General features: G+C 47.1%; 2 protein-coding genes across 3 annotated transcripts; both read right to left on the bottom strand.

The window, feature by feature from the left end:
* Nucleotides 1–3269: 3269 nt before the first annotated feature.
* Tm9sf4 (transmembrane 9 superfamily member 4) lies at nt 3270–50959 on the bottom strand. 2 transcript variants are annotated; one of them, XM_032904464.1, is made up of 18 exons: nt 50714–50959; nt 33580–33696; nt 30162–30261; nt 25054–25222; nt 24822–24954; nt 23297–23420; nt 21521–21639; nt 21304–21415; nt 20424–20494; nt 18211–18343; nt 17297–17378; nt 17131–17206; nt 15129–15212; nt 12574–12749; nt 11588–11651; nt 9396–9515; nt 8650–8739; nt 3270–5125 (listed from the first exon to the last, which is right to left on the bottom strand). In XM_032904464.1, exons 1-18 carry the CDS (start codon nt 50726–50728, stop codon nt 4976–4978), a joined length of 1935 nt encoding a protein of 644 aa, XP_032760355.1. In that variant the 5' UTR covers nt 50729–50959; the 3' UTR covers nt 3270–4975. The 2 variants fall into 2 exon arrangements, with proteins under 2 accessions (XP_032760355.1, XP_032760356.1); XM_032904465.1 differs by having other exon boundaries at nt 33580–33693; nt 50714–50958.
* An 11119-nt stretch (nt 50960–62078) lies between these two features.
* On the bottom strand, nt 62079–105550 carry Hck (HCK proto-oncogene, Src family tyrosine kinase). The gene is made up of 13 exons (XM_032904463.1): nt 105314–105550; nt 88937–89054; nt 85269–85311; nt 84496–84595; nt 83695–83793; nt 82232–82335; nt 79169–79318; nt 78649–78801; nt 76424–76603; nt 74975–75051; nt 69312–69465; nt 64725–64856; nt 62079–62563 (listed from the first exon to the last, which is right to left on the bottom strand). Exons 2-13 carry the CDS (start codon nt 89051–89053, stop codon nt 62361–62363), a joined length of 1512 nt encoding a protein of 503 aa, XP_032760354.1. The 5' UTR covers nt 89054; nt 105314–105550; the 3' UTR covers nt 62079–62360.
* Between the last annotated feature and the right edge of the window lie 18878 nt (nt 105551–124428).

The raw sequence follows: 124428 nt of genomic DNA, 5'->3' as shown, positions 1-124428 counted from the left end.
GAACCCCAAAACTTTGGGGCCAGTTTCCTCTGGGGACTCCATTTCAGAGACCTAGGGCTGAGCATTTGCCCTATTCTTTTTTTTCTTTTGGATTTATTAAATATTTTCTGTGGTGTGAAGTGACTTATTAAATCCACAGACATTGAATGACTTCTTACAAAATACACATAAGAATTTGTTATAATGACTGTGTCCAACTGTGTTGGCAGTCATGCCGTGTAGCAGACAGGGGCTTGCTGTCATTTGAGCATGTAGAACAGGTTACTGTGGCTTCCTCGCATAAGCTGCCATCTCCCGTATGAGTCACGTGCAGTTGTAAGCTGTGGGCTCGTTGGACTGATACGCATGGGCTGTGGGGGCTCCTTCTTTTGATCAGTATAGCAAAATTAGGGATGAAAAATTTGAACTTTTCCACCCTTTTCTTTTTATAGGCTTTTCCCTCGCAGTTTTTAGTAATTGCCTCTTGAACCAGTGCATGTATTATAGCAGTCTTTGTGCTTTCTGATCATAGTAACAGACTACCTGTAAATACATTTTTCTACTTAAAAAAAAAGGTGTCAAGGCTTAATTTCTAAAAAATATATATTATTATGTGACCATATATATTTATCACACATGCACACACACATGCACACAGTCCCCATGGAACAGACAATAAGCAAGGCTGTTACACCAATGTTTATACTAAAGGAGGTATCATTCTATTGATTCTAATACAGCATGTGGTATCAAGGGTCCTACTGCAGGTGGGAATTGGATCCACTCTTTATCCCATGAAGACTTCCTTAAAATGGATCACAGACCTCAGTGTAACTAATAAAGCTTCCTTAACAAAACAAGAGCTAAAGAGCTGACTCAGCTGTTGAGAGCACTGGCTACTTTTCCAGAGGACACAGGTTCAATTCCTAGCATCCTCCTCTGGCCTCAGCAGGCATTAGGCACACATGCGGTGCACAGCCATACAAGCAAAACATCCACAGGCAAAAAATAAAATAATTGAGAGAGGAGAGAGGAGAGAGGAGAGAGGAGAGAGGAGAGAGAGAGAGGAGAGAGGAGAGAGAGAGGGAGAGGAGAGAGGAGAGAGAGAGGAGGGAGAGGAGGGAGAGGGGAGAGGAGAGACAGAGAGAGGAGAGGAGAGAGGAGAGAGGAGAGAGAGGAGAGAGAGCGCACCCCAGGCAGTGCCTGTAGCCTTATGCCGGGGGAGATACACTAGCAATGGTATCAAAATCAGCCCTTGCAAGGACCGCCTGCTGAACAAACTGCAGTCCAAGCTTCTTAGTAGTTGTTTTGAACTTGTGGACAAAGAAGTATGGGCAGCTGCAGAAATAAATCCCCCTTGGAAACCAGGAGCCCCTTCAGTTGAGTTTTGGTACTCGGAAGGAATATAGCTGAGGGTGGTAGCACTTCAGAGGCAGGGGAAGTGGCATCTCTGAGTCTGAGGCCAGCCTGGTCTCCACAGCAAGTTCCCTGTACTCACTCCCCAAAGGGAGCAATTAAAAAAGAGAGATATAAGGTATTTGTATATGGTATATGAGAGTTAAAAAGTAAAAAGAACAATAGCAAAGTCAATGCAAGAATAAAGAGAGTCAATAATTTGAAAGTATAACAACATGATAAAGGGGGCTGGAGAGATGGCTCAGTGGTTAAGAGCACTGACTGCTCTTCCAGAGGTCCTGAGTTCAATTCCCAGCAACCATATGGTGGCTCACAACCATCTGTAATGGGATCCGATGCCCTCTTCTGGTGTGTCTGAAGACAGTGACAGTGTAAATAAATTAAATCTTAAAAACAAAAACCACGATAAAGGGGTTGGAAATAAGGGTCAATGGTCAAGTGTATACTGCTTGTGCAGGGCACCTTGGTTCAGTTCCTAGCACCCGTGCTTGGTGCCTCACACCTGCCAGTAACTCCAGCTCCAAGGAAACATTATCTTCTGGTTTCTGTGGGCACCCCCGACACAGATACACATTAATAAAAATAAATCTTACAACACACAACACACACACACACACACACACACACACACACACCATTGAAAACACTACCCACTTGTAGCCTAAATGGCCACAAATTTATAAGCGCAGAAGACATCTTCAAGACAGCTGACTCTATGCTTGCCCACTTTGCAATCTTATTGGGCATGGACCGTCATTCTCTTTGTTCTAAGAAAAAGAATTGAAACCTTTTTAAGACATGGGGAAAAAATACAAGGCACAGACGTAAGAGAAAAATTTGCAAAGCATCTATCTGATAGAAGACTTCTATTGTGAAAACCTAAAAATCAGACCCCCCAACCCCCAAAAAGGTAGACGATTTGAACAAACCAAAGAAGGTGCGTGGCCTGGTGCTGCACACCTTTAATCCTGGGCTTAACGCAAGCAGACACAGGTGAATCTCTGTGAGTTTGGGACAGCCTGGTCTACAGAAGCCAGAGTCATTTCAAGAAAACCAAAAAAAAAAAAAAAAAAAAAGACAAAAAGGGATGTGGATGATGGATGACTAACCCCAGTCACTCTGTCATAATATACAAGACACACGAGTCTAAGGTAGCTAATCAAAAACCGTTCTTTGGATTTCTATACTGAAATCCTATCCCAAATACATACAGTGACATAGGAAGGAAGGGATTTCTACACTGAAATCCTATCCCAAATACATACAGTGACATAGGAAGGAAGCTGTGTCTCTCCTTTTCTGGGCAGGTCAAGTTGGATAAAGCAAGTCTACAGCATTTGTGCTGCACCTTCCTGCTTCCCTTATTAGGAAGAAGGTTGAAAATGGGACAGAATGAAGCCAGAGGATCACAGCTGAGGGTGAAGGTGTCATTTGCATCTCTGAGGCCAGCCAGGCCTAAGTTAAGCCTACATTATGAACCAATCCTATCCATTTAGGACCTTACCCTAGGGGTTTTACTATGTAGCTCTAGGTGGCCATAAACTCTACAGAGATCTACCCAACACTGCCTCCCAAGTTCTGGGATGCTTGACTCTAAATTTCTATTGCTTTGAAAGCATCCTACTTGACAGAGTGTAGCAAATGCAGACCCTCAAACCAGGTTTCATGTTTATGTGCATCCTACCTATTTGCTATTTCCCCGTTTATTCAGAGGGGCAAATGCTTGACTCCACACAGAGGGCTAAGCAGTAGCTTACAGTAGGCGCAAAGTAGCAAAGGCCTGAATTCTACAGCACCCAGGTGGGACACTGAGCTGCCTATCTGGTAAAATGGTCATACTTCAGTCTCCATACCCTTGCATGTGAGTCAAGACATAACAGGACAATGGCATTTTATTTACAATTGGACCAGAAAAAGGCATACAGGCATTTTTTTAATTAAAAATAATGATGATGATTTAAAAAGTCAGAAAAATTGACAATGTTTGAACCTTTCCCCCACCCCTCCCCGACAATGAGAACCTTGGGGGTTGAGGTGCAGGATTTGAATGAACAAGTAACTCCCAATCACTCTCCACTCTCGGGCTCCCATTTCTCTAGCCTGATTCTTGGTGGATGCCACTCAGTGCTTCGAAGTCACTGTGAGGCAAGATTGAAAGGTGCACTGATTTGACTGCTGATGGCAGCGGGGCCCCTGGAGTGGGGGCAGTGAGGGTAGGGTGTGTTCCCAGCATAAGCAGCATCCTGAGCTTTGTCTCCTGGCAGGTTCCCAAAGTACTGGAACAAGGGCCAGTGGCTGTTATTGACCCCTACACCCAAGGTGGGTTTGGTCTCTTGCTACTTAAGAGCAAAGTCTATGATCTGCACAGGCTTTGCAGGGGCTCGGGTAGGGCTGAGAAGCCTCTTTCCACCTTGGGGAGACTGGCTTCTTGTCTCTTCCTAGGAACTGGGAAAGGAGCAACCCAACTTACCTTCCATTTTCCTTCTCAGAGAAGTTTTCTGGGTGTCCCCAAGAGAACTTGCATGGGAGGAAGAGGGGATGGGTCTGGCTAAAAGAACCGAGAAAAATGCTGGGGCCAAGGCCATGAGGAAGAGAGAGATCTGAAGACTCTAGACCTGAAAGTGAGGGAAGAAGGGGTCCACCATCACCCTTTAGAAAGAGCGGCGCCCCTGAGGGAAAGACTGGGGAACAACCTTGAGGGTGAGCACCCTAGTCTAGCGGCTTTGGCCACCTCTTCCCATACACACATGGGCATTGGCTCTGGAAACACTCGGCCCTGGCCCAGGGCTTCTTGGCACGAGAACAGTCACTGCAGGCCTCATTTCTTCCTTGGTGGTCGCAAACTCTGGATGCTTTGATGAGGGGATCCTGCTGTCCCAGGGAACCAGGACATGTTCTTGGAGTGACCAAGTGTTCCCAGTCAAAACGATGACCAAAGGCCTGGCTGGCAGCCTTGTTTTGGGCAGCAGAGGGCAGGCTGGGGAAGAGAATGGGGGAGGGGCTGGCAGGGCTTGGTTGGCACTGAGGTTACTGTCTGGGCTGCAGCTGTGTTGTTGTGGCATCAGTGGCGAGGATGGGCAATGAGAGTTGGAGCCCTCACTGCAGCCCTGGTGTTTCCTCTCTTCCAGTTAGTAGTAGGGTAGCCAACAACTCTGAGGAGCTGATGGGGACAGTGATCAAAACCCCACACTTATCCATCCTGAATCTCCACGTTTAAAAACAAAACAAAAGAAAGAAAAAAAAAAAACAAAAAACAAGCCAAAACCAAAAAACAACAAAACCCCAACCCAAACCAAAAGAGCCTGAATTAACAGGTCAGAAAGCTCCTGCTGAAGGCGACTCTTAGCTCAAGAAAAACAACCACAGAAAAATGTTTCCCTACAGACTGAATGAGATGAAGGAATGGAAGGGTTATCTACAGGCCCTCCTGCCCCCCATGCAGCCTGGGGAGTCTAGGAACACTGTGCCAGGAGTTACATTCCAAATGAGCAGGAGTTATTTTATTTTGTGTGCCTGCAGTTCCCCACGCAGGGTGGCTTCCTGTCCGAGGATCCAGTGGGCCTAGTGTTGGTTCACCCACTCAGTCTATCTTCACAGCAGCATAGATCTTGCGGACAAACATGTAGGCTGCATAGAAGCCGATGGTCCCTGTGAGCAGCCAGAAGGACAGGACCATGAGGGTGGTGTAGCCAAAGTAGAGGAGAGAAGGGATGAACTCCACGATGTCCAGCTGGGCCAAGGCAGAGAGAAGGGAGACGGATGGTTAATGGCAGGCAGCTGTGTGCTGTGGCAAACTGCACGCCCTGCTGGACAGTCTTATGTCAACTTGACACAAGCTGGAGTCGTCACTTGAGAAAATGCCCCCACGAGACCCAGCTGTGGCACTCTTCCATGGCCTCTTGATCAGCTCCTACCTCCTGGCTCCTGCCCTGTCTGAGTTCCTGTGCTGACTTCCTTCAATGATGGCACTATGATGTTGCTTTTGGCCATGTTGTTTATAACCACAGCGATAGATAAGTAACTAAGATAGGCGCCCCATCCCAAACCTCGTGAAACTGACAACTGACAAGGTGAAAGGGCTCACAGCAGAAGGCTAACTAGGACCAGAGTACTGCCTTGGGCGTCAGGTAGAATGAACACAGCTGCCCCACTCCCTGGTCCCTTGTCCCAAAACAGCACCACAGTCCTCCTGGACAGCTGGAGCAGCAGCAGAGTCTGGAGGGAAGAGCAGGTGTGAGGAGACTCTCAAGGCCTCAAGCTTAAAAACTATGGTAGCTTCATCAGTTTGCCTCAGTCTACAGTCCTTGGTCCCTGAGGATGCTGGATGTGTCTCCACTAGCTCACAATGCTTGTTATGTTGGAGCACACTGACCTCCTTAGTGAGGAGGTAGACATGAAAGAGATCAGTGGTGTGACGTCAGGTAGTTGAAGAGAATACAGCTTGCTGGCAACTTGATATAGGCTGAGTGCACTGGCCCTGAGAGGGGCCTGTCCTAGGGGCTCATGGGCAGATACTGAGTCACAAAATACAAGCCCAGAAAAAAAAAAATTAAAAAAAAAAAAAAAAAAAAAGCAAATATAGGTCCCTGTCCAAGGTCTTCTAAAGTGTGAAGGCCATGGTTGTAGGCAGCCCTCAAATGGTCCTGCCATCTTTCATGTACACATTTTTTATGACTGTAGATGGGGTGAAGGAGGTAAGAGGGGAAAGGAACAAGACAGTCATCAAACCAGGAAGGGAATTAGCAAAAAGGAAGGGCTGATGGGGTCCTTCCTGAGTTCAGGCCAGCTAAAGACATCATTTATCAAAGACCCTTGGAGTAGGCTGGTTGGATTTTCCACAGAGGGTATATGAGGCTGGTGGAGAAGGGCAAGAAGCTATGAGATCTCGAACTTGTGTTTGCCCAGCACTGGTCCCAGCTTCCCTCTGCCTGTCAGGTGTTTTGGCAAATATTCGAATCACCTTGTGCCTTATTGGCACCACCATTCCTAATACAGAACTCAAGCTAGTCCATCAGAGCACAGTACCCTATGGGACCCAGTAAGCAAAGAGAGAGGCGTGTGTCCACAGTAGAGCCTCAGAGGTCTTCTCTGGAAGCAAAATACAATGGCAGAAGAAACTATTGAGGTTTCAGTGCTATGGACACAGAAAGTGGACACACCAAGGCTGCCAGTGGCCCCCTTCTACTCTGTGGAAAGATCCTACCTACAGACAGAAGCCAGAACAATATCCACAGAGCTAGGGTGTGGGCAGAGCTCTGACAACTTCAGATGCCGGACCTAACAGAGTCTGAAGTTAAGACTCCCACTTCCTAAACCATGCAGCTGCATCAGCCAAAGGATTCTTTTTGCTTCAGTAAGTTACCCCATGGACACAAAAGTTCTGATTTAAATAGGCTACTGAGGTGGAAGAGTCTCGGAATGAGGCCGAGATGCAGGGTCCACAGGGGCAGGCTGAGCTGTGAAACCGAGAGCTTCACGATGTCAGGAGCTGTCCAGTTAGAGAACAGGAGTGTTGGAAGGAAGATCTGCTACTGGGTCAGCAAACCTTGTCTGAAGGGCCACAAAGATTTTTATTCTCCCCTCCGTTTTATAGTTTTATAGTTTATGTGGTTTACAACGACTCAACTGTCACTGCAGTGTGAAAGCAGCCAGAAGACATGTGAATGAGTGTGCATAGCTGTGTTGCAATAAACTGTTCTTTCAAGAGCAGTCTACCAGCCTGTGACCCAGGTTGCTGGGCTCTGAAGCAGAAGTGCTCATCTGCTGGGACTGCAGAAGCTCCTGGGCGGAGCCCTGCAGCAGACCATCTGGGGATCTTTCTACAACCCGGTATTTTGGGGAAACTTGGGCATTCCAAGTTTCACCCACTAGACCTACAGCTCTTATTTACAAACACACCCTGGCTGCAGGCAGAGGACTGCTTTCCTTTGGGCTTCAGAGATAGCAAAGCATGGGAAATCTCCACTGTTGGAGGTTAGGACTCACCAAAGCCTCCCTGAACTCCTCTAACTGGCCCATCCTGTTTGCCCTAGTTGCTAAGCCAGAACAAGACTCCTGTTGATTACTAACCCACGCTTAACCTGTGTGAGCTCATGCCACAAGCAGGCCCCCAAGCACAAATCTAGCCCTGGCTCATTCTCTCTTCACCAGGCACAATTGAGGAAGAGAAGGGGCCCTAGAGACACAGTGAATAGTCTACCTTTGTCTCTGGATATGTGCACTTGTGTGTGCATCCAAATGTGTGTGCGCATGGGTGTGAAGTCAGAGGTATAAATATTGGGTGTCTTCATCAATCACTTTCTACTTTATTTTTGAGACAGGGCGTCTCAAACCCTGGAACTCACCAGACTAGACAGGCTGCCCGAAAACACTAGAGCCTGCCTCCACCTCAGCCCTGGGTCTACAGCAGCTGCTGTTTTTTATGTGGGTCTTGGGGCATCAAGCTCAGGATGTCAAGCTAACTCACAAGTACCTTAGATGGAGCCAGTTCCCCAGCCTGATTTTATCTGCTTATTCCTTTCAACTGTTTTCACTTTCATGTTACTGTCCTCCTCCTGTGTATGGAGGGAGTACTGTATTACCAGCTTTATTTCTGAGTAGAAGCATTTAGATAACTCTCTGCCTTTAAGATGTATAGGGAACAGAGGAAGCCCCAACAGAGTGACATGGAGCCATGCTGAGGACTCCATCGCCAGGCTCAAGAGGAATGGCAAAGCTCTCCTCAGGAGCCTAAGTGTTTACGAATGATTGATCAGAGTGTGCAAAGACTGGTAACTGCAGCGTCCTCTTCCAACCTTCGACTGCTTGCCTACATAGACCTTTCACTAAGACTAGCCAATCCCTCCCCTGCTACAGCTATAATAAACCCACAGAGATTCTGGGTTGCCAGTGACAGTAGATTGTGCCTGATCCCAGCTTTCCTGTATGTGTGTCTGTCCTCCTCATTTTATCTCTACCCCAAGCCGGGGTTCCAGTGCATACATCACCAGCAGAGATGGCCATCGTCAACTCCTCCAGACTCAGCCTTCCAGTGCTGAGACTACAAGGCCATATTGCCTTTCTGTTTCTGCACAGAGCATTCTCACTGTTATTCAGACTGAAGGCTTGTTCCCAAACATACAACTAAAGGGGTCTGGTCATCTCCAGTTTGGATGTAAAAGCACAAGCCAGACACTTGCTTTCCTATCAAAAACCTCCTCCTCCCCTGCCAACCTGCCCCAGAGAGGGTTAAGAGGATCTCAAGGCAGGTAGTACCTTGTTAACAAAATAAAAGATGGCATAAACCAGGACGTAGAATGCAGATCCCCCTGAGACAAGGAAATTCCTCCACCACCAGCGGTAATCCTAAGGAGCAAAGAAAGGAAGGGTCATGGTAGGATCTGCGATATTTTTCCACAAGTCTCATGGTCAACAGAGGGGTTCAAGACTTTAGGTAAGAAGTGTCCCATGTGGATAAGGAATGGTTTATAGCTTCACTGTGATGACAGTCCCACATCTGGATTTATTTCTAAAAAAACCACAGAATCCCAGATTAAAATGGGTAAATTTTACTGCTTATAAATCATATCTCAATTTTTTTAAAAGATTAATAAAAAATAGTAACAAGTAAGTTTGCTTGAGCACATACTTCTCATAGGTAAGGGTGACTGAGTAGCCTCCACACTATTCTCCCAGTGGAAGAGCTGGATTTCAGCCCTGGCTGGTGGCCTATCCATTGCCTACCTGGGCCTCTATCCACTCTGTAAGAGCTAATTCCCACAGGGGAGCCAAGACAACCATCTGTACCTGCCAACTGGAGTTTCCTGATGTGGGTCTGACACTGACAGATCACAGCCATGCTGTGATGTGGGCATCATCGGTTCCAGGGTAGAGTGGAAAATGGCTTGGGCAGGGGATCAAGACGGCCTGAGGCGGCATCCCTCATGGGGTAGCCACCCTCTCCCCAGAGCCCCATGAAGATGGTCGTGTTGGCTGTGTCCTATGCCACCCGCTCCGCTCACCTCTGCACACAGTTGGAAGTACACCATGACGATGCTGATCTGTGAACAGGATACCACCAGGATGATGAAAACAAGGAATAGGAAACCGAAGAGGTAATAGAACTGGTTCTCCCAGATTGCCTGTGGGCACAGAGATGGCTTCAGGGGCCTGCTCACCTCATCGCCTACTTACAACACCTCCGCCTGGGCTCCACTCCCACCTGGATCAATACAGCAGCTGCCACCTGTGAGGGCAGCTGGCCCCACACCACATGCATGCTGCAGTGTTCTTCAGGCTTCATAACCTCGACCCTTTTATTTTAAAGAAGAGATTTATTTATTTATCTATTTATTTATTTGTTTATTTATTTATTTATATGGGTGTTTTGCCTACATGTACGCATGCACACCAGAAGAAGGTATTGGGGCTATAGTTATAGATGGTAGTGACCTGCCACGTGGATGCTGGGAATTGAACTCAGGTTCTCTAGAAGAACAGCCAGTGAGTGTTCTTAACCACTGAGCCATCTCATCAGCCCCTCGTGACCCTTATTTATTGAAAAAAATTTTCATATAATGTATTTTGATGTTTCCCCCTCCCCATTCCTCCCACCCATTTGCCTACCCACTTAATTTTATGTTCTTCTTGTCTCTTTGAAGAAAGATAAAACAAAAACGTAAATAATAACCAAAAAACCCCCAAGAAATCACTCCCCACAAAGAAACCAATTAAAAAAAATAAAATAAATTCCAAACAAAGCAAAATGAGACAGAAGTCTACAAAACTACAATTCAGCTTGTTCTGTGTTGGCCAAATACTCCTAACCTTAACCTTCCTTTTCTTTTTTTTTTCAAGACAGAGTTTCTCTGTGTAACCCTAGCTTTTTGGAGCTGTCAATCAAACCGGCCTGAAAGTGCTACCTGCCTCTCTCTGCCTCCCAAGTGCTGGGGCTGAGAGTAAAAGCAGGCACAACCACACCTGGTCCTTGCCTTTCCTTTTTATTAAAAAAAGATTTACTTATTATTTTTTTTTAAAGATTTATTTATTTATTTTATGTACAGCATTCTGTCTGCATATGTGACTGCAGGCCAGAAGAGGGCACCAGATCTCATTACAGATGGTTGTGAGCCACCATGTGGTTGCTGGGAATTGAACTCAGGACCTCTGGAAGAGCAGTCGGCACTCTTAACCGCTGAGCCATCTCTCCAGCCCAGATTTACTTATTTTATATATGTGAGTACACTGCTGCTGCTCTCTTCAGACACACCAGAAGAGGGCATCAGATCCCATTACAGATGCCTTTGAGCCACCATGTGGTTGCTGGGAATTGAACTCAGGACCTCTGGCAGAGCAGTCAGTGCCCTTAACCACTGAGCCAGCTCTTCAGCCCCCTTGCCTTTCTTTTTTTTTTTTTTTTTTTCGGAGCTGAGGACTGAACCCAGGGCCTTGCGCTTGCTAGGCAAGCACTCTACCACTGAGCTAAATCCCCAACCCCCCCCTTGCCTTTCTTTAAAAAAAAAAAAAGTTTATAAAATTATTTTGTATGTATGAATGTTTTGCTAGGTGTGTCTGTACAACATGTGTACCTGGTGCTCAGAGGCCAGAGAGGGTTTCCATGTACTGAGCCCTTCCCATGCATCAGCCCCACATGCACCGCACATCTTGATTACCTCTTAGGACTGCCCTGACAGACAGGACCATTAATGGACTTAAGAGCGAAGAAAGGGAGGGAGGGGATGGGATAGGGTGTTTCTAGAGGGGAAACTGGGAAAGGGGTAACAGTTGAAATGTAAATAAAGAAAATATCCAGTAAAAAGAAGCTTAGAAAGTTTCAACGTATAAAATAGACAAAGTCCATGGGAAACACATGGAGGAATGTCTTTCTAAGCCTCTCTGTAAGAGATGCAGTCTTTCTACTCCATCGAATGCAGACAGAACTCAAAGGAATGAAGCAACACACAGCAGTAGATGAGTGTTGGGAAGGCAGCAGGGTCACGTGATAAACCTGCTGCTGCTGACTGAGCTGACGTTCCCTTTCCACTTTAACATGTACAGAGATGCTTCATTAAATAACCACATTTATTTTTGGTAAAAAAAAAAAAAAAAGAGTGAAGAAAGGGGCTCCTGCAATTTCACAGACAGCAAGAAGCAGAGCCTAAATGAGGGCAAGCGAGCAGGCTGGTGTGGGAAGGGGAGGGGTCTCGGTACTCACACTGAAGATGAAGAACAGCTCAATGAACATGGCACCAAAGGGCAGGATCCCAGCCATGAGGATGCTGCGGCAGAGAAGGAGTGTTAATAGTGTGGAGCGCCTGGCCACGGGAAGGCCCCTGCTCTCTCCTAGGCATCACTACAGAGAAGGCCTGCCCACATGGTGGTAGGTCTATAGTTTGTCAAAACTCTCTTCAGTTCACAGATGGGAACTCTGGTACAATAGCCAGGGAGCATCTTTCCCCCTCCCCGGCTGGCTTCCAACTCAGAGAGTCCCCTGTCACTGTCTCTGGAATTAAAGGTATGCACTACCACTGCCCAGCTCCATTTTTTACTTTTTTAAAGATTTATTTATGTATATGAGTACACTGTAGCTACATTCAGACACATCCAACCGCATTACAGATGGCTGTGACCACCATGTGGTTGGTGGGAACTGAACTCAGGACCTCTGGAAGAGCAGTCAGTGCTCTTAACCGCTGAGCCATCTCTCCAGCCCCCAACCCCCTTTTTTTCTTTTCTTTTTTTTCGGAGCTGGGGACTGAACCCAGGGCTTTGCGCTTGCTAGGCAAGCGCTCTACCACTGAGCTAAATCCCCAACCCCTCCCTTTTTTTCTTAAGACAATTATTCCATGTGGGTTTGGTTGGAGACTGACCCTAGGGTAGTGTGCACCTTAGGTAAGTAAGTGTTCTGCACTGGGCTATATCCCCAGCTTGAGCTAAGGTCTTAACCTCTGCCGCCTCCCAGCCCTCGCTCGGCTCCCTGACCTAGTCTTTAGGCAGACGTCAGGTCTGCAGCATCTATCTTCAGTGGGACACAAGGCTGAGCTTGTAGCCCTCTGGTAGTGTAACTGCTGCAGCCACAGAGCAGAATGATCGCAGCACCATTCTGAGAAGGGAACCTCTTCACATTCTCCTAAGGAGATGGCCTAGGGGAGGACTGACGCTGCCCACCCCGGAAGTCTGTTTACCTCTTTCAAGACTCACCCCACAAATCGGTTCATGTACCACCGTTGCTCAGGGATCTGCCGGGGAATCTGGTTTGTGCGCACAGGGTTGTCATATGGCTGCTTGCGGAAGCCGAAATAGTAGCCTAAGTAGACAAGGGGCAGGGAGATCCCGAACCACATACACAGCAACGCCACCAGGGTGGGAAAGGGTACCTGTGGACACAATGTTGTTGAGCTCCTTTAGGTCTTGATACCTAGAACAGAAGCCATGCAAGGAGTAGTAGTGGGGATAGGAAGCTCTGGGATCCCCAGGAGAAGCCATGTGCACAGCAGGGCCACTGTGGCGGGGAATGTCCTGCCAACTTTTCTGCAGCTGGGATCCTAGCCTGAATCTCTGGAGGCCAATAATTTCCGTGGGGAGAGCTGAGGGCGCATGAGGCATGTGAGCTTCCAGTGAAGACGAACCCTTAGCATCCCAGGAACCTATGCTCCGGGGAGGAAGTGGAACCGAGACTCCCAAGGAATCATGAAGGTGCCATCAGGTAAGGCCACTACATGAGGTCTGCTGAGTGAAGAGAATGAGGGAGAGGGCAAAACTGCTAGAGTTTGGTTAAAATGAAACATCACAACATTCTTCCGAGTAGAGAAAAGCAGGGCATGGGTCTGGAGTTATAAAAGACCCCCATTTTAGTAAAATCCATTTTTTAGACAAGGCCTTATGTAACCTAGGTGGTTGGCCTTGAACCTACTATATAGCCAAGGATGACCTTGGACTCCTGACCCTCTTGCCTCCACCTCCTGGGTGCTGGGATCAGGGAGGCATCCACTACCACAGTAAGTTCGGAAAGGGCTGCAGCTGGAACTCAGGGTTTCTAGCATGCTAGGCTAGCACTCTGCTGAGGTACACCCTAGGCTCCCAAATTCAGTGTGTGTTTGTGTATGTGTCTGGAAAGGCCTACAAGTTAAAAGTACTTCCTTAGATGGGGAATGGGGGTTAGAACTGATATTTTTCATCTTCCTCATCATCATCTGTAAGTCATTTTCTATAAGGCTTGTACAAAAATCAGTATGTTAACAACTTATTAATGTGGGAGGGTAAACTTGTCCCAGCCACTGTAGAAACCAGTACTTGAGTATGTATGCAAAGAACTTCAAGTCAGCACACTACAAAGATACTGGCACATCCACTTTTATTGCTGCACTGGTCACAACAGCCAGGAAATGAAGATAAAGAAAATGAAACACCAACGATCTGCAGGAAATGGATGGAACTAGAAACTATTATGCTAAAATAAGCCAGACTGAAAGACAAATACTGCATGTTTTCTCGTATACATAGAACCTATATTAAACATTTCTGTGTGTATCTATATTTATATATGTGTATATGTAAACTCATGAAACTAGAATGAGATCATTAGAAGAAAGGAAGAGATCTTCATGTAGGGGAAAGAGGGTAATGGAATACGTGTGGTAAGAAAGCAGAAGTTAGGAGTTTGCTGGGGGAAGGAGGGGAGCAGCCAGAGCAGGGAGGGGACAAGGAAGAGAACAATGAGTAAGGGACACGAGTGTGAACAAAGTGTAGCGATACGTAATGTAAAGTGCCATAATACAATGTACTACTCTGTATGCCCACCTAAAAATTAATAAGAAAGAGAGGATGTTAAATGTTTAGGACAGTATTACAATAAACATCATTTGTAGTAAATTTTAAGTCATATACTCTCATTTTAAACCTCTCTGTTGAAGGAAAAAGATTGAAAGAGTACATATTAAAAACCTCCTCAGTATTTTCCTCTGGATGGCTCCCTCCACTGTTTCATTTCCCATTGTCTCTGTGCGTTTTAGAAAGCCCACCTTAAACACCGGGGGTGGTGTGGGGTGGGGTGGTGTGGGTTGGTGTGGGGTGGGGTGGGGTGGTGTGGTGTGGTGTGGTGTGGGGTCGGGTGGTGAGGTGTGGTGTGGTGTGGTGTGGTGTGGTGTGGTGTGGTGTGGTGTGGTGTGGTGGAGTGTCCCTACGCTGCTGGGAAGAAGCAGCCTACATTCATATCCAGAGTCCTTAGTAGACACCTAACAAGCACCTGTCCCACTTCTGCAGTCCTGAGAACCGACCAAGGGCCCATATCCCACACTCCCTCCGTCACAAGAGTCTGGCACTTCATTCAGAGTCCTGAGGAGCTGCTGGCAACCTCAAGGCATGGGGCTAATGGGAACTCCACTCTGGGGTGTTCTGACAGGGTGCTGAGAAGGTGAGCCCTCTGACCTTATTCTTGACCAGAATATCAGGCAGCTCTTGCTTGGTTGAAACATGGGGGATCCCCCAATTGGCCCCTGGAGTGTAGAAACCTCCCTTTAGAGAAGTGATCTGGCCAGCTGTTTCCAAGTCTGCAGAAAGGCCAGGGCTGGGGCACAGGCAGATGATGGATGGGCAATGCTGGGGAAACCCCAGCCAACCTCCAACCCCTAGAGCTGGGAACAGAACTTTGGGGACTCAGAAAACGGAAGGGAACAAGGGAAACAGGAAGTGTCCTTAGGGAATACTGAGCAGCTCTCCTTGCTGGAGAGGGGTTGGACAGCAGAGAAGGCACCTACCGCTCCTGATGAGTGCTTTCCCCAGATGAAGCAATTCAACACAAAGCAGATGCCAAAAACCACGCCAGGATACAGTGTCGCTGTCTGGGAGCAAGAGGAACAGGTTGGGGAGCTGCATCCAGGGTTCCTACGTGGTCCTTGCAGAGTTCACAGAGAAGAGGACCAGAGGCTTCTTTTGTGGTTTCATCATAAGCACAGTTTCTTTTCTGACCCCACATAAGACAGGCTCCTTTTCTATTAGACTTTGTAGAGCCCTGAAATTGCCTTTCCTCGCCCTTATCCCATTTCCTAATTACAGATGGTGCTCAACTTAGAAAGGGTCTCCTTGGGACCTTCTGAATTGGCGATGTACTGACAGAGGCTTTCTGCAGCAACCACACTAAATTTGGTATGTTAGATGCACATTCATCTCGACTCTATCAACTGAGATGTAATCTCACGGAGACAAGAAGCACAACATACAGCTTTGCTGCCTGATCAATGTCCCCAATACACTCTACATCCTGCACTCTGTGGTATTCTCGTCATACAACACAGTAGCTATTCAATAAGTATTTGCTTCATAAATAAATAAAACTATTAGGGAAAAGATGTGTGTCTGGGCTCCAACGCCAAACTGCCTAAAATAGTGGTCCAGTGTCAGTAGTATCTTAAGGATGGCAACTATGGGCTCTATTCTCGTTTCACCTCACCCTCACTACATGCAGGGTTAGAAGAGACCCTACTAAAAGATGAGGGCCTCTCTGGACAAGTTTATCAGGGGTAGAGCAGAGTTCAGAATCCAGACAGCCTGCCTCCAAAGCCCACTCTTAATCTCATGCAATATAAGCTAGTCAGTCTAGACACAGAAAACCTAGGCCCCAGGCTTACACTTGCGTTTCATCCTACGTTTCATGCCTGGAGATCTAGGCATCCAGGTGGGTCACTAAGCACAAAGACCAAGGCCCAACCTAACACTCAAACTCTGCATTAATTTCTTCTTTGGCTCACTGTTGCTCCATCCAATAGCTAGTCACTACTCCTGTGTGTTCTTGTCTTTGGGCCCCCATGTGGGTCATCCACATCCTTGGTATGAGTGTATCGGGGCTATACACTGCAGAGTGGTGCACCCATCTCCACTGGAGAGATGGGAATCACAAGTTGAGAGGGCTGTTTCTGATTTTCCATCAAGAAAAGCCAAGTCAAGACTAGGATATAGCCAGGCATGGTGGTGCATGCCTTTAATCCCAGAACTCAGGAGGCAGAGGCAGGCGAATCAATGTGAGCTCCAGGCCAGATTGGTCTACAAAGTGAGTTCCAGGATATAGAAACCCTGTCACAAAACAAACAAAACAAAACAAACAAAACCCCTAAAACCTAGGATCTCAGAAATTTCAGAACTTGTGCTACCTAAAATCTTCTTTAGGCCCAGTTCAAATGCCAAGATGCCTTTTCTTTTTGTATCTTTCCATCCTGATGTGTAGCAGAAAATTTCTCATCTTCCTTTCTGGCTGAAACTTACAGTCTGGGCACCACATCTAATACTGGGACCAGAAAGAAGAAAAAGCTCCTAGGAGAACCCCAGCCCTGCACTGCCCCATTTCTATGGACTTTTCCACCTCCAAAACGTGTCTTCACTCTGACTGGCATGTCAGCTAGCTGTGACACAAGCCCAGCCTCTCTCACTGGTAGGCAATTCTCTCTAGTCTGTTGGGTATGGTGTTCTCTTGGGAGGCTGCTGTCACCCTGAATCTGCTATTCTCTTGCTTCTCACTAGACAATGCAAGCTACAAGTTGTCCAAGTTCAGCCTCCATATCACTCTGCGGATGGGGCATCTGCAGTACTGAGGTCCTTTTCGAAGCTTAAGGGAGCCCAGCCCCCTCTGCTCCATCATCACGTTGCTTAGTTACTAGCTTAAAAATCCATGTCGGGGCCTGCTATGCTCCTGAGTGGTGTAGGAAGGATGTCTCAGGTCCCAACGACAGCTAGGAGGAAGAGGAGGAAGAAGAGGAGGAGACTTACACAGAAGGCTCCTTTCTTCCACCGATGGCCCTTTAGAGTTCTGTAAAGGCGGCCAGCAGAAAATCCACCAAATACCCTGTTGTAGGAAAAGGCAGAACCCACAGTGAGGAGTGCTGTAAGTGTGTGAGGCGGGTGTGCCATCCCGGGAGCACTCTCATGCACCTACCCCATGAACATGAAGAGGAAGCAGGCTGTGGTCATGAGCGCTCCCCGGCTGGAGGGCGACAGCATCCCAAGCATGGCCACAACTACAGAGGGACAGAGGGCAGGGTCAGGGATTTGTCAGGCCTGAAGCTTCTGATGGGCAGACACACAGGCTGCTAGACAAATGGGGCTACAAGAGATTCCCTTCCTTTCTGGCCTTTGTAGCAGCACAGCTCTCTACAAGACTGGGCTATAGCTCAGGTTTGGGGGTTGGTAGCTCGGTCTTGGCAGCCTGAACTTTCACCGTACCTTCTTGTCCCCAGATTCTTATCCCTAGAGCCCATGGAAAGAACTACACAACAGTGAGAGCACTCTGAACACTGCACACTGAATCTAACTTGACCCTGTAGGATGGAAGTTAGCTTCTCCATTCACAGACAAGGAAACTGAACCCAACAGGGCTAGGTGGCTATCAGGTCGCAAGGTTGAAAGGCTGAGGGTGAGAGGTAAATTTAGGCAGACTGACTCCAGGCCTGTGTATATATATATTAGTGAGCTTATGTCCCTGATTAATGAAAAGTCCTGCTGTCTGCACAGGCAGACAAAGTGACTGTTCATCTTAGCTTGGGCTACAGATATGACCCAGCCTTGAAGGGGATGAGTCCTGAGCTAGCCCTGATGCTGACAGTGATTCTGGAATGGCTGCTTACTCAGAGGGCAGAGAGGATAGCCTCATAGTGCTGATGTGTCCTTCCCTGACGAAGTACTCATGATGGTTCTTATGTGAAGAAAGCTGAAAAATACCCGAGGGAGTCACTACTGCCGGGGCTTGGGGTACCTGCCCAGAATGCTTGGGGATAAGCCTGTCCTTTTGCTTAAGTCACAGAGAGGTGGTTATGCCTTTGACTGCCATACCCAGCCCACACACCCACTCACAGATGACAATCAGGATCATGCAGAAGAGCTGAATGCCTGAGCCTAGCAGAGAGCTGAGGATCATGGGATACTGGGGCGGCCTGAAGACGTCACCATGCACAAGCTTCCACCCAGACTCCTCCATAGTGTCTTCCTGTAGCAAAAGGCAGAGAGAAGGAGGTTTGTGAGGACAGAGAGGCTCCTGCAGGAAACACCCCTGTAGACCCTGGCTACCCCATCAAGTCAGCACCACCTTGAGATAAGCTACCTGGACAAGGGAGGCCAAGCACAGCATGCTTGTAGCTGCAGGAAAAGTAATCTCCCTAATCCCATAAAACTGGAGAATGGGAAACAGTAGACACTAGCACAGTAAATGTTAACTTAGTAGTCCTTGGGTTCTGAAGCAATTTATTTTTTCCTGATTATAAATATGCATTTACTTGTCTAAAAAAAGGTATGTCATAAAACTCAAAGGAATTTAAAGAAACAACGTGTTTAGTATATATAAAAAAATTAAAAGCAGAGAAAAGGCCACATGTATGCCTTCAGTCTTAACACTCAAGAGGGTAAGGCAGAAGAACTGAGAGTTCAAGGTTAACCTGGGCAGCATGACAAAGACTTTTTTTTTTTTTTTTTTTTTTTGGTTCTTTTTTTTCGGAGCTGGGGACCGAACCCAGGGCCCTTGCGCTTCCCTGAGCAAGGCAAGCGCTCTACCACTGAGCTAAATCCCCAACCCGACAAAGACTTTTTTACATGACAGAAAACTGGAAAAAATAAAATGACCTATATACTTAAATGTTTCTACATCGACATAAAAAGATACCACTGTTCTCTTTAGTCTTTTACCTGTTTATTCATGTAATGTTTTAAAAAACAGTGTCTCACAGAGTACCTTGTTATTTTCAAGTGACGTATGATTTTTGAACATTAAGAACACAGGTGTATAATAACCATCTTTTTTGTTGTTTTTTTTTTTTGACACAGGGTCTTACTTTGTATAAAACTCACTAAAGAGATCAGGCTGGCCTGGAACTCACAGAGATTTGTCTGCCTCTGCCTGTGCCTCCTGAGTGCTGGAATTAAAGGTAGGAGCCACCATGATGGGCTCACAGATTAATCCTGCTAATAATTAGTACTATATATGTTTCTGTGTATGTACGTGTGGAGTTCAGAGGTCGACATCAGGTGTCTTCCTCAACTGCTTTCCACCTTATGTTTTTGACACAAGGCCCTTCTTTGAGTCCCAGGAACTCCTCCACATCTGTCACTTCAGCACTGGGGTTATAAACGCATGCAGCCACCCCTAGCTTTACATGGGCACTAGGAATCCAAATTTGAAAGACCCTGTTTCAGAAGAGAAAAGAAAAATCTGTGCTACTTACCTGTTCCAACACCACTTTCTTATGACAATTTGAATATGAATTTGTGTGGCAGGGGGTAGGGGTGGGGTATTTCCTGAAGTGTAAGTGTGTGTGTGAGAGAGAGAGAAACCAGGCATGTTGGTATATCAAAATATCATATAATTATTGGCTATGTATAGTTAGTTTCTCATCTGTAAATATAAGAAATGTTCAATTTCAATACATAAGAAATTAGGATTTTTTTTAAGTTCTTTTTGTTTTTTGGTGGTGGTGGTGATGGTGATTTTGGTTTTTTTTGGATCCTGGTAGGCCTAAAATTCACTCATGTATCAGGTTGACTTTGAACTCATACAGCTCTGCCCGCCTCTGCCTCCCAGGAAACAAGAGGGATAAGTACTCATGCTGAGCCTTGCTATGGAGGTGAGTTATCTCAAACCTCCCCTGCCTCACCCTGCTGAGTGCTAAGATCACAGGTGTGTGATATCATGCCTAGCGCTAGTTTTAAATTTAATTTTTTAAACAGATTGCATTTATTTATTTATTTATTTGCATGCATAATACTATGAGGTAGAGGTCAGAGGAGTCTGTGGGAGTCAATTCTTTACTCCCACCATGTGGGGCTCAGGGATCAAACTCGGTTTTAATGCTTGGTGGCAAGCAGCCTTACCCTGATGCACCATTTAAGAAACTCTTCTTTAGAAATGTTACATAATAAATTAACCAAGTTTTTTTTCTTTTTTTCTGTGATTTCTTTCAAACTCCTATCACTTTGAGGAATAAAGAATATTTCTTTTTCTTTTCAATGCCTTTGAGATTTACTGTGATTTCTCTCATACATGTGTGCATGTGCCCGCCCCAGCCAAGACCTCGTACAATGTCATCCTCCTTGTTGTAGTTGGCGATGTCCTTCCGCAGCGTCCGGATGATGATCATGCTGAGGATGCCTGCAAAGGACAGGGTTGGCAGGCTGAGCAGGGCTAACAGAGTGGGCTAGCCCACGCTCTGTTCCACAGCGCCTGGGCACGAGGCCACTCAAATCCCTCCCACATAAGCAGAGCTCTACTCCAGCTGAGCAGGGTTATGTAGAGAAGGCAGCTGCTGGGATGGGAGAGATGGCCGCAGGCTGATGCTTTTTGTGTCAGGGAGGAGAGTCCCATGCCATTCCTATTACGGGCAATGCCCTGAAAAACTGCCTTCCACCCATGTACCAAGACTCACAGGGGCACCTTTACCTCCCACTGTCCCTCAGCAGTTCCGAGATACCACCATCACTCTGCCTCACTTATCCTCTCTCCCTCTAGAAAATGGGCTCATGACCCTGAGCTCACTCTGTGCTTGTAGACTTATTCCTGAGCTGAGGACTGGCATTAGTGAAGTCTGGATGGCAGTGAATAAGCAGGAGCCAGTGCTATTTTTGCCCCTCACAACATGGAAGCAATCATCCTCACTCTACCTCTGTCTGGAGCCTCTCCACCCGGCTTCCTGCCCAGCTGGTGTCAGAGCAGGACCATGATCCTGGAGGCTGCTGAATGAATGAATCAGTGACTGTGCACAGACAAACCTATCTGCTCTTCCCTAGCAAACTCACCAGAACAAAGACAAATTCTTGCTCGTTTCTGTACATAGGAAGATGGTGCAGGGCCATGGGGACTGCTTCTGACCACACACGGCCCCGACAACACTCTAGAAATACCCTGTAAGTAACATGATGCCTCAGACTCCCAGCCCCACCTTCAATTCTCAGAGGTCTCACCTGACAGGAAGAAGACCACCACGACAGAGTTAATGATGGAAAACCAGTGGATCTGCACATCACTCATGGTTAGGTAAGTGTCCCATCGAGAGGCCCATTTGATGTCACTTTCCTGGCAGGCATGAATGAGGAGGCAGAGTCAGGTCTCCTGTTGCACATAGGATCCCAGCCCAGAGCAAGCCCTCCTCCCCTGGCCAGAGCAGGCGTTCTGTCTCACCTCCCAGTGCACAGAGTAGGTGAAGTACAGCTGATTCTCCTTAGTGGGGTCAATTTCTTGGGGTAAGGAGTTGGCACCCTCGGGTAGGGTACATGAGCTCTTCTCGTCTGTTTTGAGGTCTGTGAGAGACAGAGACCCAGCCTGCTCTCACAGTGACCAGTGCAACTCCCCCAGGCAGGGCTACTCTCAAGGGTCTCGGGGTTGACCTGCCTTCAGGGTTGAGTAGGAGCTGGGAGCAGAGAAGGTGACGGTGGCTCTTACAGCTCTATCAACACTCACCTGGCTTTCCCAAGGGCCTTAGGGAATAGAAAGTTATGAACATGGGGGAGGGGAAGAGAGAAGGATCTGAGTCTAATTCCCTCCATCCAAAAAGCAGCTGGCTCTCTACATTCAACCCACACATCCATGGACTCCTCACCATTCAATCAGGCAACATGCCCAACAGTAGCTGGCTCCTTCCCCCTGCTTGTCACTCAGGCTTCTTTATTATGGTAGTAACCAACCACTCCGATGCCTTCCCCCTTCACTCACTTGTCACGTCGTCTAACATACGATAAACATATGCTAGGGAAACCAGCATATAGTAAACACCAACCAGGCTGAGCACCACGCTGGCCAGAGAAGAACAGAGTGCAATCGTGAAGAGCCACAGAGAGTGTAAGAACCTCTAACCCTCGTCTGTAAATGCTGAGCTGTGCTTGGGACATACCCAGGAGGGGCGGGATGGTACCTACACTCAGTTTTCATAATTTAGGACAGCTGCAAGGGGAAAGTCATGGGCAACAATTTTTTCAGTAAACCAAAAAAAATCACCAGTGTGGACAAAAGGCGGTGATGATCCACGTCTGTGATCCCAGAGACCGGCTGGAGACAGCTCAGTTAGAGCACTCGCCTAGGGTGTCGGGCTGAGAACTGACTCACTCCTAGCACATGAAAAGGCAGAAACAAGGGCATCCACGCATTCCACGCAGTGTGGGCCACGTGTGAGACTCTGTTTTCAGATGGAAACAAACGGCAGGATGTGGTGGAGCATGACTCTAATCCCAGCACTCCAGAGGTATAGGGACACAGAACTTTGTGAGTTCCAGGACAGCCAGGCCTATTTACAGGTACCAAGTCTCAAAAACAAACAGAAAGAAAAAAGGAAGGAAGGAAAAGAAGAGGAGGAAGAGGAGGAGGAGGAAGAGGAAGAAGAGGAGGAAGATGAGGAAGAGGAGGAGGAATAAGAAGAGGATGATGAGGAGAAAGTAAAATTTCATCAAATCCTATGTGCCCCATCAAGACTGGGCTGGGTCCTAATATTCCTGGCCTACTGTTGACTCTAGGCAATTTCAGTCTGGCCAATCATCACCCACATAGAGGGAGACAAAGTAACCCTCAATCTGCTTCTCAATGGCTTTGCCTGTATTCTCATCCCTTGTTCTTCACCAGACTGGCTGGCTCTTGGGAAAAGGCTCAACAAAGCCTCAACTTACTATCTGGTCTTGGCCAAGTCACTAACGTCTTGAGCCTCTTGACTTCTCATCTATGTCACCTCTCATCTCCTGGAGCTGCTCGGAGGTGGTGGGTCCCCATGGAATCCAGCCCACAGGACAGTAGGTGCAACTGTCCCTCACTCCCGGCCTGCTCTGCTGGGGTACAGCAGCCTTCTTGGAATGAACCTATGTGCCATACTTGGGCCTTCCGGCCAGTAAAAAGGTAAGAATGTGAGAAGATCTACGTGTGGAAGCCCAGGCCCATCCAGCCCTGACCCTCTGCTGATACCTCCCCACTCACCCTCCAGCCTGATGCTCTGGGGAATCACCTCGAAGCGGACGACTCGGTATGTGTGCTCCTGATCCTCTTCTGTGTCCTCCCGGTGGTAATAAAGGATGAACGAGAGGTGATTGTGCAGGTAGATCTAAAACAGAGCAACTGAGAATCAGAAAGCAATAGGAGCCCCAAACCAGAATGTACCCAGGGAGCCCACCCAAGCACTAGATCTTTCTCTATCCAGTGTTGCCTGGCTGTATCAGCCTTCTGCAAGCATGGCTCTGCTCATATTACTCTCCTGCTCAGATACTCCCTATGGCTTAGGGGGGCTTATCAAATAAAACCCGAGTTCCCTTGGCCTGGCTGTCACTGTCTTTTTTTTTTTTTTTTTTTTTTTTTTTTTTAATTTTAAAGACAGCATACAAATAATGGTTTCATTACAGCAATTTCATTCATATTCTGTTCGTCTTGCTTATGTGGGCTCTCCAAGGCCCTCCGTTTCACAAGCAGTCCTAACCTGCATCTTTGACATAATATCACGACAACTGGGATGCTATCCTTCCTCTGAGTCTCTCAGCCCAGCTCTTTCTCTAAGTGCCCTCCTTCCTCCATGAGATCTCAATGCACAACAGCTCCCTGGCTAGGGGAAGGCAACCACCAGTTCTCTCCAAATTAGGACAAGGCCTCAGAGGACAGGGACTATGCCACAAAGGCATTTCAGCTTTGTATTCCCTGGGAAAAATCAGATAAAGAGGACACAGTTGCAGCCTATGTCATTAACAGTTTACTTCAGGAGTTGTGTCATGAATTGTTCACAGACTGATTTTCAAAACCACACAGGCAAGCATCAGTACTTTGCTGGCAGACACTGAAACACGGGACCAAACACACTCACATCACCAGTGGAAGCAGGATTGAGCTCAGGAAGCCTATGGCTGATCATCATGTGGTCTTCTCTCCTACACACTTTAAGCTCTAGGTTCCTTTGCTAGTTTTTTTTTTTTTTTTTTTTTCCGGGAGCTGGGGATCGAACCCAGGGCCTTGCGCCTTCCTAGGCAAGCACTCTACCTCTGAGCTAAATCCCCAACATGCTAGTTTAATCTTATAGAAACAGAACCTAACGTTCTAGAGGCTCTAACCTTCACATCCTTGTAGTTTATCCTGGCGCCAGTTGAAAGCCACAGAATTTTTACAGGCTATCTATATGAGATTCTGGTAGAAATGTGCCATGGCTGACCCCATCTTTTTAAAAACAGTCTTTCATTTATGTGTGTGCGTACACATGTCACAGCAGATGTGGTGGTCAGAGGACACCTTGTGAACCAGTTCTCTCTTCCTGCCTCCTAGGTACTTGGGGATTGAACTCAAGTCATCAGGCTTGGGAGCAAGCACTGTATTTGCTGTCTGCTATCTCACTAGCCTGCTAACCCCATTTTTTCCCCTGTGTTGCTAGCCAAGAGCTGAATGTTTTCCCATTCTCTGTGACTCCAAGTATTTATAGCTTGAGAGGTACGCCTACCCAGACCTCCAAGCACACCAGATACTCTACCTTGTTGACATCCGTGAAGCCAAGTCTGTAGCCATGTTCAAACTGCACGTCTTTTTCTTTCTTCTTGTCATCACTGTCACGGTTGCTGGAGTAGAGCTCCAGCCGGGTGGCCACAGGCAGGTTGTCAGCAATGCTAGAAACCCAAGGCCTCATTTAGACTCTCAGAACTACACTCCCACCAGACCCGCCCTGAGCTGAGCTGAAGGCCAGCCAGGGAGAAGCAGTAACTTACAGGTGAACATAGTACTCTTCTGTGATTCGCTCGGCCACCAGCCGGCTCTGTTCCACTGTCAAGGTTACTGGCTTGTTGGACTGGCCGCACAGAACTTCACACTTCTTCTCACTGTTCATGAGAACCTGGAAAGGGGTGTTGACAATCCGGTCCCCTCTCAGCACCTCTCCTGCCATAAGAGAGACAGATGGAGCTCAGAGCTTCAGCCCTGTGGTGGCTGAGGACAGCAGTCAAAGGCTGCACATAGCAGGACAAAATGGAGCTCCAAGGACGTCAGCAGTGCCACAGCCAAGCAGTCAGGTTCTATATCCCACCTCCCTCCCTATTCTGGGTTCTGTTGCTGGTAGATGCCCCACATCTTCCCAGGCCTATGCTCCTGGCTTCAAGCCTTTCTGCCCTCTCCCTTTCTTTGGATAACCCTTCCTGACCCTGTAACTGCAGACAGGTAAAGTCTTCCCTGTGCCTGCTGGAACCCCTCATGAACTTCTTTGCTCTCAGAACCAAGATCAAGTTGTACGCCATCCAACCTAAGGCCAGCCCCAACCCATCTCTTACCCACCTCCCAAGGTCACCCAGGTCACTCCCGAGCACTCTGCTTTGCCACACCCAGGTAATCTCAAAGCCGCCATCCCCAAGCAACTTTTTGTCTCTGTCTAAACTGATCTCCATCTCTCTGCCTAGTTAACACTGCCCCTCATGGGCTGGAGAGATGGCTCAGTGGTTAAGAGTACCCGACTGCTCTTCCAGAGGTCCTGAGTTCAATTCCCAGCAACCACATGGTGGCTCACAACCATCTGTAATGGGATCTGATGCCCTCTTCTGGTGTGTCTGAAGACAGCTGCAGTGTACTCATATATAATAAATGAATAAATCTTTAAAAAAAAAACAAACACTGCCCCTCATTTTGCTGCCACTTCAAGCACTCCTAGCTTAGTGAGAATTCCCTAGATCTACTCCCCATCACAGCCAGTTTCACTTGGCTGATTATTTAATCAGTCTGTTTTCACACTAGAACTTAAGGTCTATTCAACACTGTATCTTCAGGCCTGGCATCAAGCCAGTTCCCAGTGTGTCCTGGTGAATGAATGAGCAAGTGAGCAGATAAGGCAGTGAACGTATCAAGCAGAGCCACTGGCATATGTTGGGTCAAGCACATGTGGAGGTGGCAGTCCCGCCTGTTCTGCTGTCCTGGTGTGTCTCCTTCAGCTTGCCCCAGTTTCATATCACTGCTGTTACTAATGAGCAGCTCAGAGTGAGAACACAGTGGGGTTAGCTGATGCTTCCCTGCTGCTCAGTGCCTGTGAGTGTAACTTTTGGCATCAGGTTTCTGGAGGAAATTGGCATGGGGAATTAAGTAGTAAGTTTTGGCTCAGAGAGCTCTCTGACAGTAGGGGAGTCAGACCTACACATACTAACACACCACAAAGTAACGTCATTGACATAAAAGAGCTGTACAGAAACAGGAAGGAGGTCAGCCTGGCTGCAGAGGTGAAGCCAATGATGTAAATGGTGTTCTCTGTTGCCGGCCTACTCTCACTTGTGAGTGGATTAACTCCTCAGTTCTCGGTGTATCTGTAAGGAGAACACAACTGCTACCTCATTTTCTGGAGGAGGAAATTGAGTCTCAGTGAAGTAATGTCCCAGGACTAAGCTTATAAATGTCAGGCAGGGTACAGAAGCAGGCAGCCAGGAGTCAGAATATTCTGTTCACTATACAGTGCTGTCTCTGTACAGAGGCAGGGGCAAGCTCTAGGCTGACAGGGTCAACCAAGGTTACTTGGGTGGCAACTTTGAGATTACCTGTAAGGTGGGATGGCAAAGCAGAGTGCTTGGGAGTGACTTGGGTAAGCTGGGAAGATGGGTAAGAGATGGGTTGGGGCTGGCCTTAGGGTGGTTCACACCCATGATCTTTGTGAGGAGTTCCAACAGGGATGGAGAAGACATTACCCATCTGTAGTTATAGAAAGATCACTCTGACTGTTCTTCTGCGAAGAATAAAAGAAGCTGGCTGGAATGATGGCACCAGTCCTGAAGTAAGTGAGAACAAACACAGAAAGAGAGTCTGTGAGGAAGCTGCCATCACAGCACAGATTCAAGAGCACAAGGAAGGAGTAGTGCATGCTGGGATGATGCTCAGGTTCTCATGACCAAGTTCTGTGAGTTATTGAAAGAAAAGGTCAGGCAGTTGGATGCTATGACTTGTTGGTAGATTAAGTGCAAAGTGGCAGAGCCACAAACTACCATATTAGAGGCAGCATGTAGCCATGCAAGGTAGCAGCTGTAGTAGGTGATGTCTTGAGTCTAGGATAGGCCATCCAGGAGAGGAAAAAAAAGAGAGAGTGAGGAGGGTGAAGGCCTCTACCCCTCAGCTGATATCAAATGCCTGACAGTGCACTTGAGCCTGCAAGTCTAGGATCAATTGTGAATGGAGAGTGAGAACATCAACAAGACATCTGCACAGCTGATGGCTGAAATAGCATTTTATAGACAAACAGAACTAGAGACAGTAGCTTGCCATGATGCCCTGGGTAAGCTCTTTCCTTACACCATGTCTTACTGTTCATTTCTTTGCAGGTCAATAAGGAGCTGATTCCAAGAGAGGAGAAATTGCAAGTGAGGTTGTGACTCTTAAACTCTGGACGTTGAGTTAAGAAAGAAGATGTCAGCAGATGGTACAGGCACACGCCTTTAACCCAACAGTGGGGAGGCACAGACAGTTGAATCTCTGAATTCAAGGTCAGCCTGGTCTATAGTGAGTTCCAGCAGGACAGCCAGGACTACACAAAGAAATCGTGTCTTCAAAAATCACCAAAAATAAAAAGGAAAACAGGAAGATATTCTGGTCTAGCGTGGCTCATCCCCCCCTCACCCCCGCCAAGATGAGACAGAGTCTCACTATGTTTCCTTGTCTGACCTAGAACTTACTTTGTAGACCAGGCTGGCCTTGAACTTCTAGAGATCCACTTGTCTCTGCCTTTGGAGTGCTGCAGCTAAAGGCCTGGGCCATCATGCCTGGCTAAGTCTCCTTGTTTTTTTTTTTTGGAGATACTATGTACCCAGGTTGGCTTCACTCCCAAGCTCAAGCTGTTTTGCTGAGCTCTCAAGCAGCAGGCCTGTGTCACCTCCTCTTAAGAATGAGCCAGAAGTCATGATGTGACTCATTTTTGCTAATAAAACAACTTTTAAAGAGAACCAATTTCCCGAGACTGGGATGTAGCTCAGTGTAGAACACTTGCCCAGCAACCAAGACCCCGGGTTTGCTCCCCAGTGCCCTCCTGGTGGCACCCCACATCTTAGCAGTTAACAACTGTAGCACAATCATGATTGGAATTCAGATCCCAGTATTCAGAAGGCTGAAGCAGGAGGTTCACAGGTTCAAGGATAGCCTGGCCAATGAACAACAAGTCAGATTTCAGGCCAGCTTGAAATCTTGTCTCAAAAAACCAAAGAGGGACTGCAGAGATGGCTCTGCTAAAAACAGCACTTGCTGCTTTCTACACAGTCAGAACCTTGGACGTCATCTCAGAACCCTAACAAGCCAGGTGCGCCCATAACGCCAGCTCTGGCCTCCAACTATACCCCCTTTCCAGCGTGCACACAGACACGGACACACAAATAAAACAGACCTTTAAACAATGATTAAATTCAACCACCAAAACCCAGAAAGAACCAGTGTGTTCTTTCTCTTTCCTAAGACGTATGAGGTAAATCTGCTGAAGCCCTGCCTCTCCAGGATGTAATGCAGAGGCAGGGAGAGTAAGTGAGCACGAGGAACTAACTGCCCTGAAGAGATACCTCCAGATGAAGACTATCTACCCTAGAATCATGGCTGCTACTTACAGACGCCTTGCGACAGACATTGTGCAGCGTTTCACACTCTTTTTTTTTTTTTCTTTTTTTCGGGGCTGAGGACCGAACCCAGGGCCTTGCGCTTCCTAGGCAAGCGCTCTACCACTGAGCCAAATCCCCAACCCCTTCATACTCTTTCTGAGTAAGTCTTGTTCAGTTTTTCAAAAATGTCAATGTCTGTTTGCTTTTTAAGGCAGAGGTATCGCCTCCTCCTCCTCCTCCTCCTCCTCCTCCTCCTCCTCCTCCTCCTCCTCCTCCTCCCTCCTCCTCCTCCTCCTCTCTTCCTCCTCCTCCCTCCTCCTCCTCCTCCTCCTCTTTCTCCTCCTTTTCTCCTCTTCCTCTTCCTCTTCTTCTGTTTTTTGGCGTTTTTTTTTGAGACAGGTTTTCTCTGTATAGCCTTGGCTGTTCTGAAATTCACTCTGTAGACCAGGCTGGCCTTGAACTCAGAGATCTGCCTACCTCTGCGTCATGGTGGGATTAAAGGTGTGTGCCACCACTGTCTGCCCTTATCTTTTCATTTTTACATTTCTTCTCTTTGTTGAAAATTTCATAGACAAGTACTATATTTACATCAATCTTTATTACAGGCAGAACAATGATCTGAGGAGATGGTTCAGTGGGAAAGGTGCCTGCCACATAAGCATAAGTTCAATTTCTCAGCAGCCATGTAAACACTGGGTGGATGTGGCAGCCTGCCTGTGAACCCAGCACTGGGACACAGAGACAGGGCAATCTGGATAGCTATACTAGCCAAACCAGTGAGCTTTCAGGTCAAGCAAGAGACCAGGTCTCAACAAATACTGTGGACAACAACCCAGGAAGATACCTGATGCCAATGTCTGGCCTATATCAAAAGCAGGATGGGGACTGAGCAAGTAACAGAAGGCACTAGAAAAGACAGGGCTATCTAGAAACCGAGAGACGCTATAGTTAGATGCTAAGTGCTCCAGCTCTGGAAGCTCTTAACGCCCAGGTTAGCTATTACCTAACAGTATAACCAAAGGCAAGTCAATCTACAAAATACACCACACACACACCACACACACACACACACACACACACACACACACACACACACACACACACACACACACACACTCCTGCAGGCCATTATGAGTGAATAAGCCAACATGCACATAAACTCTACACAAAGGTGTCTGGCACACAGCAAGCACGAGGTAAGGGCAGCTGCCACCACTAGTATGAAAACCGTGCCAGGTTCCCTTGTGAGACAAGCTGAAGCAGTACAGGAGGCTTACCTAGATTCTCTGCCTTGTAGGTTATCTTGTTGGGCTGGCAGAAGGGCAATGAATAGTACTCATAAGGAAGCTGGGTTCGAGAGCTGGTAAGCTTCACAGCCTGCAGGAAGGAGAGAAACTGTTAGTCCTCGATCCACCAGAAACAAGAAGGCTGTTCCAAGAATTCTCCTTGACACTCACATGTCTTCAGCTCACTTAGCACTACCACCCAATAAGCAAATTCTGTTCATGGCAGGAGACAGGACTACAGCACCCAATTCCTGTGCTGCCCACAATTTTGAATTGTGCTATACACAGCACCATATAATCAGTTTAAACAGTGAGACCCAATATTCACTGAGTCTTAACCTCACGGCTGCCCTTCCGCAGGAGGCTTAGGAACACAGGGGTCTGTGTTATGGTAGCACTCTTGCTTCTGTCCTTCGAGCCTACACCTCTCTTGCCTTGTGATCCTCTCTGCTCTCCTCTGAAGCATTCGTCTCTCTAGGTCTGAGCTGAAATCCTCCTGCCGATGAGCCCTTCCCAACCATTTTATCTAAATTAACTTCCCACCATTCCATTTCACCCTCTTAGCTTCCTTTATAGCATATCACATAAAATGCAACTGCTATATATATACTAAGTTTCCATTCCTTTCTTCTTTTTTTTTCTTTGAGATGGTGTCTTATTCTGTAGCTCAGGCTGCCCTTGAATTCACAATACTCAGTGGTCACAATACCAGTGTGAACCACCACCCCTGGTCTTTCCTAGGTCTTTAAATACCATTTCTCCACTATAGAGCACAGCATGGTAGGTGTTTATTTAATGTCTGCTAAATGAGAATAGAGAAAAACATTAAAAAAAATTAAACCCTCTATAATGGGAAACTCAAGACCGAGACAGGAGGATAGTGAGCTCAAGTTACAGAATAAAACCAAGAAAGAACAGAAAAGGGGTGAGAGAACAAGAAATGAAAGAAGGGGAGGGAGGGAGGGAAGGAGGGAAAGAGGCGGGAAATAAAGACAGGAACAGAGACAGAAACAGTCTAGGGTGTCGAGTTATCGAGGTGTCTGCCAGCATATGCAAAGCCAGAGGTTTTATCCCAAGTATCACATGTGGCACCCAGGAGGCAGAGGTAGAGGACCATGGTTGTTCTTAGCTACAGCCAGGCATAGTGGTGCAAGGGATCATACCCAGGGCTTCGTGGATAAAGTCGCTTGTCTCACAAGTCTGGTGACCCAAGTCTGAGCTACAGAACACATGTAAAAGTTGGAAGGGGAGGGTTGGGGATTTAGCTCAGCGGTAGAGCGCTTGCCTAGCAAGCTCAAGGCCCTGGGTTCGGGCCTAGGCTCCGGAAAAAAAAAAAAAAAAAGTTGGAAGGGGAAAAACAAGTGCACAAAGTTATACTGTGACTTCTCACATCCCTTCTGTGGCCCAGCCTCTCCCCATATACATTACTGTATGTGCACATACATAACAACAAGTAGAACTGTAAAGAAAGTTCAGGGCCATCTCTGGCTACATAATAAGCTTGAGCCCAGCCTGTACTACAGGACAGCTTGCCTTTAACAAACAAAACAGTTAACTGTTAAATCATAGATCAAACAGAACCAGTGAAAAAGCAAAAGGCAAACTTTAGGGTCCCTGAGGTGGCTAGGTAGATAAAGGGACTTCCTGCCAAGCATGACACCCGGAGTTCCTGTCCTACAGGCCCACAAGGTAGAACAGGAGGAACAACTCCCCCAGCTGTCCTCTGACCTCCACACGTGTGCTGTGGCATGCACCCACACCCACTCACATACTTGCAGATACAAATAAATAAAATGTAATAAGAAAAAAACTTTAAAGCTGGTGGTGGTGGCACATGCCTTTAATTCCAGCACTCAGGAGGTAGAGGGAGGTGAATCTCTGAGTTCGAGGCCAGCCTAGTCTACAGAGTGAGTTCCAGGACAGCCAGGGATACACAGAGAAACCCTATCTCAAAAAAACAAAACAAAACAAAACAAAAACCTTTGAATGAGGAAATTATTTTTACTACTTAGGAACTACCTACTTGTTATTCCTCATATACCATTTAAAAGTGTAAATATTCAAATATATAAATAATTTTTGAATTCTAGACTACGTCTACAACCCTTACTCTCACTCTAGAATTAGAAATTTGAGGGAATTAAACCTCACAATATCCTGAGCAGCATGGAGTACACGACACAGGGTTGCATCACACCTCCAGCTGGGTCTGTAGGACAGCATCTCCCATAACCACTTGCAGAGAAATGCCAACATACTGACCCTAATGAGAACATGAAGCAAGTAAATGGCATGTCAACTCGAAGTCAGCACTTCACTCCAGGGTCCCTGGGGAGCCTCAGGTTTTGTAGCTTTTGAGATGCCAGCCTCAATACAGTAAGGACTTGGATGATGCAAGGTATAGAAACTGGTGTAGTGGCAGACCAAAGTCCCAGAACTTAAGGGTGAATGATGAAGGACAAGAAGCTCAACCTTGCCCTCAGCTATCCAATGTTGAAGGCCAACCTAAGCTATAGAGACCCTGTCATAAAACCAAACCAAATCAACCAAAACAAGTTATGAACTGCAGAAGGAATATTTGCCTAATTCACTGTTGTTAATTCTTGTTTTTTGGCATTCTTTCTCTGGACGAAAAAGGGAGTGGGGTAGTGGCATGACCACACTCCCACGTTACAAAGAGGTACCTTCCACCTTAATGTTCTCCTTCCTGCCAGGGGTGTCCTCTCTCACTGCACTCTGGCAGGGCTAATACCATAAGCTTTGATCTGGGCTGTGGACAAAGGTCAAATGAGAGAAAGGCACAGCAGTGAGAAGCTGGCATTCCAAAAGCTCTAATATCCCAAGTTCCCCAAGGGCCCTGGAGTGAACCATTGACCTCAGACTGACATGGCGCCATGGATTCACTTTCCGTGCCTCACTTGGTGTCAGTGTTCGCATTTCTCTGCATACAACCAGTTGGATCACTTCCTTGCTGCATTAGTTTCGGTATCTGTGAAATACACAGAAAATCTGTGAAACAATTTCCCTCAGAGGGTTCTTGGTGAAATGTTGAGCTAAGCCCAATGCATGGCATGTAATAAACCTCAGTAAATGTTAATGTTTTTCCTGCAAGGTGTAAGGAAGAGAGCTACTGAGAACACTGACATTTGAACAGCTGTTGTGCTACTCAGAAAGCTAGTACAGAAAGAAGGAGGGGGCATGATGCAGATGGGTAGGACAGCATGTGACATACTTCATACAGTGAGAGTGAGGAGATAGAGACCCACAGGAAGCAAAGAAGAGGTAGAACTACAGACAGACATGCAGTATGGAGTCAAAGTTCTTTTCCCAGGGGAGCTGGCCTCGTCTGCACACTCCTCCAGCCAGGCTGCTAGGCACAGGTGCTCCTGAGGCCCAAACACTCACTCACCTTGATCTCTACTGGGTCGTTTTGGTGGAAGTTGATTGGCGCGACTCCAGGGACATAGAAGGTGCTTCCTTTACACGTTAGACAGAGAAGTAGTAGGAACCTCGGCCACCAAATCTGCTGGGGAAAGAGACTGCAGTTGGAATGGGGAGAGAAGTAAAATTTCCTGCAGGGCAGATAAAGTGGGAACTTTCAAACAGTATCGCCTCTGTTCTGAGAAGCCTGAAGCCCTGGTTTGGTTGTTCCCAAATAACTTCCCAGAATGCTACAAAGCACAAGACTCTGCACTTTCAGAAATGAGCAACAGGATGGTTTAAGCAATTAGCATCTGGAAGTATGGGAAGTCATGGCACTGCTGCCAGTCTGAGATACTAGAATGTCACTCTGTGCTCTCATATGGTGGGTGGATTACAAATGGGGGCACTTCTGGATGGCAACTCTGGGCACCTCTTTCCCAGAGTTCCCAGCAATTCTATTCCTAAAGGTTGTTTGTTTGTTTGTTTGTTTTAAAGTCCTCTGGAAGAGTGGCAAGCCTTCTTAACTAGTGAACTATCTTTCCAGCCCTGGAAGACATGTTAAGAAAGAAGCTTCAGATCCTCTGGAAATGGAGTTACAAGCAGTTGTGAGTGCTAGACATATTAAGGTATGGCTACTCTACAATGACAAGGAAGGGCATTTTCCAGAATGTTAAGTGAACTGAGTGATAGTTGTTTCTTCTGTGTATCTGTTCTTTCTAAGAAGTTTCAATAGGGGGTTGGGGATTTAGCTCAGTGGTAGAGCGCTTGCCTAGCAAGCGCAAGGCCCTGGGTTCGGTCCTCAGCTCTGGAAAAAAAAAAAAAAAAAAAAAAAAAAGAAGTTTCAATAGAATTATATATTGATATCAATTTAGGGAAACAATTAGCAAGTATAGTAATGTACACCTACAATTATAGTGGTATTTAGCAATTAGAGGCAGGAAGATCCCAAGTTCCAGGACAGCCTGCACTGCATGAGATTTGGGGTGGGGGTAGGGGGTGATTTGTGGCACATGACTTTAATCCTAGCATTCAAGAGGAAGAGCCAGGAATTCTTTGTGAGTTCAAAATCAGTCTGGTCTATATAGGATCCAAGACAGCCAGGGATACACAGAAAAACCCTGTCTCACCGCTGTCCATTTCCCAAACAAAACAAACCATTATATCAATGCTAAGCTCTCACCTAGAGTATTACTATTTTTTTTTTTTTCGGAGCTGGGGATTGAACCCAGGGCCTTACGTTTGCTAGGCAAGCGCTCTACTGCTGAGCTAAATCCCCAACCCTTCTCACCCAGATTATTATGGCCATTGTTTTTACTTTGGGACATGGTCTCAGTGAATAGCCCTGGCTTGCCTGGAACTTATTATGTAGACTGTGCTGGACTCAAGCTCACAGATACCAGCCTGTGTGCTGCATCCTGATTATGGATCATCCTGAATCTCTGGAAGTCAGTGCCCTAGTTTCCATATGTTTAGAGGGTCTCTATGTGTAGCAGCATCATTTTCTGTAAGCTTGTTGTTAGCAACACAGACACTGACTGTGGCCATGCCCTGGGCCTGCTCAATCAGTGCACACTTTCACAAGCTGCTAAAGGCTAAGCATGCAGGACTACCTGACATTCAGGGAAGTACAGGCCCGACTCTCTTTGGACAGGATAAAAGTGTACCCTGACAGTCAATAGGGAGGTGGCTGCCATACGCAAAGAAGGGATTAAATCTGGGGCCCTAAAATATGGGTAGGGTATTGAATCCTACCCTTCAGCTATGCAGTTCTGGCCAATCAACATTGCTATGTCCTTGTTTATGACAAGGAATTCATGTAGTAAGTGGGGCTGAAACCAGGATATACTCAACACTGCCTATTGACCCTAAGTCACTACTCTTTACTCTTTTTCTTATAATATGGGTGTTTGCCTGTATATATTTCTGTGTGCCATGTGTCCCTGATGCCAGTGGAGGCCAGAAAAAAATGTCAGACCCCCTGGAAGTGGAGTTAGAGACAGTGGTGGGCCACTGTGAGTACTAAGAAATGAGCCACAGTCTTCTGGAAGAGCTAACTGCTGAGCCATCTCTCTAGTCCCAGCTATTTTTTTTTTTCTTTGAGAGAGAGAGAGGGAGGGAGGGAGGGAGAGTGTTTACATATATTTACAATATCCAATGTCTTCCAAATTGTCCCCACCTTTTCTTTGAGACACGATCTTTCTGAATCTGGAGCTCATGGGCTGAGCTAGAGTAGCTCAGATATGCACTGCTGTCCCTGCTCCCTTTTCGTGTGGGTGCTGGGGATAGGACTCAGGGTCCTCCTGCTTGCATGGCAAGTATTTTACTGACTGCACCTTTCTAGCTCCAAGCCACTACTCTTACCCACAACCACTATTCCTGTTAACATAAAGATGTGTTCTGAATTTTCCCTAACAAGCCTGTCCCAGACCTTTTAGCGTTATCTGGTAAGAGATTTGAAGCAGGGGCAGAGGATTACAATCTTTGAAGTTTATCAAGCCAATTAAATCTAAGAAGTTGCTTTAGTTCTACTCTTAGAAACGGAACCTTCAGATTAACAGAGAAACACTGCCCTAGGCAGCTCAAGGCTCCCTTAGGAGCTCAGGTTGCAGAGGAGTGAAAAGGAAATCAGGAAGATTTCAATACACGGTGGTTCCAAACTCTCAAACCAAGGAGGCCCTTCCTCCTCCCAAAACAAACAAAACCAAAAAGTAAACAGTGAGATTGTGCTCTTCCCAGCAGGAAGGCAGCAACGGAAATCAACAGGAGCCAGAGGCACACTGACACCAGCCTGCACAGGCGGACAGCGTCCACCTCTTCACCAAGCTGCTGCCTTGTGCTAAGCACCTCCCACACTGCTTCTGTCCAATGACAACTACCTGTTCACTTCGGCCTTTTTTTACAGTGAACTGCCAGTTAGTGTGAGATAGATGAAATAACCTGGGGTCTGCAGTTGTGGTTTAGTAGGCAAAATGCTTGCCTAGTATGCTTGAAACCCTGGGTTTGACCCCCAGCATCACATAAAACACAGTGTAGTGGCACATGCTTCTAATCCTAGCACTTGGGAGATAAGAGGCTGGAGAAATAAATGTTCAAGGTTATCCTTAGATACAAGATATCCTTAGATCCTTAGTGAGTTCTAGGTCAGTTCTAGATTCTTTTCATGTAGAAACTTACACTCCCATTTCATAACTGGAGGTAAGGAGTAGGAGCGGTGGCATTACTTGGAGTTCACAATGGCTTCTATCTCCAGTTCCCGAGAATCCAATGTCCTCTGGCCTCTTAGGCATCTGCACACATATGGTGTGCATAAACTCACACAGACACACATGAATAAATATACATATGCATATACGCATAATATATACACACACATATGAATAAATAGTTTTATAAAAAGGAAAAAGACAATTTGTGGGACAGTATCACAAGCATGACAAAAGACAAAGGACTCTTTGATACACCAAGAATTTCTACAAAATAATAAAGGGCAAATAATTTTAAACTAAAGGAGTTGACAGTTTAAAAATAAAACAAGGGCAGCTGGGCTGTAGCTTAAGGTTAGAGCTTGCCTAACATGTACAAGGCCCTAGCACTGCAAAAGACAGTTCAAATAGTAAAACACAAAATGATACTTCAAGACAGCCCTGGCTGTCCTGGACTCGCTTTGTAGACCAGGCCGGCCTCAAACTTACAGAGATGCACCTGTCTTTGCCTCCCGAGTGCTAGGACTAAGTGTGCTACCATATCCAGCATCTTATTCTCTATATATCAGCATCTCTAACTTAAAACAAAATCAGAGTGAACCACTGTGGTAGGGCATGCCTTTAATCCTAGGACTGGGGAGGCAGAGGCAGGAGGATCTCTGAGTTGGAGGACAGCCTGGTCTACAAAGCAAGTTCCAGGACAGCCAGGGCTATTACACAGAGAAGTCCTGTCTAGAAACAGAAGTCAGTACCCTAGATGGAGATAAACTGTATCGTCTTTGGGAGAACAATTAGCAACATGAGAGGTAGATCTATCATCCAAGTACTGCCAACAGATTCTTAGGAATATGAAAAAAATGATCCTTGTTTATGTGTGTATAATAGTCTTGTTTGTTTAAATGTTTGATAACACATACCAGTGGGCCTGGTGGGCCATCTTTAATCCCAGCACTCTAGCAGCAGAGGCAGGCAGATCTCTGTGAGTTTGAGGCCAGCCTGGTCCACACATGCAGCAAGTTCCAGGATAACCAGGGCTACATGATGAAACCCTGTCCTTTTGTTTTGTTTTGTGTTAAGCATATACCATGACCAAACAAAGTAATCATATTTTTAACATGAACACAGATGAAAATATACTTAAGAAAGTGCCCTGCAATTAACAACACATGAAACATCTACAGCTAGGTAAGACGCAGCCACAGCATTCTGGCAGCTAGGGAAGGAGAATGAGTTTGAGGTCATTCCAGCCTATATAAGGTGTTGGCGTTTGATTTGTCCCAAGAACCCAAGGAAGGGGGTTGGGGATTTAGCTCAGTGGTAGAGCGCTTGCCTAGGAAGCGCAAGGCCCTGGGTTCGATCCCCAGCTCCAAAAAAAAAGAAAAAAAAAAAAAAAAAAAAAAAAAAGAACCCAAGGAAGGCTTACTAGCTAACAGTATACCACAGAAGCAGCAGGACAAACGTACCAGCACAACTAATACAAAAGGCAATTGGCAAAATCCAACAGTCATCAAAACAACTTACAGGACAGCTAAAAGGAACTTCTCCAGTCAGGCAATGACTACACTTAATGGCAGAACGCTAAATGCCAAGTTCCCCTAAGACCAGGAACAAAAGAGAGTGCGCATTCTTGTCATGTCTATTCAATTCTTTGCCATAAATCAGTGCATGAAAGAGATTAATTAAAAATTAAACACATTCAGCTTGAAAAATGACAGGTGCTTTTATTTGTACATCATATGATCTTGTGTCTAGAATACTCTAAGGAATCTATGCAGTAACTAACTAGAACTAAACAACTTGAGGACAGTCACAGACTACCAGATTAATACATAAAAAATAATTTCTACATATTAGCTATTAGCAATTCAAAATGAAATTTAAAACTGGTTCTGCTTAGTACTGAAAAATAAAATACTTAAGAATATATATTAAAAATACTTATTTTTATTGAGTGTGTACATCTGAGTGTATGTGTGTATACCATGTGTGTGCAGCTCATGCCTGAGAATGTCAAAGAAGCGTTGGATCGCTTGGAACTGGAGACCTTCTACAGAAGGTTGTCAGTCACCATGTGGGTGCTGGAAGCCTAACTTAAAAGAGCAGTCAGGTGCTCTAAGCTCTTGAGCCACCTTCCCAGCCCCTAATACTGTATCAGAATGACCTGGGATTGGATGTGGCAGAGAAGTGAACCACTTGCCTAGCATGCTCAACACAAGCTACATTCAATACTACAAATAAAATTAAAACATCAACAACAAAAACATTTTGTTTTGGTTCAAAACACAGTTTTGCTGTGTAGCCCTAGCAGGCCTGGTGCTCTCTATTTAGTCTGGGCTGGCCTCAAACTAATAGAAATCTTCCTGCCTCAACTTCTCAAATGCTGGGATTATAGGCTTGCATCAGAAAAAAAGACCTTTAAAGGCTTCAGTATTGAAAATTACAAAACACTGCCAAGAGAAATGGAAGATTTAAATAACTAGAGACATTCCATGTTCACATGGTGTTAAGATAGAAAACACTATTTCTGGGGTTGGGGTCAGTTGTTAAGAGTACCAGCTGCTCTTCCAGAGAACCTAGCACCCTTATGGCAGCTCACAACTGGCTGTAATTCCAGTTTCAGGCGATCCAACATCCTCTTCAGGCCTCTGTGGGAGTGGGTGTTTACCCGTGTGTGTATGTTTGTTGAGACAGGGTCTCTGTATGTAGTCCTGGCTATCCTGTAGCTTGCTATGTATGTAAACCAGGCTGTCCTAGAACTCACACTGTCAAGTGCGGAGATTAAGGGTATGTACTACCATATCAGGCACAAATTTACCTTAATATTGATAAAGATATAGAAAGGATCCAGAATATCCAAAGCAGATTCAAAACCAGAATTGGATAATTTATATAATTTTCTAATAAGGAATAATAAAAAAAATGTTAAGGATAGACACAGCTATCAATCCAGCCAAATTAAAAGCAGAGAAATAAATCTTTCCATTTATAGTAAACTGATTTTCAACAAAGGTGTCCAGACAATTCAACAAGAACAGTGATTTCAACAAAGTGTTTTAACTATGTGGTGACCATATTCACAAATAACATTAAACCACACATACACACAAACACACACACAATAAATTCAAATGAACCACAGATTAAAACAAAACAAAAGCTGAAACTAAAATCCTTATAAGAAAAACTTTCAGTTATATGAATTTGTTTTAGATATGCCACCAAAAACATAGCCCATTAAAATTAATAAATTTCATAAAAATAAAAAAATGTACACTTCTAGGCCATGGACAGTGGAAAATCTTTTTAAGTGATGCATGTAATAAGGGACTGGTTCAGGATGCATAAAGAACTCTTACAACTTAAAGAGACAGCAAACATCCCAGTTAATAAGTGGGAAAAGCGGGGTTGGGGATTTAGCTCAGTGGCAGAGCGCTTGCCTAGGAAGCTCAAGGCCTTAGGTTCGGTCCCCAGGGGGGGGGGGGGGGCGCCTGGGGGTATGGCTCGTTGTAGAGCCCTTAGGGTCAATCCCAGCATGGGAGATTGCCAGGAGGCATAAATGATTTGTATGCTCATTTCTCCAGAGATGATGTATACAGATCCATGAACGGCACATTAGAAGATGCTTACTCTGTCACTAGGAAATGCAAACCAAAGCTATAGTGAGGTAGCAACAAACACTAACCAAAATGACTAAACAGCCAAACAAAACAAAAACCAGGCAAGTGTGAACCAGGATATGGAGAAACTGAAATCTTCAATGATGGTAATGTGAAATGACATGGCCACTTTCAGGAAGTTTGGTAGTAGCTTAAAAAGTTAAACATAAACTTACTAGCCAGTACTCCAATTCTAGGCAACAGAAAGATGTTGTCTAGTCACTTGTATGTGACTGTTTAATCACAATAACTGTCTCCTTATCCCTGGTTTCATTTTCCACAGATTTGAGCTGCCTACAATCAACCAAGGTCTGCAAATACTAAACAGAAAACTCCAGAGAGAAATGATATATAACTCTTTAACATTTAGTACTAGTAACATAAATGTTCTACTTTATTATAAAACATCCTTGCTTACCCCATCCAGGAACTCATGTACCTGAGGGTGACCTTGAACTGCTGATCTTTCAGTCTCTACCTCTTGTCCTGCCTCTACTTGTTGAGTGCACCCCACATTTGGTTTATGTGGTACTGAGGACTGAACCCAAGGCTCTCTGTGTGCTGGGCAAACAGTATTCCACCACTGTAGATCACCAGCTCTACCAACCTTACTGTGTCTAATTTATAAATTAACTCTACTGTAAGACAGACAAATAAAGAAAAAGTATGGGGTTTGGGGATTTAGCTCAGTGGTAGAGCGCTTGCCTAGCAAGCTCAAGGCCCTGGGTTCGGTCCCCAGACCAAAAAAAAAAAAAAAAAAAAAAAAAGTATGGACTTGGGCTTGATGGTAGAGGCCTATAATTTAGTTACCTAAAATGCTGAGGCAGGAGATCACCAAGCTCAAGGGCTGCCTAGCTACAGAGTGAATTCAAAGCCAGCCTGTACAACTTAGTGAGAGTGTCTCAAAATAGTAAAAAAGAGGTCTGGGCATTGTGCTAAAACACAGGGTTCCATGCTCAGGATTCCAAGCATCTCCTCGGGGGGCTTGGAAACACACCCTCAGATTGGGGAGGACGACCATAGTTCAAAACTGGAAACTCAAAAACCCAATCATTAGTAAAGGCAGAAAAAAGATGTGGTTTTTTTTCCCCATACCATGGGAACTGTCAGCCAATGTCCATCACAGGAAGGCGTAGTCCAGGACACTACACGCAAAGGCCCAAGTCTAATTAACAAATGACTCCCTTTCTACACAACACCCAGCAAAGGACATCGACAGAGACGGAAATTAGTGATGGTTTGACTGTGGGAACAAAGGCCCGATTTCATCATTCCCTTAACCAATATAAGGGAACTTGAGGTAATAGAACTGTTCTATAACACTGTGTCACTGTGGTGACAAGGGGACTAGTTTATATATAGCTAAAGGTCACCGCACTGTACATTCACAACAATTTGTACTATGAAAGTATAGATTAATATGCCTGAAGAAAAAGGAACTAGCCTGTGAGGGTAGCAGTGGAAGGATGTGGCAATGTGGTGGTAGTCAGTGAAGCTGGGTGAGAAGTGACCGTGGCTGCACTCTACCTACATGCTGGCCCATGCGGAAACTACTGTAACAAGTTGGGCTTATATTTCTGCTTGTTTTGAGACTGGGTCTTACTATGTAGTATTGCCTTGCCACACAGCCAATCCCAGTGCTAAGATTAAGGGCATATACCAACACATCCAACCTATAACAAGGTTTCAAAAGGACTTTTATATGCATAAAATAATATAGAGCAGTAGGTTTTTAAATCAAAACCAATTTATCCTGATACATGGATTATGGGCAGCCAAGTGAGTTATTTTAGCTTTCTGGGTTTTTGTTTTTTCAATTGCTATTGTGTGTCTGTGGAGGACAGAGAATAACTCTATAGATTCCATTATCTTCTTTGCTTGGGTTCCAAGGATTGAATTCAGGCTGTCAGGCTTGGAAGGCAAGTAATTTCTCCAGCTCTCTGACCCGGCTTTTAAAAAGTTAACAAAATTGTACACATGATTTCTTCATATTTTTATATTTTCTCGTGTATTTCCCCATATATTAAAAAGTTTCAAGAAGTGTCTCACATGGTCCTGACTGGCTCTGAACTCGGTATACAGTCAGGAAACCTTGAGCTTCTGATCCTCCTGCCTTCCTCACCCAGATGCCAGGATCACCGGTGTGCATCACTGTGAAGGGATCACTAGAGCTGAAGGTAGAACCCAGGGTATCCTGTTTACTAGGTCAGAACTTTACCAACTGAGCTACATTCCCAGTGATTTATTTACATTTCAAAGGAAGAAACTGTATTGCCTGTAAAAATACCTAGATAGCAGATACATGGAATGTCCGGCACAGAAATGTTAGGCTGTTAGGTTTGCCTAACTAAATCAGCAATTCTAACTTTGGGAGAGTGTCAGAAACGCCCATGAAAAGCTAATAAAAGCTACATATCCTGCTGTCAAAACTCCTGATATGTCGGATGTCACATGACTCCAGGAAACTTGAAGATAGGTCCTTGACAACCTTACGGGATGGTGGCTTCTAGCTCATTGCTGTAAAAGGTGTCAGAATCCATTTGTTGGGAAATTCCTGTTTTGGTCCTTGACCTTTGTTCAAAATTATTATTATTAGATTTATTTTACGTTATGAGTGTTTTGTCTGCAACATGTATCTGTGTACCACATTCTAATGTCTTAGGAGGTCTGAGAGAAGCATCAGTTCTCCTTAAGCCAGAAATATGGATGCTCGTGAGCTACCACCTAGATGCTGAGAATAGAACACAGGTTCTTTGCAAGAACATGTGCTCTTAACCACTGAGCTATCTCCCCAGCCCCTTGTCCCTTGACTTTTAACTGATCACCTCAGTAACTCCTATGTAAATCGCAGTACGAAAGTCAGCTATGTCCAGAAGCCCTAAAAAAGAGATGAGTTCTAGGACATAAGCAGTAGCCTGCTCCACAGTATTCTGCTTTACTTGGTGTCCAAGTCACAAGACTGCAGGGGCAGCCTGTCAAGGAACCAGATGACAGCCATCGAGAACTCTGTGCAGGTAACCCAACACTTCACTCCTGACAAAAGTATTGGTGACCTGGAAAGTTGAAAAGCTCAAGCAACCAAAGAATTAGCCTCCTCTTGACTGGCTTTTTTAATTCCTGGGATCTGGGCATTCAGAAACACACCACCACTACCACCACCACCACTAGCAACCTAAGAGAAGGAAGGCTACTAGGAAAAAAAGTTCTTTATCCTGCCGATTTTGCCCTACCCAGTTTGAAGCTGTCAACAGTTAACCATAGGGAGTTTCTCTTAAAAACTGAATTATTTATTAACTGGCATTTCTGTGACAGAAGTTAACCTCTTCTTTTATGGAGCCCTCTGCCTCTTAACTCTTTCCTATAAATAGCTTCACCTAGCTGGGGCCAATCTTGAAAAGGCCATTCCAGTTCCTTGCTACAGCAAAGACAGCACCTTCCTCACAGAAGACTACAGTCTGCTATTGTGTTCTTCCTCTCTAAAGGCTTTAAGGTCAGTTAGTAACCACTCCCCAGATTAAGGAACCAAGGCACCCAGTGGGGGTAGGGTGGCTCCCACGGCACTGTTTGCTAACAGTTAACTGAAAGCAATTATCCGATGAGTTAAAGCTCCCTAAGAATTCAGCCGCACGTGAATGAAGCTAATGACAATTAAAGACCACTTACCAGGAAGCCCCACGGAGCTAAAGAACTCACCCAGCTACAACAAAACAAAAACCCAGAACTAAATTAGCCCCTGGCGAATCTGAAAATACAGCCTTTATTTCAGAATGCAGACCTGCAACAGTTGTTGAACAGAGAAAAGACTCAAAAACTGCTAGGGGAGGTGAGTATGAGGAGAAGCCCTGCAACAGAGGAAGTCCAGGTGAAACCAACAATCTTTACAAAGCTATAAACAGCCAGACTTACCCCCCACCCCCCAGGAGGGGAAGTGCTGAAACTGGTGTTCTTCCTTTCCCTCAGGGGGTATTTGTCAAAGACCTCGAAGCTACAGAAGCAGTAGGCTCAGAGAGCACATGTCTGCAGCACTTCAAATCTGGGAAAAAAAGCTACAAAGTACTAGGCACTCAGATTCATTATTACAACAGTTCTTTTGAGGAGAGTCTCATAGCCCAGTTCGGAACTATAGAAAGGGACTCGGTATGGGATATTGGGTAAGCTCTGGAAATGGGTGGAGGTGGTTGCGGTTACTTAACACTGTGAATGTATGGAATGTCCAGAACTTGTACAAACTATTAAAATGTCAAATTTTATGTCTATTTCACCATAATGAAAATATCAAAAAAAAATAAAAAATAAAAAATAACAGGCTTAAAGAGGCAACAAGATTGCCCACAGCTCCAAAAGTAATTCTACTCCAGGCCTGTATACCCAGCTTTAGACCTGGACCTCAAAGTCTGGGAGGTCTGTCCGCTTAAGGTATCAGATGTAGGTAAGAAATCATATTGGACATATCGATGGCACAGAGGAAGCAATGAAGAGGAACAAGGTGGGACTGAGAAGACTTGGGTGCCCCGCTCCCCAAACTGGGAAACAATAGCAACAACAAATGGTTCAGGGATCAAAGCAGGTTAGGAGGTAGTAGCCCCTACCATTCATCTGTGGCCAGATGGCCCTGCTCATCCTGGGTCCTTCCCACCTTCCTGCCAGTGTCCAGAGATCAAAACTCAACTTTCTCCAACATTCTGCAACTGGCTTCTTTAATTCCAAGATCAAAGGAAACCTTTTGTCCAAGTCATAAAACAAAGACCAAGAAGCAACTAAATGCTGTCTCCTCTGCATTTCCTGGGGGCTGAGGGCCTCCTTTAAAAGGGGCTTCTCAGAGAAACACATTAACCAAGGCTTGGTACAGGCGCTCAGTTCCCAGGATACAGTGCACTGGTCCTGCAGAATGTGTGCTAGTGAGGCAACTCAAGGAGCCAGCCAGGAAATATGCCCAACACAACGCCTTAGAGGGAGCAAAGGATGGTGACAGGTAAAAACAAACCCAACTGCACAGTACCTTAGCACAAGCAGCTTTGACGTAAGTATTAGCTACAGAACTTTCCACTTGTTATTTAGAAATCATGAAAACCGCGAGGCCCTGGGTTCGGTCCCCCGCCCCAAAAAAAAAAAAAAAAAAAGAAAGGGCAGAAATCATGAAATCCAAATCTCTTTTGTTTGTTTGAGGCAAGGTTCTCTGTGTAGCCCTGGCTGTCTTGAACTCCTTCTGTAGACCAGGCTGGCCTCTAACTCAAGAGATCTGCCTGTTTCTGTCTTCCAATCCCCAGTGATGGGATTAAGAGCATGTGCCACTGCTGCCTAGTTTTTGTTTTGGTAGCTCTCCCCCCACCCTCACCTCTCTCTCTGCCAAGCTGGCCTGGAATTCCCTATGGTAGAACAAGATGCAGAGCTCCCAGAGATGCACCTGCCTCTGTCTCCTTGAGTACTGGGATTGAAGGCTTGTGCTACTACTGCCAGCTCAAGTCCAAATCCTTAGTGTCACATATGACATGTAACAGAAAACAGATCAAGAAAGCCAACTCCATTTGCCAGGCCTCACATGAAATCAATGACTGTTGGGATGAGTGGAGTTGCTGCCTCCTACTCCCATGCTTCTCCACAAGCTGATGATGCTCTGAAAGCTCAAAGGAGTCAGAAGCTGCTACTGCATCAAACTAGAGGCTGAGGGCCTTCCTGCCTCCTGCTCCAAGACACTTAAAACCAACTGTCCTATTAGCACTGCCTCTATTGGCTCCAAGGAACCTTGGTGTCAGTCAGTCCATTATTCTGCCCTCCGTGGAATAAAACCCTTCAAAATAGGGTAAACTGACCCAGAAACTCTACTCCTAGGCATATGTCCTAACATACTGAAAACAAGTTTACGCAAAAATGCACAGTTCACAGCAATATTATTCCCAACTGCTAATACACAAGACAGTCCCAAACAGCTGAAAGGAATAAAGAAAGTGTGGTCTATCCACACAAGAATAGTTTAGCCATTTAAAAAAAAGAATGAGGGGTTGGGGATTTAGCTCAGTGGTAGAGTTGCTTGCCTAGCAAACGCAAGGCCCTGGGTTCGGTCCCCAGCTCCGAAAAAAAAAAAAAAAAAAAAAAAGAATGAGGTACTAGGAATGCTACAACAGGGATGAATTTTGAAAGTATCCTGGGTTAACCTGGGACACACATGCTACTTTATCACATGTGGCATGTCTACCTATAGAAACAATCAGAGGAAGACAGAAATGGAGCACATGATTGTAAGAGGTATTATTTGTGAAAAAGTGATCCATGTCAGCCAATCAAAAATTTTACCCTTCAAGCTATTGTTTCTTGGACAGAATGATTTGCTGTTAAAATATAGAACTGATACTTGTTTCTATAGTTAAGATGGTTTGCCTCTCAAGACTGAAGGATATGTGGTTTAAACTGGTTCTTGTTTCCACTGATTTTAAAAATATATGTGAGGGGTTGGGGATTTAGCTCAGCGGTAGAGCACTTGCCTAGCAAGCGCAAGGCCCTGGGTTCGGTCCCCAGCTCCGAAAAAAAAAAAAAAATATATGTGATTTTATTGATGAAGGCTTATTAAATAAGTCTAAGAACAATGAAGCATGCAGGGTATGACTTTCACCTGCAATTTAAATGATTTGAGAGCTTTAGAGAATGTTTTGACTTATATTCAAGGGCTGCAGAGATGGCTCAGTCCTTAAGAGCACTGACTGCTCTTCCAGAGGGCCTGAGTTCAATTCCCAACAACCACATGGTGGCTCACAACCATCTGTAATGGGATCTGATGTCCTCTTCTGGTGTGTCTAAAAACAGCTACAGTGTACTTACATATAATAAATAAATCTTTAGACTATATTCAAAATATTCCTAATAACTGCATTTGTCCACATCTCTTGTGTCTGCCAAATTAAAGATGAATATTTTATAATAAACTTTTTTTTTTTCTGGAGCTGAGGACCGAACCCAGGGCCTTGTACTTGTATAATAAACTTTTTACACTGTTAAAAAAAAGTATCATGAAAAAGTAAAAGCAGCTAGACATAAAAAACTACACATTGTAAGTTCCATTGTAAGTTCTCTTCCTATGAACTGAGAAAAGGTAAGTCTTCTGAGACACAGAAAATCAGTGGTTGCCAGAGCCTGGAGGGAGCGAAGCCTGGGAATGAATGGGAATGCTTCATTGTAGGTTGATGGGAATGTTCTGGAATTAAACAGTGATCTTCTAAATACACCAAAAGTCACTGAACTGTGAATTTAAGAAAGCTCAGTGTTTGAAGTACTCATTGTTCCTGCAGAGGATCTGGTTTTCTTCCCTGTACCCAGAAGATGGCTCACAACCATCGGTAACTCCTGTTCCGACGACCTCTCTGGTTTCCTCAGGCACCAGCATGTGCACAGTATACATATATACATGCAGGCAAACACACACAAAAAAATGTAAAAAAAAAATCTTTTAATAAGAAGGTACAATTTTGTGGTATATGAATTATATCCATAGAGATAAAACTGTAATAAAAGCTGATAGTGTGAGATTATATAAGGGAAGTGGATGTACTCAATGGGATGTACTCGCATGGCCACTGAGTAGGTCCACTAGCTCAGTTCTTCTTTACATGACTTGCTTCAGAAGCAAATCCGCTCCAAATTAAATCTATAATGCCCCACCCAAAAATGGTTGTAAAATAGCTTACATGTATGAGAGGGAAGGAACAATACTGACTTCTGTGTAGTAACATACTTGGCACAAACTAAATTCACATCTACCTGTGACTCCACATACACCTCTGTACAAACTTGTTTCTGTGCCTTTTCACTGAACATGCAGTTTCTTAAACTCAGTATATAACACATTCTCCATTCATAAATATATTCCCTCTCCCTCCCCCCTCTCTCAATCTATCTATGTATCTATCTAGATTTCTCTATGTAGCCCTGGCTCTCTGAACTCACTATCAAGACCGGGCTGGCCTTGAACTCACAGAGATCCACCTGCCTCAGCTTCCCAGGTGCTGCATTCTCTATTTATTGAAATGAGTTACACTGGTTTCCATGGTTTATCCCCACACTAAAAACAAGCTGGCTTCCCTGATGTATTGTCCCAGTAGGGTAGGAAGTGAAGCCAACCTAAATACAAAAATCTATTTCAAAACACAGTAAACAGATTGCTCACTGTGAGCTACGACATGCACCAATCACAAGCAAACTTATTTCTAGCAACCTCTGTTCTGTCTCCAATTTCATCTTTGATCATTGTTTTCTACCCCACCTTTCCCCACGATTCTGGTGTCAAAGTCTTCTATATATCCCTTAAACATGTCATTTGGCCTTCACACTTGCCATTCTTTGCAAAGCTAGTTGTTTTGCTTGTTGTTGTCAACAAAGCTTCAACTCTTATCACTTTCTCTGAGGAGACTCTTGACACTCAGTCCCAGTTACGTTGCCTAGTCACCGCTAATCACCATCACTTCACCTCGTTCTCACAGCATTTTGCATCACCAGGCAGATTTCCTCAAATGAGAGCGGATCCACATGGGTGGGACTATGACGCTCTGACAGCTAACTATACACCTAGTTCCTGGCAGTAATTGGGCACTCAAATATTTGCTGAATAAAGAAATACACACCAGAGTACATATCGCTAACTTATAAACTCTTAAAACTCTATACAGGGCTGAGGTTTCCCAGCACAGTGCTATAGTGCCACCTCACTGGACTCTCTAAGGCCAAGAAAGGGTGTGACTTCCTGTCCTCACATCTGTCTTACTCTGAATGTGGTAAAGGAAAGGAAGGATTCCAACACCCCATTTTTGGGATCTGCCCCACTTCATGATCATATTGAGGTCTACGGCCACAGAAACCAGGTAAAGCTTTAAATAGTTTCCCTAAACAGAGCCAGATATTAAACTTAGGCTCCTGTGTATGCTCAGCTGTGCTCCACAAAATGAGTTACACTCCACCAAGCCATGAAATCTTTTACCTGACTTCTGGGGTTATAAACAAGGAACTTTATTTAAAAAAAAAAATGTGATAAGTTAACAGTCTGCTTCATTAATTAACCTGCCCCGGTTTAGAGAAAACCAACACCAAATAACTTAAAACAAGAATTTTCCTTCAGTACACTCAAATGTCACAAGCTTTTTCTCTATGTCTTTCTTGTCATTCACTACCAGGATGGAATTAATTTTATCTTCTGAAGAAGCAATATACGATACCACCCAGGAAAATTCACTTTAGATCTTCGTTCTCATTTCTTGGCAAACAGAATTTGAGCTGAATTTCTCTTAGAAAATCTGTCCTTTTGAAACTTAAATTCTGCTGTTCCATAACAGAAGTCACCAAGTGACTCACCCTCCAGATACAGGTATATTACCTCCACTCCCGTCCACAGAGACTTAATTCTAGTCAGCTTCATGATAGTGAGCCTTCATCCGTAAGGAGCTGTATGGTATGGGAAGGGGATACAGACAGGGCCAGAGGTGTTTTTAAACGGTAACTCAGGGACGACATCCATTATAAACACTGGACTGTTTGTGAGAGTGTATATTCCTGAGCATTGCCTAACCCTTAAGGTACTACAAAATTTGGGAGTGAGGCTCAGCAAACTATTTTAACATGCCTGTCCACCAACAACTCAAGATTCCCGGGCACAGTGAAGTTTAAGAACCAATTGGATAAAAGCATTGTCTCTTTAGAAGAGACAACGATTTTGACAGCGATTTTGACAGGAAAGGCAGGAGGAGGGAAGGGCCCGGGGACGGAATTATGGGCATGGGATGCCCTGGTACAGCAGCAATTAAGCGGGATGCGCAATGGTAACAGCTGAGGGTGCAGTTAAGGACAAGGTTTGGGCTGGTTCGAGCAAGGTAGCAACCCGTAGACTGGTTAGGCTGATGGGTATGTGGAGAGAACAGAGTATGAACGTGAGGAGGAGGAGCGAAGGAATAACGGGGGACTCTCGGGAGGAGACAAAGCCTGGAGGGGAAGAATTGGGAAATAGAGGTGACAAGGGGCGGGAATGGAAGCCGAAATGAGAACCGTGAAGGCATTAGCCAAAGTCTTCCTTCCAAGCGGCACCTCCCCTAAAACTCCAGGCCCTGACAAGCCTAGATGCCATGCCAAGGCTAGAGAAAGGGACTTTGTAGAGGCCAACCCAGTCAAGGGTAACCCGAGCAGGGGTTCTGGAGGAGGCTGGGAACCAGGCGTGGGGCGCTGGAAGGTCCTGGGCTATCCAGGGGGCCCTGCTCCAGCTCCGGTTCCCAGAGTCTCCTTCACTCACCATCGCCGCCGCCATCTTGGATCCACGTGTCGGCGTGATGACGTCAGCGGAAGTGGTGCTTCTGTGGGTACGGAGTGTATCCCCACTAAGGGGACTCCTTTCCTCAGATTCTTCTGTAGTCGCAGTAGTGAGGAGGTAAAAGAGGCTTAATTTCTCCTTGACAAACTGGTCTTGGCAGTGAGGTCTCTGACTAGGTGAAGAGAATATACGGTGTAACTATTGGAGCCATATTAACTTCTGGCAGACGCCGCTCCTCCGCCTACTCCTTTTGCATTGTGGGTAATTGGGGTGTGTGGAAATAGGCGCGCTCTCTGGATGCTTTCTTTAGTATTAGCAGAAAGACTCGTTGCCAGGGTTACCCGAGACCTTAATTATGAAACCGAAAGCTTGGTAAACCCTCTCTGACAGCTTCTGATTCAGAGCAATTTGTAATTATATGTTTAAATATTTATTTGACTTTATATATAGTCTTACTAATCGGTCGTTTTACCTATGAAGGTAGGACCCAGTCTCTTTTCCCTTAAACTGCCTTTTTGTCATCTGTAAAATGGGGCAGAAGTTTCTAGATTATTTTTATAATTGGCTTATGGTAATTATTCACTGACACAATCATATATAGGAAGTATTCGGTAATTGTCATTATATAAATTATGTATCCTTCACAGGTATGTTAGGTGTCCCAAACAGTACACGTTGTTAAATGAGTGAATGAAAAGCAGAACACTTAATAAAGAAGACATTTTTTTTTTTTTTTGGTTCTTTTTTTCGGGGCTGGGGACCGAACCCAGGGCCTTGGGCTTCCCAGGCAAGCGCCCTCCCACTGAGCTAAATCCCCAACCCAAAGAAGACATTTTTAATGTGGACTTCTCCAGTCTAACTGGCTTAATGCATGACTTGAAGCAAGTCACTTAACCTTGAACTTAACTTTCCAGTATTGACTTAAAAAGGGTCTGGGGAGGACTCTTTAAGGATCATCGTGGAGAAAGACTTTCTTTGGTCCATATATCTCACTGTAAAGTGTATACAGAGCCAGTGCTGTCTTCTTAGATAGATCCAAAAAGTTGTTAAAAGAGTAGTAATGATATCTCTGGATATAGTTAATTACGCAGAAAGCCTGCCTAATCTTTAGCACTGGGACTTGTTAGAGTACACTTGTAATCCCAGAACACAGAAGATAGAGTCAAGAAGAGTTCATGGTCAATTAGGAGACCTTGCCTCAATCATCATCATCATCATCATCACCATCATCACCTCCCCCACCCCCCATGTTCAGTAGCTCATGCTGGTAATTTTTGCACTCAAGATGCTGAGGAAGGATGGCATGGTGAGTTCAAGACCAGCCTGAGCCATAAAGTGAGCCACTGGTTAAACTCACCACCCTCTAAAAAGAAAACTCAGCACTGCTTAAGTACTGTGCCAAAACTGTCCTTAAGATGTTTAGTTATGGGCTGGAGAGATGGCTCAGCGGTTAAGAGCACCCGACTGCTCTTCCAGAGGTCATGAGTTCAATTCCCAGCAACCACATGGTGGCTCACAACCATCTGTAAAGAGATCCGATGCCCTCTTCTAGTGTATCTGAAGACAGCTACAGTGTACTTATATATAATAAATAAATAAATAAATAAATAAATAAATAAATAAATAAATAAATAAGATGTTTAGTTATCTCTTCTGCATCTCGGCAGGGAACAGCTGAACTCTGATGATCACTGTGGTCAGTACTGATTACTACTGTGGTAGATTTTTTTTTTTATTTATTTATTTTATCTATATGTTATTACACTAAATGTGGGTAGATTTTTTTTCCAGCCATCTTTTTTTTTTTTTTGCATAAATGTCTACTAACAAGCCTCTCATCCTTGCAAGGGCATAGTGGTTCTCCTGTCAAAGGCAAACCTTTCTTCTCTTCTTGAATACTGGGGTTAAGTTACTTGCTTAGGCCAATAGAGTGAATTACAAGCGCCTTCCACTTCTGTGTCTAAGCCGTAAGAGGCGTGGCAGCTTCTGCTTCCTCCCAAGGATATAAATAAGGCTGGGTGTCCTGTGCAGAGCCCCACAAAGAGGCAGGTCTACTTCATTCCTCACAGCTTTCTAGAAACCCCACCTGACAATTACACGCAGAAATGAAAGAAGTTTGTACAGTTCAAACCTAGGAGCTACTAACTAAATGAAGAGCTGTGTGAAGTCCTTATTGACACTGTGTGGAACAGAAGAACGACTTGATTGAACCTAGTTGATTTAGTATTGGGTTGGATTGTTATATATGCTGGAAAACAAACCTACAGACGACTGAGACCAACACAACCATCCCAAAGTGTAGACATATTCCCCAGGGGCACAGAGCTGGAGAAGCAGGAAGAATTTACAAGTCTTGCAATAACAGTAAACTGCAGACTTTTTGCCAGTTCTACTGCAACTTCTTTTTTATCCCCACCCCCACCCCCACCCCACTGCAGCTTATGTCCTGGAAGTGTCTTTCCACTATGTCTGCTTAAAGAAGAATACCCATGGGACTGGAGAGATGGCTCAGCAGTTAAGACCATTGGGTTTGAGTCCCAGCACCAACACGGCTTCTCACAATAGTCTGTAACACCAATTTCTGGGGGGATATGATGCCCTCTTATGGCCTCTTTAGGAACCAATCTGTGAATGGTGCATAGCCATATATGCACCAAAATACCCCTACACATAATATAAAAGAAGATATTTATATTGATAAGGAAATATATACTAAACAGGTTTTCTCTGTGTAGCCTCGGCTGTTTTGGAATTCACTCTGTAGACCAGGCTGGCCTCAGACTCAGAGATCCACCTGCCTCTGCTGGGATTAAAGGCGCTTGCCACCACTACCCAGCTCCAAGATTGTCGTTTTGAAATGTTGTTACATATATTTACTTAGTGTGGGAGGGTGAGTGTGTACATGCCTTGTTGCACATATAGAATTTGTAGGAGTTGATCCTCTCCTTCTACAACGTGGGACCCAGGGATCGAACTCAAATCTTGTGACTTGGCTGCATGTGTTTTTCCTGACTGAGCCATCTAGTCAGCTCGGGACTGTAGAACATACTTCAGAGCATGTAGCTAGCATCTCTTGCTGTCACATTATAACCAGCACAAAAATGTATGATTGTGTAAAACTCTCCTCCTGTTGGACACAGTTGCTCAAGCCCCTGATGAGCCACGACAGGCCTTCATTATTTCAGTTTCTTCTTTTGTTGTGTTCTATGCTAAAGTAGTTCCTCAATTCACAGTCTCCACCTCAGCTTCCCTCGTGCTGGGATCACAGGCATGAGCCACCCCGCCCAGCATTCTCCTTCATATTTCTCACGAATGTGAACAAGTTCTAAGTCTATGTTGATGTTGAAACTCTATCTGGAAAGGGTATGGCATTAAGGAAGTTATCATCACGAATATCTGAAGTTTCTTCAGTGAAGGAAACTGTGAAGACCCATCCCTTAGACCAGTTGTTCTCAACCTTCCTAATGCTGCAACCCTTTATACAGTTCCTCATCTTGTGACTCCTAACCATAGAGTTATTTTTGTTGATACTTCATAACTGTAATTTTGCTACTGTTATGAATCATAATGTAAATATCTGTGTTTTCCAATGGTTTTAGACAGCCCTTATGAAAGGATCATTTGACCCCACAAAAGAGACATGACCCACAGGTTGAGAACCACTGCTTTAAGAGCCTGCCCATCCAGGAGGGGGAACTGCACTCGCAAAAGGAGGGCTATCTCCAAAAGAGTGATTGTGTGACAAGTTTACCATTCTGGGAACAGTGGCAGCTGAGGCATTTGTAATTTAAACTATACACACAATACAACACTCACATCTCAGGCACAGTAAAGCAGATTACAGCAGAAGAAAGCCCAGCTTACTCAAGGAGCCCTGGCTCTGGAGATAAAAGCCAGGGGTGGGGCCGATCAGGCTGATATGGTGGGCTGTACTCTAAAATCTACTCAGCTATGAATTTAGGCTTCAGCCAGTTTTATCATCCTTTTTGCTCATTCATCCTCCTCCAGATCTAGTATGGTAGATAAAGACAGAAAGAGGAAAAATAAGGGACAAAGAGCCTATACCAGTTGACTTGTAAAAAAGGTTACTTAGGATTCAGTAGTCAGGAATGCTCCCTGCTGTTCCCACTCACAGCTCACAACCACCTGTAACTCCAGTTCCAGGAGACCTGATACCCTCTAGTGGCCTCTGTGGGCACTGCACACACACACACACACACACACACACACACACACACACACACACACACACACACACACTCTCTCTCTCTCTCTCTCTCTCTCTCACACACACACACACACACACACACACATACACTTACATCTTATTTTTTTAAATACATATATTTTTTAGTCAGGTGTGGTGGCATATGCCCTAATTTCAACATTTGGGAGACAGAGGCAGGTGGATCTCAGAAAGTTTGAGGCCATCCTGATCTACAGTCTCTGAATGGCTAGAGAGACCTTGCCTAAAAAATGATGATGATGATGATGATGGTGGTGGTGGTGGTGGTGATGGTGATGGTGGTGTTGGTGATGTTGGTGATGGTGGTGGTGGTGGTGATGGTGGTGATGGTGATGTTGGTGATGGTGATAGTGATGGTGGTGATGGTGATGATGGTGATGGTGATGGTGGTGATGGTGATGGTGATGATGATAACTTTTGAAATTATAGCATAATCACATCTCTCTGTTCCCTTTCCTTCTTCCAACCCCTCCCATGTATCCTTCTTGCTCTCAAATCAAATCTTTGGCCTGTTTTTCTTAAATTGTCAATACATATATGTGTTTGTATATATTCCTGAAAATTTAAACACAACCTGCTTAGTCCATCTGCTCAGTCCATAGAATGTTTCTTGTGCTTGTTTTCAGGGTTGACCGTTTGGTATTGTATAACCAACTGGTGTTCTCTTTCCTGGGAAGACTATTTCTCCCTCTCTCAGCATTCCTTAGTGGCCTTTACTTGTTTTTCTAGGGCTAATTAAATCTCTAAAAAGGAAAGAAAGGGCTGGAGAGATGGCCTAGTCATTAGGAACATATACTGCTCTTCCAGAGGACCTGGGTTCAATTCCCAGTACCCACATGGCAGCTCACAACTGCCTGCAACTCCAGATCCAGGGAATCCAGTGTCTGTAATGTACAGGCATTCAAACTCCAAACTCCCATGCAGAAACACACACAGAAACAGACACATACACATGTGATCAAATACAAATCTTTAAAGGTAATAAAAAAGGGAAAAAAAGACTCCTGAAGCCAGGCAGAGTGGCACATGCTTGTAATTTCAAAACTGAAGAGGAAGGACCAAGAAGCTCACTAGTTTGGACTACATGGTGCTTTCCGGATGGGCCAACTGTTTCCTGTCTCCAATCACAAGGGTTGAGGTGTGGGTGGGAGTGGGGTTCCTGAAAACACTTTTACTTAAACTCATTGGCCAGAATTTAATTTCATGTACTCTGCTTTGAGAGGAAGAGTTAGTTTAACCTTCATTCTAGGTGATCACGTGACCCTGAAAAGCAAACATTTTTCTCCAGAAGAAGCAAACTGGATCTGGAGACAACTATTTGCCATCATGACCCCTGAAGAGGAATGGAACACAGAGTGGAAGCTGATAGAGCCCCGTGTCACAGTACTCGATGGTGCGGACAGACACATGACAAAGTACAGGAGTAGGGAGGTCGATTCTCCACATCTCAGGGTAAGATGAACCAAAGGCTTTCCTTGCACTGACCTCAGTGACACCGTGAAGTGAGCCACCTGTCCATTCCCTCCCTTCTCCCTCCTTCCACAAATGCTTACTATTCTCTACAGAACAAGTAACATGAAATGTATCTCCACATTTTGTGGTTTGTTTAATAGATTTATTTTTTTTCTTTCAAGACGGGGTTTCACTACGTAGCCAGGACCTCCATACACAGGTAAACCAGATGGGCCTTGGATTTACAAAGATCCACCAGCCTCTGCCTCCCGAGTGCTGGAACTACACCCAGCCTAGACTTAAATTCATCAGCACTTTGATGTGAATGAGTCCTTCAAAGCTCGTCTCTAAATTAGAGACTAATGCAACAGTATTTAGAGGCCTGACTTTTAAGGGGTGATAGGGAGCAGGGGACATACTCAATTGCTAGAGTGCTTGCCTAACAAGCATGAAGTCCTGTGTTTAATTCCCAGCACTGTGTAAACCTTTTGACATATCCCAGCAATCCCAGCACTCAGAAGGATCAGAAGTTCAAGGTCATCTTTCAGGAACATAGCAAGTTCCTGGATACCCTGGGTTGTAGGAACTCCAGTCTCAACAAACAAACCAAGAAACGCTCCTGTTGGGGGTGGGGGAGGAATTAGTGGAAGGATTGAAAGAGTTGAAGGAGCTTGCAACCCATAAGACCAACAATGCCAACCAACCAGAGCTTCCAGGGACTAAATCACTACCGAAAGACTATACATGAACTGACCCAGGGCTCCAACTGCATATGTAGCAGAGAACAGCCTTGTTGGGCACCAGTGGAAGGGGAAGCCCTTGGTCCTGCCAAGGTTGGACCCCCCCCCAGTGCAGGGGAATGTGGGGGGCAGTAAGGGGGTTGGATGGGGGAAATACCCATATTGGGGAGGGGGAGGAACAGGAAACCGGGACAGAGAATAACATTTGAAATGTAAGTAAAGAAATATATCTTTAAAAAAAGAAAAGAAACGCCCCTGTGAATGGATTAAGTCATTGAAAGCCCAGGGGTTGGGGATTTAGGTCAGTGGTAGAGCGCTTGCCTAGGAAGCGCAAGGCCCTGGGTTCGGTCCCCAGTTTAAAAAAAAAAAAAAAAAAAAAAAAAAAAAAGAACCAAAAAAAAAAGAAAGTAAAGCCCAGGTTCTATTACAACCTTGCAATAGAAATTTGTTCTGTTTCTGTTCAGTAATACATGGGAGGTACACCCGTCCTTACCCTATTGACATGGGAAGTCCACCCATCCTTACCCTACTGATGTTGAGCTTACCCATGTGTTTTTGGCCAATGGAACGTTAGCAAAAGTGGAGGAAACCGAAATTTAGAATGCTGTTTCTGCTCTTACCCTCCAGCCTTCTTCCCTGATTAGGATGTGGTCCAAGGAAAATGAGTGACTGAGGGACGAACCTGGAGCAGCCTTTAGGTCGACACCAAGCGTAGCTGAGCCCAGCCGTGCTGAACTCCAGCTGGTTTTCGGACATAAAAGGAACATTATTATCACAAGCTTCTGCTTTCTAGGGTTGTTTTGTTTTATGGATATTATGGTAATGGCTGATAAAGGCAGGTCTGGCTTCATTTTTTTTTAACAATTTGAGTTTGCAAAGTTTTAAATTATTGATTTGTTTTTTGTTTTTTGTTGTTTTTGTTTGTTTGTTTGTTTGTTTTTGAGACAGGGTCTCACTATGTAGCCCAAGCTGGTCTCAAACTCCTGATTCTTCTGCCTCCTGAGGGCCAGGAGCATAGGTGCATGCTACCACAGCTGGCAAGTTTTTAAATTTTAAACTGTATTGTGTATCGTGTGGGGTGGCGTGTACCACAGCACTCTTGCAGAGGTCAAAGGACATGTAGAAGTTGATCCCTTCCACCATGTGGGTTCCCTGGTTAACTCAGGCTTGGTGGCAAACACCTTTATCTGTGAGCCATTTTGCCAATCCCAGTTCTTGATTGTAAAAAACAAAACAAAACAAAATGTATTTTGTTGGGGGTTAGACAGACAGCTCAGTGGTTAAGAGCACTTACTGCTCTTGTGAGGGACCTGGCTTAGGTTCCGACTGTCTGTAACCACTTCCAGGAAATGGGATGTCCTCTTCTCGCCTCCTCAAGAACAGCATGTACAGGGTGTGTCTACATATAGCCAAAATGCATGTGCACATAGAATAAAATGTTTTTTAAAAGTGTGTGGGGGGGGAATAGCACAGCAGCAGATATAGGAGGTCAGAAGACAGCCTCTGAGACGGGGCCTTGATGTTTTCATTTATGAGTGCCAGACTAGCAGCCCCGGAAGCTTCCACAGACTGTCTGGTCTCTCCTGCTCTCTAGGGGTGTGCTGGGGTTACTGCCGCTTGCATTACTTGCACTCAGCTGCTTTTGCGGGGGAGAAGCATGGGAGAGTCTTACTGTGTAGACCAGGCTGGCCTCAACTCAGGGATCTACCTGCCTTGTTTCCCTCAGGGTAGAGGCACGCCCACCATGCCTGGCTCAGCTCAGGCTCGCACAGCAAGCACTTTACTCGACACCCACCCCCATGTGTGTTGGGGGCAGGGGGCAAGGCCTCACTGCATTGCTCTGGCTGATCTTGAGTTCCCAGGCTCAAGCAATCCTCAGAGTAATTGTTTTCTTTCATGGACTGTGCTCTTGGTATTGCATCTGTCCCCATGATTTCATCTGTATTTTTTGTGGTCAGAATGATGAGCCAGTGTTGGATAAAATAGCACAAAAGAAGAAATGGACTCATTGACCTTGTCTGTAAAGCAATGTGTGCTAATTCCTGCAACTCCAAAATTTCAAGGCAGAGGCAGGAGGATTGCTATGAATTCCAGGCCAGCAGGGCCTGCACAGCAAGTTTCAGGCAGCCTGGGGTAAAGAGAGGAAGGGAGAGACAGCACCCTAAGCTGGGAGAGCATGCGTTCCAAACATCTGATGGAGGACTAGTATCTAAACTATACAAAGAGTTCTCATGACTCAATCACAAGAAACATCTGATGGAGGACTAGTATCTGAACTATACAAAGAGTTCTCATGACTCAATCACAAGAAGGCAACCCGATTTCAAACTGAGCAAGACTGGGGAGGGCACCTCACCAAAGGCCCACAGACCACAGACTCCGAAGTATGTATTCCAAACAAAACAAGAGTGCAATTAACCAGGTAAGTTGTGGGGTGTGTGTGTGTGTGTGTGTGTGTGTGTGTGTGTACAATTATAAATATAAGGTATACATGTAAGCATGTATGTATTATAGGTGATGCTGTGTGATGTGTGTGTACAATTGTAAGTGTGAGGTACACATGTGAGCATGTTTATACTATAGGTGACACTGGTTTTAGATTTTGTTCGTGGTTCCTGTTTTATAACTTCCTCCTCCAGTCAGGTATAAAAGCTAAAATGCGTCTTCTCTAAGTACACCATAGAAACGCCTTTATCACCCCCCTGCCTTTCTGACTGAGAAGCTGGCCATAAAGACCATTGCCATGCAGTATGTGGTAAGGGTCTCCTCACTCCAGTGGGATCCTAACCCATAGCCTGAAGGTAGGGAAGCTACATACACACAGAGGACCAAGAAAAAAAAAATCTTACTAAGACAGGCCTTACTGGACTTTCCCACCCAGTTTATTGGCAATCACACCTAGGCAATAAAGCGCCCATAAAACCCTGAAGGACAGGGTTCAGAGAGCTTCCAGATAGCTGGACATGTGGAGGTTTCTGTGGAGTGGCAAGCATGAAGAGGACATGGAAGTGCCACGTGGCCCCTTTCCCACTGCATTTTTTAATCTTTCCCATTGCTCTACTCTGTATGATAAAACAATAAAACCCCATTCTCTTCCTGAGTTCCTGAGCAGCTTGAACAAACCAATGGAGCCTAAGGAGGGAGCTGTGGGGAGCCTGCTGATGGGCGGCTGGTCAGCGCCTACATGAAACAACCTGCAGCTTTCACTGTGTCAAATGTGGGAGAACTGAGCCCCCAACCGGGGGTCCGACTGCACCGCCAAGTAGTTAGGGTTAGGGGACTGAGCCCCCAACCAGGGGGTCCGACTGCACCTCCAAGTAGTTAGGGTTAGGGGACTGAGCCCCCAACCAAGGGGTCCGACTGCACCTCCAAGTAGCTAGAGTTGGAATTGAGCTGGATGAAAGGATACCTTACCCAGTGGGTGGTGCGGCTGTGAGCTGGCAGTTACAGAGTGATCTCTGTACCTTTTAGGGTCATAGAAATGCTGGCTATCCTGTGAAAACTGGCAGAACAGTCGCCTTGTTTCCTCTCCTTAGAATGTAGATTAAAACCTTAGTTTTCACTGTTGTTAGACCCAGTTCTTAAGGTTAGACTGAGGGATGCAGACTGAGTTCAGCAAGTCCAGGGTCCTAGGGGATGCTGTGGTGTAGATCCTTTGGGGGGGGGATGTGGTAATACAGAAGTGTCATTGCATTCTGTCCCACTGTCACCCTCCCATCTCTCCCCCATGATGAAAGTTTTTCGCTATGAACTTTTAGCTGAGGTGATATGCAGAAAGTGTCTACCACCTTCTTGTCCCCTCTACTTCCTATCATCCTGGCCACCAAGAGTGTCCCTTACAAACTACCAGGTCCTTCTCAGCAGTTACTGCACTCAGACCTAACATCTCCTGCAGTGATGAAGACCATCATCAGCAATCATGATGACTGTGCGGCCACAGGAAATGGCCATCATCCCCAGGGAAGTCTACATGTATCAATGTGGCTTAACAAGACAGAAATCCTACATGACGTCCCGACATTCCTAGTGTCTGGAAGGCAGAACCATTCAGCATCCAGACACTGGTGTGGTAGGCCTAGTAATGGTCCCTCAAAGGTATGCATGTAAATCCCAGAAGCTGAGAAAACGCTGCTGCCTTGGCATGGGGGAACTTTGCAAATGTGGTTAAGGATTATTCTGGCTGATTTAGTTGAGCCCGGTGTAGTCACCTTAGAGAGGATGCAGTAGATGAAGAATCGGGAGAGCAGAGGACAGAAGCTGGAATGGTGTGCAGAAACAGGAGCCAAGGGTGAGGGCAGCCTCTGGAAGCCAGAGAAGGCAAGGAAGGAGTCCCTTCCCTTGAATCTCCAGGAGCAGCGCTGTGTCCCCCGTCCATTCCACACTCACCCACTTCCCCACTGTGAGGTGCTGTTTGAAGCCATCCAAGCTTACAAAGGAAGCAGACACAGCCAGCAAGTATTCTGGGACCATTAGGAAACCCTCAGCTTTACTTCTACCCTTTCCCTTTCTTACGCACAGGTGTATGTGTGTATGCATGTTTATGTGCACATATGTGTACATGGTATGTAGAGGTCAGAGGGTAACTTCACAGGTCATTCTCCAGAATGCCACCCATCTCCTTTGAGATGAGTCTCTCATTGACTTGGACCTCACCAGTTAGGCTAGACTGGTTGGATAGTGAACTCAGACATCCTCTGGTCTCTACTCCCTTCACAAATGCTCACCACCACACCCAGCACTTTTACATAGGTTCTGAAGATCGAACTTGGGTCCCTGTGCTTGCAGGACAAGCACGTTACTGACTGAGCCATCCTCCCACCTGGATTCTCACTTGTCTTCATACTTCCGGCCTCTGGGAAGGTCCCTCTTCTGCCACACAGAGGAAAGCAAACGACCACTGGGAAAAGCCTTTGACACACATATCTTTTATTTAAATACTATTTTAACAGCTTCCCACTTAAATCACAGCTATAGATTGAATTCAGTCATTCCAGGCAAATGAGAAACACCAATTTGGAGGCCCTGAGAATGGCAGATTGCAGATGACTAGAGTCAAAAAGAGATTGTGAAGTCCTCTCCCTCCACTGACAGCTGGAATGTGGGGGAGGGGGCGTCTGAGAGTGGGCCCAGCAGGTCGAACATGTCAAGGCCCTGATGGGGCTTCTGGCTCTGCTCATGTTCTCCCCGCCCATCAAGGTTGCTGCTGATACTGGCTCTCGGTGGCCGTGTAGAAGTCATCCAGCACGCTCTGGATGTATTCGAAAGTGGGCCGTTCCTCTGGACGGTTCTTCCAGCAGCGGATCATGATACTGTAGAGCTCCTCTGGGCAGTTATCTGGTCGAGGCATACGGTACCCATGCTCTAGTGCCCGGATCACTTCTGGGTTTGACATACCTGAGAAAGAGGAGTAGAATTAAGTATGTGTGTGTCAGGGAGGGTGGTAAATGGAACTGCAATTACCATCTAACTCTGTGAGGAAGATACAGGAACTAACTGTCCCAATTGCCAAGTTTGTCCAGCCACCAAGTCATGCCAGACCTCTTTTGTTGTTGTTATTTTTGTTTTTTTGAGACAGGGTTTCTCCGTGTAGCACTGGCTGTCCTGGAACTCGATCTGTAGACCAGGCTGGCCTCAAAATCAAATGGAAGAGATTCACCTGCCTTTGCCTCCCAGGTCCCTCTTAAAACCTCTTAAGGCAGCAGAATATTAAACAACCTACTGTTTCTGCATCTCTTGGTCTGTTATTCTATCTACCTATCCATTTGTCTGTCTTTATTTATTTTTGAGACAGGGTCCTACTATGTAGCCCTGACTGTTCTGGAACTCACTATATAGACCAGCTGGCCTCAAACTCACTGAGTTCCACCTGCCTTTGCCTCTGCCAGGGCCATAGGTGTGGGCCACCATGCCTGGCTAACACCATGCCTGGCTATCCATTAGTTCTGTTAATTTCAGCCTCAGGCATCTAAATGGATATAGGTTGTATAATCTGCTGCCTGGATTTTACTAGTGTACCCACAAAACAAATGGCTAGATTCAAGGTTGCTCTGAACAGGATCATTTCCTTATTCTAAGTTTACATCTGTTAACTATAAAAACAACCAGGAAATACGTATGATCACCAACTTTACTTCTTAGTTCTTTCTTAACTTGGCTGAGGAGAGCTGAAGAGATGGTTCAGTGATTAAGAGAGAAAACAACAAAACAATAACCGTTAAACATCTTAGCTGGACATCTATCCTCTCAAGTGAATCAACCCAATTACACAGCTTCTTCACTGCCAGGCCGGCATCCTTGCCTGTCTGCTTCTTTTGAAATGTGGCCCAGTTCATCAGCTTATTTCTGTTGTCTGTGCCACCACCTGTCCCAGCTGCTCATGTGCCACCAACCTGCCCTAGGTGCCCATGTGCCACCACCTGCTCCAGCTGCCCATGTGCCACCACCTGCCCCAGCTGCCCATGTGCCACCACCTATCCTAGCTGCCCATGTGCCACCACCTGCCCCAGCTGCCCATGTGCCATCACCTATCCTAGCTGCCCATGTGCCACCACCTATCCTAGCTGCCCATGTGCCACCACCTATCCTAGCTGCCCATGTGCCACCAACCTGCCCTGGGTGCCCAAATGCCATCTTGACCAAATTCTCTCACGCATTCCCACTGCACTGAAGCCTGCCCCTCCGACTGATTGATGACTGATTGATTTTATGTGTATGAGTGTTTTTTCCTCCATGTATGCGTATGCATATGTACAGCACATGTATACTGGTGCCCTCATAGGCCAGAACAGGACATCAGATCCCCTGGTACTGGAGTGAGATGGTTGTGAGCTGCCACGTGGGTACTAGGAACTGAGTCCCCATCCTCTGGAAGAGCAAGTATTCTTGGTATCATAGAGAACTGGTCTTCCTGAAGACCCAGCTACTCCACTTTTTCTTTTTCTCTTTTTCTTTTTTTTTTTTTTTCCCGGAGCTGGGGACCGAACCCAGGGCCTTGCGCTTGCTAGGCAAGCGCTTTACCACTGAGCTAAATCCCCAACCCTAAGAGCAAGTATTCTTAACCTCTGATCCACCTCTCCAGCCTCAAGCACACATCTCTTAAAAGTAGTCCCAGTACTTGGAAGGCAGAAGCAGATGGATTTCTGGGACTTCAAGGTCTGCATATCAAGTCTCGGGCCAGCCAGAGCTATAGAGCTATAGAGTTCTCAAAAAAAAAAAAAAAAAAAAAAAAAGTTGACTGCCTCCCAGCCTCGTGCCATCTCATGGCTTCCTAGACACTCGAGCAAACACCCACAGCCACCTGCATACCCGGCCTGTGCTAGTTCTGGCCTCTCTAGATCTCCTCATTCTCCTCCTGCTCAAATAGCCGAACTCTTGAGTGCAGTAAAGTGTGGGGAAGAAACAGCCAGCAAACCCCTTGTATGAAGCCTGAGGGATAGTGGAGGGCAGTAACTCTGATCTGAGAAAGGTGGGGCTGAGTTTAACAGACATGCTGACAAGATGTGCCATTGCCAGGTTGGGCTCCAGACACACCCCTAAGCCATGCCCCTTTTCCTACCTGGGTAAGGGATCCGGCCGTAGGTGACGATTTCCATCAGCAGGATACCAAAGGACCAGACATCTGACTTGATGGTGAAGGAGCCAAAGTTGATGGCTTCAGGAGCTGTCCACTTGATGGGGAACTTGGCTCCTGCAGGGTTGAACAGAGCAGAGTCAGGGCGAGTCTGGGGAGCGGTGAGGGCTGGGGCCCTGCTAGGGTGAATCAGGACTGGGGCACCTGCTGCCCCCTACGAACAGTGATGTCCCAGATCCCATGGAAACAGGGGACGTTTGTCTTGAGGACAGATGGCTGAAGCAAGGGGGAGTGGAGCTGTGGGTATAATTTGGGAGCTCACTCTGGGGCGACATCCTTGATTCAAACGATGCCTGTTAAACTAACTCTGAAAAGTGGAGTCCTAGAAGTCTTTGGGGAAGAAGGACCTCCAGGGGACTTGAGTTTAGATCATAGCGGATACCTCACCCCATCCACTCCCCAGCTCTGGGGTGCAAGAGAGGATTTCAGCTGTCATCTGAGGTTTGCCCTAGTCACTGAGTGTTTCTTCCCTGTTCTTCCCTCTCTCTCCCTCCCTCCCTCCCTCTAGCATTTGATTAGCAGTTTGTGGGTATTTGTCTTAATTACAGTATAATTGGCAAACATGGTCTACAGGATGTATAATTGCCCTTGATTCAGGATTACGATACACCCACTGTAAGGCAAAAGCCAGAAGTGAAAGATGCCTCGAACATTTAGTTACTGAACATTGTGGTTCAGCAACTGCATACCATGGCTTCTTTTTTGTTTCTCTTGGCTAAATCAGAGCTGTAGCTCACTGCTCTGATTCAGCCTCATGAGAGAGGACAGCGTACCACTAGGCTTGGAAAGAGATCAAAATCCAAAGGGAAAACATATTCATTCATTCACTCATTCACTCACTCATTTTTATGAGACAGGCTCTCCCACAGCCTAGGCTGACCTCAATTCACTACATAGCCTACAGAGAATGGCCCTGAATTCCTGATCCTTCTGCATCCGCTTCCCTAGTATCCAGACTGAAGGCTTGTACCACCAGGCCCACCTTTGCATCATTTCTTCTCAATGCAACTATTTCTGCACCATCGAAACGTTGAAAATCACAATGTTGGTGATAAATGACCGGGTTCTCGACAGCTCTCTGCTGCCACCTGGTGTCCATGACCTATCATGGCCAGCAGGAAACAGGCTGAGTGCTGAGGGGCAGGACCAGCACTTGCTGGGCTGTAGGGGGAAAGGAGCTAGAAGGCTGCAAGCAGTTCCGTTTCAAAGACTCCAACAGGATATTTGGTTTCATGGCTAGCGTGGTCCTATAGGCTGAGGCTAGACCGCCATCTCCAATGGTTTGATGTCCATAGGCACACATCACCCTAAATAACCATAAGCCTAGGAACCTTTCAGAGCTGGACATAAACCTGATTGGCTTCATCACAGAAGTAGCAGCATCAGGGGAACACCAAGTCCTAGGGATGGAACTGAGGACACTTGACCCTGGACTCTTGCTGCAGTCCAAACTGCCACATTGACTCTGGTGCCTCCACTTAGGGTTGGATGCCAGGGTCACTGCTGCCACCAGCAACTGAGGCCTTTCCCCTGTGCCATTCTCTGCACTTAAGGCCCCTGTCACACGATGCTAATCTGAATTAGCGTCCCCTATCTTTTCAAGTCCCAGGCAGCGGTGATGACACACCGTCTAGGTCGGCTGTGTTCTTCCCTAATTCACTTTCCATGTGGCTGAGACAGAAGATGGTTAAAGCCCCACTGCAGGCCCCAGCGCCTCACCCCTTCATGTGATGAAAACGTTTGTGCTTTTAGGTGTCCCATAAAACTATTTATAAAACCATATACTGAGCCATCTTGAATTAAGAGGCCATGTGCATGTTCTTTGGAATTCAGTATGGCTGAGTAAGTGATTAGGTATTGACGACTCTCAGCCCCAAGGGGAACATTGATATCACAACCCCCCCCCTTCCCAGGCTCAGAGATCACAGGAAGGGGCAGTAGAAAGACTCTAAAGCCATAGACAGTGGAGGATTGCTGTAAAATAGGATTTCTTGGATGACAGGGTCATAGCATACAAGACCTTGAAGCAGCTATGTCTGCCTGCACAAGACCAGAACAAGATTGAGCTGGACAAAGTCCCAGCAGAGGTGAGACGTAGGCCTCTGAAATCCCACCCCTAGCTGAGCAGCTGTTAGCAGTTGTGGCTGCTGGGGGTGGGAGGGTCAGTTTTCCTCAGGGTTTGAGGACGCCACTAGCAGGAGCCAGTTCTCTCCTTTCTTTCTGTGTGCACCCTGGGTCCTTGTGCTCGGCAGCCAGTGCTTTTGCTCAGCCATTGTCCCGCTCCTTCTCTTTTTACAAATGGGTATTTTAAAATGGCTTATTTTATGTGTAGGGGTATTTTCCTGCATGTATGTATGTGCACCACATGTATGTCTCGTTCCTATAGCATCCAAAAGAGGGTGTGGGATCCCATGAACCTGGGGTTAGACCATTGGGAGCCACCATGTGGGTGCCAGGACCCAGGGCCTCTGCAAAAGCAGCAAGTGCTCTCAACCACGGGGCCATCTCTCCAGCCTCTCCTCTCCTTTCAGGAGTCAGGGTCTCCGTGTCCCAGGTTGGCTCCAACTCATGGTGATCCTCATCCCCCTGAGTGCTGGGATTTACACGCAGCGGTAGGTCAGCTAAGTTCTTTATGTTGTTCTTCTCTTTTGTGTGGTACTAAGGCTCAAACCCAGATCTTGAGTATGCCTGGGAGGCACTCTGCCACCAAGCCACACCCTCAGCCACGTTCTTTTACATCTAGAGAGTTTTCTCCATATTTCACTCGTTCTCTAGAGATTTAGATTATATATCCAACTTTTCATTTTATTTTTGTACCTCGTTTAAACATTGAATCATAATACATCAAATGATCTCTCTCTCTCTCTCTCTCTCTCTCTCTCTCTCTCGTGTGTGTGTGTGTGTGTGTGTGTGTGTGTGTTGTGTTTTACAGGACACTGTGCCTAGTACAATACCCACACCAGCAGGCAGGTGCGCTGCCACAGAACTACAGCCCTTTTACTTTTTATTTTGACAGGGTCAGTAACTACCCCTGGCAGGCCTTGAACTTGTGACCTCAGTCTCCAGAGTAGCCTGGATTACAAGCTTGCACATCTAGACCCAGCCAAAGCATACCGATACTTAAGGTCTAACTTTGGTGATAAAGATGACAGCCTTTGCAGCCTCTCAGGAGGCTCCTTCCAGCTACTCTGGGACAGTACCTTCCCCACGTCAGCTAGCGCTCCCCCACCTCCCTTCACAGCTTTGTTGGTATAAGTGAATTTTACAGCTTTAATGATATATAATTCACAAGCCATAAAATCCACACATTTAAAGTGTGTGTTCCCATGATTTTTTTTTTCTTTTCTTTTTTTCAGACCGAACCCAGGGCCTTGCGCTTGCTAGGCAAGTGCTCTACCACTGAGCTAAATCTCCAACCCCTCCATGATTTTTTTAAGACAGGGTTTCTCTGTGTAGCCCTGTCCAGGCTGTCCTGGAACTCACCCTGTAGACCAGGCTAGCTTTGAATGCAGTGCTGGGATTAAAGGCATGTGCCACCCCAGCTCCCAATGGCTTTCATAATAGCTGAAGAATTGTGAATTGCACAATATTTCATCACATGTCACCCAGCCCCATCCCTGGCACTTAGAACTGCTCCATTCTGGGAATTTCATATCAAGGGTAACAGATATTGGTGCCTGGCCTCTACTTAGCATGCTCCCAAGGCTTCCAGCGATTCTATTCTGTCACAGACACTGTTCTCACGTGTTCTCCATCTGTCCATCAGCTGATGGGCATCAAGTACAGCGTTTTAGTCTGGGGCTATCATGAAGAACACTATGAACTTCATACATGACTTTTGCCTGGTTTTGGATTCTACGTATGTGGAACCTTCTGGCGTCTACTCTATTTAGATTCACTTCTTTCATTTGGATGTCACGCCTCCCCTTTGGTTGCACGTGGCATAGATGTGTGGTGGGATGGGGGTGGAGCCTATGGTCGTCCATCTCAGTGAGGCCTCCACCACTGAGTGCCATCCCCAGCCCCGGTGTGGGCTTTTAAATGCTGTGTGGTGCGACACTGCGTGTGTGACATGGATAATATGCACACTGTATCTGTGGACATTTAGATGGTTCTGGTTTTTGTTTGTTTGTTTGTTTGTTTCCCAGGCATAAAGTTACTCTCACCTCTCACTGCTACCTGTACTTGCTGAAGTCTTCACATCAATCTGCTCTGAAATGTTCCTCTTCAAACCTTGTGTGATATTAACATTGCCAACCTGACAGGATCTAGAATCTCCTAGGAGACACCCCGCCCCCACCTGAGGGGGTGTTTGTGAAGGATTCTTTCTACGTAGGGCTTATTGAGGGGGAAGACCCATCCTGAATGTGGGCAGTGCCTTCCACGGGCTGTGGACCACATGAAGAAGGAAAGATGGAGTTGACGCCAGCTCTGTCTGTCTGCCTACTGACTCGATGCAAGAGTTAGTCTGCGGCAGATCTCTGCCCTTCCCAGGAGGGCAGCATTCCCTACCTTCCCGAGCTGTGTACTCATTGTCCTCGATGATCCGTGCCAGTCCAAAGTCAGCGATCTTACACACCAGTGATGCAGAAACCAAGATGTTGGCAGCCCGGAGGTCTCGGTGGATGTAGTTCCTCTGCTCAATGAAAGCCATGCCCTCTGAAATCTGTACCCAGAAGAGACAGTGTCATCCTCACACATTAGAAGCACGCAGACTCTGCCCCTTGAAAACTGGGAGATGTCTGCAGCAGCCCTGCTCTCTCTTTCTTTCTTTGGTCAGAATGATCCTGGGCTCTTGACTGGCATTGCTCTGCCTGCCTATCTAGGCTTGGGGTGTTCTCAAGTCTTAGCTCTGCTTGTGGGCTTTTTTAGAACATCAAAACTTCTGGAGAGCCCTTTGAAATGTCCTCAAGGAACAAGCAGTGTGGATGTTTCTCCAGGACCCTCTGCCCATGTGCATGAGCCAGTGTGCCAGGAAGAGTTTTGATCCCACATCCTCCCTTGTGGGGACAACCTCACCCCAACATTCTCCCCTCACTCTTACGCCCTCCTTATCCTCAAGCCTGGAAAATTCACCTGCCAATCCAACAAAAATTCTCAGACTGTCTGTGAGTGCCTCTCCAGTCCTTCGAACAGGAGGTAGGCACAGCCATTGCAGGCATGGCCACCGCAGAGAAAAGACAAGACAGGGTACCAGATGGAAGTGTAGAAGGTTTCATTGGATGGTCATGGAAACTGCCTGGGGGAGGCGACATTTTAGCAGAGAATGGAATGACCACAATAATAAGTGTGTTGAATAAGACTATTGCAGGCAGGGGGACCACCACATGCAAAGGTGGGGGGACGAGCAATCCTAGAATAGCATGGGGCCGGGTGGCTGAGCAGAGATGGGAAGGCTGAGCTTTGGAAGGCAGGAGAGGAACTTTACTCTGAGCATGAGGAGCAACAAGGGCAGACTTCACACGGCCCTTCAGTGTAGCTGGACGCGTAATTCAGGACCTCTGAGGCTTCCAAGACAGTGTGAAGAGTTCTTATTCTTAAAGCTTCTGGTAGAAAGGCACACAGCTGTGACTCGGAGCTTTGCTTACTTAAAATGTCAGGACAAAAGAGGTGGAAGATAAACCTCGGTTGCCCAGAAAGCCTCACGCACAGTTTACAGAACTACCTGGGAGCTCTGTGACCCACTTTACAGAGATGCTTGTCCTGAATGTCACCTTCAAACCAGACTGGCTCCAGACAGCCCAGAGCTGCAGAACTCTGGAGGCCTGCACCCGGGGATGGTCAGAGGAGGTTATCTGGGGAACCCAGAGTGGCAGAGTCTGATCAGACAGACCAAAGCAGAGTTCGCCAGGAAACTCAAAGCCTGAGGGAACCAGGTAGTGCAGTTGCAAAGAATGAACAGGAGGGGGCATCAAAGGCAGTGGAAATAAGCCCAGCTTTCTGAATGAAATCCCAAGACAGATTTTGGCTGGAATAGAGGTTGTAGTGGAGTGAGTCTGGGTCTGGAGGTCTGGAAAGCATGGGGAATTTATAGGGCATCCTTAGATAAGCAATTTTGAAAATTACTAGGAAGACACTGCAGCTTATTTAATATAAACTGATAAACACAGCAGGTTTTTTGTTTTTTGTTTTTTAACAAACTATGGGCTTGGGGAGGGTGGTTAGTGTCCACAGAAGGGAAATTGAAAGCCCAGAGTCATAAATAACCAGCTCATAGCTGCATAGCATGTGACTCTTACCCAACCTCTGCGCCTAGTGCTTTCCCACCGGCTGGCACTCCTACATTGCTGATTATTATGTGAGCTCAATGGGGAAGGTAAGCTAACTCCACTTGGGAGGCAATGGAGCCATCATGACTAAGTGGCTCTGGAGTTGGACCAACTCAACTTGATCCCCAAGCTTGTGATCTCAAGCCTGTCTCCCAAGTCTCACAAGGAGGATAACCTCTAAGCTTATACCACAGGCAAGGACAGTGTCTGCCATATAGTATTCACATGAGAGGTGGCTAGCAATGTCATGGGAACAGCCAAGTGCCTTGCTCAGAGCTTCACCAGCAGAGCTGGGACTAACACAAATACTCTACATGTCACTCAAACCCTGCGGCTTGATGGTAATAAGGTGATGTGGTTTCAAAACCACCAGGCAGGTCCCCAGGCACTAGAACTTGGGTCTGCCTCCAAGAGCATCAAGGAATCACAGAACTGGTAAGCAGATTCCAGCACAGTGCTTGTATGGATGTGTGTATGTGTTAGTTTGCATATGAGTGTGTATGTCTCTCTCTCTCTCTCTCTGTGTGTGCGCGTGCTCGTGTGTGTGTGTCTCTAGGAACTTCAATAGGAATAGCTCTCTGCCAACTTCAACAGGAATGGCTTTCCTTCAAGAGGAAGACCTTCTTCTTCTCTCTTTAAATATAATTTATTTATTTATGTTTAGTATTTCAAAACAGGGTTTCTCTATGTAGCCATAGTTGTCTTGGAATTCTTTTTGTGCACCTTGAACTCCCAGAGATCTGCTTGCCTCTGCCTTCCGAGTGCTGGGATCAAAGATGTCCACCACTACTGCCTCGCTATTCATTTTTATGTGCACTGGAGTTTTGCCTGCACACATTCCTGTGTGAGGATGTTGGATCCCCTGGGACTGGACGTACAGACAGCTGTGAATTGCCATATGAATGCTGGGAATTGAACTCAGGACGTCTGGAAGAGTCACCAGTGCTCTCAACCACTGAGCCATCTCTCCAGCCCTGGAATATCTCTACTAAGGCATTTTAAAAAATTATATGAATTATATATAATTAAATTATATAAATTATAAGACATAGGAAGTTTTCTTTAACTAATAAGGTTGGGACTAAAAACAGATATCAAACTCGAAAGGTACATCAGAAGCTGAGAAACAGAGTAGGTCTGAGGTCACAAAACCAGGTCCTCAGGTAAAGTATCCTATTCTGCCTAGGCTCAGAATCATCTTCTACTTTTGGGTGTACTGCGACCAGAACGTCTCTCAGACCTCGTTTTGTTTTCTTCAGGTGTAAATCAGGGAGAGTGTGTGTGGCTCAGTGTTTGCTACAGGTTTTCATGCATCCCAAGCTGACCTAGAACTCACTAGATAACAGGATGAATTTGCACTTCCGATCCTCCTGCTTCCATTTCTCTGATGCTCAGATTAATTACAGATGTGTAGCACCACATCTGTTTTACGTGGTGCTGGGGATCAAAGCTGGGACTTCATGTGTGGGAGGCAGGCACAGCACTGACTAAGCCGTGGCCCCAGCTGCGGGAGTAGCTCTTGCTGTAGCCTTTGACCCTGGCTCACCAGCAAGGCTCCTGCGGGTTGCGTCCTTACTATTGTTTCCCTGAAGACTGGGTCCCCTGGGATGGAAGTGCCTGGCCTTGATTTCCATATGCCTCTGGCATTCAGGGCTCTGAAGTGAGAGCCTCTGGTTAGATCACCAGGGTCTGAGCCCCTGGTATTTGCATACTCAAATGAGCGCTGACCTGGGTCTCTCCACCAGGCTCAACCCTAGGCTCAGCTGCAAACTCCCTCAACTCCCGCTGGGCTGTGCCCACATCCCTTTCATCTGTGCCACACTCTGGCTCTGGCTGACCAGACTCAGCCTCTTGGTTGCCTTTTTTGGCCTCTTGTACAGGCTTTTACTTCTAGAACTCCTTCCCCACTCCTCTGCACGCATGGACTTTCTAAACCCCAGGTTCCTTGAATTAGAGACCTCTTCCTCAGTGAAGCCTTCTCTGATGGCTCCTGGACCAGGCTGTGCATTCCCACAGCACCACTGTCCACCCCATCCCCAAACCCACCCCCACCCCCACCCCCACAGAGAACAGAAAGCAGAGAGCAGGAGACAGAGTTGGAGGAAAATGGCTGTGCATGGAATGCGGCCGCAGGGCAGGTGAGAAAGAATGTTAACTGGTTTTGTACAGCGTTGGGAATAGAACCCAGGGTGTATATACCCAGGAAAGCTCTGGACCACTGAACCCTGTTTGTTTTGCTTATTTATGTTAAATTGGGGTTTTAAGATGCGTTTCTAAGGCTTACACTGCCCTTTCTCTTTGCTGAATTCTTGCTCTTCAGACTCTGAGCCAGGGTCATGAGAGTAGTGGGGCTGTAAGAGGGTTTGATGCCTGTGGTCTCATCTACAGTGAACTGAGTGAAGCTAGCGGTGTCTGCTGTCGTCACTATCCATTACTGTCACAGTCACCCCCTCCCTCTAATCAGCCCTGCAGCTTAGACCAGCTGCAGAGCCTCCCCGGGCTTTAGTCTTCTCATCTGAACTTTTTTTAAAGACAGACTCTGCAGCTCAAGTCTAGACTGGTCCTCCTCATCTTCCCTCTCCTCCTAAGTGTTCCGATTACAATCCTTCACCATTGTTCCCAGTTTGTACTTAAACTCTTTACACCTCAGTTTCAGGTCTGTAAGATGGGATGACAATTACCTCCCTGTGACCAGACTCCTACATTTGCCTGCCCAGACTCTGAGCTTGGCTGCTGTGACTGGCTTTGGCCAATAGGGTATTGACAAATCAGTGCAAACAGGTTTACCCATTGCCTGCACCTTGGCCAGGTCCCTCTTGGAGCTTTGATACTGGGCTGTAAAGAAATACCGAGGGCAGAAAGGCCACATGGGGAGAGATTGTAAGGATGAATGTTACCTTGGACATGTTCCTCACGTCACCTCAGTTCATAGCGTGGTCCACCTAACCTGCTATAGTCAGTCCAAAGGATCATGGGAAATATTCAGTGCTATCATTCCAGGATACTAAGCCTTTATCTGTTATATAAGAATGGATAACTTACATGGCTAGTGATATAGCTCAAATGTAGAATCCTTCTATGGCATGTACAAGGCCCCAGGTTCCATTCCTCACACCAAAACGAAATTATCCCAGGATCTGGAGAGATGGCTCAGTGGTTAGGAGCACTGGCTGCGCTTCCACAGGTCCTGGATTCAATCCTAGCACCCACATGGTGACTCACAACCGTCTATAACTACAGTTCTGGAGAATCTGACACCCTCTTCTGACATCTGAGGGCACCAGACATTCATGAAGCACAGACTTATATGCAGGCAAAAGACCCATATAATAAATAATTAACCTTTTTAAAAAAGTTCCATAGTTTTGATGTCGGCACTGTATGAGCTGGTTCATATGAAGAACAGTCTGTAGCTGTGGGTTCTGCATCTGCAGATTCAACCCACGGCACATCAGGAGTATTCTAAAAACAACTGCATCTACATTCAGTGTCTACAGCCTTTAAACGATTATTATCCCTTATATAACAAAATAATAACCCTTTACATAGCATTTATGTTGGGTTCCATAAGTCGCCCAGAGCTGCTTTAAGTAGTGTACAGGGGAATGGGCCTAGATGATTTGCAAATAACTATTTTCTTTTTTTCTTTTTTTCTTTCTTTTTTTTTTGGAGCTGGGGACAGAACCCAGGGCCTTGCACTTTCTAGGCAAGCGCTCTACCACTGAGCTAAATCCCCAACCCCGATAACTATTTTCTATAAGGGACTTTAGCGTGCATAAGGTTTTGAGTCCTTGGAGTACTGTCACTAGTCCTTGTGTCCGTGGTGAGGATGAGAATTCACACAAAAGATACAGAGCACGCACTACGATGACGTCACCTTTCCTGTCTGTTGCTGGCACAGCTCACCTGGGCTGAGAAGTCAATGAGTTTTGGCAGTGGCTGCTTGCTGCCTTCTTCGCTCTTGAGAAAGTCCAGCAGGCTTCCTGCAGAGGGGAGCGAGAAGGAACATGGACTACTACTCCTTAGTGAGAAATAAGTAACTTTTTCTTCTTAGCAATAGAGTTTTTCCTCTTTGCACTACGGGGATTGAACCCAGAGCCGCCTAACACATGCTAGGCAGGTGCTCTACCACTGAGCTACATCTCCAGCCAAGCAGCTTCTTCTGCCTCCTCCCCCTTCTTTGTCGTACTCATCGTTTTTTGAGACAGGGTTTCTCTGTGTTGTCCTGGCTGTCCTGGAACTCGATTTGTAGACCAGCCTGGCCGGCCTTGAACTCACAGAGATCTGCCTGCCTCTGCCTCCCAAGTGCAGGGATTAAAGGCAAGCGGGTATGACTTTCTTCCTGGGATAGTGCCTTGCTATGTTCTTCCGGCTGGTCTCCAGTTCCTGGGCTCCAGCTACTTTTCCACTTCAGTTAGTAGAAGAGTCTCGACTACCAGCATTCATCACTGCCCAGGCGTAGTGCTAGTTAAAGAAATATCTCCCTACTGCTCCTAGGATACGAGTGCTAGAGCTTGAATTTTTCTGAAATGCAGCCTCGTGAAACTGGGTGCTCAGGGCTTGGCTTTAGAAAGCTGGCTGGTTGTAGATTTGTAGACTTGAAAAGTAGAAAAAGTTTTGAGTTTTCAAGTCACATTAGATGATGCTGTGTGAGATGTTTATCCAGAAATGACCAAGGAATGAAAATGACTATAAACTAGCTGTCTTAAAACAAACAAACAAACAAACAAACAAACAAACTCTGGGAAGCCAGGTATGGAGACACACATCTGTAATCTTAGCACTTGAGAGACTGAGGCAGGACAGCTGTGAGATTAAGGCTAGCCTGGGCTACATAATGAGTGCCAGGACAACCTGGGCTACAGGGTGAAATCCTTTCTCAAACATTCCTGAGATATGCTGAATAATCACAGGGTAGGGCGACCCAAAGCTAAGTAGCCTGAAGTGACAACATGAACATTGTCATGGTTCAGTGGGTTGATCATAGCAGGACCTCACTGTGAGGTGAGGTGACACAGGTGGAATGTTCAAGATGACGTGTCACCTTTATGGTCTTTCTCCATGTGGCTTCTTGTCCCTCAGTACTCGAAGCAGGACTTCTTTACAGCCCAGCGTCAAAGTTCCAAGGTACAAGTCACAAGGAAGCCATGTGCTGCATCTGTCATCCAGAGGCCCTGCAGCCCTTGCCCTTCCTCTCCACAGAGCACCCTTCACCTGATTTCACTCTGCGAGCCAGGAGGCTGGAGTGTTGGTGCTCTATGGGGACGTGCTGGATGTGCCAGAAGAGCCCCGTCAAGGTCATCATTGAGACTGGAGGGAGTCAGCTCGGACCACGGTCTGTCCTAGCCCACGCACCTTTGGCCATGAACTCGGTGACAATAAAGATGGGCTCCTGAGAGACCACGGCGTGCAGCTTCACCAGTTTATCGTGCTGTAACGTCTTCATCAGGTTGGCCTCTGCCAGGAAGGCCTCCACAGACATGCTCCCTGGCTTCATTGTCTTCACCGCCACTTTGGTGTGCTTGTTGTAGGTGGCTGGGGAGAGCATGGAACACGGACGGTGGTTAGGACCCAGCAGCCCTGCCCACCTTAGGCCTTTAAGACAGAGAGAGGGCACCGCTTATGCCCACCCCACCTGTGGGCTGGAGATGGGTTCCCTGCCTAGCTGAGTGCAACGGAAACACATTACCTAAGTTCTCCAGGCTGTTTCCTCCCCTGCTAAGTGGAAGTGATAAGCACTCAGTCTGAAACGCTGTTTGCAAGAGTGCAAAACCCTCCTGTCTGGGCTTGGGGCTCATGCCTGTCATTCTGACTTCCCAAGCCAATGAAGCAGGAGGACTGGCGGCTCCGGGCCAGCCATGACTCTAAAGACAAGGGTTGAGACTGGAGCTCAGCACATACAGGATACTGAGCTTGATCCCAGGCATCGTGACAGTGATAATGGCAGTAACCCTTAAGGCACCAGTTGGACTGTGACACTAGCCTGCACAGACTGTGTAAGCTTAACTGCCTTGAAATAAATACCGGATCCGTTATGTCCCATAGTTCTGCCTGCTGATCATGCCTACTTTTCTGTCCTTGTCATCCACCAAGGCCACCTCTGACACACATGCTCAAACCAGACACTGAACCAGGGTCTCATACTAGGAAAGTGCTCTACCACTGAGCTATATCCCCAGCCCCCTTTTCATGTTTTATTTTGAAACAGGGTCTTACTAAGTTGTTCAGGTTGGCCTTGAACTTGAGTCCTGTCTCAATATAGTAACTGGGATGGTACACTCTTGCTTTCATTAAAAAATAAAATAAAATTAAGGGGGTAGGGTGGGGGGCATCCTCTTGGGGACAGAAGGGAGGAGGAATGGGATGAGGAATTGTGGGAAGGCGGACTGGAAGGCGGGTAACAACTGGACTGTAAAAAATTAAATAGTGAAAAAAACGGAAAAATAATAAAATTAATCCCCCGTGTGTGTGTGTGTGTGTGTGTGTGTGTGTGTGTGTGTGTGTGTGTGTATGTGTGTAGGTCAGAGGATAATCTTTGCCAGCAGTTCCCTCTTTTCAGTGTGGGTTCTGGGGTTTGAACTCAGATCATCAGTTTTTGCAGCAAGCCCTTTTTCCCAGTGAGCCATCTCACTGGCCTCACTCTGGTTTTTATACATTAACCACTCTGCATACACCTGTCCCTCAAGTACTCAGCTGCGGGGACTTGCCACACACTGTTCTCTCGCTCCATTCCGCCCTGCTTCATTTGGTTGTGCTTGTCTTATACATGGTTTTCTTCCCATGTGTGCCTTGGGTGCTGGGAACCTCAAATCCAGATCTGTGGTGTTGTTTGTAGTGAGAGTATAGGGTCTCATGGGACAGTTCTTTTCTTTTCTTTCTTTCTTTTTTCTTTTTAAAATTTGCCCCAACTTTGCTCCTCAGAGCTGGCTTTCCTCCTTGCACTTCCTATGGCTTCATTTACTCAGCACCCGGCATATAGCAGGCTCTTGGTAAATGTAGCTGGGACATGGGCTTTTAAAACTTAACTTTTATCTGACTAAATGTTTGCATCGGGACAAGCTGCCTCCTGTCCGTCTGCCACACAGAGGAGTGTTAACACAGTGGCCAGGCATGGTGACCTTCTACCTGCCTATGAAATAGGAAATGCTGTGCTCAAGGTACCGGGGCACGGACCCCAGTGGTGTGCCAGGCCTTTCTGGTGTCCCATCATGTCTGGAATGTCACTGGGCATCGTGGCTATGATCTGAACCGCTTAGTCTTCAGTTGCCAGCACTGGACGCTTCCCCTTCACCATGAGTTTTCACCATCACAAGAGGTCCTGAGTATGGCGGCCCCTCAAGGTAGGCTGCTCCCAACTCCAGGCAACAGAGGGACTTCCCCATCCAGGACTCGGGCAGTTCTTTGACCTTCAAGCCTTGCCACAAAGGCAAACTAGTGATTTGCCAGTAGACAATTTGCTTTGCTATCTGAGGAGTGGCCTTCTGTGGTTATTATTTAAATTCCCCACTGCTGGGTGATAGCCCTGTACCCTCAGGGCCCTCCCGGCACTGGCTTGGTGGACTCTGGCCCCGGCTCCTTACCCATCCACACTTCTCCAAACTGCCCGGCTCCGAGTTTCTTCTCCATCTGGAGGGATTCTCGAGGAATCTCCCAGGCATCTTTCTCCCATGGCTTCTGGGGTTTGGGAGACACGCAGGGTACTGACAGCTTCTGGCAGAGCCCATCCTTCCCCTCTGAAACAGAGTGTCCAGTCAGCAGGTGGGACATTCCCCAATGACCCGAGTATACCTCCAACCTCCTATCCAACCAGCTGAAACCTTTGGGAGTTACCTAGAGTGACTGCCTGGAAGGCCAGGAAGTCTGGGTGCAGAATTGCATGCCACTGGGATTCTGAGAGATAGGCCCCTCTCAGTGGGGGCTGGTGCTATGATATAGTACTTGCCTAGCAAGCACTAGACTCTGGTTCCTTCTCTGGAACCAACCACCCATTGAAAAGCAAAGCCAAGGTGCTGAGAAATAGACGCTGTGGCCACACTGGGCAATGATGACCAGCTTAGGTTCTGCAGTAAATGTGGAGGCATGGCCTTGAGGAAGACTCACTCTTGTAGTGGACGACAAGTTCCTGCAGGCTGCTAAAGGTGCTCCTCGGAGAGATGTAGAAGCCTCCACTGTCCAGTGTCCGGATTTTATAATGCTTCACCGTGTCTCCGTGCTGGGGGTCAAAGTCTCGAACAGACAGTGAGTAGCTCCCTGCGTTGGTCCAAGAGAAGCCCCTCAGAATGGCACCTCAGAGGCCTGGCTGCCTTGACATCCTTAGGATGCCCCATGAGGCCTCTGCGGGCAGCAGGCAGCGCACGGGCAGACACTCATTACATTAACAATGGGCTGGGGAGCTGGGCTGTTTGGGTTCTGATCCCAGCTCTGCAATTCTCAGCTATGAGCCTTTGGGCAAATGACTACTTGGCCTTTTTATGCCTCAGTTCCCTCACATGTAAAATAGGAGTTGTGTTATGCCTTTCGTCTCATAAATTTACCCAGTGATTGGCAGAAGTAATACATGTAAGTGACTTGGGACAGTGAGATGGCTGTCACTATCACTTCATTATTTCTGATCTATTGTCTATCTACCCACCTATCCTCTCTCTCTCTCTCCTCTCTCTCTCTCTCTCTCTCTCTCTCTCTCTCTCTTCTCTCTCTCTCCCTCTCTCTCTCTCATCTCTATACCATCTATCTATATCTATTTAATGAAAAAAAAAAAAAAAAAAAGATACTAATAGAGAGAGAGAGAGAGAGAGAGAGAGAGAGAGAGAGAGAGAGAGAGAGAGAGAGAGAGAGACATACAAATAAGTAAAAAGAAAGAACAACGTAAATCTGGTCTGATTACTAAAATGTGAAAAAGGCACTGTGGTCAGCTGCATATTGTCCAGGATGTTCTTATGTGAACACCTGCAGCTGGGAATACGTGACCTTACACAACAGAGTATCCCAGGGAACTCAGAGGGCTCTTTGACAGAGGGAGGCAGAGAACGTGCCGGCGGGAATAGGTATAAGAGGAAGAGCCATGAGCCGAGCAACACTTGTGGCCTTTCAAAGCCCAAAAGGACAGAAAATGAAATGGATACCACCCCCAATCCCGCAAGCCTCCAAAATGAGCCAGTCCCTCGGACACCTTGACCAGAGCCCAGCAAGCCCAGACTCTTGGCTTCCAGAACCGAGAGGTAACACGGATGTGTGGCTCTGAACTGTCCAGCTTGCAGTAAGCTATGCCTTGGTTTGTCACACAGACCTGAGACACACGAGTCTTCCGATCTGTGAGCGCAGTTCACCATGTCTGAGCTGTGCTAGCTAGCTTCTGTGCCTTTCATTTTTCCTCCTTTTTATAATAGCAGCACAATGTCACAGGATTTGAGGGAAGTTTAAACTGTTGAATGACAGATGACAACATGGCAAGCTGTTCCAAGCAGGCTGGCCAAATGAACAGTGAATGACTGGGAACAGGGTGCATTTTAATCAATTAAAATTACATGGATCATATTCTTCATAGTGAATAGTCTCACAAGGTAGAGGCTTTATAGATCTATCAGCCTCATTGCATGTGACATAACTCACTTGGAATCACACAGCTGGCAAGTGGCACATTTGGGTTCCAAGCCCATCCAGTTGGCTCCTGGGCCCCTTCTTAGCCACCTGATCCCAGTCAAGGGGAGCCTGACGTACCTGGTGCTAGAAAGGGTGTACAGGATCTGGAAAGCAGCCAAGTGCTTGCTTGGGACCGGGACCTTGCTCTAAATCAGTCCGATCCCCAGCATAACCCCACCCCCAAGGGGCTGCGGAATCGAGTCCAGCCCACTCTCCTGTCCACAGGTCTGTCACGGGGCTGCTGGTTTCTTTGCTTCTCTGTAGAACTGGACAGGCCAATCTCAGAGCTACTCTAGGCACAGTGAGAGACAAGAAGCTGGGCCTCCCTGCAGCCTAAATGCTCAGAGACCTCAGACAGAGACCAAATGACTGGTTCCGCATCCCCAGATGCCTTTGATGTCCCCCAACTATGTGCCTTATAGCACTAACAGGGTCACATACAGCTGGCTTGACCTGTTTAAATCAAATGGCTCTGGGTTGGGGATTTAGCTCAGGGGTAGAGCGCTTGCCTAGCAAGCGCAAGGCCCTGGGTTCGGTCCCCAGCTCCGAAAAAAAAAAAAAGAAAAAAAAATCAAATGGCTCTGAGTCAAACAGCCAAAGGCTCACTCTGCATGTGGAATCTGAACTCACACACACAGCACATGACACTGCTGCCCTGGAGAAACTCACCCAGGGGAGAGCCAGTCGGAACCAGTCTATGTGGTTTGAGGTGATTTTTTCTTTTCAAGATAGGGTTTCTCTGTGTAGCCCTGGCTGTCCTGGAACTTGATCTGTAGACCAGGCAGGCCCCGAACTCAGAGATCCCTCTGCCTCTGCGGTGTTTTTATTTTATTTTATTTTTAAACTCTGGTCACCATTCAAGAAGACTCCTTTCCAGCATGAAAATTTCAGGACAAGACTCCGGACAACAATGACATCTTCCCATCCACATGACCACGAGGAGTTTCCTCCCTTACATCTTATGGGGTAGGGGACATGCATGTCATTGTCATGCTTGTAGAGGTCAGAGGACCATCTTCAGCTGTTGGTCCTTCCCTCTTACTGAGTAGGTCCTGGGGATCGAACTCAGCTCGTCAAATGACCTCGGGCATCTCCGGCTAAGCCATCTCACTACCCCTCCCCTACCAAGAGAGAGTTTTAAGTGAGTCTCAGAGGCACAGGGACAGGCTCTGTTTTGGGCCAAGTTCTATCTCACCCAGCTTTCCTCACCCGAGAGGAGTGGGACTTGTGGCCAGGACAAAGTAGTGTGGCCACTTAAAACATTAGACCAGGATCTAGAGGGGATCAAGTGTTTGCTTTTGGGGCTTAAACCATTTCTGTTGACCTAAGCCTGCAGCTTCTAGAACTGGGAAGGGCCACCCAGTGCAGACCCTTAACCCTCTTCTAGTTCAGAGCAGCAAAAGACAGAAGAAAACCTGGCAGTGTGGCCATTTGACTGAGCTGTTCAGCCGTCCTCGGAGAATTTCCCTAGGGTAGGAGAGGCACCTTGCCTGGGCACGGGAAGGCAGGGAGGGCTGGCATCACCTTTGGTGGTCTCACTGTCCCGGATCATGAAGGAGCCCAGCATGTTCCCGGGAGCCAGCAGGTGGCGCTCTGCATCCTTCCGGCTGATACCCTTGAAGAACCACCTGTCAGGAAGGAACGAGGACACTGTGGGACTCAGGATGGACCAGCCTGCCCTGCTCACGGGATGCCCCAGGGCCATACACAGCACAGTCCACACAGCCCAAGCACCTGACCTCACGTAGCATTTTTTTCCCCTTACTTTTCGTGGGGTGGGTCAGTGAGAAACAGCTATTTTTTTCTTTGCTATTTTGGGTACTTATGGAAAAGTTCATGTTGTCGTGGTTAAAGTTCTTTTTATCTCACTAGAATAAGGAACAGTTCAGGCACCACAATGGGAAGAGAGTCCTGAACAGATATCAGCATGCCTCCGCCCTGCCACAAGCCTGCCAGCTGACTTTCATTCTGTGGGTCTCTGTTGCCTCAGTTATCAAGAAGGGAGAAAGATAGCCAGCATTCATCACCCCACCCCAATCTCCCCATACTATGTCTCATTATATAGCTCTACTGTCCTGGAACTCACTATGTAGACCAGGCTGGCCTTGAACTCACAGAGATCCATCTGCCTCTGCCTTCCGAGTTTAGGGATTAAAGAAGTGTGCCACTAAGCTCAGTTCATTTGTCAATTAAAAAGTATTTATTAATTATCTCTCTCCCCTCTCCTCCCCCCACCCCTTTCCCTGTGCATGCAGAGGCCAGAAGAGTGTCAGATCCCCTAGAGCAGGAGTGAATCCCAGAGGCAGTTGTGAATCTCCACGCTCGTGTTGGGAACTGAACTCCTGTGTCCCAGCAGGACAGCCAGTGTTCTTAACCACTGAGCTTCCAGCCCCAGCTCATCAAGAGATTATCATGCACCTAGCTGTGCGTGATTGTCACCTTTATTATTCTTATTTTATAGTGCTCAGAGCGGAGAGAACCAAGAGAACAAGAGGCTTGCCTGGGGCTACACAGTTTGGAAGTGGAAGAGTCAGGATTAGAATTTAGGCAGTCTAATCCCAGAGCCCAGGTGCAAGAGCTCATATTCAAGAGGGAGGTAGGGGGTTGGGGATTTAGCTCAGTGGTAGAGCGCTTGCCTAGCAAGCGCAAGGCCCTGGGTGGGTTCGGTCCCCAGCTCCGGAAAAAAGAAAAGAAAAAAAAGAGGGAGGCAGACAGTACACGTGCAGACAATCAACAACAAAATTCCTTTTTGCCAGTGGGACATATTCAGAAGAAAGTAAAAACGCCTCTCTGAGAGAGTCACAGAAGGGACCGCTTTGGACAGGGTGTTAGGACAGTCTGTGAGACCTGAAGCATGGGAATGAGCCAGCCAAGCCAAGAGCCCCAGGAAGAGGGTGCAGGCGGGAGAGAGTGTGCAGAGGTGATCAGGTAGCAGCAGATCAGTTTTGCCCCGGCCACCCTCTGCAAGACAGAGCTGGAACACTTACTCCTCAGTCTCCAAAGAGTTAACTCGAGCCACATAATTGCTTGGGATATAGCCTTCTTTCTTGGTAGCCAGGGAACGGGCCTTCCACCACTCCCCAGACCTACGGTGAAGGAGGGAGAGAAGGATCAGCGGGCACAGGAACTTTCTTCAGTCTGCTGTGGCCCTACTTGGGCCTAGAAGCTCCCCCTCCCGCACTCCGGGAGCTGGAAGTGTGAGGGGCAGAGTACCTAGCATGTGCTGAGGACTAGGGTAGGGGTGTGACAGTCTCCACAGGAGTCTGGAGTGAAGCCTGCACCCCAAGTCACAGGCCATAGCTTGGGTCTTTAGATCCATTCTTTCTCCTGGATGTGTGTCTTTGGCTGGACTACCTTGACCCAGTCCGGGACCTGTGTTCTGGAAGCACTCCCATTGGTTCAGCTAGAAGGCTCAAGGATTTGTCTAGGCACGACCAGGTGTCATTCCCAGGTCTCAGTACAATCTTGAAAGAGCCTGATGGTGAAGGCTGTGACTGTCACAGGTGGGGAGCTCAGAGACCCTGGGATTTCTGGAGGGGCCAGGCCCACAGGTCAGCCTGGAGCCCGGACACTTAGGCCTCCATCCCTCAGGGAGGCTTTGTGGAGATCTTGCTTGGGAGGACATAGGTTCCATCTCTGGTTTTGTTACTAAGAGGTAGGTCCTCTATGGTGTGCAGTCAGATTCTCATCAGTTACTCCCAGAATCAGGGTGTCGGGCTCTTCAAGGATGCAAAATGGACTTGTAGCTAAGCCCTGCAGGTGGGTGTGTCTCAAGGGGGGGCACTCACTCCTCCAGAACCACCATCTGGTCTCCCTTCTGGAAGCTGAGGTCTTCACGGTGAATGGCCTCATAGTCGTACAGTGCGACCACAATGGTGTCCTCAGAGCCTGCCAGGAACGGAGATGCCAGGATGGGTCCCCATGCTATCCCCCAGTACACCACTCCTTTGCAACAGAGCAGCCTGCTGTGCTGGGCCCTCTGCTAGCTAACGCTTTCAGGGCTTTGTTCACGCCACTGGACAACATTCTAGGAAGACAAGAGCCTGGGCAAGGCACCCAGGTAATTCAAAGGCTATTCAAGGTTGCCGGTTAGTTTTTGTCATAAACAAAAAGGAGTCACCTGGGAAGGGAGAACTTCAAAGACAGAGTGTGCCAATCAGACTGGCCGGTGGGCAAGTCTGCAGATTATTCTCTTTTTAGATTGATGATTATTGCAGAGGGATTGATAGGATGGCTGGCCTACTCCCCTGCTTTGGGGTTGTATAAGAAAGCAGGTTGAGCAAACCAGTAAGCACCTTTTCTCTGCTTCAGTTCCTGCCTCTAGCTTCCTGTCGAGTTCCTGTTCTGACACCCTGATTTTCCTCAGTGATGGTCTGTGTGACCCTCGAACTATAAGCTGAGATAAAGCCTTTCCTCCCCCAACTTGCTTTCGGTCATAGTGTTTCATCACGGAGTGACAAACACCAAATACAGATGCTTTTGACTTTTTCCCACTACTGCAACTCAGAACCTAAGCTGATAGATATTCCTGATGGCGAGACCCCTGCTTCCAGATACTCACCCTCCACGACCCCCGGGGGCAGGCTGTTGATGCTGTTCGGTCCCTGCAGGAAGAAACGGGAAAAGGACCGAAAAGCGTGAGGAGGCTATGTGGAAAAGGTCGCTCTTTTCAACCTACCTGGATCCTGGTAGGAAAGAATTACAGACAGGCAGGGTCACATGGCAGAGTAAAGAACAGAGTCTTCGCACGGCTGGAGAAATCTTAACTTGTGATCTGGACCCTTGCCTTGGAATACTGGGCGAGGCTGGGTTGATCCTCCCACCCGGCGAGGGAACCGGTCCAGATCTGTGTTGTTTAGAGATGTCTGGAGCTACTTTAGGGCTACCAGGTTTCTCACAGACAGACTCCATCATGCCAGTGGAAGCATCTGAATGTCTGACCACATTATCCTCAGACTCACAGGGCTCAAAGCATCACTTAGACGACATCACACAGAATTCTGGGTGAAAACAGCTACTTCTGCTGAACATCTCATTGTTGAAGCTGGGCATGGCGGTGTGCACACGTTAATGACAGCACTGGGAACCAATCAGGATGGCTGTGAGTGCCAAGCAGCCTGGGCTAGACACGGAGAGCCTGTCTTCCAAGGCAAGCACACGCACAGACAACTCATGTTTCTATAAAGCAGGTAAGCATATTTCCTGTGAACGCATATTTGGGAGTGTGGTGGTAAATCCACAGAAAAGGGTTTTTTCTGCGTGTTCACAGCAAGCTGATAACAATTGTTGCTTTTAGGGGATCTGGTACTTGCAGGCCTCCGTACTTATGACTTCTTATCTTCAATAAGAGGGGGCCTTGTGTCACATATGCTGTTAGATATTTCTTTGAGGAAGCACTGAGGGATGCTTGTTTTGTTTTGAAAGATTCTCAACGGTTCCAAGATGTCCTGTATGATGTCTGTGTCATCCTGGGTTTCTCAGACAGATTTGGCCTGGGAACACCTTCTCTGAGAAATGCTTTCTTAACTTATTGCTACCTCTGGGCCAGCACCACACAGGAGGGAATAACCTGAGCTGACAACTGCACCCCTTCATCTGCCCTCAGGAAGGATGGCCCTGAAGTTGTCCTCAGAATCAGCCCGTACACCTTAGGAGAAGACCCAGGAAGGGCTTGGGGCCACAGTCCGTACCCAGATCCGGATACCAGCAGCGTGAGAAGTTTGTATAGTCACAGGCTGTGCTAACAGAGGCCATGTGCAAGGAGAGAGGTGACCACTGTATTCTCTTGCCTTTCCCAGCCTCACACTTAGAGACTACAGACTTGTAGGACAGAAGTCTAGGTCTCCTGTCCTGAAAAAAGAGGGCTCAGAAGGGCTGGACCTGGGTATGATTTTGTCTTCAGTCTGTGGGCTCTCACTAGGTGAAGGGACTGGATGTGTTTGGGGCAGGCTTGGGATAAAGAAAGGAGGACTATGTGTAACTGGCCTCCTTTTAACACGAGGAAGAACTTTAAAACGTATTATGTGTGTTCTGTGAGTGCATGATGTATAAGTGTGGGTGCTGCTGTCATCGTGCGCGTATGCCTGTCAGAAGGGAGCCATGGAGCCGTTTCTCTTCTTCCACCTTTATGTGGCTTCTGGGGCTTTAACTCAGACTGTGAAGCTTGCCATGCAAGCACCTTTACCCCTGACCCACCTCTGACCTAGGAAGAACGAACAAATGAATGAGCAAGCAAGCGAGTGAACGAATGAACGAACTAACTTACTTACTTACTATTTTATATGTTTTGCCTGTGCATATGTCTGTCTGTGTGAGCGTGTTGGATCTTAGAGTTACAGATCAGAGTGAGTCCTCTGGAAGAGCAGTCAGTGCTCTAAAGCTCCGAGCATCATCTCTCCAGCCCCCAGGAAGAACTTCTTAAGGGAGCAGTGATTAAAGGGGTGCACCCCACTTTGGGAAACACAGAATGGTGGGCTCCCCGCCCCCTGCCACTCACAAATGAAGGAAAGGATCAGGGGCTGCAGGGCAGCCCCAGCGCCAGGTTTGGAGTTGAAAGGCTTGATGGCTCTCCAGCTGCTCGCCCGCTCTCCTCACCCCAGAACCGCTGAGACTCTGAACCCTGGAGAAGCTACTAACACTTACACCTGCTATGCAGCTGTGAGCACAGCCTTGGCCATCGCGCCTGCCACTCCCTGCTATCGTGCTCTCAGTGGCTGTGTGGGACCAGCCACCTGCTGTGGCTGCCACCATCTCAACCACAGCACCCGGTGTGAGGGTGTGAGCGAGCGGTCACCTCTGCCTAGCAACTCTCACTTTTACGCTCCTGCCAAGCAGGTGGTCCTTGTTAGGCCATTCTTCCTCCAGAGCCATTCACTTGTTTTGTGTTTTGAGACAAGATGTCACTGGCAGAACATCCTCTGGTTAGGTTAGGCTGTCTGACCAGCATGCCCCAGGGTTGCCTCCGCCTCTCCACCCCTGGGATTATAAGTATGTACCACCACATCTGCCCCCCTCCCACTCTCCCCCCCTCCCTTCCCTCTCTCTTCCTTCCTCCCTTCTTCCCTCCCTCCCTCCCCCTCTCTCCCTCTCTCCCTCTCTCCCTCCCTGCCTTCCTTCTTTCCTGCCTTCCTTGCTCCTACGCTTGTGTGGGAAGCAGAGTGCAGTCTGAGCTGCCTCTTCACTTCAGACATTACACCTTCTTTTACCGACCGTTCTCATTGTTGCTCCTACTGCCACCACGGCGGCCCACATAGGCTCAGACGTTTGAACACTTGGTCCCCAACCGATGGCACAGTTTGGGAGGATTAGGAGGCGTGGCTTGCTGGAGGAAGCATGTCACGGAGTGGGGGTGGGTTTTTAGAGTTAAAAGACTCATACCATTTCTGGTTCCTTCTCTATGGCTCAAGATGTTAGAGCTCAGCTGCTGCTATGGTTACCATGCCTGACACTGGCTGCCTCTGCTCCACCGTCATGGACTCTAACCTTCTAAAACCATGAGCCTAAATAAACTCTTTCTTCTACAAGTCACTTTGGTCCTGGTATTTTACCACAGTAATAGAAAAGTAACTAAAATAGCCTCCATTGACTTTTGTTTTGTTTTGTTTTGCATGCATATGCTGTAGGTTTATGTGTGTTCACATGTGTGTGAATGAATGTACATCTGTGCACAGATATGTGTCTACATGGGTACATACATGTATGGAGCCCCTGAAGTTGATGTCTGTCTTCATCACTCTCTCTGCCTTATATATTGAGGCAGGATGTCTCAGGTGAACATTCTTTCTGGCCAGCTTACTCTGGTGATGCTATGTCTCTGCCTCTGAGTGCTGGGACTATAGGCTATGCTGGGGATTCAAACTCTGGTCCTCACACTTGAGCAGCAGTCCTTTACCCATGGAGCCATCCCTCAGCCCCTACTATTGCTGCTGCTCTCCGTGCTCTATTGCTGTGGCAGGGCAGATGCACAGCCATGCTACTGCTGTCATCATGGGTCTGCTTGCATCCTGCTGCCCGTGCTGCAGGGTCCAGGCTCAAGGAACACACTCACTTGATTGAGAGTCAGAGCCCCGGGCCAGGCCCTGGTCACCATGTAAGAAGCAGTTTCCATGCCTAGGGAAGCATCCTGGAGGTGGCTTGTGGGTGTCATCTCAGCCAAATTTCGCTTAGGGGAAGAAAGGGTTTAAATGCCTGTGGCAGGTGCTGGACAGCCCCCTGGGATGTCCCACTCACCAGCTTCTTGGGGGACGTGGGATCCGGCACATACACAGGGCCCTTCTGGTTGGTATTTGGCTCTATTTTTGAGGCCTTGCTTCCTTCTCGGAGGAACCTGGACTTCACACATCCCATCCTGGAGACGACAGAAGGGAAGACAGGAGGAGCTGAGGCTGGGGAGATCCCCACAGGTGTCTTCACATTCCTACCCTGCCTGCAGGCCCTGGCTCATCTACCATGGTGCTTGGCCAGAGTCCACATGGTTCTAGTCCTGGGCTCCAAGGACCAGCAGAATAGGGAACCTATTAAGGAAAACGGTGAGGACAATGTCACGGCCCATTTGTGGAGCAGAGTGGGTGGTGGATACCGCTGGCCTTGGGTCAGGAAACTGAGCTGATTCCTGGCCCCTGCACCCCACTGCACCTCGTTTATCATTCCCGCCTAATGAGCTCTCTACTGCAGAGCACATCAAGCCTGAGGCAATAGGGAACACTCAGCACAGCCTCCGGAGGGCACCCCAGCACCCAGAGGAGCCTGATACGAGATGAGTCACCGTGTGTACCAACAATGCAGATGAGTAACATGGCTCCAATAATCCAGAATAGTACCTGGGCATTATCTTCTCGCATTACGATTGGCTTATAACTCCATCCCTCCATCCCTCCATCCTTCCTCTTTCCCACCCCTCTTTCCTTTCCTCCTCTTTCTAGTAGATTTATCTGGTCATTCATTCATTCACTCACCCATCCATTCAGTCATTTGTTCATCCAAGTTGCACTTTTTTAAAGAGGGTCTCCTATCTCCCAGGCTGGCCTCTGACTCCTCTACATAGCAGAGGATAACCTCGAACTTCTGACCCTCCTGTCTCTATCTCCCAAGTGCTGGAATTACAAGCATGTGGCATCACTTACAGTTCATGTGGTACTGGGGATGGAACCCAGGACTCTGGATAAGCAATCTTCCAACTGAGCCCCATTCCTTGACCAACATTTATGCTATTTTTCTAAACCATGGATAAGACAGACCAGTTCATGTCCTACGGAGCTTAACTGGAGATGAGTAGGAGACACAGGTAACAAACTAGTGAATGGGAAACTGACAGGACAAATTTAGCGACAAGTGTGGATGCTGTAGGAAATAGCTGGGCGGGGCCCTGGAGATGGACAGATGGGAAAGGCCTTTCTTGGGTGAAATCAGCCCAGGTTTCTGAGTAACACAATCGGTTCTCTGAAGGTAGAACATGCCAGGCAGCGAGACCAGCAAGAACAAAGGCTCCGAGGTTGAGATGTCCTTAGAGAGGTGGAGCTCTCCAAGCAGGAAAAGTCTGTGATGAGGCCACCACCTCTCAGAGGCCTGGGACGAGGGCGCAAACTGTGCAAACTTTGGGGTTCGATTTGTGCTTTTTTTTTTACTTTACTTGAATTTTGTTTCCCAGGCTGGCCGTTGAGCTATGTCTCCAGTGCATCAATCTGCACTTTAAGCTGAACCATTGGTTGCTGGGCGAAGTAGGGAGGATATGAAGCAGGCCATGGGCCCTGTGGGGAGACTGCTGTGATTGTCCAGCCATGGGTGACAGCAGTTCTGGGGCCTGAGGGGCTGGAACCCCATCTTTTGGGAGTATGTCTCTCAGACTTTGCTTCTGTATTACCTTAAGAGGAAACACGTTCACCTGTTTGTTTTGAGACAGTCTTGCTACGTAGCCCAGGCTAGTTTCAAACTCACATTTTTCATGCCTCAGCCTCCTGGTGGCAGGGTTGCAGCTATGTGTCATCACTCTCAGGGGCTGACCTAGTAACTGGAGTCAAAACTTAACTGTAGGGAGTTGAGGGAATAGCGCCATGATAGAGGGGCAACTTAGCCTGTGTGAGATCCTGCAACTGGGACCCAGGCTGGGCTGGAACCTCAGCACAACATACAGAAAATCTTCCTTGAGAAAGGGGCTAAAGTGTTTCTTTTCTCTACATGGGCCCATGTATTCACAGAGCAAGTGGGCTGCCAGCCGCTCTAAAAGGAAGCGCCGGCTTCCCCTGGACTGCACAGTTCTGGGTTGTTGAGAGCGCGATTCCGTTATGGCCATACCACCTGAACACACTGCATCTCAGCCCTCGGAAGCTATGAAGGGCTGGGCCTGGACAGGACTTCTACGGGAAAGCTCAGTTATACTTATGCTGTTCGAGCCAGCCTGGACTACATGAGACCCCATTTCAAATCAAACAAAAGCAAAGACCAACATGGTTTCTTGTATTGGCCAGTATTTGTCTATCCTGGGAAAGAACGCACTCGGTGTCCTGGAATGCGGCCTCCATAATTTGAAATTTTATCGCAGTGGATCAACTGCTTTATCGTTTAAATCTGAGATCAGCATCTCTGATTTGTGATAAAAGTTCTAGGAAATTAAGCAGCATCGTGTGTGTGTGTGTGTGTGTGTGTGTGTGCGCGCGCGCGTGCGTGTGTGCGTGCGTGTGTGTGTGCGTGCGCGAGTGTGTTTACACTGCACCAGATCACAGAACATTTGGTATGCTTTGATCAGCTGGAGGAACTTGCTGAGTGAGGCAGGGCAGCTCCATCTCCCTGCACGGGCAGTGCCAGATGTAGCTGTGAGCATTGTAGCAAAGAATCCCTAGGTCCTGATCATGCAGTGCATATTAAGCATCATTTACATAAATGATTTACATATTCATGAAGACCCAACTCCAGACCCCTCTCAAGAAGGATGATGGGCTCCTCTTTTCTCTCTCTCTCTCTCTCTCTCATTTCCTTTCCTGGTGCTGTGGGTGGAGCCCAGGACAGCACGAATGGAGCAAGAACCCTACCACAGAGCTATGTCCTCGGCTTGTATGGGGGGCTTTGTCTCACAGGCTGAGGGTTGTCTAAGGAAGCAGAGAGAAGTGAAAGTGTGGGCCCAGTGAGCCCTACAGAAACCTCAGTCCTAATATTTCCATTTATGAGCAGATGTGCTATGGGGGGGTGCGTGGTGGGAGGTGTGACTCAGTGGCATAGCACTTGCTTGGCAGCGAGGGGCCTTGGGTTCGAGCCGCAGCCCCTCACAGAGAGCACAGGAACAGAGGCAAGGGTAGTCTGCAGATCCCTTGACTCAGAGCTACAGTCACTACACACAGCAGGAATGTTTGAAATGGGGAATTCCTATCACTGGAAGGAGGTACCCGTGTGCCATGCATGAATGTAGGGGTTTCAGAGGACAACCTTGGCTGAAGTCTTCCCCTTCCACTGTGTTTTGAAGCAGGTCCTTGTGCAGAAGAATTCTTGGAAAGGAGCTGTGTCTGCAAAATCTGATTGGCTGATTACATCGCCACTGATGTAGAAAGGCTACAATGTTGCAGGTCCAGAACCTAATTACACCCGATCTTGGTCATCTTGACTCTCCTAGATAGCGTTCCTTGGCCATGTATAACATCCAGTGGCTAACAGATATGAGCCTTGTGGAAGGTGTTGACTTAACCAATCCCCATTTTTCACCATTCAAAGCAGTCAGACAGCATCTGAAGCCTATAGCAGAGATTCTCCCACTTTGCTATAACCACTTAACTCACATGACCACTGATGGATTTGAAAAGCATCGTGATTCGTAATTCTCCTTGTCTTGTTACTATAAAAACTTCACGAGACTACTTCCGTGTTGGAACATGGAATTTGAGGTGACCTAAATCTGCATCCCTGACTTTGGTCACTCCGCTCCAGAGTAAGCTCTGATTCCTTTGTGTCCACTGTCTTTGGTTCACCCGCTGCCTGTGCCAGGCTGGCTGGCCTGAGAGCGTCTGGTGACGCCTTCTGTCTCCACCTCCCACTCTTCCACGGGGTGCACTGGGATTAAACACCTGGGCAGCTGTGTCCAGCTTTCTGTAGTTCCGTGGATGCAAACAGGCTGTGAGGCTTGCGGGCGAGCCCTTTACTGCTGAGCCGTCTCCCAGTGAGGTCACCTGCTCAGACCACCTTGGTCTTTACATATGGCTTTTGCTCCTTGGATCAAGTCGAGAAGTGAAACTTGAACACACAGAATCGCATCCCAAAGCCACACACAGAGGGGCCATTGTCAGAGACAGTTACATGGGTGACGGCCTGGAGCAGGATGAGGGGGAGTTTTATTGAATGAAGGCAGCTTTGGTTTTAGATGATGGGGTTATTAAGGTGGACGATGACAATGGCGGCACATTACAAATGTATTTAAATGCCACTGAACTGCACACTTCAAACAGTTAAGGGACAGACTGTGTCACAGGCACTTACTACAACCAGTCTCCTCATCACATATATCCTTTCTCTTCCCTCCTCCTGCCCCCCTCCTCCCTGTAGGCCTCCCCATTTCTCCCACACACACACCGTACGTGCATATCCAAATTTATACCTAGGTTCTGCTTTGGATAGAAAAATGGTGTTTGTCTTCCCAAGCCCGGCTTACTCTACCCATTCTAATGGGCTTTAGTGTCATCCTCTTGTGTAAAAACTGCTTAAGTTCATTCTTCTTTACAGATGAATAATACCCCATTTCACTTTATCCATTCAGCTGCTGACAGATCTCTAGATCTGACACTTCCTGGGCATTGCGTCTAGTGGGACAACAAACAAGGATGTGGAGCTGCGCTGGCGTAGGACCCTTGGGTTTATAACCAGAAGTGGTACAGCTGGGTCACATGGTAGGTCTAGCTTTAGAGCTTTTGAGGAACCTTCGTTTCGATTTCCATGGTGGCTGCCCTAGCCACTCCCATCAGCATCAACTTTCCTCACGGCCTCACTGGCCTTTGTTGTTGTCCTTTTGCTTTTTGTCTGTTAAGACAGGGACTCACCCTGTGGCCCAGGCTAGCCCAAAACTCATGGCAATCCCCCTGCCTCAGCCTCATTTGTCTTCTTGATGATAGCCATTCTTTTTTATTCCATTGTTATTAATTTCAGCATGTACTTTTTTTTCATCTTTATTAACTTGGGTATTTCTTATTTACATTTCGATTGTTACTTCCTTTCCCGGTTTCCGGGCCAACATCCCCCTAACCCCTCCCTCTCCCCTTCTATATGGGCTTCCCCTTCCCATCCTCCCCCCATTACCGCCCTCCCCTCAACAATCACGTTCACTAGGTGTTCAGTCTTGGCAGGGCCAAGGGCTTCCCTTTCCACTGGTGCTCTTACTAGGCTATTCATTGCTACCTGTGAGGTTGGAGCCAAGGTCAGCCCAAGTATAGTCTTTGGGTAGTGGCTTAGTCCCTGGAAGCTCTGGTTGCTTGGCATTGTTGTTCATATGGGGTCTCAAGCCCCTTCAAGTTCTTTCAGCCCTTTCTCTGATTCCTTCAACGGGGGTCCCGTTCTCAGTTCAGTGAGGATAGCCATTCTTGACTGGGTGAGATAAAGGCGCAATGTAGTTTTACATTTCCCTGTTGGCTGAAGATGTTGAACTTTTTTATTTTTATTTTTATTTTTATTTTTTTTTGTTTCTTTTTTTTCAGAGCTGGGGACCGAACCCAGGGCCTCGAGCTTCCTAGGCAAGCGCTCTACCTACCACTGAGCTAAATCCCCAACCCCTCCCCCCCTTTTTTTTAAATGCTGCTGGCCATATATTTCTTTCTTTGAGAACTGTGGCATATTCAGTTTGCATCCCACGTATTGATTAGATGACTTGGCTTCTTGCCATTTAGCTTTTGCTGTCTTTAATATTGTCATTACTAATCACATCTCTGACTCATAGCTAGAGAGTCCCTTTTTCCATTCCATAGACTGCAGAACCTTTTAATTTCACACAAGCCCATTCATAACTCTTGGAGTCCTTCACAGGAAGTCCTTGCCTGTGCCTCTATTTTGAGGTGCCTCGTCTATGCCTTTCCTGGCAGATTCAGGTCTTGCATGAAAGTCCATTTCGAGTTGATTTTTCTATAGAGTGAAATACACGGACCGAGTTCCCTTCTTTGACACGTGCATGCTCAGTTTATCAACTGTGAGTGTCTGCATTGACCATCAGGCCATGCACAAAGAAATTTCTCTGATAAGACCTGAGAGTGGCACTCATCTATGGGTGGTTTGGTGCTATGTTTATGAGCAAAATAATAGTAGTGTGTTCACACTTGGGGCCCATGAGCTCCCCCAACTGCAGGTTCTTAAAAAAACAAAACAAACAAACAAAAACTAGACGGAGTTGGTTCCCTTCTGCAGAGCAGGCTGTAACTCCAATCTTATTATATATAAGTACCCTGCAGCTGTCTTCAGACACACCAGAAGGCATCAGATCTCATCACAGATGGTTGTGAGCCACCATGTGGTTGCTGGGATTTGAACTCAGGACCTCTGGAAGAGCAGTCAGTGCTCTTAACCATTGAGCCATCTCTCCAGCCGTAACTCCAATCTTAAAGTTCTTGTTTGCTTCTCTACCTTTATACTACTATTGCACTCACGGTTATTACTGTCACCCAGACCCTGAAAAACAGATGTCAAATTCTCTCACTCATATGTGGGTCCTAGACCTGAATCTTTAGATTTTTGTGTTTAGCCTGAAATACTTGTAAAATCCAGGAAACTAAAAGAGGTCCTTGATGGGAAGGGGAAAGAAAAGATTTTTTTCCTAATTCTGTGAAGAATGTCACTGGGGTTTTGATGGGGATTGTATCGACACTGTCTATATATTGCTTTTGGTAACATAGCTATTGTAGCGATATTGAGTCTGCTAATCCATGAACGTGGATGCGCTCTCCCACGTCTAGTATCTTCTTTAACTCCTTTCTTTGATGTCTTGAATTTTCAGTATGTATGTCTTTTACCTCCTTGCTTAGATTTATTCCTGGGTATTTTAAAAAGCTGTTGTGAATAGGATTCTTTTCCTGATTTAGTTTTCAACACGTTTATTATTTGGATATAGAAAATCCACTGATTTTTAATGTTGACCTTTTACCCTCCTACTTTGTTGGAAGCATTTATCAGGGCTATGGGTTTTCTGGTGGAATCTATTGAGGCTTTTAGGAGTAGGATCATAAACCAACAGCTTACAACCTGGCGCTTGAGAAATTGAGGTAGGAGGAGTGCCATGAGTTTGAGGCTAGCCTGAGCTATATAGAGAGTTCAAGGCCAGCCGGGAGTTACAGAGATATCCTGTTTCAGAAAATGCACAAAACACACCCAAAAAATCACAATAATCAAACAAATGAGCAAACCCAAGAGTCCAGATCATGCAATATTCAAATGGGGGTGATCTGACTTCTTCCCTTTCTATTTGTATTCCTTTTTCTTGTCTTATTGCTCTGGATAAGACTTCAAGCACTACAGTGAGTAAGAGTGAGCAGAGTAGGTGCCCTTATTCCTGATTTGGGAGGAAATGCTTTCGGTTTTTCCCCACTTAATATCACGTTGGCTGTCAACCTGTGGTATAAAGCCTCTATTATGCAGGAGACTATTCCTTATATTCCTACTTTCCTCAGGACTTTTATCTTTTTATCAGAGATGTTAAACTCTATTGAAGGCACTTTCTGAATCAATTGAGACGATCATGTAATTTCTGTCCCCAATTCTATCTATGTGTTATGTTTCCTTTACTGATTTGTGAATGTTGAATGTATGGTTTAAGTGCATTCCTGAATTTTGTTTGCAAGTGTTTTATTGAGGTGTTTGTTTGTTTGTTTTGCAACTATGCTTGTCAGGGACATGGTTGTGTGTGTCTCGTTTTGCATGTGGGTAGAGCTAGCTTTGTACTTTGAGATTCGTTCTCTTCTCTTTCTATTTTGTGAGACAGTTTGAGGAAACACTGGAATTTGAGACCCCCAGTGTAGTGGAGGTAAACTGGGAGATTGGGTCCTGAGGTTCTGCCACCGCTGGCTGTGAGATGGGACAAGTGGCCCTCCCTCTCTGAGTTTCATTTTCCTATGTGTAATTAGGAAGCACTTGCTTCTCAGGCTTGACCTGAGGTCTCCCAAGACAAAGGCGGTGGCAACTTCTCAAAACTTTCTCATGAACATTGATTGTCAAACATAGATGCGAATCAGGCACTGGGAGCAGAAGTAGCCTCCAGTTCCACATTGACTCAAAGCTGTTGACCACGTCTGGGACAATCTGCAGTCCCCTCCATGCTATCACCCAAGTCTCCTCAGTTCTGTACGTTACTGCACAGAAATGAAAAAAGCCAGTGAGCCTGGCTGGCTACATCCCAGGGCTGTCATGCTGGCTGGAGATCCTCTCAGACTCTAAGCCAAGGAGGAGGCTGGGCCTGCTTGAGCATCCTTGGGTTAGGCAGGGTTCTGAGAGCATTTCTACTCCAGCCCCACCTTTGCCAAAAGCTCACCGTGTGACCTTGGACAAGCCTCCATTTCTCCAGAAGTGAATGAGACCTACCCTGAGGGAGACAGCCGAAGTTCCTTCCGGTGCGACTTTGCCACTGTTCGCAGCAGCTCCCCAGTTTTCCTCTGTGGATCCCTCCCTCAGGATCAGCTCGTGGACTGAGGTAGCCTTAGCTCAGTCTCCTGCAGGAGTAGGTCTGTGACCAATCAGAGCTGTAGCCAAAGAAGCCAAGCTAGCTGTGATCTGTTCTGACCAAGGAGCCTTGGTCTGGGAAAGATGATTTCAGTCGCCACAAAGAACCAAGAAATAGAGACATCCAGATTCCCAAACTCAGATGCAGCAGGGCCTGAAGTTTAGTCTTGTGGAGTTGCCAATAACTTCCTCTGTGGCCTGGGCCAATTTGAATTAGATTTTTGCCCCTTAATACCACACATAGAGCTCTGCTCAGAACACAGGAGATTCTTAGGAGGGAATTGCGGTTCACACTCAAGGGGAAATGGGTAAGTGACTGATTAGCAAAAACTACTCTGATAGCAGGCCTTGGTCCAAGAGAAGTTAAGCTACAAGGTAGGTCCGCAGAAGGTAAGGATGGGGAATACGGATGTGGTCAAGCTGGTGGCACTGAAACCATGACGATCTAAGTGCCTGGCACCTGAGGGTCCCTCCATCTAGGTTTGAGGTGTGAGCACATTGTGTTCTCTTACCATACATAGGTGTAACCCAGAATTAGGAACCCATTCTTCAGATTGGAAAATAGAGCCCCAAAGAAGAAATTCCTGTGGGAAGGAGCAGTGATAGGGAGAATGAGTTCTCCTTCTTGTTGCTCCCTCTGAGGTCAGCAACAGAGGCTTCTGGCCAAGGTCTGAGAGGGTGAGAAGCCCAAAAAGGAAGCTCCTGGAGGTAGCAGCCACTGTGGGGACCTGTGGCTTACAACTGTCTGTTTAGAGGAACTTTCTGTTCTTGGAACAGCTCAGCCATGGGGCTGGTGCATCTTTCTAATCAGAAGTTCCTTTTTGAAGCAGTTTTTGAGGTACAGAGTTCCTGCAGGCACCCTGGATGCCTTCTGAGAGAACCATGTTTGCTCTATACAACTTGTCTCTGGTGGACTCCTCATGTGCTTCCTTTTGGAGACTTAGCTTCCTCTGGCCAAGTTATGATCTCTGTACACACAGAAAGAGTCTTAGAGGTCCAGCCCTTCATGTTCAGGTGGAGCAAAAGTTCCAGAGAGGTTCCACAGTGGGCCCTGGGTCACCCAAAAGCAAGGGACCCCACCACCTGGCTACTGCTCCCAGTGTGGCTCAGTTATAAAGTTGGTATGAGATGCCTGAGCCCCAGTGGCTAGTTCAACTGCCAATCAAAATCTTAGGACTTAACCCTTGGGTCATTTTGGTCAGCTCCAGAGATCTACAGCAACTGTGAACTTCCTGGGACTTTTTTTCTCATTTCATCTGCCTTGAGGCCAGTTTGAGAAGTACAGGATGAGACCTGGAATCACCTGGGGTAGAATCCTGATTCTTTCTCTTAAACATACAAGGGTTCTTTAAAATGTAGTCCAGGGGGCTAAGAAGAAGGCTCAGTGGGCAGAAAATCTTGCTATGCTGGGCTCCTGGTCCCTAGCATCCAGGTGTGACAGCACGTATCTGTAACCCGTGTTTTGGGAGACAAGAGGATCTCTGGGACATGCTGGCCATCCGTCTAGCTCCAATTTCTGTGAGAAACTCCAGCTTAAGGGAATAAAGAGAAGAATGTGGAAAAAAGAGATGCAGTGAACCTAGCAACTTCCTGTGGCATCAGTGACGCAGGCCTTCTTAGTACCCAGGGTTCTCAGCAGCTGTTGCAAAGGTGTCTGGGTAGGGAGAATGGTCCAGTTTGCTTTTTCCTCAACAAAACCAGGGGCTCCTTGGCTAGAGCTGATTGTCCCCTTTACACAGGGTGTGGTGGCTGGCTTGGTGACAGGCAACTTTTTACTCTCATCTGCTGTGTTATTCCCAAGTCAGATGCCTCAACTGCCTCTTATAGAGGCAAGCCTCAAAGCATTAGAGTGTAGGCTGGGGATGTAGCTCAGTTGGTACAGTGTTCAGCCAGCACAGAGCCCTGGGTTCCATCCCAGAGCCATAAGCTAAAGGCTGCTGTAAGTACCTTGGAGGGTGGAGGCAGAAGGATCAAAAGTTCAAGGCCATCCTCATTTTAAGAAAGAGAAAGAAAGAAGAGAGAGGAGAGAGAAGTGTGTGTGTGTGTGTGTGTGTGTGTGTGTGTGTGTGTGTGTGTTGGGGAGATGGCTCAGTGGTTAAAAGCACTTCTTGTGCAAGCAAGAGGATTGGAGTTTGATCCCCAGGCCTTGGAAATGCTGGGTGGGCAGTCAGCCTCTCTGACATTCCAGCCTCAGAGGCTGGAACAGGGAGACGAGCTATATTGACAAACTCTGGGATTGATTGAGAGACCCTGCCTCAGTGAATAAGATGGAGAGCAATCAAAGAATATTCCCAGCATCAACCTCTTGGCTCCTTGCCTTACACACACACACACACACACACACACACACACGAATAAAGGGGGGGGGAAAGCAAGAAACATTTCCACATCTCTAGGCCTGGTTTCCTTTATATTTTGGAGTGTGTATTTATCATTGTAGGATTAGTTTTTATTACCTTTCACCATGTATTCATATGTGTCTACATGTGGGTATGTAGACCAGACCAGAGAGACCAGAGAGAATGGATCCCCTGGAGTTATGCCTGCGTTGGGTGCTAAACTCCCATCCTCTGGAAGTTCAGCAAATGCTTCCAATCACTAAGCCATCCGGTCCCAAGAAAGGTATAGATTTAGAAAACCATAACACAATGGGTCCCACGGTGACAGTTTCGTACATATATGTAACGTACTTTCATTTTACGGAGTGCACATGCTTGGTTTTAAAAGTTAGGGCTGGTGAGATGGCTGAGGTCATCCCTGAGTTTGATCCCTGGGACCCACGTGTTGGAAGGAGAGAAGCGGTTCTCACAAGCTGTCCTCTGGTTCCACCCACACATACATGTATAGATCCACACAGAGCTACACAAATGTAATGAAACTTGTCCGCTGTCACGGAACGAAACTCTAGCACGCTGGTTAAAAGCTGAAACATCACAAGCAACTCTGGGGTCCCTTTGGGTGACTCCTTTCACTCCCTCCAAGGCCCTCCTCCCCTCTCTGACCTGGGGTAACCTCCACTAACATCTGGCCTTGGCCATACTGACACTTACATATGTGTATGTGCAAGCAGGTGCTGTGCATGCCCTGTCCCCATCCCTCAGCACTGAGCCATCTTGGAACAATCTGGCTGGCCGTGGCTACAGGTATCTGCTCCCTCTGAAAGTCTCACAAGCTCACACACCAGCAGAGCACTACACCTGCAGGAACAGCTTCAACCGGACAGGAGGCCAACATCCCATTCTTTCCTCTGAACTGGCCTTGTGCTGCAGCCTGTCAGCCTACGTGATGGAGTTTGGGGGTCACGGTGGGAACTGTCAGGTTACCCCTCTACTGTTGCTCCCTCTTCCCTATGACTCTATCAAGGGTTCTGGAATCAACTCCCAAGTGAACTATTTGCAGTTGAAATGTTGTCTATGGTCTGCTTTTGGGAAAATATACGTTAAGACCTGTTTACTTATTGAAATCACAAGAGTGTATATGCATGTGCATGTGTGCATTGGTGTGTGTGTGTGTGTGTGTGTTGTGAGTAAGGTTTCCTTGGGCCCATTTTCCAGCTGACTAGACTGAGTCCAAGAGAAGGGGTTAGCAGGGTGAGCCACAGCTTGTTTAAGACAGCACAGGCGCTCAAACTCAGGTTTATCTGCCATGTTCTATCTGTGGTTAATCTCTCCATTTCTCCTGGACGGAAGTACTTCAGGGTGGTGTTGGGAGCTCAGATAGTGCATTGCAGAAGGAACTGGGCATGCAAGTCCTAAGAGAACACCAACCTGAGGACACAGCCATGCTGCTATGCAGGATGTATGGCACGGTCACAAGTCAAGAGCAAGGACACATTTTAAATCCAAGCTAAGGTTTGTTCTCCACCATTGCCTGCCCTTCCAGAAGTCTATTCCACTCCCAGACCTCTAGCAACAGGGTGGGGAGCAAAACGTGCTTAGAAAAATGGAGGCCAAGGGAGATTGTGTTACTGTGTTCCTGAAGTTACACAGCTTGTCTAGGCTCTTCTACGAAGAGGAGGAGGTGACGGCTGCTACCACAACAGCTAGAGCCGATCCCGCTGTCATGCCTGCTCCACCATGATAGACTGTACCTCAAACTAAGAGCCAGCTGCTGGGAAAGTAGCTCATATCTCAACCTAAAACGTTGAAAAAGTTAAGGCTGGAGAGATGGCTCAGCGGTTTAGAGCATTTGCAGCTCTTGCAGAGGATCCAAGTTCAGTTCCGAGAACCCACATGGCAGCTTACAACTACCTGTAAGTCCGGTTCTAGGGGATTTGCTGCCCTCTTCCAGCCTCTTCTAGCACACACATATTTGCAGACAAACACTTATTACACATATTACCCAAAAAAGCTGAAAAACCATGTATTAGCCTTGAAAGGTTAAAAATGCTGCACCCCAAAATGGAGTATTACGTAGCCCTTCCAAAATTCAAGGAGATCTTAATGACATGGGAACATGTTAACAGCTTAGTTAAGCTAAGCACTTAAGTAGAACAAAAAGTGTACCCACAACATCATAGGCACCGGAAATGTTACATTAAGTGAAAGCTGTGTAGAAGAAATTCGCAGTAACAAAATTCATGCTGCCAGTTTTTGCAAATCTTCTAAGCAGCAGGCATTGTGAATAAGGCAACTGAAGCTTGTCACAGCAGAGAGGATGTGGCCTGGTAAGCCGGCCATAGCATAGAGAGAGCACGGAGGTCCTCGGAGCTTACTCTTCTCTTTTCTCCCATAAGTGACCTTCCAAGCCTCCATACTCTTCTCATAAAAGGGACAGGTGACACTGCCACGTGGAGAGCCATTCTTTTCTTAGTGTTTCCCTGGCATCTGTGCCCAAGACCACGCGCGCAAACACACACACAAACACACACACACACACACACACACACACACACACACACACAATGCTCCCAGCAATAGCAGAGTAACACTGGAGGCAACCTGAATATCTATCAGTGGGTGAGTGGGGAAAATGTGACGTCACCAGCCAGCATGAATATATAACAGCTGGCAGGAATAAATTAGACCTCAATGCTCGACCCTGATGGGTCCCAATCTGATGATAAGTAGGAAGAAAACAAACTGCAGGCGAGCCTCATAGATCAGTTCTGGTGCAGAGTAGTTCCCATGTAGTCCGGTCAGAGGTTGCAGTTTCAGACCCAGAGTGAACCGCAGCCTGAAACTGTCACATGGGAAATTCCAGAAATAAGCAACCCTAAGATTTAAGCCACATGCCATTCTGGGTAGAGTGTTGAAATCTCAATGTGTAGCCCTGTCTTCCCCAAGATGGAATCACCCTGCTATCCAACGTATCTACGGGGTATGCACTGCCCACCCGGTAGTTACTATGCTTGTGTGCAAGCAATGCTTTTTGTTTAAATCATAACCCTAGGCACAGGGCTAGCGACACCATCAATTCAGAGTTACCAAAGAACAGTTTTCATACACAGGCAAAGATATACAAGAAGCTTAGTATTATCCGTTCAGGCATCTGCCAGGATCTTGGGAAGCAACCCTTGTTGACCAAAGTGAACAGATATAGATTGTTCTATTCTTTTTTACAGACAGGGTCTTATAGCCTAGGCTGGCCTCAAACTCTTGCTATAGCCAAAGATGACCTTAAATTTCTGCTCCCCCTGCCTCTACGCCCAAGTTCTGGAGTTGCAGGTGTGCTACTACACCGGGCTCTGCTGTAATCTTTACAGCTCAGAGGACGCATTTGTGTATTGTTTATTGAGGCACAGAGAGGAAGGATCGGCTTTTGACAGTGGGGTCTCCTGTAGAGGGAGAAAAAGAACTGAGGGGATCCAAAGCAGGGACTTTTTTTTTACCCAGCACACTTAGCCATTTCACTTTTTAAAGTCCGAAGCAAACATGCGCACACACCGACATTAGTTAATTCTGGGTGGTAGGTTCCGGGGACATATATTCCTTTAAACAGCAGGCTTCCTCCTCCAGAGAAGGGGCATGGTTGAGAAGGGCACTAGAGACCCACTGCTCTTTTGTGAGGCCTCTCTAGGTTAGCCCTAGGCTTGGGCAGTGATTCACAAAGTCTGATTTCTGGGCAGCATCAACAGCCTGGAGATTGCCAGTCCTCAGTATCTTGACCCCCTGGCCTCCCTCTCGGGGTTGCCCTAGCAATGGGCATTTTGACATGCTCTCCTGGTGATGCTGGTGTGAGAATCTCTTAGGCTGAATGGGAACAGGGGAAAGTACACTTAAGAGTGCTCTGAGAGATTTCCTTCAGCTATCTTTCTCTCTTCTCCACCCCCCTCTCTCAGATTTAATGTGTGTGTGAGAGAGAGACAGAGACAGAGACAGAGACAGAGACAGAGACAGAGACAGAGACAGACCACATGTGTGCAGGTGCCTACAGAGCCAAAAGAGGGCAATGGATTCCCTGGAGCTTGAGTTATAGGCAGGTGTGAGGCATTGCTGTGATTGATGGGTGAGAACTTAGCTAGAGTCCTCTGAAGGGACAGCGAGTGCTCTGAGCTGCAGAGCCACCCCTTGGGCTCCCTTTCCTTCAGTTCTTATTTCATCTTTCAAAGTGAATTCCCAAGCCTAAATCTGAAATGCTCTAAAACCTGAAACATTTTGGGCACCGACAGGATGATCCAAGTGGCTACGGGTTGAATTAAAAATGGAGGAGTCATTAAAAATGTGTCCCTAGTTATCTCCGAGGGATGAGAATGAAATGTAAAAATCATAGGGCCGGGAAGATAGCCCAGTTGGTAAAGTGAGTACCTTGCAAAAACCGGGAACTGAGTTACAACCCCAGAACTCATGAAAAGAAGCCAGCTGGGAGTTTTGCTCAGCTCTCAGTGTTAGGAAGGAGACGGGCGAACCCTTGGAACCCACTAACCAGCCAGCCTCACCTACTCAGCAAAAGCCCCAGGCCGATGAGAGACCCTGTCTCCAGAAGCAAGGTGGACTTTACTTGAAGAACAACACAGAGTCCTCTGGCCTTCATGTGTGCACCATGAGTACACCAGAGTACAGCCAACCTGTACACCCACCCAGAAGCATATGAATCAAACACAAATATCTTTTTAAAACTTAGGTTTCATCCCCAAGATGCCTCACTGTGCACTTAAGATACAGAATTCTGCCACACTCCAAAATCCTAAACACCTTTGATCTGGAGTAGTTTACCATCCCCGTCCTACAATTATAAAAACAGGCACGGAAAAGCCAGGCTGCCTGTCCAATGCCCAGCAGACCTGCTCGCCCTCTCTGAACAACTCAGCTTCAGAAGAAAACAGCCCATTTTACAGAGGAGGAAGCTGGGATCCAGAGAGTAACCGGCGACGTGCCCCAGGGTCACAAAGAGGAGATAGTGGTAGACTGTGGCCCTTGTGTAAGGGGTTCTGGAGTTGGGTGTACACCTGTTAGGGGGTCAGCCAGGAGGGCAGGGGAAGATGTAAAAGAGGGGACTTAGACATACAGCTGCAGCCAGGCCTGGGTGTGGCAGGCATGGGCTTGTCTTGGCCCAGCTGCTCCTTCAGCCCTGCCCGCTGCCTACCCTGCGTGACCTGCCACCCACCCACCACCAATGGGAACCGACCGGGCTTTTCCCTCTCCTCCAGCTTCTTCTTCTTGGTGTGTGTGTGTGTGTGTGTGTGTGTGTGTGTGTGTGTGCGCAGAAGGGGAACCTGGTCGGACAGAGAAGCGTCAGCTCAGCACTGTCATCCCCCTGCCTGAGCTTCCTCTATCTAGAGCTATCCCAGGGTCGCCCTGGGTGGAGCAATTCGCCTCACCTGGCCACCTGGGCACTTTCCACCTTCTGTGAATGGCGCATCCCACCACCGATCGGTTGCCCGTAGGACGATCCTTCTTTCCTCGCCACCCCCACAGCTCACCCAGGATCCCAACTCCTTGCCCCGGAGGTCTGCACGTTATCGGGGTCCCATTCCCGCCCTCGCCTCCTCCCCGCACTCACCTGGGCACCCGCCCTTCGCCTCGCGGGCAGCCCGGATCCTCGCAGCTCGAACGACCCCCCAGCGCCGCGGCCCCTGGTGGCCCCGGACTCGAGAGCCCGGAGCAAGCGACGAAGACTTGCGGGCTACGGAGGCTGCGTTGGCGCTCGGAGCGGGTCAGAGCCGCCTTTACCGGCGACTTTGGTTCCCTCCCACCCGTCTGAGAGCCGCAACCGTAAGTGCAAGCCGGGAGCGGCAACCCGGTGGTGCTCACTGGCCATCTGGGCGCCTTAGCCGCACCCTGGGTGATGTAAACCCCGCCCCAAAATGCCCTGACTCCGCCCTCTAAGAGTCTAACTCTCACTCTGGCTCTCTGGTCTCCCGCTCTTAACCCACTCCAAAGAATTTAGCATCTTTATGCTAACCCTGTCCTCAAGGGCGCTAACCAGTCCCTGAAGGACTGACTTAGACTCCAATGTTTGACTGGTCCTCCAAAGATTCCCAGTCCCCCCACCCCCCACTAACGCATTTAAGCCCCACCTGATGGAATGTTCTGGTACAAAGGAGTCTAAACCCTACGCCCCCAGGGATTTTTGACCTCCTACTCAAGAGACTCCATTCCCTTGCGGCCTCTAAAGAATTGTAATATTTTACATTTATTGATTGATTGGTTGATTGATTACGTGTATGTGTATGTGTATAACTACCCACGAGCCTCTGTGCGGTGTAAAGGTTAGAGGACAATTTGCAGACTAGGGTCTCCCCTTCCATCTTGCCAGTCCCCAGGAATTAGTTCAGGGAGCCATGCTCCGCAGCAGGCATCTTTACCCGCCTCCTCCTGGCGAAGAATTTTTAACCTCTATTCTATTCAGCTCCCAGTCCTAACCCCTGTTCTCTAGATTTATAATCTCGAGGGCGTGTGTGTGTGTGTGTGTGTGTGTGTGTGTGTGTGTGTGTGTGTGTGTGTGTTTTCCAGAGGATGGAATCCAGGGCCTCGATCCCCATAGTTTGTACTACGTCCACTCCCGCCTACGGGAGCCTAACCCCATAAATCCCAAATCCTGCACTTGAGCGGTCAACGGATCCTACCCTTCACTTCAAAGATTCTAAACCAGCCGCAGAAGGAATGTAGCTCCCTTTAAGTCTAACCACGCCCTCCAGGATTCTGGTGGGTCTCCAAGGCCCTCTGGTCCCTCCCACACGCAGCGGTTTTCCCTCCATCTGCTCACCCGCCGCTTATTCAAACTCCATGCAAAGTTTGGCGCCTGCAGGAGCTCTCTGTCTTATTCTCTGGGCAGAATATGGGACTGCTCAGAGGACCTCCCAAGTTGAAGGAGAGGAAGTCTGACCCGCAGACCACTGAGGCCTTGTTTGCATGGCATTCCTCTCAGCCTGGGACGAGGGTAGAGAACATCCGACATGAACCAACACTCTGAACGCCGCCGCCGATACACACCTGCGGAAACGTACAGGGGTCCTCCTCTAGCCGGGCTAGACCACCAGTGTCGCCCATTCATTTACGCATGCGTGTAGGCACGCGTTTAGCTGTAGTGTGTTTTGGGCATGAATTCTTCTGAGTACGACCCTGTGTTAGCAACATTCCGAGTCCCATCCACTAGGCCCAGTAGCACCCCTCCCCCAGTTCTGACAACCAGAGCTACCTCATACATAGACTGGCCAACTACTCCCCACCTCACGGAGTCCCTACTCAGATAGACAGTCACCGTACACTTATGTGTTTGCTATGTATTTTAATATATACATGCCCTGTTTATAAAAATAGACTGGGCTTTCAACGGGTTTAATTGACTTGGACACAGAAGTGAAATTAGTCTGTGTAGACATAAACAACGCTTGTTGTCTGAGTGAAGGGGACTGAGATGGGAAGGAAGCCAATGAAGCCCGCATCACAGAGCTGGCCGGCTACGGCATCTGCAACTGTCCGGTTGCACATACATTGTCACTCCCTCTCCTCCCCCCTTCACCCTCCCATTAGCCATCTTGAGAGGAGGGCCTAGACATTTAAACACTCACTTCTGTGGGATGCTAAGTTGAGGGATGCCTGGAGGGCATTAGGCCTCCAGCACACTGGTCTGCTCCAGTCATGCTTCCAGGGCCTCCAGGAAGAGGAAAGTGGGTCCTGGGACAGGCCCAGCGGAAATTAGAAGCATATGACCAGCATCCACTAAATCTCCGTTGACAAGGTGCCATTTGATGGCAGGGGATCACAAAGAACCAAGACACAAAGAACCAACACATTCCATCCCCCTTTCCAAACCATTTCCCAAAAGCTTTTGCTAGACTCGTATTGCCATTAAAACCCACGTTCATGTTCCCAAAGTTCCTATGACATTTATCGTGGCATAATTAAAAATATTTTCATTAGGCCGGATGTGGTGGTATATATAAGGTTAACCCCAGCAGAGATCAGAGAAGCAGAGGCAGGAGGATCTCTGCAAATACCATGTCAGTCTGGTCTGGACAGCAAGTTCCAGGCCAGCCAGGGTTAGACAGGGAGACTCTGTTTCAAAAATAAGTTTTTGAATTTTGTTCTTGGTGTGTGTGTGGTGTGCATGTGAGTGTGGATGTGCCATGGCATGTGTGTGGGAATCAGCTCTCTCCTGGATCAAACTCAGGTGGTCAGGTTTGCATGGCAATGGCTTTAACTTACTGAGCCATCTCTCTGGCCCAGACAGTGTGTGTGTGTGTGTGTGTGTGTGTGTGTGTGTGTGTGTGTGTGTGTGTGTGTGCGCGCGCGCTCATACACGTGTGCACGTGTCTATGCCACAGAATGTATATGGAGGTCAAAAGACAACTGTAGAATCCTTTCTCTCCTTATTCCGTTATGTGGGTTCCAGAGATTGAACTGAGGTCCCAAGGCTTGCACAGCGCACCTTTACCCAGCAATCCTCTCACCAACCCTGTTGTGAGGTGATGTTTTATAAACGGAAGGTTTAATTAGGACTAGTAAGACACTTGCCACCAAGCCTGATGACCTGAGTTGGATCCTGCTAAAGAGAGAGAACAGACTCCCACAAGTTGTCTTCTGGGCACTATATACATGTGGTGTCACATGAACACACACACACACACACACACACACACACACACATACACACACACATGATAAATAAATGTACCTTAAAAAATTCAAGGTATAATTACACATATTAAGTTTGGTAAATCTAGACAAGTAATACTTGCCTGTAGAGCCATTCCCTTAATCAGAATATTTGGGGCTGGAGTTACAGTTCAGTTGGTAGAGGGCTTGACTGAGCATGCACAAGAACCTGCGTCTGACCCCCAGTACTGAATAAACGGGGTACAGAGACAGACACTTGTAACTCCTGCACTTGGGAAATAGAGCAGAAACCCAAGTTTATTTTCAGCTACGTGGTGAGTCTGAGATAAACCTGGATTACATTCTGATATCCTGCCTTAAAAGCAAACGAATGCAAGACATAAAAGGCATTTCTGTGGCCCCAGAGGTTTCTGTAGGCTCTACAGCTCCCAGCTCTTAGATGACTCAAGGTGACTAGCAATAGCTTCTTTTTCTTTTTGAGACAGGATCCCGTGTAGCCTAGGCTAGCCTTGAACTCCACATGTAGCTGAGAATGACCTTGAACTCCTGGTCCTCCTGACTCTACCTCCCAAGTGCTTACAGGTGAGCTTCAGTGTTTTTGGTTCATTGGATGTTGGATATCAGAACCAGGAGTTTATCCAGGCTAGACCAGTCCTCAACTGACAGAACTCTCTCCTCAGTCCCCACTAACTCTTTTTTTTTTTTAAATTATTATAGACTAGCTTTGACCTTTCTATGGTTTCGCACAAATATGTGGTATTTTTCTTCTGTTCTGTCCACGTGGTGTGTTTCCTCTGTTCCTCTTCTCTCTGCTGACTTCCTGCTTTATTGAGATTTTTTTCCATATTGTTACATGTTCCGTTAGCTTGTTCTTTTTCTCAGCCGAGTAGTGTTCTACGGTGTGGAACCCACTTGCTTGCCGACAGGATTGGGGTTGTCTTTAGTTCTTTCGTTGAATGAATGTCGGTATAGGTACCAGGTTCAAGTCCTTAGGAGAGGCCCTGTTTTCATTCATCGTGAGTGACTTAAAACTGGACTCTCTGGGTCGGGAGCTACGTGCTTGTTTAACTGCACCACAGACTTGAGCTGGCAAAGTGTCTCTGGGACTTGTGTTTCCATCTGAACTTTCCTCGCTCCACATCCTTGACTGTCATCTTTTTTTTTTTTTTTTTTTTTTTGGTTTTTTTTTTCAAATCTGGGGACCGAACCCCGGGCCTTGCCCTTCCTGGGCAAGCGCCTTACCCCCGGGCTAAATCCCCAACCCCCCCCGCCTTTCCCCTTTTAATTTAAAATGAAGTCCTCAGGCTGGAGAGACAGTGCAGAAGCTAAGAGTGCTGGCTGCTCTTCCAGAGGGCCAGGGTTCCATTCTCAGAGTTTACGTGGTGGCCCACAAAGGTTTGTAACTCCAGTCCCAGAGAATCACATACACTTTTCTGGCATCCATGGGCACTAGGTATGCACATGGTGTATATATGCAGGTAGAACATCAACAACAACAACAATAATAACAATAATATTAATTTCAAGACTATCTAGTATTTTTTGAAACCCCATCTAGGACTATTGAAATGGCTCAGTGTGTAAAAATGCTTGTTGCAAGCTGGACAGACCCAGTTTGACTCCCAGGATCTGTGGTGGAAGGAGAGAAATGACTCTTACTAAGTTGTCTTCTCATCTCCATGTGCTTTGTGATACACACACATACAAACACACAGGAATACACACAGGCACACACACAAACACACACAGGTACATACATACACACACACTAAGTATAATCAAACCACTGTGCAACCAGTCTTTGAAGTGACAAATCTTGTCATCTATCCACCCACTCATCCATCCATCCATCCATCCACCCATCCATCCCCCACTCATCTATCCATCCATCCATCACCCACTCATCCATCCATTCATCCATTCATCCACCCACTCATCCATCCATCCATCCACTCATCCATCCATCCATCACCCACTCATCCATCCATCCACTCATCCATCCATCCATCACCCACTCATCCATCCATTCATCCACCTACTCATCCATCCACCCACTCATCCATCCACCCACTCATCCATCCATCCATCCATCCATCCACCATTGTCATGGACAACCTAGCTGCTGGCTATAGGAAGAATCAGGGAAGCTCAGCCTTACCATCGCCACCTGCCCACTGGCTTCTGTAAAAATCAGCCTCTCTGGGCCTCAGTATCCTCATGCTAAGTGGGAATGAAAATGGAAGGTCACGGCAAGAGTTAGACATAGGCAAAGCTTGGCTGATTCCTACAGTTGCCTGTGTTGTAGAGGCCTCGAACTGACTGGGCTGGGAATGGAGCAGCGTTTGGGAGTCAGTGCTGACTTACCTGCTTTGTTCCAAAGACAAAAGAAGTGGCAGGCAGTTTAGAAAGGAGCCATATCCAGGAGGAGGATGGACCCTGTGACTATGGGCTATGGGATCCCTGTAAAGACTTTTGCTGCCATTGAAGTCGGATGCCTGAGCAGTCCCTGGAGTAGGAAGCCATCTTTCCCGGAGTCTAAACTCAGGTTCTAGTGTTCCTTCTGCCTCAAGAAGTAACCCCAAGTGTGCTATTCAATGTCTCCAATCATTCCATCAGCCCCCTTCTGTGGAGTGCCCGCTGAGGGATGAAAGCCTAGCTCCTAGCTGACAAGGACAAGGCTGCTCTTAGCCTGGGCCCCAGGGGCTTCATCTTAATGCACTAAGTAGTCACACAAACAAGGGCAGGCTAGAATTGTTTCCTGCTGCAGAAGATCGAGACCCACGCAGAGATTCACAGGGGAAGTCAGGGAACTTCCCAGAGAAAGCAACATGCAAGCAGAGACCAGAGGCTTTACGGGAGTCAGTGAGGCAAAGGAGCAGGCCACACGGGGCAGTGGGTGTGTGGTGTCCACTCTCCAAGAGTTCCCCCTTGGCATTCAGGCCTTTGAGGGACCGAGCCCTCTGAAGACAGCTGAGCTGTGTCATCAAGACATTAAGAAAGGTTAGGTTATGGTTTCTACAGCTAGGTTACATCAGCGGCAAAGGGTGTGGCTAGAGACCCCCATCTCCAAGCTGCGGCCAGGAGCAGCCCTGCTTCTTCTAGAACCCTCCCATCAGGTACAGGTAACCAGGCCACAGGATGGGCTGGAAACAGAGTGGAGTCCACTGTTATCAGCAAGGGGGAGGATATGACAGACTCAGGCGTGGATGGGGGCATCCTCCCAAGAGAATTGCACTCGACACTTGGCGTCCCTCAAGCTATGTCTCAAAAGATTTGCTCCCTTCCTCCCCGGTAGGTGGGATTCTAAGGTAGCTTGCTGTGCCTTGAGTGAGACCGCTGTCTGGTGAGGCAAACGGTTTGCCATAGGCTCACTGAGGGGAGTCGGACATAACTTCTACTGTAAATGGGATTTTGTGTCGCTTCCTAGAAAAGTTCACAGCAGGGGAGGAAGACCACACTCAGAGTCTCACACACTCAGGCCTCACACACACTCAATGTTTGCTTCCCTGAAACACCTGTGTAGGCCTCTGTGTAGGTGGCCTTCACATCCAGTTTTGTGTGTTAGGCTGGAATTCTTGACCGTCAGGTGGAGAGAGACTTCACCCAGACTCCAAAGCAAAAGTCCTCATTCCCTCCCTGTGTCTCCATGATTTTCTCATCTTCCTTCCTTCCTTCCCTTTTTCCTTTCTTCCCTCCTTTCCTCCCTCTTCCTTCCCTTTCTCCTCCTTCCATATATGCATGTGTGGTAAGATGTGCGTGCACTTACCAGTGTGAGGTGTGAACTTACGTGTGAATATGGAGGTTGGAGGTTGAGTAGGGCTTCATTCCATAACTGCTGTCCACTTTTGTTTTTTGAGACAAGATTTCTCACAGAACCTTGAAACTCATTTATTTGACTAGACTTACTGGCCAAGGAGCTTCAGGGGTCCATTCAGCACTGCCCCTCCCCTGCTTTCACCAGCTCCCAAGGGTTGGGATGGCAGGCAGGGCAGACACATGCTTGCCTTCCGAGGCTTGTGTTAGGATCTGAAATCAGGTCCTCACACTTGTACAGAATCACTTATCTTCTGAGCCACATCCACAGTTCTCTCTCCTTCCATCCCTCTTCCCCACCCAAAGATTTCTTGAGTGGTCTCTGGGGAGCAGTAAATTAAACTAGCTAGCATTGCTCCTGTCCCTTTATATGTGACGTCAGTAAGCCACGTGGCTTTTGTCTGGCTTTCTCTTGGGTTGTTTCCTCTGGGCAAAGCCAGCCACCCCACTGAGACTCCACACAGCTGTGCAGGAATGAGCTTTCCCACTAATATCCCCAACCGCATCGAGTGAAGAGTGAACTGCTTAGCAAGCGTATCCTGCAGTGAAACTTTGAAGTGATGTGGTTTGGGCAACACCTTGACTAAAGCCTCAGCAGAGACCCAGAAGCCTACAGCAGCTGCCGTGGTTCATGAGCCAGAGAAGTTGGGTAAAATGTTACAATCTTACTTTGGTGGGTAATTCATTATACAGCATTGAGAACTAATGTGCAAGTCAGACTTCAGGGTAGGAGGTTGTCTGAAGAACTCCAGTATGACTGCTAGAGGCCCAAAGTGAAGTCAATACATAGGCTGGCTGGGCAATTAGGATCTGGCAGACCTCTGCAGGGAGGGGAGAGTTTAGTACGATTCACAGGAAGCCCCTGGGTTGCTACGCAGAAGATCGGCAGGATCGATCATCCATTGAACAGTTTGTGAAGTACCTACCACTCGCTGCGCTCCATGTTGGATGGGGTGGGTACAGTGATGAGCAAAAAAAATGCCTGTGTTCTTGTCATGGACGTTCTAGAGGACAGAGGGCCAAGGACAAGAGACTGCAAGCATATCTTCCGGTCGGGGATGGTAAGGGTTAAAACAAAACACAGAGGTGAAGGGAAGAGGCCACTGGCTTCGAGATGTGAAGTCAGGGAAGGCTTCTCGGAGGTTGCAGCCTGCTGGCAAGACATGCTGGAGTGGGGAAGTGGAGCAGGCAGAGGCTAACAGGACTAACAGAGTCCTGAAGAATCACAGCCCCTGGGGTGTTCACTGAGCACGAGGGGCCAGTGTGGCAGGAGTGCAGGGGACAGGGGTGAGTGAGAGAGGTCTGGGATAGGGGCAGTCAGCTGGATTGTGATGAATGGTATCGATATTAACTTCTAACTGATAGAGAAGGGAGACGTGGGAGGGTTTTGAACAGGGAAGTGAGGTAAATAGGCTCATTTTGAGTTCGGTCCATCGGGCTGCTGTGTGAGGCACACATGGCAAGAGGGTGACCAGGCTGAGGTAGTCAGCCCAGGGCAAGATGGTGGTGGCTGGTGATTGAGTGCTTGGAACTGAACAATCTTGACAGCTCAGATAGAGGCCTGAGAGGCCTCAGGGGGTCTGGGGGAACCAGAGAAATCCAGAAATAACCTGCATGTCTATAATTTAGGGCCTTGGAAATTAAAGATTCTACAGTAGTGTAATGGAATACTAAGCAACTGTCAAAAAGAGTAAGAACCGGAGCATTTCTACACACCAACATGAAGAATCTGCAGGAGAAAGTAAGGAACTGTTTGTTCTCCAGTCAGTGAGCGCCAGGATCACAGAGAGATTCTGTGTCAAAAAACTCAAGTGGAGACTGACTGAGAAGACACCCATGCCTCCTCTTGCTACCACACACAGACAGACCCCTTACCTCTCATAGGCACAACACATTCACATGCACACAACACACACACAAAGTTAAACATCATCTTTCTATTACTGATCCCAGTTTCTTATTAAAAAAATAAAAGTCACTTCTCCCATTCTGTGGGTAATCTTTTCCTTTCCTTTCCTTTCCTTTCCTTTCCTTTCCTTTCCTTTCCTTTCCCTTTCTTTCTTTCTTTCTTTCTTTCTTTCTTTCTTTTTCACAGCAGAGTTTCTCTGTGTGGTACTGGCAGTCCTAGAACTCCCTCTGAAGACCAGGCTAGCCTCACAAAGATCCACCTGCCTCTGAAGTGCTGGGGATTAGGGTGTGGGTCACCATGCTTACCCTTTGTTTTTTGTTTTTTTTTTTTTGTATTATTCACAGCACAAGATTTGATTGATTGATTGATTGATTGATTGATTGAAGGTGGTAGGGAATGGAGACAGTGTCTCATTATGCAGCTAGACTAGCCTAAAATCCTCATGCATTTTTCTCCTGATTACCAGGTATGTGCAACCATGCCCAGAGCCAAAAGGTGACATGAGTTTAAAATGGGTAAGAGATATAAGCAGACAATTCCCCAAAGATGTTATACAAATGGCCATTAAGCACATGAAAAGATACAGACTGAAACCACAACAATGCTACAGTCAAAAGATAGACAGAAGCCCGTGAGCAGGCTCAGTGGGTAAAGGTACTTGCTGTCAAGCTTAAGGGCTTGAGTTCAATCCCCAGGACCCACAGAGTAGGAGGAGAGAGCCGACTCTTTCAAGTTGTCCTCTGACCACCATACAGATACTGTAGCATGCACACATTCTCCCCCTGCCCCCACAGACATACACACTAACTAACTAAATGTCAAAAAAAGAAAGGCAGGCTAACAAGTAGGATGGAGAATCTTTATTCACCTCTGATGGTGAATATAAATGGTACAGCCTTTACCCCCTGGTAAAGGATCTAGCAGTTCCACGGAAGGTTAAATATGGAAATTCTGCAAGACCCAACTATCCTACTCATGAGTGTAACTGAAAACACATGTTTACATAAGGGCCTGTACATGAAGTCTCACAACAATGTTATTCAAAACAGCCCCAAACCAGAATCAATGGTTAAACAACATGTGGTATATCTATGCAATGGAATATTACTGGGCAGTAAAAAAGGTATAAGGTAGTGATACCTATTTTAGCACTGATAAACTTTGACAACATTGTGCTGAGTGATAAAGTCCCCAAAGCTCATGTTTGTGTGACGCTATTTGTGTAAAGTTCACAGAATGGCAAACCTATGGGGACAGAAAGCAGAGTAGTAGTTGCATTAAACTGGTGACTGCTAAGGAAGGAGTGAAGTGTTTTCTTGGTATAGGAAGGTTTCGGTGGCTCAGAAATGAACCATGGTAATAGATGCACGTCTCTGTAGGGATGAATGTGCAGTAAAAGCTAAAAGGGTGGACTCTGTAATGTGCAAAGGATGTTTCAATAAACACTTTTAAAAAGATTTATCTACTGGGGGCTGGAGAGATGTCTCAGGGTTAAGAGCACTGGCTGCTTTTCCAGAGGTCCTGAAATCAATTCCCAGCAACCATACAGTGGTTCACGGCCTTCTATAATGGGATCTGATGCTCTCCTCTGGCCTGCAGGTGTATGTGCAGATAGAGCATTCATATACATAAATAAAACTTTAAAAATTATTTATTATTTGTATGTGTATGTGTTTGTGTCTCAGTGAGTTTATAAGCACCGCAAGTATACAGGAGCCTGTAGAGATCAGGAGCTGTTAGATCTCCTGGAACTGGAGTCACAGGCTGTCCCGAACCTCCAGGTGGGTGCTGGGAACCGAACCCAGGTCCTCTGGAAGAGCAGAGAGCAGAGTTAAATACTCTTAACTGCCCACTCACCGTTTCAGCCCCAGTAAAACACATTTTAAGAAAAAGAAGGAGAAGCTCTCCGAGATGCATGGCTTTCTGGATAAAAGCACAGCAGCTACAATGGTTACATTGTTAATCATTTACATAGGGCAACAGGGAAGGACCAGGCTGGGTGGAGTCAGCATGGACACTTGAACAGCCATGTGAATATATTAGATATTCTCAGCATAAAGACCCTTTATTCCTTTAAATTTCCCAAAAATTTATTTTCATTTGTGTGCATGTGCCACATGTGTGGGTGGCTGAGGAGGCCAGAAGTGGGTGTTGGATCCCTTGGAGCTGGAGTTACAGACATTTGTGAGCTCCCCAGTGTGGGTGCTGGGAACTGAACTCGGGTTCTTTGGAAGAGCAGGAAGCGCTCTGTGCTCTTTAACTGCTGAGCCATCTCTCCAGCCCGAAGAAGACTTTTTCAAGAAACGAAGACGAAGTCAATCATTTCTTGCTTAGTGTCATGGTGCACACTTGCGATTTCAGCACTTGGGAGGTGGAGGCAGGAGGATGAAAAGTTTAAGGTCTTCCTTAGCTGCTGAGGGAGTTCTAGACTGGCTACAAGAGACCCTATAACAGCCAACACCCCATAGATACTGTGAGCAAAGTAGCATTGAGGCCGGGCTGGAGTTTGAGAGATGAAGAAACAGGAAGGCTGTTCTGATGATATCCTTGACAGTTGGGGAGGGCAGAGGGGAGACAGAAGCAAGCGAAGGGTGGAGGCTGCGCTCACTGTGCTCGCTCCGCAGTTGGGGTTGCTCTGCCTTTGGCCGGTTTGCCTCTGGCTTGTGATTTCTAATGATGAGGTGGTTATAATCGGATGACTCACAAAAGTCATGCCCCTGTCAATGGTCATAGGGTCAGAAAGTGGTGGAGCAAGGACTCACTCTCTCGGCCAGTCGGCATGCTTTAGTGTGCCTCTAAGCTGTGCCTCTAAGCAGGGGTGGAGGAGGGGGCAATGGGGAGTGGAGGACTCAGGCAGATCTCATCCCAGAAGGGCAGGACTCAGAGAACAGCACAGGCTTCACTTATGGGGGGGCTGGATGCTGCCTACTTCCACAATACATTTTCCTACGTGCACGGACATTTGCATTTCCTAGGTTCCTTGGGACCATTGTTGATTATCTGCTATTCAAAGCAGGCTGGGGTGGGGCGGGGGATGCAGCAACCACTACTCCAGGTCCCCAGTATTTCCCCTTTTGTTTGCAAAGCAGCCACAGATATTTCGTGCACCTCCGTGCTGGCCGAAGCTCACGGCTGTAAAGCTCTTCTTTACAGAGGGCCAAGTGTTAGGTCTGGAAGGCAAGTCTTATTCCCAGCAACCTCCAGGAGCCCCCAGCCCTGTTTCCCTCCAAAAGCTCCTCCCTTCTCCAACTGTCCCCAACTCCCATTCCCAGTTCCACTTGTCACCAGGAGAACTTGTCACCTGTTACCAGTGGGCATTGTGGCACAGTCACATGTCTAATCTGTGTGTGGCCTGTCCCCTCTCCTGCTTTGTAAGGTCTATGCAGGAAGTATTCCTGCACCCGTTTCACAGGTGAAGAAACTGAGGCTCGGTTAGGTAGGAGCCACCAGTGAATGTTATAGGATGGCATCCTGACTCTTCACTCTCTAGTTCTGATAATACATATTAGGAACTTGTGGTATGCATTTCTCTTTTCAGGTTTCACCACCACTGCCACTGCCACCGCCGCCATCACCATCACCACCATCATCATCACCATCACCATCACCACCATCACCATCACCACCATCATCATCACCATCACCATCACCACCATCATCATCACCATCACCATCACCACCATCATCACCACCACCATCATCATCACCATCACTGCCAACACCATCCTCACCATTATCACCACCACCATCACCATCACCACCATCATCATACAATCATCATGGTGTGTGCATGTGCCACAGTGTGCAAATAGAGGACAGAAGAAAATCTCCTCCACCTTCTTCTCTTTTCTGCTATGTGTCTTAATCCAGGCTAGCTGGCCCCTGAGCTTCCAGAGGATTACAGAAGTTTTCGTTGCCTCCAATCTTTAAAAAAAAAAAAATTAAAAAGTTTTTAACCTGGGCTTGGCTTGAGTCCTCATGCTTCTGTGGTGAGCACTTTTACCCAGTGAGCCACCTCACTGGTCCCACAGGAGGTTGTTCCTGCTGGGGTCTGGGAGCACACAGAGGAACAAGATGTTTTGGTGCCCAAGCAACCTTCCAACTTTCTATCCAACCATTCAATTACAGAGGCAGACACTGAAACCTGTAATTTAGATTGAAGAGAGGAAAAAAAAATACTGTGCATGCTTGGTGGGGGTGTTGAGGGGGTCGATGGAGCAAGGGGCCTAAGAATGATCCTGACAGGGAACACAGAGTCCCTGAGTGGCACCAAGGAGAGGTGATAGAGAAGGCCGAGAAGGCCGTTCCTGAGGGGTTCTTTTCAGGGGTCCCGATAAAAGCTGTTACATGAGCTAAGAGGCTCGAGGAGACCAGATACTTCCTAGGGGCGTTAATCTGATGGAATTCAACATCACCATTGAAACGCATAGCTGAGCATGTCTGTGAGGAATTATCTGGGTAATGACTTGGGGGAGACCCGCCATTTTATGAGCTGGGATCCCAGATGAAATAAAACAGAGAAAAGGAGCTGAGAGCTAGCGTTTCTCTCTCTGCTTCCTCACTGTGGACGCAGTGACTGGTTGCCTCTTGCTACTGCGCTTTCCCCTGGGACTTCCTTCCTGAAGTTGCCGCTGTTGGGGGTTCAGTCCTAGTGATGGTAAAAATAGGGTACCGGGTGCCACAGGCAGGGTGGGAATCTGAGCAATGGGAGGGGCGTGGCAATGGGAGGGGCGTGGCCTGCCTGTGAACTAGCCACAGTGAGGAGGCCATGATAGTGGCATGGAGTCTGGCCTAGGGTTATCTCCAAAGTTTACCTCCCCAGGCATGGTCCTTGTTCCGGAACAGTGGTCTACTTAGGGCTGGGTGGGATAGGAGGTGATGGGATGTGCTGGGGAAGCCCTGTGTTTTCTGCCACCATCTGTGTGGAACCTCCAGCTGATAGTCCTCCCAGGAGGGTGGGGGAGGGTTGAGTTTCATAACACCCTCTCCCCTTCCCCCAATGTCCCCAGAGGGCAAGAAAAGAGGAAGCACTTGTGGACTTCCTCTTGGTCAGGGCATACCAAGCTCGGCAGCTTCTTGTTGAAGGGGCAGAACCAGGCCTGCCTGTAGGTTCTTCTAGAACAAGGGTCCTAGGCATGGCCATGTCCCTCTCCCCCAACATTGGTCTAGAACATCCTCTGGCAGGGCTGTCAGATTAGGGAGAACAATCTCATCTCTTCGTTTAGTTTTCGGGACTGGTGGTGAAGGTAGCAGACTGGAGCAAGGCTTTACCGGGAAGCCCAGGTTGGCCAGCGATCTTGCCCCTATCGGCACATGTAACATGCCGTGTGTGCCAAATGAGGTTCCTCTCTTCTCTGAGCCTGTCAGCCCCCTACTTGGCATCCTGCTGATGTGTATGTGTTCCACGGGAACACGGTAAAGGCTGGGCAGGATGGCTCTCTCATGCCTGTAGAAGGACTGTAGCATGATGCAGAATGAGGTCCTTTCTCAACTTTTTTCCCCTCCCCCAGACAAGGAAGAACATGGAGGGCACAGCCCTGGAAGGGCATGTGACTCAGGAAAAGTCTGGAAGCTCTACTCTCCCAGCCCACAAGAAATAGGGACACAGAAGAGGAAGGAACGTCGGACCAGAGAGGGGAGTGACTTTCTATATTTGGATTCACTTTTCCTTTTTAATTAGAATGCCTTTTTGCAATTAAAATAATAAAAAACAAAGAGACTGGTGAATATTGCTATTAAGTGTCCTGTTTCCCAAATACTTTACTATGTAGTTTAAAAACATAACAACTGGGTGTGGTGGCACATGCCTTTAATCCCAGCACTCTGGAGGTGAGTTTGAGGTCAGCCTGCTCTACAGAGAGAGTCCCAGGACAGCCAGGGCTACACACTGAAAAGCTGTATCAAAAACAAAACAAAACAAAACAAAACAAAACAACCCCCAAAAAAGACAAACAAAACCATGTAACAGAATTGAAAGAATTTTTCAGTACTATATTTAACCCCTCTGTTGTGCCATTAATATATTACCTCTTTTTATTACGTGTGTCCACCAATCTATTGTGTGTGTGTGTGTGTGTGTGTGTGTGTGTGTGTGTGTGTGTGTGTGTGTGTGTGTTGTATGTGCTCATCGCCTGTGTATACAGAAGTCCCTTGGGATGATCTCCAGTTTCCTTTAGGCAGGGCCTTTCACTGGACCCGAAGCAAGACTGTCAGCCAGCAAGGCCCCACCATGGTGCTGGAGTCACAGACACCTGTGTAGCAATGCTCAGCTTTTTATGTGGGTTCTGGGCATTCAGTGTCAGGTCCTCATGTGAGTGCCGCATGCTCTCTCACCTGCTGAGTCATCTCCACAGGTTCCACTTCATCTTTGTTTGTGGAAGAGACTCCTAAAGGCTAGGCAAGAGCTCGGTCACTGAGCCAAGCATCCCTTCCAATTTATCATTTCTTCCTCCCTTTTTTGAGACAGGGTCTCCCTCTATGCCCCAGTTGGCTGGAACTTGTTATATATATTTATATAACAGGCTGGTCTCAAACTCACAGAGGTCCACCTGCCTCTGCTCCCAAGTGCTGGGGCTAACGGCGTGCACCACCACACCTGGCTTGATTTACGTATTTCTGCCTTGTATGGATGAGTGTTTTTGCCTGTGTGTGTGTAAGTGTGTCCCGTGCATGTGATGCCCTTGGGGTCAGAAGAGGGAACTGGAGTTGCAGGTAGTTGTGGATGGCCATGTGGGTGCTGGGAACTGATCCTGGGTCCTTTGTAAGAGCAGCCAGTGCCTTTAACCCCCCCCCAGTTGTCTCTCCAGTCCCAATTTATGTTCCTTAATATTTTTTTATTATTGCGAGTGTGTATAATGGGGTTGTGTGTACAGGCACCACGCTGAGAGTGTGGAGGACAGGGGACAGCGTTATGGAGACATTTCTCTCCTTCTACCTTTACATGGGCTCCAGGGATTAACCTGGATCACAACAAGCGCTTCACCCACTGAATCATTTTGCTTCCTCTGTTATCAGTATATTTTAGATGCATTTCACAGTAAACTATTTCTCTAAACTTAAAATGTGTTTATTTTATTATTTTACTTGTCCAGGTGTTTTGCCTGCATGTGTGTCTGTGTGCCAAGCATGTGCTTGGTGCCTGTGGAGGCCAGAAGAGGGAATTGAATGTCTTGGAACTGGGGTTACAGATGGTTACGAGCTGCTATGTGGGTGCTGCAAATCGAAACCCTGTTCCCTGGAGGAGCGGCCAGTGCTCTTTAACTGCCATCTCTCCAGCGACACCGTAGATTATTTCAAGACAACCAAGAGCACGACAGCCGCTGTTCATTTGCTGAATTTTTAAAAACCCATATACAGCTCTGTAAATTAAACTCATTGAGCTGTATATTCTACGACTCCAGAAGGTTCTATATTGTCCTATACTGTGTTCATGTTGCTCATATCCTAACTTAGCACTCGGCACAGGCGGTCGACACCGTGAGCAACAAGGGCTCGAAAAACGTGTGAGTCGAGCCTGGTGGTGACGGTGGCGGCACACACCTTTAATACCAGCACTTGGAAGGCAGAAGCAGGTGGAGCTCTGTGAGTTTGAGGCCAGCCTGATCCACAGAGCCAGTTCCAGGACATCCAGGGCTACTCAGAGAAACCCTGTCTTAAAAAACCAAAACCAGCCTGGAGAGATGGCTCAGGGGTTAAGAGCATTGGCTGTTCTTCCAGGGGTCCTGAGTTCAAATCCCAGCAACCACATGGTGGCTCACAACCATCTGTACCTGTCATGCAGACAAAAAACCAAAACCAAACAAAAGCCAAAAAAAATTTGGGCCAAAGAGATGGCTCAGTGGTTGAATGCTTTGGGAGTGGATACACCATCTGTAATGAGTGGCCCTTTTTTGTGTCTCCATTGAGGCCAAAACTGAATGCTTTGTGTATTCCATTGAGGGTATTCCTCATAGACTCAGTCCTAAGTAAGCATTCCTTCTCAATGTCTTGTGTTAGCCAAACACCACTGTGTAACGAATTTGCCCCAAATTGGGTACCCTCAACATAGGTGTGTTTACTGCCACCCAGTGTCTCTGGGTCACAAATCTGGAAGCAGCTCAGTTTAGTGATTCTGACGGGAGCCTCTGTCTCCCTGTCAAGTGATTCGCTGTCATCTGAAACTGTTTCAGCATGCCTCAGTCACATGGCTGTTAGCCGGAGGCCCCAGTCCCTCATCAAGTGCACCTCTGCCTTGGGCTGTCTGCATGTGCTGTTGGATGGTGGCAGGCTTCCCCAGAGTGGGCAAGCCATGAGAACCAAGTCTGTTCAGTACAGGAGGGGTCTGCACAGAGCATGAATACCAGGAGGTGAGATTTACTGGAGAACACAGTGGCTATAAATACTTTCTTTCTTTCTTTCTTTCTTTCTTTCTTTCTTTCTTTCTTTCTTCCCTTCTTTCTGTCTGTCTGTCTATTTTTTGAGATAAGAGTTCCTCTGTGTAACCCTGGCTATCCTGGAACTCACTCTGTAGAGCCTCGAACTCACAGAGATCCACCTGCCTCTGCCTCCTGAGTGCTGGGACCAAAGGCGTGTGCCACCACTGCCTGGCTGTAAGTACACATTCAAATCTCCCAAACACCACGGGTAGTGCTAAGCTTCAGGGAGTGAAATATTATAACTCAGAAGTATCGCTTCCTTACAGAATGTGTGTGCACCTGTGTGCTGGTGGGCGTGGCAGATCAGACACATGGAAGCAGATGGTATCTGTTGAGCTCAGTAGACAGCAACAACAGTAGAATAGTGGTCCGAAGGGTAGTTTTGCTGTGTTGTGTAAAGAGAATATCTTGGCTCGTAAAGAGAATATCTCCTTCCCTTCTTATTTCACAGCCAACACACTTCCCAGCTCAGAGCTGACAATGGCAACCTTTCTGTCTGTATCTGTCCAGAACTATTCCACAACACACAAAGACATCCCCTACAGTACTCTAAAGCACATTTTCTGGCACACTGTCTCTTGCCCCTGCCCACACATATTTCGTTAGAAATACCTTTGTGTCAGCACAGAGAGTTACCGAATCCTTATTTATGGTTGTATAGTATTCCATTATCTTCAGGACCTACAGTTTATCTAGTCAGCCCCCTGCCATCCACTATTTGGTTTACTTTAGTCTCCGTCAGTAGTGTGCCCATCCGCATCCACTTGTGAGGGTATGAGCGAGGGTGGGCATCCTGGCAGGGAGCTGCATTTAAATCCTGGCATCAGTTTCTGACACTCACAACCACAGCCTCAAAAATCAATCATCAAACATTCTGAACTTTGCCAATCACACAGCTGACAGATGGATTCCCCAGCTAATGCCGATTTTTGACCTCTTTCTTCAGGAGTGACGTAGAACTGCCTCACCACAAGCTTCAGGGCCACTCCAGTTTTGCTTTCTGCAGAAATATGACACCTGCTTTTCTGTTAGGGTCTCACATGTTTGCAGATCTCTTTATTCATTAAAGGCTCCACCCCTTAGTCTATATGGAGAGCCTGAGAGACTAATTTTCTTTTGAAACGGGTGTGCTTTAGACAAAAGTGTCTGTCAGTCACAACATTGTCTGCCAGTCACATCAGAGTCTACAGTGTGAGAACCTGCAGTGGGGAGAGGGAGAAGGGATATGGGAAGGGAGGAGGGATGTGGGGAGGTGTGTGGGAATGGAGGAGGAGTGTGGAGAGGAAGGAGGGTTGTGAGGAGGGAGGAGGGTTGTGGGGGGCAGAAGGTGCATCAGGCACTTGTCAGCTTTGCACATGATGGCTGTGTCTGGTGCTGAAGATTATGCGCTCATTATGACAGGGAGCTAGCAAGACAAGGCAGGCTGGCCTGGCTTTATGGCCTCGGTTTGCCCTGTATCTGAGCCACCCTAGGGAGGATGGGAATATAAGAGCGGGGTCACCCAAATCTGTACCCCGAGCCTAGATGAGGAGTAGTTGGACCCAGAATTTCCAAGGAACTTCATTTAACAGTAGAGCCAGGCCAGATGTGGGTCACGCCTGTAATCCCAGAACTGGAGAGGCAGAGCTGAGGGTTCGATACCAGCCTGGCAGGTATTGAAATCTTGGCTCAACACAACGAAAATGGAAACCCATTAATGTCAACTCCTAGTCTGTCTATTCCAAGAGGCCAGTGTCTTCGTGCTAGGAAGTTCTTTCTTTCCTCTCTGAATGGACTCACTCCTCTCTTCCCTTACCTGTCTGAGATCATCCTACCCCCTGGCCCTTGCTCCAACCTCTGCCGCGCCCCCACTCGCCTCTGCAGCAGCTCCTGGCCTGCCCCTGCGGGGCTCCTCAGTCTTCACTCTTCTCTGGTTTCCGG

The sequence above is a fragment of the Rattus rattus genome, chromosome 5 (genome assembly GCF_011064425.1).
Source record: "Rattus rattus isolate New Zealand chromosome 5, Rrattus_CSIRO_v1, whole genome shotgun sequence".
In the NCBI taxonomy this organism is placed as follows: domain Eukaryota; kingdom Metazoa; phylum Chordata; class Mammalia; order Rodentia; family Muridae; genus Rattus; species Rattus rattus.
The sequence above is the reverse complement of the archived record's forward strand: the minus strand, read 5'-3'. Positions and strand labels throughout refer to the sequence as shown.

What these genes read in the sequence shown, in the direction of transcription:
- Tm9sf4 (XM_032904464.1), bottom strand. An exon ending in ACGACCCAGTAGAGATCAAG is followed by an intron (nt 30,262 to 33,579) that starts GTGAGTGAGTGT and finishes TCCTTCCTGCAG; the next exon opens with GCTGTGAAGCTTACCAGCTC. An exon ending in ACAACAAGGAGGATGACATT is followed by an intron (nt 18,344 to 20,423) that starts GTACGAGGTCTT and finishes CTTTTGCTACAG; the next exon opens with GAAGACACTATGGAGGAGTC.
- Hck (XM_032904463.1), bottom strand. Translation starts at nt 89,053, where the DNA reads ATGGGATGTGTGAAGTCCAGGTTCCTCCGAGAAGGAAGCAAGGCCTCA. An exon ending in AACTCTTTGGAGACTGAGGA is followed by an intron (nt 82,336 to 83,694) that starts GTAAGTGTTCCA and finishes CCTTCCTGACAG; the next exon opens with GTGGTTCTTCAAGGGTATCA. An exon ending in GGACAGTGAGACCACCAAAG is followed by an intron (nt 79,319 to 82,231) that starts GTGATGCCAGCC and finishes GGACCAACGCAG; the next exon opens with GGAGCTACTCACTGTCTGTT.